The sequence below is a fragment of the Lepidochelys kempii genome, chromosome 16, assembly GCF_965140265.1.
Source record: "Lepidochelys kempii isolate rLepKem1 chromosome 16, rLepKem1.hap2, whole genome shotgun sequence".
Lineage (NCBI taxonomy): Eukaryota > Metazoa > Chordata > Testudines > Cheloniidae > Lepidochelys > Lepidochelys kempii.
Genome location: NC_133271.1, coordinates 14,295,118 through 14,439,296, shown reverse-complemented (window position 1 = coordinate 14,439,296; position 144,179 = coordinate 14,295,118). Strand labels below are relative to the sequence as shown.

The 144,179-nt window shown below is 45.4% G+C and overlaps 1 protein-coding gene across 4 annotated transcripts; it reads left to right on the top strand.

Moving 5' to 3' along the window:
• Nucleotides 1-35,683: 35,683 nt before the first annotated feature.
• BRINP1 (BMP/retinoic acid inducible neural specific 1) lies at nucleotides 35,684-128,739 on the top strand. Of its 4 annotated transcripts, XM_073314212.1 has the most exons (9): nucleotides 35,684-36,077; nucleotides 47,980-48,157; nucleotides 62,822-63,089; nucleotides 93,593-93,783; nucleotides 103,239-103,408; nucleotides 104,811-104,916; nucleotides 115,647-115,883; nucleotides 120,225-120,447; nucleotides 127,105-128,739. In XM_073314212.1, the coding sequence occupies exons 3-9, from the start codon at nucleotides 62,872-62,874 to the stop codon at nucleotides 128,243-128,245; spliced, it is 2,286 nt and encodes a 761-aa protein (XP_073170313.1). In that variant the 5' UTR covers nucleotides 35,684-36,077; nucleotides 47,980-48,157; nucleotides 62,822-62,871; the 3' UTR covers nucleotides 128,246-128,739. The 4 variants fall into 4 exon arrangements, with proteins under 4 accessions (XP_073170313.1, XP_073170312.1, XP_073170314.1 ...); XM_073314211.1 differs by lacking the exon at nucleotides 47,980-48,157; XM_073314213.1 differs by lacking the exons at nucleotides 47,980-48,157; nucleotides 103,239-103,408; nucleotides 104,811-104,916.
• The last annotated feature ends 15,440 nt before the right edge of the window (nucleotides 128,740-144,179 follow it).

The window sequence follows — 144,179 nt, the reverse complement described above, 5'->3', positions numbered from 1 at the left end:
GTGGTACGCTTCAGTAAGACCAGCAAAATAACATTGTGAGGCTGCGTGCCAGAGACCTACGATGATTGTTGTCTGGCAACTGCAACTCGTTCTGAGAGCATGTTTCTTCCACGTGCCTTTAATAACATAACAAGGCTTTGCACGGAGGCTGTGCTCCGTTAATTCTAATACACAGCTCTATGCCAACGCAGCAGAACTTGTGTTACAAAGATGCACCTCTGAGTCTGTGACAATGAAGTGGCTAGCTATACTGAAGGTGCTTGCTGGGTGGTGCTGATGACGAGTTCAGTGTTGCTCCCTATGCTCCCTTAAAGCCATCAATCCAAACTCGAGATTATACCCCACTTTTGCACTTCACAAACCCTGCGCTCTCTAGCTGACTATGCCCCAGCCACACCCTCTCTTCTCAAAGCCACACCCACCTAAACCCTTTGCACCGTCCCTCTTCCACCTGCTTGCAGAGCACTACACCCTTTCCCGGCTGTTTTACTCATTTTTGCTCCTTGTACTCCTGGTGCTGGGGCTGATGCTCCAGGCACTGCTAAACTCAGGATGTAGCTTGTAGCCCTACAACCATGCGTCATCCGAACCCTGAAGGAGCTGTGGCATGTGCTCCAATAAGCACGAGGGGTCCCAGCTGTGAAGGTCAATGTGCCTAGTTTGCATCGATCATAGTGGCCTGCAATGACCGATATCTCTTCTGAAAATGGCCAGTGCACATAGGAAAGTGAAGGCACCCCTGCTCTCATTGAGTTGACAGTAAACTGCTATGCATCAGTGCAATGAAAGGGTACAGTGCATAAACAGGCATACTCTTGTACCCCTAAGGGAACCCGGTTCAGCATAAACCCTTCCACAGTCCCCCCCTCTCAAAGCCAAGGGAAGGCTGAGCAACATATCACAACATATCTTGCCACATTTCCACTTTTGTCGAATTCTGGATCAATCTTCGACTCAACCACGTTACCGACATTCCCTTTCCCTGACCCTTTATATGTGAGGTTTTTGTTCACACAAGTGTTCGGAAGGGAGATTTTATTCACATGCAAAGAAAAATCTTCACCCCCAAAATGCTGATTTGGAGACCTAAGAGATATTATCCTTGTGGGGTTAGGGGTGAGGAGGAGGTAGAGAGTGTTATAGCAAGCTTTGAGACATTTGGTGTTGTCTGTAAAGTGCCAGCTCCTGGAGGCAAGTGATTATATGAGAATCTCATCTTTCAATTAAAAGCGTCTACCCCCTTCCAGATGCAGAGAAAAGATGGAAAACATGAACTCTAAAGATCCAAATGCCAGAAGGTAAAAAGAACTCCAAATACATTTTGTAAACCTTGTGATTTCTAATCCAATCTCTTGATTTTTGAAGTTGCTCTTTGAATATCTGGGAACTGGGAATAGTGCAATAGAAAGTCCCTTGCTTTAGAGACACTTTACTCCATCCTCTGGGAATGGAGAATGTCTGTCCCTAAAGTACACTTGCTCAAAGCCTCCATGGTTTCTTCAAACACTCCTTCTCTTTATAGAGGCTAGGTCACCCAATTAGGGAGCAGAAACAATACCATGTGACTTAGGTGACCAATCAGCTCAAATGCTGAATACTTGCTATCTACAGTTGTGAGAGGCCCAGTGGCACACAGAGACCCTTACACATCCCCTCAAGGAAGGATCAGCCTGGAGTTAGGGCTTTAGCTTAGAACTGAGTAGGGTTCAGTTCCCTTCAGTACAATAAAATTCCTGTGTGATGTCGGGCAAGACATTTAGCCTCTCTGTTGCTCATCTGTAAAATGGGAATAATGCTTCCATTCCTCACAGGCTGTTCTGAGGCTAAATATGTTCGAGGACTGTGAAGCACGTTGAGGCCTAGTTGCTATACAATAAATGATTCTTATTGTGCACTGTGCATGTACCCACAAACACCGGTCGCATGTCTAGTCATATATTTATAGTTCCCATCATACACACGTACAAATATATACAAAGCTATTCACCTACACACGCACATTCCTCCAAAAACACACTCCTACACACACAGGCCCATGCCTACAGACATCCAAACATATAGTGAAATAAACAGAGAGAGATGCACAAGCGTGTCTGTATGCAACCACAGAGGCAGTCATGTATTCACTGACCTATACACACACCTACCCATCTACGCAAATACACCTGCAGTCATCAACACTGACACAAACACACAAGGGACCAAATACACAAACAGCTGTGAACACCGATGCACAGTAAAACCCATACTTAAACCTCATTCACATACACACATGCACACCCACAATCTCGCTCCTGGATTTTTGTGCGCTTTGGTCTGTATGTAGCTGGTGGTTCTCCCACATCGATCACATGCCATGGCTTTACCCAGATCCCTTCAGTGAGGTTTTAGGTGCTTCTGTGCAGGCTTCAATCAGTTCAGACAAGTAAATACTGTGGAGGTACCTACAAATTACACCATCTGGCTGCCTCAGTGAGCCAGATAAGAGGGCAGACTCCAGCAGGGAGAGAAGGAATCAAGGCGTTAGGAAGGGAGTGAGATGTAAAACCATATTGGATGCACAGGAAGAGAACAAAGTATCTCCAGCTGATCACATGGGAAGGACACGTCCATTTCATATGAAGGCACAAAGAAGCCCCACATCCTAAACATTTTGCTCTGTAACATATCAGTTCACATGCAACCAGCCTCAGAAGGGTCAAGGCCCCTGTGTGAGCTATTTTGGGCAGAATTAGAACAGTCTTCATCCTGCAAAAAGTCATCTCCAGTTTCAGTGTCTCCCTTTGCACTATTCCAGGATGGAAACTGATCAGGATGCTTTGCTAATCAGCAGAGTAACTTACGCTCTGTGGCGAAACTGGGGCCTACAGGGTTAAGGTTTGACTCTATAAGAGGAATGTGGGTGGTTGTCTGGAACCAACAGAAACCATCTGCATAATTTTAAAACAGCATATACCCTGGGACTAGATGGTTCAGTGAGATAAGCCTAGGTAAATTTGTTAACACAGCTGTGCAGTGGCCTATGTGAAATAATCCTGGTGGCTTTAGTAAAAGTCCTGGTGGACAGGTGTCCACAACAAGAGCAGGTTGTAAATTTTCTTTTTCTGCAGAAATATCAATGTTTTGTCAAAAAGCCAAAAAACAGTCTCTCCCCGCCCCTTTTTCGGTTGCTGAAAACTGAAAAATTTTGGCCAAAACCCAAAAGCGTTTCATTTTCCAGGTTTTCAGTTGTCTGTTGAAAAGTGAGCGTTTGAAAGGAGTGCTGACCCTTGTTTTCAAAACTGTTCATGCAGTCAAAAACCCATTTTTTCACTGAAAAAGGTCTCGATGGAAATTTTTCAACCAGCTCTTTCCACAGCTACACAACACCCGAACACTAGTGGGCCCACAATCGCACAACTCCCCAACACCACGAGTGGGCTTGCTTGTTGCTATCATCCATCCAGAGGTGAAAAACGGAATGGACCACTGATATCAAACTAACTCCCCGACCCTAGATGTGATCCTGCCAAGCCAAGGTTGAGCAGCATGTGCAGGGAATGATGTGTTGCACTTTGTAGCGGCTCTATGCCTACAGGGATGCCAAGCTGGCACCTTCCAACAGCACAAAACACATAGTGGGAAAAACATTGAGCAGGAATAAAAGTGTTTATTTGTTGAAGGGGAAGCATGTTTTTGTTGACTCAACCTTCATTAAATGGTTCTCATTACTGCCGCAGTGTGAGCTGCTGGCACAAAACGCAGCTCTGCCACTAAAACCTAGTTCCATCTGGAAACAAAAGGGAGACGGGGAACCAAGACTGCGGGCATGTGAAAGACACGAGTGCCTGGTTTACCTTTTCACATACACCCCGTCCCATCAGAGCCTGTCTCGATCTGAAAAGGAAAAGGAGAAGCTGTGCTGGGAGGCGCCGGGAGACCCTGTGGCAGAGCTATAAATCTCACTCAGTCAGAGGGGAAGATTTATACTCATGGCTTGGAAATGATGCCTGTAGCATTCACCGGCACAATACAGACATACGCACAGATACATTCCCGTCCTGTGAAAACACAGGCTGAGCCAGAGATGTGAGACCCAGGAAAGATGCAGTCCTGGGGAAGAGCCGAATTACTTTCATGACTTTCCAACGCCATTAGGAAGACAAACTGGGGGCTTATGTATTAAATTTATCCCCAATTTGCATTTTGATTGGCTAATGGGCCACACACATTCCACAGTAACGTATTGATCTGTCAAAGACATCTGACAGTTTCCAACAATTGCTGAAATGGCTTTTAAAACAGACCTGTGAGAGCTGGGGAGAAAGCCTGCCTAATGAGTGAGTTCTTTCATCTGCTAAAAGCTCTCCAAGCCCAAAAGCCTGGGGGGTGACTTTAAATAGAGTCAATGGAGAAATAGCTTCAAGAGGGGAATGATGAAACCCTCCAACAGTCTCTCTCTCTCTCCCCTGCCACACGTTCAATCTTTCTCTCTCTTCCTCCTATAGAGGCCCAATCCTGTTAGGGGCTAATTGCCTTCCATGCCTGTTAGAATCAATGATAGATGAAGGGCACCCCGCCTATCACAGGACGGAGCTTCTGGCTGGTCTTGCACTCAGGATGTCCTTTGTTTTAAAGACACTGGCTCTCAGCACCGCTTTTCATCCTGAGCCCTGTGGGCTAAAGGCAGATAATTTAGGGGCTTCCACAAGAAGCCAGGAGGGGGAGATGTTGATTCCTGGACAGGCAATTCGCAGAGGCTCTTCCTGAAAGCCTCAGCCGGAGTGTGGCGGGCACCAAACTGCCCTGAAATACCTGCTGAGGATGTGCAAGGAAACAAGTGCTCCTGTCTCTCCACTGAAACCCATCAGTGTCGGCTCTATAGCCAGAACAATGAGATCATGGAAGAGCCTGAGGCAAAGGGTCTGCGATGGGGCATTCTGGAATCAGGAACAACTCGCAGGGGACCAGAAACCAGCTCTAAAGAGCTGAACACAGGTCCACACAGTAGAGGTGAGCCAAAAACAGACCTCCTACCCCATGTACATTTTTGGGAGTTCAATTTTTTTTTTCTCCTCCTCAGTCCGGATGGGGAAAAAAAAGCCACAATCCCAAAAAATCAAATACAATATTATAAAAGAATGTTTTGCGTCAATTTAAACATTTTGTTTTAATGCTGATCATATTTTTATTCGAATTTGCTGACTTTTCAAAACAAACTGTCGTTTCAAAGTGGAATTTTTTGTTTGTTTGTTTGTAAAACACTGAAATAAAACTTTTCCAAATTTTTGAAGCTTTATTTCCGTAAATTTTTCGAGCCGAGAAATTTGTTGAAACTGATTCATGAAGTTTTCATTTTTACTAACTGGCATTTTTCGATGACAAAACATTTTTGTGGTCAAAAAAATGCCGACCAGATCTATCGGCTAGTCCCTGAGGAGAACTCAGCACAGTGCTGGGAAAAGGGACTTTTAAGCTACCCTTACAGTCCTCTGTTCCTAGTGCAGAGATTTAAAGATCTCTCGCTCGCTCTCACACACAAACACTTTATTTACAACAGGAGTCAGCCAAGCTTGGGGTAGCTCCTTACGGATCACCTCCATGCCCTCCACAGAATCCTGGGTCAGCCCTGTGCATAGTGGCATAATAATGATGGATGGGAATCATTTACACTTTGGGAGAAGAGGGAGAGCAAAACATTGTTTCATGGGCCTGCCCCAAACTGCCCTGACCTGCCCCCTTTCCCAGAGCAGCGGGCACATTCGCAACCTGAGAGCACGTTTTTCTCTCTGCCCTCCAGCTTCGCTCTGATATCAGACAGCCTCATACGTCTGACCTCACAGACAGTCCACAGTCTGCCTCCCAACCCACTCCTCATTCCAGAAGAAACACACTGATGCCGTATCTGCACAGGAGAAGCGAACTATGCCTAGAGCAACCAAGGAAATGGCACCAGATTGACAAACCAGTTCAGTGTGCACACAGGCCACAGCTCACTGTGTTGTGAACCCTGGCTCTTTTACCCCGCTTCCATACCGGGACTCTTCTAAGTTTCCTTGTGGGTACCTTTCACTTGGTTCCTAGCACAGTGCCTAGAAACAGTGGATTCTGGGAGATTTCAAAATGCCACTGGGACATGGGTTGGGACAGTATTGGGAGGAGTAAAACACATTGGCCCTAAGCCAGTTCAGGCTGGAGCAGTTTGGACTGACCCAATAATAGCGCTGCTAGACACCATTGCATTAGATTTGCTCTCAGCAAACGTATACTCCATGTGGAGCACTTTTGTGTGTGTTACAAGCTTGCTAAGGGGAAAACAGAAACTGTTTGCCACATGGTAAAAATTCTCTAGTCTAGACCAGGCCTTAGTTAGTTACCCTTTCCACTAGCTTCTCCCCGCTTCTAGATTAACCCCCACACACTTGGCTTTACTGAGTGTCCAGCCTTCTATCCACCAGTCTGCCCCTCAAGCATCTTCTGCTCACCATGTTGCTCATGGTGGCACTTTTTGACTCACCCCTCTGTGTATCCTTTACCTGTTTGCTATAAGCGCATTAGTGACTAGGTCACATATTTAATTCTCTGATAACTACATCACAGTTTTGTCCTGTAACGAGGAGAGAGTACAAGCTCTTTTGAATTCCACTTTTCCTCCTTCCCCAGGCTTTCCCCAAGGAGGCTCTCCTTTTGGCCTCAACTAATCAGAAGGACCAGTGCAATGATTAGGGAGAGATGCCTGGGAGCAAAGTTCAAGCTGTTTTTGCCTTGTCTACTTGCCTCTGACAGTTCTTGCGCAGTATATAACAGCAAACAGTTATTAATTTTCCATCTCTGCTGGTTGGTGGTATGGGTGGCTAGTTGGCCTGAAGCCTGGGAGAAGTTTTCAGCTTTGGTTTAAATCTTTTGAATGGATTGCACAAGCCTGGTGCAAGCTGCATCTCTTCGCAGGTCGAAACGTTGCAGAAGAGAAGAAGGAGAGGCAGATGGAAGGAGAGGGTGATGTGACTGCCATGCACAGCTCTGCAAATGTAATGGGATGGTGCTTTTTCTCCTCCATAATGGTCATTGGTAGCAATTGGTATCACGCTGCCTTGGGCTCTGGGAATCTGCAAATCTGTTTGTTGCGGCCCCCAGGACCAAATCCCGTCAAGTCCCCAGTTTCTAAACGGCATGTCAGATTTGCAACATGAGCATTGATTGCAAGTCTGCAGACATTTCCATTTAGCCCAAGGCCAAGATTTTTAATTTAAAAACCCTCCCCACGCAAAAGCTCTTTCCGGCCAACGCATTTCGTTTAAAAATTCAGTAAGGCAATTTTCATGGAGCAGGACAAATGAGCAGGGCTGGTATCTGAACATCCCCTAAGGAGGAGGAAGCCAGGCTCACATCTTCTACACCCATTTGAACCTAGCCATGTTACTGCTTCATTCCAGCTCCTACTACCCCCTCGTCGAACCTAAACACAGTGGGCCTGGTTCTCACTTACACCAAGGCTCCTTTATGCTGTTCTGGCAATGTAAAGGGAACCTACGGGGGCAGAAATGACCCCGGGTGAATATCTCCTGCCTAGGGAGCCACCACGGCTAGCGTACAGCTAATGTACAGAGTCTATGATAGACTTACTCCTGGACCCCACCATGGTTGGGTTTGTGTCAGGGTAGGCAGGGGGCAGGCCAGGGGAAAGTAGGGGGTCTTGCCAGAGTGCTGAGTGCTGTGGCTATTCTCTGTTTCCTTGGGACCACAAGGAGGTTTATGGGAAGCAGAGGAAAATTTAGAGCATCCCTAAGGCTGTTCTAACTTACACCAGGGGTCAGGATCAGGAAGACTCCTGGCTGCCCCAGAATTTGGTGAGTACAAAGGTGCTTTACATGGTATTGGGGACTGTGACTCTAAGGGCTGAGATCCCCAGACAGAGAGTATAGGCAGGGCAGGTTGAAGCAGCTTTTGTTATGCACAGCCAGTTGGAATGGGACACAAAATAAAGGATATCTTTTGCAAGTACCTAAGGTGCTGAGTGATCACTGAACACCACAGTTTAAAGCCACGTCTGCCCCCCTCACTGTACCTGCTCCAGCTACAGAGAGGGAATACATAAGAATCCAAGCCTCCGACTGTTGGCATTAGACACTATCCACTTGTTAAGCAACATGGCACAACAGACAGGCCACGGCTGGGTAACCACGGTGCATTAGAATGCCATGAAAGGCATGAGGATGGAGCCAACACAGTGAAAATTCCTAACTCCCGGAAGCCACAGCGGGCTGAGGGCACAGAGCACAGGCTGGGGTGAGGAAGAGAATGGAAGGGGGAAGCTTCTCTTTCCTGGCACTTTGCTTGGAGGTCCAGCTCAGCGACCTGCTCATGGAGATGCAGCTGGAGAACAGGAGCCTCCCTGCGCTGTGTTCCTGGGGCTCCAGCCCATCTGCAGTGGAGGCTGAAGGACTCCCTGATTTGGCTGCTAACCAGATTGATAGAACAAGCACCCCGAGGATGTGAGCCTTTCTAGTTGGAGCGGCAAAGTGGGGTTTTAAGCAATGTAATTATACCCAGCCAGACAGGCTATTTGCAACGATGTTTAAAGTCTCCGGCAAGGCTCTGCGCACACAAGGTGCTCCTGCTGCAGCCAGGATCAAATGAAACCCACAATCCATGGGACCCCCCCCACTTTTAATCTCCCATTGCAGGCCTCATTTCCCTGCCTGCCTGGCTCATGGCTCCTTCTGCAGCCTTCACTTTGTGTCCTTCCCCTTCTAGGGGTTTCACCACTATGCCCGTGGTTGATGGGCCCTGGTATATGCACTCTGCTGCCACCTCAGCCCTCTCCACCTTCTTCTACCTACACCCCTGCGGCTCCCTGTCCCCCTCACACCTTTCTGACAACTCGGCTGAACCTGGGGTGCCTGAATTTCTGAGGTGCTAATCCTCCAGCCCTCCCTCTGCTTGAGGCCTTGAGACTGGGACCTCAGCCTGGCCAGTACCTCGGCCCATCCGGCCCAGCCATCCTTTTGCCTTGTCTGTAATATCGTCTTCATCCCGATGCTGTTCGACTGACAACGGCGGTTTATTTATTGCTGTTCCTGTGATAATGCTTTAACTGCCAGAACAGGGCCTGACACGCAGGAGTAGGCGGTGCCTTTGTCAACATTATTAGTGTTTATTTACTTGACCCCCCCACACAAAACCTGGGGGAGGGAATATGCCCCCCCCCAGCTTCCCCCACCTGCTCTTCTCTCAGCACTGGAGCTCTCACCTTTCAGGGCTAGAAAAGGGAAATTGAATTAGAATCGTATTCAGGAGGTTTCAATTTTGTCCATCAATTAGTGTTTCATTAAGGCTGGTGAATTGCATTTGCTAGAGAGGGAGAGAGAGAGAGACGGCCCTTTAGAAGGGTATTATTTTAATATGTGGGGGTGGGGTAGGGGGTTGCATGTTGTGAGCTGCAGATGACATTGGGTGGTGACTGAGCTTATTAATTAATTACCAATCATTAGGCTGGGTCGTAGCTTGGCAGGATCACAAGGGAGTGGGGGGAAGGGGCGGCTAAGGAGCATTTGCCCATCTCTTTGGTGCATCTTTTCAGGAGCCCACCTGCAGCTGAACTGTGAAGTGTCAGTAAGGGGGTGAAGTCTCCATGTTAGGCGGGCAGTGCTCTCTTTGAAGGCATTCCTTGACCCACTTGTTGCCATTCAGCCAGGAGAGGGCAGACAGGCTGCTGCCAATCCAAACCGTGCTGTGGGGAAGGAAGGCTGAGCTTGTGCTTAAGGTGCTGGCCTGGCGCGCAGGAGACCTGGGCTCAATTCCCAGCTGTACCACAGACTCCATGTGTGACTTCAGGCTAGTCACTTACTGGACCCCGTGCCTCAGTTTCCCATCTATAACATGGGGTAGTAACAGCAGTGCTTGGCTATTTAGTTTGTCAGTGCTCCAGGGCAGGGACTGTCTCTTACTGTGTGTGTGCCCAGGGTCTGGCATGCTGGGGCCTCCAGGTTCTGCTGTAATAGACGTAATGATACATGCACTGTCCCAGAGGGACTCTGGGTAAAGGGCTGAGCACGATCAGTGTGGACCTCCGTGGAGCATCATTTACCCCACAGTTCCTCCTGTCAATATAACTATCATCATCACTATCCTGGATGGAGGAGGAGTTGCCTGGGGTTTGGGATCTGGCTGGCAGAAATATCCTCAGCTCTGGCGTAGGGAAGGGTTAACCTCTGCCTTTCAGCTTGCATTGTATTTTATTTTATTTTGCTACTGATTCTCCCCTCCGTCCCTCTGTTCCCAGCGCCGCTTTGTCTCTCCCTTCATTACTCTCAAGGTCACCATTGATCAGCTTCCGAGTGCTTTACAGCTGCAGCCTTGGACAGGCAGAAAGAGAAATTGATTGCAGTCAATTCAGCAGCAGATTGAACTGTATTGACTTGGCCTCTATTCATGCAGACGAGGAGCTTTGCTACCTTTTAATTACCACGGCTATCCTTCTCGGTATCAATGGGACCGCTCGGCAAATGCGAGGAAGGATCAGCTGGCCTTGCCACAATGGATTTCAGTCTATGGAGCTCTTCCTGCCACATGACATTGGAGGAGATGATTTTTTTCGTTTTGCTGGGGTGTGAATCCCACGGTGGGAATGTCTCCTCCCAACTGCAGATGATGCACTGGATGGTCCGTCTGTTGTGTGTTTTCAACCTTCTCGACATGTTCAATGACCAAAGGGTATATCCTCTCCTATGGGAGCGGGGTTATTCGGCAGAGTGGGCGTGGCCCATTTGCAAGGGAGTGGCATTGTACTTTGCAGAAGAAATGGAGATCACAGCGGAATGAGGTCAGCAGCAGCAGCTTTCCCCTGCACCAGAGATGTTGGGAAAGACAAGCAGAGGACCTATAAGGTGGAAGTCACCCTGTCAGCAACATTTCACCCCTCCTCCCGCCTTTGTGTTTGTGCACATAGAGGAAGGACACGCTGCTGCAGATTTTCTGCATGAAAACCTGGCATGAGCCAATCTGCCGTTCAGCAAAGTCTTTGGGGTGAATCATGAAATCTCTGCTTAGGGAGGTGGATGTTCTGTGGTTAAGGCTTAGGAATGGAAACCAGGAGAGAATGGGCCAAAATTCTGTGTTGTGACCATACTGTAAATCGGGATTAAGCCACTTGACTTTAGTGGAGTTGGTTTCTGCTCCTGGCCTCGCCCACGGACTCACTGGCCAAGCCAAAGTGCCTGTTGCTACTGTAGAAAGTTAATTTAGTACTTGTGCAAGCTCTGGGCTTCATAGCCCTGAAGAACGAAGTCCTCCCTTCATCTACAGGCCTGCTATCTGCAGCACCAGGAGTAGAGTCTCCAGGCCCATTTGGTCCTTGGCGTCTCTGCTGAGACATCTCATAACGATGCTAATAAAGGCCAGATGTGTTAGATGCTCAGCGACTGGGGAGTTGACTGAAACCAGCCACACAGGCCACCACTGGACAGTAACAAACTCCAAATCACTAGTTCCACTGGACTTGGATTAGTGATCGACAGGTTGTGTCCCAAGGTCCATTCATTTAATCTGGCATTTTCCTGGCTCACTGGGCATGCAGCAAGGTGTGATCTGGCTGTCAGCTGTTTCAGATGGCAATGGGCGAGAGGATGCATATTTTAAGTTACCTACAATGGGTAGCAATTCCTTTGTTTGGGTCTAATTTTTGCAGCATGTCCAGACACTAAGGACATGGATGCAAAATATATATGTATATATATGTATGTTTCTACCCCTACTGTCATGGATTCAAACCGGTAGCCTAGTAGGTAAGTCATCTCATGTCTACCATCAAACCCCTCAGCTGTCTTGTCGGTTTAGCACTGTGCTCCTGGATTTGGGAAAGTGGGATTGTTACCTGGAGCCTGGATTTCACACCCACCATTGCAAAGCAAATATAACTTCAGCACAAGGCACAGAGGTATAATGTGAAGGCCCCTCCTCTTGCCCTTGTGAAGGCCCCTCCTCTTTTCGCAGCATCCCAGAGGGGAGAAGTGAATTCCAGCGCTTTACTACTCCAGGGGAGACAATGAGCTGCCATAATCTCCCCCAGTTTCTAGCTGTTAAAATGAATTCTTCCCACATTAGTAAGGCTCCCCGAGGCCTTGGGAGAACAGGTGCTCACTTGACCCAAGTGTCACCTCCATCTCATATATCGCATCAGCCCCGGGGGGAAAAATGCAGCCACAGCTTCTTCCCAGCCCCCAACCTCCACCCCAGAAGAGGCCTGGCTCAGCACAACTGCAGGAGGAGAGCTGTGTGCGGTCTCTGAGAAGAACAACAAAAAAAGCACACCTTCCTAGAGGGAGTGAGGATTTGCCTCTCACACCACTCAGCCATCTTGTCTGGTTTCCTGCTTCCAGTGATGGATACTTCTTCAGAGGGCAGCAAAAACTACCACAATGCACTGAATTGTGCAATGCCATTTATGGAGGTAAGGGGGTGCATGGAGAAATACCTTTCTGCCCCAGGGGTGGGGGGAGTAATCAGTTGAAATCCTGCCGGAGCGTGTCCTTCGATTCCTCTGATCTTATCATGCAGAGCTATCAGTGCTGGTATTGCTTCCAATGGTGGAAAATCCCCAGGTGATAAACACCTTTCTTGGCCCAGTTCGTGGGAGAGACACTGGAGGGAAGCAGGCACAGGAATCTGTTTCCTTTAGGAGACACCTCTGCTCTGAGAAAATCCCCAATTTGCCAGGCCTCAACAGACCCTAGGGACAGCAAAGAGAGATCAAGCTATTACCCCTGCAACGGGTCTGTGAGACAACAGGTCTGAAGCGAGGCGACTCAGCTAAGGAAGACCAGGTCTAACCACCGCAGAACTCCTCTAACTAATGTCACCAGAAAAGCCCTTTGACTGGGTTCTTGTGGGGCAGAACCTGCAGCCGCTTTTCAGGCAAATCCTGCTGGGGGTTAGTCTGAGTAAAAACGGAGGGCCTGGTTGCTCCTCAGAGATACACACACAGAGAAAGGACCCTCTGTGCACAGAGAGGGGGCCCTGCTGCCTCCATGTCAGGATTACGCCCTCCCTGACAATGCTCTGCAGGTTGCGGTATCCCCTTGTGCAGAGGGATTGGGCAGACCGAGAGGAGTGGGTACACTCTCCCATCACCAGCCCCGTGGAGTTCAAGGCAGGAGTATAACAGTCGAGGCCTGTGTTACTTTTCCATAGCGCTCTCTCCTCAGCCATGACAACTGCTAGCAATGGAAGTACTAAACGTGCATCTGCTTTGGCCCTATGAGTGAGCACCAGAGGTCCATAGCTGGCATGGAAGCCCAGAGCCTCTGTCTAGATGGTCTTAGACTCCATCAGTTGAGGTCTGGCAGGGGTAGACCCAGAGCAGAGAGAGATATCAGGACAGACCGTGTCACCCGTGAAGGAACAACTGGGGAAAACTTGACAATGGGCACTTGGTGGAGTTTCTCTTCCCTTTAGCCACAACGGGGTGATAGGAGTGGAGGATGAGGCTCACCCTACTTGACTATATCCTTGCTACAAACCATGTTATCCTGACTGCACAGAGGTGGGCCCAAGCCATAGAGTTTGGATCCTGCTCTGTCAGCTACTTGGGGCAGGACCTGTCTTTTATTGTTCTGTATTTGTATAGCACCTAGCACAATGGGATCCTGGTCTGTGACTGGGACTTGTGTGAGCTATGCTAATACAAACAATTGATGATGATTATGATTATCATCATCATCAATTAATTTGAATACCCCATACTTAAGGGGCATACGAGTACAGGGTTCTGGTTCTGGGCCATAACCTAATTCTGTGTCCTAACTGCTTGATCTGATTAGTATGGCATTTAATTCATACTGCCACCTGAACACGGCTGGTGCATCCAAATGATGCACAACCTGGGTTGATTCCACATTTCATGGCATGTTTACAACAAAGCCAAAAGGTGTGTTTATTTATTATGATGGACAAGAAAGCAACATAGAGAGCTGACTGCCTAATGACTAGTGCCCGGTGAATAATGCAAACAAATTCCTGTGAACTTTTGTTTGACTTTCTAATTTAATTAGCTCTCTTTGTGTTCACTTTCTGATTGTATGTATTTGAGCAATCGCATGGCAGGAAGGCTTAGGGAGCAAGTCTCACACTTATGTGAGGTCTCACAGGAACCAAATTTTGAATCCACAGTTGCAAGTATTTGTCCTGGAAGCATTGGAACACTCATTCAATAGGGAAGCAGAATTGATATTGAGCCATGTGACTTAATTGTCCGATCACAACTAAGCAATGCAGGATCCAATTGTGAATGTTTACAACCAGTGGTTAGAGGGATAAAAAATCTGAAAAGATATTCATTTGGTTAACTTGAATTATGAAGAAATCTGAGGAAATTGGGATCTGCTCACAGAATATTCCACCCGGAGAAAAAGAGGTTAAATTCACTGGAAATTCTTCATTGAGCTCTAAGAATACCAAAGTTAAACAAACGTAGTAAAAATATAAGATAACCAGAGAAAAAATGTTTATATCTATACAAATAAACAAGAGTCATTCAATTATCTGGAGTAGTTTGGTGACAAATGCAGATAGAGAGCATATACACTGATGCTTTAGGGAAAGATGAGGCTCCAATCTCACTGGGTGATTTTTGGCCATTTGCTGCTCCGTGCCTCAGTTTCCCCATATGTAAACTGCAGATAATACTTAGACTCTGTAGTGTAGACACAGCCTATGTCAGCATAGTTAGCCTGGTGTAGATGCAGCATACACATATTGGGTATGTCTGCATTATAAATGCTACAAAGACACAGCTGGGAGTCTGCTGCTGCATCACGACAGAAGGGGCTCTTCCATTGCTGTGGTAAATCCACCGCTCCGGGAGGCTGTAGCTGAGCGACGTAAGTTTTGCCGACATAAGAGGTAATGTAGACATGGCCTTTAGTCGCACGGGGCGTGACAGTTTTCACAGCTCTGAGTGATGTAGGTAAGCCGACCTAACTTTGTACTGTAGAGCCGCCAGGACTGAAGGAGCCTTTCTGCCAGCGTGAGAACACCACCTCCCTGAATGACATAAGCTCTGCTGACAGAAGCCCTCTTCCGTAAGCATAGCTGTGTCTACACTGGGGGTTTTGTCGACGTAGCTAAGTTGGTCAAGGATGTGGTTTCTTTTCACGCACCTGACCGATGTAGCTATGCTGGTATATGTTTTCAGTGTAGACCAGGCCGGATATCCACCACTGTAAAGCACATTGAGAGCTAGCAACGTTCTTATGACTCTCATCCCTCTGCTGTTACCAAGGCTATGTCTACACTATAGGTAATTGAGTGGCACGGCTATGACGCTGCAGCTGTGATGCTGTAGCACCATAGTGTAGATGCTTCCTACGTCACCGGAAGGGTGTTTTTCCTGTGGCTGTAGTTAATTCACCTCTCTGAGAAGGCGCCACTAGATCAACAGAAGAGTTCTTCCATCTACCTATTGGTGTCTGCACTGAGCGTTAGGTCGGCTTAACTACTTTGCTCAGGGGGGCGTGAATTTTTCAGACCCCGGCGCAACATAGCTAGGTGGACCTACATTTTAAGTGTGGACCTGGCCGAAGGCATTAGCAGCAATTGAACGGGCGACCTCTCACTCAAAACATGATCCTCTACTGTTCATGCTAAAAGGTGATGGCCCCCTTCTGGCAGCTGTGACAGACTCACTAATCTCTCGTTCAGCCGAGCCTCTCACGGTGGCAATCTGGGTTACGCTATGGGAGTGCTAAGCGTTAGTATTATTTATTTCCCTTCCTACCATAAGCAATTAAACACAGACTCATTCCAGCCATAAACAGCAACAGCCTGAGGAGAGTGGGAAGGACAGGCACAGGGAAGAGGCACTTTATCTTTGACAAATGCTCCCGGGCAGAGGGGTGAAGGTCAATGGCTAGACATTGTATTGTGCTGATTAAAATGTTGACAACCATACATTTAGTTTTATGAAATGACCAATTGATCTGTGATTGCAGGGTCCAATCAATGCTCTGAAAATATACGATGCAGAAAATCAGACAGGGCTAGGTTATCCTTTTGCACCTAGCTCTGTGTACGGGGCTGCTCAGGAACAAACTCAGCTCGCTGGGGCAGGATTCATCCCTATCTTCCCCCTCACTCCTGGGGGGAAGTAATCTGCCACTGGCCCTCTTGCCTGTTGTCTATTAGACCACCCTGTCTTTTTGTGGTCAGTTTAGACTGGACATTCTTTGAGGCAAGGAGCATGTATATAAAGCCACATGCACATCTATGGTGCTATACAAACATTAGAGCCCCAATTGAATTAGGGATCAGCTGGTAACTTCATCCACAAGAAGGAACATTTGGCAATATTTTAGTCTATCAGAGGTCTCTGGAACCCGCTACTGAAGTGCAGCCACCTCTGTTGCGGAACTTGGCAGCTGCTCAACAGACCAATAGAACTCTACACATCTGTATTTAAAAAGGAAAGGATAACATCTGTACATGAGACTTCAGGGGGAATGTAGAAAGTCTGAATGCAAATAACCTGAGATAGAATTTGACTAAGGAACTCTGACAACCATGCAAAGTGTCATCTGATTTTTAATGAGTACAAAAGAACATAAGAGCTCAAAGCCGAGGAGAGGGGAAGATGTCCCACTGACACCATGAGGGGCATTGGTTTAATGGCTATTCAGAAGGCAGAGTGTTGCCAACTCTCACTATTTTATCACGGGTCTCACGATATTTGATATTTTTCATAATGCCCCAACTCCTGGAGTCCTGTTATTACCTGGAAATCTCATCTTTTATTTTGAAAAAAGTGTGAGTTTCTAGCCTTCGTAACTGTGGAGAAAAGCTTGAAACTGTGATTTGAGAGCACACTAAAGGCTCCGAAATCAGAAAGCAACTAAAAAGGAAGTGGCAAACATATTTCCACTTTCCTTTTAAAAGACTTTACACTTTAACAAAACCAAAAGTCAAGTTGCAGAAAATGATTTTAATAAACACCTTTGTGGGCCAAGGGTTCTGTAGGACAATAATGCTTTTATCTCTGTTGGTGAGTCTTTGGGCTGCTCTAAATGCACATATTAATAATAAGCTGTTCATGGCTTCACAATGTGTGCATTTAATACAGAGTTACTGTATTAAATGACTGTGTTAAACTGCCAGGGAAGCCATGATATATCTTCTTTTATTAGCTCTGCCAACACAATGGGCCAGATCCTTAGCTGGTATGAACTGACCAAGCTGCACTGTTTCATGCCTACAGAGAGGACTCATGGACTTTAAGGCAGAAGGGACCATCAGGATCATCCAGTTTGACCTCCTGTCCGTTGCAGGCCACAGAACCTCACCCACTCACTCCTATAGAAGGTTCATGAACTCTGTCAGAGTTGCTAAAGTCCTCACGTCTTGATTTAAAGTCTTCAAGTTACAGAGAATCCACCATTTACTGTAGTTCAAACTAGCAAGTGACTCATGCCCCATGCTGCAGAGGAAGGTGAAAAAACTCTTCCAATCTGACCTGGGGGAAAATTACTGCCTGACCCCAAATATGGTGATCAATTAGACCCTGAGCATGTGGGCCAGACCCACCAGCCAGACACCTGGGAAAGAATTTTCCATAGTAACTCAGAGCTCTCCTTGTCTAGTATCCTACCTCCAGCTCTTAGAGATATTTGCTACTAGCACTCGCGAACGGGCCATAGACCATTGTAGGAAAGCTCATCATACCATCCCTGTCATACGCTTATCCATCTCAGTCTTAAAACAAGTTAGGCTTTGTGCCCCCACGGCTCCCCTTGGAGCATTGCCTCGTACTAACACATGCAGTGAAAGGACTGCATTCCCCAGGCACACACAGTTCTGGTCTGATTTCAGACTTGCAAACAGAAGGAAGTTTAGGGTAAACAAAGAACCTCGGGGGCCAGATTTTCAAAAGGAAGGGGCCTCCTTCTGCAGATTTTGCACATATACCATTAGTTTTATATGGGACATATTTTGCAGGCACCAAAAGAGGATACTTTAGAATCATTAGCACATAAGAACAGCTATACTGGGTCACATAAATAGTCCATCTAGCCCAGTATCCTGTCTTCCGACAGTATTTGGTACCAGAAGCTTCAGAGGAATGTACAGAACAGTGCAATTATTGAGTGATCTAGCCCCTGTCTTTCAGACACAGCTTCTGGCAGTCAGAGCTTTAGGGACACTCAGAGCTTGGGGTTGCATCCTTGACCACCTTGGCTAATAGCTACTGATGGGCCTATCCTCCATGAACTTAACTAATTCTTTTTTTAACCCATTTATACTTTTGACCTTTACAACTTCCCCTGGCAATGAGTTCCACAGGTTGATTGTGCATTTGTGAAGAAGTATTTCCTTATGTTTCTCTTCAACCTGCTGGCAAATAATGTCATTGGATGAACCCTGGTAGACCAATATATTACTCCAGTAACACACAGTCTAGGAGAAGGGAAGTGCCTGTTGTTTGTTCCAGAAGGGCTTTTGGAGCTACTATAGAGGTCACATTGTGAGGTCCTTACTCAGGGCCTGATTCTGCCTGGGTCTCATGCTAGTACACAGTGTGGGGAAGTTTGCCACAGCACACCTTGCAAAGCTGGCAAAAGGATCAGGTAGAATTGCACTCTCTGTGCTGAGTAGAGCACAGGGGTAGCTTTGTCCCTATTGCCCAGGGGACTGAGCCTGTCCCAAAGGGTGCATAGAAGGGCAGGAGCATGTAGGATGGAACCAGCATAGAGGGTGGAAGTGGTGTAGGCTCCTTCTATGTGTCTAGAAGCTACTGGAGGAATTCTGCTTTCCAGAGCCAGAGTACCTCCTGGTGGACCCATTGAGGCGCTGCACCTCCACAATGCCCCTTACAATGGGCTGTGCCTAAAAGATATGATATAATTATTAGTCAGGCAAATTCCCATTGACCGCCACAATGGAACTGTATGAGGCTTGAGTAGAACACAGAGCCGGCTGGGAATTTTTGGTGAAGCATTTTTTCATTGGAAAATGCTGATTGGTCAAACCCTGAACTTTTCGTGGGAAAGGGGTGGTTTTGACAAATTTTTTGACTCAAAAATTTTCTTTGGAAGAAAAAAAGTTTTGAAATTGTCAAAACACTTTGGTTTGACATTTTTGAAATGAAAAATTCCCATTTTCTGGTTCAAAACAACTTTTTGGTTTGAAATTTAAACTAATTATAATTTTTTTAATTAAAAAGTAGCCAGAAACAAAATGAAATGTTCTGAAATGATTAACATGAAACATTTCAATTGACCTGAACTATTTTATTGTGGGTGAAAATTTCTGAGATTTCGATGGATTCAGGACAGGAGAATTTTCATAGGAATGGGAGAAATGTTTCCTGACAAGCTCGAGTAAAAACCAACAAAAGATCTCAGAGTTTGACTTCTTGGAGGGACCGGCAACTCCTTTTCACCCAAATGATGAGGTCCCGACTCTGTTTGCAGTTGCCTTGACTTGATTCAAACAAGACTCCTGCTGAAGTCATAAAGTCTGAAAACTGAATAAGAACCTACGAGTCATAGAATATCAGGGTTGGAAGGGACCTCAGGAGGTCATCTAGTCCAACCCCCTGCTCAAAGCAGCACCAACCCCCAATTTTTGCCACAGATCTCTAAATGCCCCCCTCAAGGATTGAACTGGCAACCCTAGGTTTAGGGGACCGATGCTCAAACCACTGAGCTATCCCTCCCTTTCAATGTTTCTAGTGTGTTGGGATCACTATTAGGTTACAGTCTCGGGGGAGTCACTGAATCAAAGTGAATGTCTTGAGAGATTACACTATTGAACAGTCAAGAATCCTGTTTCATTTATGTTATTATCTGTGTCACAGTAGGAAGTAGAGGCCCCAGTAAGGATAAAAGTCCCATTGTGCAAGGTGCTGTAAACACATGTAAAAATAAAGAGCTGACAATCTTAGTGTGTGAAGAGAGGAATGAGTGGATACAACAAATGAATTGTGGGAGGACACAATACCAGGGAAGCAATCATGATTCGTTTAATAAGCAGCAGTCTCGTGCCTGCTGTCTAGCCATTGTTGAGCCTTCTGTAGGCTTAAGTGAGTTTTTATTTTTATGACAATTGTCTTGACGGAGCATATTGTATACAGTGAATATTATCTGATTGAGGAATGCATGGTTTGATAGATCGCTCTCAGTCTCCTTTCTTATTAGAGATATTTCTCAGTTTAGACTCTAAGGGTGGGGGGGAGAGAGTTTATACTTAATAGTAGGAAACAGATAGATTAGCCTGTGTGGGGAATTAATCTCTTCCCAGTCTAAGGGTTCATTTGCAAAAATTTCAGACCAGGATGCGTTTGGGGGATTTTTTTTCTTTTCTTTTAATGTATGAATCTTCTGAAAACAGAACTTTACACAAAAATGCTGACGGACCCTTAACAGTAATAGCAGGACTGCCCAGTTTTCCTTAGGGCCTATAGAAATCTTTGGAATGCAAAGACACGTTTTGTTGCAGATGCTGTTGGAATTCATGGCATGAAATTGTCAGTTCTGAGGCAAGATGGGGAGATGCAGGAAAAGAAGGATGGTCTAGTGGTTAGGACCTGATTCTTCTACTGGGAGGCCTTGGGTTGGTTCCCTGCTCTGACACAGAAGTGACTCAGTTTCCCTTAGTGCAAAACAGTGATAATAGTGCTGCCCTACACTGAAGTGGTGTTATGAGGATAAAAGTATTAAAAGACTGTGAGGTGCTCAGATACAATGGGGCTTCTGTATGTACCATACATAGATCCAGTCCCTCCTACATAGGATCCAAGTCTCCTATGGGGTGAATGTAATAGCAGCTGGTTGTTGCCTCTGCATCCTCCTGGTTCTGCTAACTACAGGATTTTGAAACTGATACAAGATACTCCAGCCAGACATCAATTTCATGGTGCTCTCCACAGCTGTGGAACTGGGGAGTAATCAGATCTTAGCTATGTGCATTTATGAATGGGCTGGTAAAGGGGGAATTTAATCGTCTGCTGGGATGTGAGTCAAGCAGGTACCTAAAATAATGATTTAGGTACCAACCCATTTCCCTCATTATATACATTTATTAATACGTAAGTAAAAATATATGACTGTAGTAATGTATTATTCATTATTCTTGGTGTTTGTAGTGTGTGTATTACCATAATATTTGTGGTACTGTAAATAGCTTTTCTCAAAATACAAACATCTAATCTTTCCTTCTATCTGGAGAATGCTTAATTTAATGGTTGTAGCACCAGACTGGGACATCCCAATTCTGCTCCTGGCTCTGCCACTGACTGGCTGCGTGACTTTGTATAAATCACTTGACCAGCCTGTGCCTCAGTTTCCCTATCTGTAAAATGTGGCTAACAACATTCTCTCTCAGGAGTGCGGTGAGACTAAATTAATGTTTCTAAAGTGCCTTTGGGTATTCAGATAGAATGTGCGATAGCATGCAGCAGTAAGTACATACACACACTAACAGGTTTTAGGACATGAGATTATAACCCGAATACTAGCATCCTGGGGGGGATTGAACACATCTGATTTTCAGCTCCCTGCCTCATGCCCCAGCTAGGTATGCTGTTGTAAAAACACACACTCCTTACCCTATCCTGTTCCTCTATGCAACTGTGTCTGTTGTCCTCATGACAGCATTTTAACGCAGGATAAAGCAAGAATCTCAAGATGCTGCCTTATATCACAAGGACCAAGAGGAAGAAGCACCTTGTTCACTGTTATCCTATATACCCTCTACTATTTCTTGCATGGCTGCAGTGATCCCTTGGTCCTGTATATGGACCTGATCCAAAGCCAACTGAAATCAATATGTGAGTGAGTGGGAACTTAATACAGTAGTGCGTATGGAACCTTAGGTCTCATCAGGTTGAAAGATACTGTACAGAACTGTGAGATTTATTTTTAATTAGTATTATATTTCCTTTATCCACATATCCCATTCAGAGAAAGATAGAGATGAATAGAAATCCCTCAGCATATAGGTATATCCACCCACTGCAGTCCACTGAAATGAATATCTGGTATAAGAATAAACCCTATCAAAAGACTAAACACACTACAATCAGCCTTCTGTGCAGCAGCAAACCTTTCCTGTGCATCTGAGAAGAGAATTAAACCCACTAGAGGAAGATAGAGACTCATTAAAAAGAGTTATAACAAATCAGTTATCAGTCGTTTAAAGAATAAACCTGTTAGAATAAACCTGTTAAATAAATCTGCAGCAAAGCTAATTAGGGCAGTGTAATACCAGCAGAATGGGTTCGCTTTCTTCAGTGAATCCTTAATGATGGCATAAGCCTGTTAAAGGAATACACTGAGTATACAATAAGACAGGTATTTAAAAGAGCACATCGGTTAGTTCATTCTCCGAATTTGATCTATCTTAAAATTGCTACACTTTAGTGAAGAATGTCCTCTTGATGCAAAATATCTATGGAAAATCAAACTAATCTGTCATGTCATTTATGAAAAATGAAACCAAGGATGCATCCCCCAGCTATTATTTATGTAGGACATACAAAGTATGATTCCCCACCTCACGCCCCTGCTCCAGAACCAAACTACAGATTAACCATCCAAATCTATTCTCAGAACTTTAATGACTGATCATTCTTTTCTTTCCTCTGCACCAATGGTCCAGCAATAATGACACATAGATGAATGTGATTTGTTGAGGAAGAGTCAACATGGCTTTTGTAAAGGGAAATCGTGCCTCATCAATCCATTAAAATTCTTTGAGGGGGTCAACAAACATGTGGACAAGGGTGATCCAGTGTATTTGGACTTTCAGAAAACCTGGGACAAGGTCCCTCACCAAAGGCCCTTAAGCAAAGTAAGCTGACATGGGATAAGAGGGAACGTGCTCTCATGGATTGGTAACTGGTTAGGAATCAGAAAACAAAAGATATAAATAAATGGTCAATTTTCAGAATGGAGAGAGGTGAAATAGTGATGTCTCCCAGGGGTCTGTACTGGGATCAGTGATATTCAACAGATTCAGAAATGACCTAGAAAAAGGGGTAAAACAGTGTGGTGGCAAAATTTGCAGATAATACAAAATTACTCAAGATAGTTAGGTCCAAAGCAGACTTACAAAGGGATCTCACAAAATTGGGTAACTGGATAACAAAATAGCAGATGAAATTCAGTGTTGAGAAATGCAAAGTAATGCACATTGGAAAACATAATCCCAACTATACATACAAAATGATGGGGGTTTAAACTAGCTGTTACCACTCAAGAAAGAGATCTTGGAGTCATTGTGGGTAGTTCTCTGAAAACATCTTCTCAATATATAGCGACAGTCACAAAAGCTAACAATGTTAGGAGCTATTAGGAAAGTGATAATAATAAAATAGAAAATATCACAATGCCACTATATAAAACCATGGTACGCCCACATCTCGAATACTGTGTGCAGTTATGGTCTCCCCATCTCAAAAAGGATTTATTATAATTGGAAAAGGTACAGAGAAGGGCAACAAAAATGATTAAGGGTATGGAACAGCTTCCGTATGAGGAGAGATTAATAAGACTGGGACTTTTCAGCTTGGAAAAGAGACAACTAAGAGGGGTATGACAGAAGTCTATAAAATCATGACCGGCGTGGAGAAAGTAAATAAGGACGTGTTATTTACTCCTTCCCATAACACAAGAACAAGGGGTCACCCAATTAAACTAATAGACAGGAGGTTTAAAACAAATAAAAAGTAGTACTTCTTCATACAATGCAAGTCAACCTGTGGAACTCATTGCCAGGGGATGTTGTGAAGGCCAAAGCTATAATGGTGTTCAAAAAAGAATTAAATTAGTTCATGGAGGGTAGGTCCATCGATGGCTATTAGCCAAGATGATCAGGAATGCAACCCAGTGCTCTGAGTGTCCCTGTTCTCTGATTGCTAGAAGCTGAGAGTGTATGACAGGGGATGGTTCACTCGAGGATTGAATGGTTTGTTCATTCCCTTTGAAGCACCTGGAATTGGCCTGTCTCAGAATATAGGACACCGGGTTAGGTGGACCACTGGTCTGACCCAGTATGGCCATTCTTATGTTCTTAAGCAAGAAAATAAAGAAAATAATTATAATAATTACTCTTCACCAATATAGTGCCTTTTGTTAGAGCATGTGTAAGGAAGGGTGGGTTTGAGATTACAACACTGGCCTGGCACTCTGGGTTCCATTCCTAGCTCTGACACAAACTTCCTGTGTGATCTTGGGCAAGTCATTTAATCGTCCTGTATCTTAGTTCTTCTCCTGTAACACGAAGATAATAATACTCCTTTCTGCCTTTTTGTATTTAGATTTCAAGCTAGGACAGGCACTGTTTCTTCCTACAGTATATAGACCACCTAGAACAGCAGGGTCTTGGTCTCAATTGGGTGTTTAGTTGCTACTGTTATGTAAATAATACTAAGAGCAACAGTATCCCTGAGCAGCAGGGGTCAGTATTCTTATTTTTATTTTACATATGATGAAAAATGGAAACAAAGTGACCTACTTGGGGTCACATGGCAATTCAGAAGCAGAGCCAAGAATAGAATTCAGATCTCCTGGCTCTCTGCCCTGTACTCTAGCTACTCGAGAACACTCCCGCCAGAGCTGTGCTGGCTTATTCTCCTCCAAAAATGCAGGGAAAGTTAAATGCTGGGCACCTGGGATCCTAAACAGCAGGGCATGGAAAGAAATGTTTCTTTTCCCATTTCTGGAGAAGGTGTTGCGAGCCAAAGAAAAGGGTGAAAACAAGAATTGAAAACTACATAAAGAAGTATTTGACAGCAGCGACCTTTTAAGTTGCCTCCAGTGTGTGTGTGCATAGCTCCTGCCAAGCGCTGTCAGTTCCAAAGATTGAACACAAGGTGTGAGTCTGGCACAGAAGCAACAGAATATTGAAAATGACAGTGCTCTGTGAGATAGCTATGGGTTAGCTCGGAAGCCTCTGCGGAGAACGGGCCCAGCTGCCCTGGCAGCAGAGAGATGCAAGGATAGGAGGAGGGGGGAGAGGAAATGAAGTCTTACAGAGCCCTGTAAATGAAAGTGCTGTCCAGGGTCCCATCCGCCTATCACAGAACTGCAGCAAGGGAAAGTGGTGGCCCTGGGTAGCAGGAGAGAAGGGAGCAATGTTAAATCATTATTATCGTCTATATTACCACAACACCTAGAGGTACCATAGAATCATAGAATCATAGAATATCAGGGTTGGAAGGGACCCCAGAAGGTCATCTAGTCCAACCCCCTGCTCGAAGCAGGACCAATTCCCAGTTAAATCATCCCAGCCAGGGCTTTGTCAAGCCTGACCTTAAAAACCTCTAAGGAAGGAGATTCTACCACCTCCCTAGGTAACGCATTCCAGTGTTTCACCACCCTCTTAGTGAAAAAGTTTTTCCTAATATCCAATCTAAACCTCCCCCACTGCAGCTTGAGACCATTACTCCTCGTTCTGTCATCTGCTACCACTGAGAACAGTCTAGAGCCATCCTCTTTGGAACCCCCTTTCAGGTATTTGAAAGCAGCTATCAAATCCCCCGTCATTCTTCTCTTCTGCAGGCTAAACAATCCCAGCTCCCTCAGCCTCTCCTCATAACTCATGTGTTCCAGACCCCTAATCATTTTTGTTGCCCTTCGCTGGACTCTCTCCAATTTATCCACATCCTTCCTGTAGTGTGGGGCCCAAAACTGGACACAGTACTCCAGATGAGGCCTCACCAATGTCGAATAGAGGGGAACGATCACGTCCCTCGATCTGCTCGCTATGCCCCTACTTATACATCCCAAAATGCCATTGGCCTTCTTGGCAACAAGGGCACACTGCTGACTCATATCCAGCTTCTCGTCCACTGTCACCCCTAGGTCCTTTTCCGCAGAACTGCTGCCTAGCCATTCGGTCCCTAGTCTGTAGCGGTGCATTGGGTTCTTCCGTCCTAAGTGCAGGACCCTGCACTTATCCTTATTGAACCTCATCAGATTTCTTTTGGCCCAATCCTCCAATTTGTCTAGGTCCTTCTGTATCCTATCCCTCCCCTCCAGCGTATCTACCACTCCTCCCAGTTTAGTATCATCCGCAAATTTGCTGAGAGTGCAATTCACACCATCCTCCAGATCATTTATGAAGATATTGAACAAAACCGGCCCCAGGACCGACCCTTGGGGCACTCCACTTGATACCGGCTGCCAACTAGACATGGAGCCATTGATCACTACCCGTTGAGCCCAACAATCTAGCCAGCTTTCTACCCACCTTATAGTGCATTCATCCAGCCCATACTTCTTTAACAAGAATACTGTGGGAGACAGTGTCAAAAGCTTTGCTAAAGTCAAGAAACAATACATCCACTGCTTTCCCTTCATCCACAGAACCAGTAATCTCATCATAGAAGGCGATTAGATTGGTCAGGCATGACCTTCCCTTGGTGAATCCATGCTGGCTGTTCCTGATCACTTTCCTCTCATACCAGCTGAGCTCAAGGCCCCAGTGCAGTAGGCGCTGTGCAAACCCACTGTGTGAGACAGGTTGTGACACTCTGGAGGTTCACCCAGACCGGTAAGGGGGTCTGCCCCTGCCTGCCCAGTAACCCTGGGTGTGTCTCTGCTGTGCAAGTTTGGCTGAAAGCCCTGCCACCAACAGCCTGCTCATAGCACAGTGGCCTCACCCTGGCTTCCACTTGCCTGGCTGCTCCTTGCAGGGGGGAGACACCACCAACCCTTGCAGTCCAGAATCTCCCGTGAACCATCTCCTCTGCAGTGTCCAGTGCCCCTCACTGGACACTCAGAGAAGTGATTCTGTGTGCTGTTCCACAGAAAAAGAGTGCACCCCAGCCTGGTAGTTGTACCAGAGGACTTCCCCGTTCAGTTTAACACACAGCACTGCAGTGGCTTTGTAATTAAACAAGGATGAGATTATTAACAAAGCACAGAAGTGCAAGTGATAATAAGGGAGAAGGGAAGACACAGGTCTAGTTACAAGTAAAACAAAACAAAACAAGCTTTCCAGTGGCTAAAACTTAACTTCAGCAAGTTATAATCTTTGTCTAAGCAGTTTTCTCACCTAGAGTCAGTTACAGCTGCTCTTGGTTTTTAGACCAAGAGGATCCACTTTTCATATGCTCAAAGGGCTCTGCTCCCCCTTTGTCCCCTAAGTGTTGAATGCCAAAATGGCTCTCTCTTTCTACTTGTATTCCCCAAAGTCTGTTGTCTCTGGTTCAAGACCCAAGAAGTCTTCCTGGGGAGGAAGGCTCCATTTCCCATTGCGATCCTTAAATGGCCTTCCCCCTACTTGTCTAGCTTGATGGCTTTGTTTACCTTATATGTAGAGGTACTTTTCACGAGGTATTACCTGTCTCATTTACATTGGAGACACAGAAAAACCGGCAGGACAACTTTCCTTTATTTAGGACAGGCTGGGCTTAGGCACTGCTTGCAAAACTCCTTTTCAGAACATATTTCCAGCACACATCTGTAATTCTTTATGCACCACCCCTACATATATCATGTGTCATAAATATAAAGGGAAGGGTAAACCCCTTTGAAATCCCTCCTGGCCAGGGGAAAGCTCCTCTCACCTGTAAAGGGTTAAGAAGCTAAAGGTAACCTCGCTGGCACCTGACCAAAATGACCAATGAGGAGACAAGATACTTTCAAAAGCTGGGAGGAGGGAGAGAAACAAAGGGTCTGTGTCTGTCTGTAGTCGTCTTTGCCAGGGACAGAACAGGAATGGAGTCTTAGAACTTTTAGTAAGTAATCTAGCTAGGTATGTGTTAGATTATGATTTCTTTAAATGGCTGAGAAAAGAATTGTGCTGAATAGAATAACTATTTCTGTCTGTGTATCTTTTTTGTAACTTAAGGTTTTGCCTAGAGGGGTTCTCTATGTTTTTGAATCTAATTACCCTGTAAGATATCTACCATCCTGATTTTACAGGGGGGATTTCTTTATTTCTATTTACTTCTATTTTTATTAAAAGTCTTCTTGTAAAACACTGAATGCTTTTTCATTGTTCTCAGATCCAAGGGTTTGGGTCTGTGGTCACCTATGCAAATTGGTGAGGCTTTTTATCCAACATTTCCCAGGAAAGGGGGGGTGCAAGTGTTGGGAGGATTGTTCATTGTTCTTAAGATCCAAGGGTCTGGGTCTGTAGTCACCTAGGCAAATTGGTGAGGCTTTTTACCAAACCTTGTCCAGGAAGTGGGGTGCAAGATTTTGGGGGGAAGGACGCATCCAAACAGCTCTTCCCCAGTAACCAGTATTAGTTTGGTGGTGGTAGCGGCCAGTCCAAGGATAACGGGTGTAATATTTTGTACCTTGGGGAAGTTTTGACCTAAGCTGGTAAAGATAAGCTTAGGAGGTTTTTCATGCAGGTCCCCACATCTGTACCCTAGAGTTCAGAGTGGGGGAGGAACCTTGACATCATGCAATAATATTAATGACCAGCAAGTTACTGGTTTGCATATGGTACCTTACATGGCACCTTTTGGATATAGATTATGACAACAGAGAGTTGGGGCAACGAGAATGTCAGGTCTGACCTGTGTTATGTCTAATGTGACTCTCTGGGTCACACAGGTCCTTGACTCAATAGGTTTGCAATCAACATAGATGAGACACAGTTATGATCCCTTTTGGGGGAACCAAGGCATAGAGAGATTAAGTGACTTTCCCAAGGTCACACAGGAATTCTGTGGCGGAGCTCATTACTGACCCTAGATCTCCCAAGTGCCTGTCCACACCAGATCACCTCTCCTCTCTAATCATGAAGACATGTTAAACCATAACAGAGATGGTTGCAAAAATATTTGCTGATTATTATTTTTTCAGATGAAAAAAAGAGGGACCGTTTTGGATGAAAAGTACCACCATTTTTTTCTCTGTTTATCATCAGCTAGAGAACTGGCCAGGAAAGTTTTCCAATGAAAAACAGAATAGTTTTATCTACCAAAAATATTCATTTTTTTAAATGGTCATCTCTAAATTATATCTAACTTGAAAATAACAATAATTAGCCTTGGTATAATACTTTCAACCCCAGGATCTCAAAGTGCTTTGAAAACTTAAATCAAGGCTCACAGCATCCCTGAAAGGTAGATAAGTGTTATCACCTCCATTTTTATAGAGGGGCAAACTGAGGCATGGGATCGCCTTATTCAGCATTGAACAAAGTACTTAATCTTGTGAGAGGCATCATGACCAGTGGCTGGTACAATGGTTGGGGACTCAAAGATCCTGTGTACTATTCCCAATTCTGCCACTGACTTGCTATGTGATTTGGGCAAGTCATTTGACCTTCCCGTGCCTCTGTTTCCCCTCCTAGCCTGTGCACTTTAAGATCTTTGGGACATATACTGTCTACATAGTTGTACAGCACCTAACACAATGGGACCAAGCTCTCTAGAAACTACTGAAATAGAAATAATAATACTGGGGTTAGGTTCTACTGACTTCAAGTACTTTGCAGAATAGGGGCCAGAGAGACAAACTGAATTTCCCAAGGTCACATAGTGAATCAGTGGCAGAACCAGAACACAGGAATTCTGACTCATCCTCTCCTGCTTTAGCCACTCTATCTAAAACAATATGTTTGTATACACTATTTGTAAATCTCTAGGCAAATACCTTTCAACACAGTTCCTAAAAATTGATCATGTTGGTTTATTTATTTTTTTAATATGAGATGAAAATAGCCATTGTGTGCGTGGAATCGAGCAGCCCAGGGCATGTGGCTACTCTGCACTAACAATAATCTGACTTCTCAGGGTGATGGTGTATGTTAGCTATTGACCTTGTGACTCACGAGATACCTGAGGCAAAGTGAAGCTATCTCAGAGGAACAGGAAGCTCTGAAATGTGTCATTCCTTAGTTGTATTCATTTCTCCCCCCAGATAAATAGGGAAAGTGTTATTTTCGCCCCATCTCTTTCTCTTTTCAACCCTTCCCCAGTGGGCAATGGTGCTAATTGGTTCTTGCCTGAGCTGTTGTCATTCAAAAATTGCACGGACCACAACTCTGGTTTTGCAAAATCTTCAGAGTTCATTGAGTCCTGCTCTGAGACACTGAACTGACTGCCCAGGAGACTTGGATCCTCTATCCCCAGGAGATGAAATTCACCCCTGTGAAGTGGACCAGCAGAAGATCTAAGGACCACTTCAATGTTTCTGCTGCCCCTACGCACAGAGGGGAATTGCATCCATGAGTACAGCACAGGCAGCCGCACCTCCCCAACACACACAAAGACACACACACATCCCAATCCATCAATGTACCTTGACCTTGGGCTGGCTGTGGTTCCATCTTACTGGGACTGGGAATGAAAAAGACAGAAAGGATGTCAGGTTTGGGGACTTTAACACACATCCATTAGAATTCCACCAGCTGACTTTGACATAGATCAAAAAGACAGCCACCAAAAGGCCCACTGCCGATCACAAGTCACCTGTGACCTGGCTCTGAATTAATCTAGGAATGAGACACCCTGGGTCAATGATAATCCACTCTCCCTGCAAATGACATAAGGACAGATCTAACTCCATTGACTTCAGTGAGATATGGATCAGGCTCTTAACTTCTCCGTGCCTCAGTTCCCTTTGTGTAAAGTGGGGGGAAAATACTTCCTTTCTTCCACTCTTTGTTGGTCTTGTCTATCTAACCTGAAAACATTTCGGGTTAGGCACTGTCTCTTAGTCTTCATATGTACAGTGCCTTGCACAATGGGGGCCCAGTCATGGTTATATTCTCTAGGTGCAACTGTAATAACGAATAAGATTAATCACAATTTAAAGGGGCCTTTTAATATCTCCTCAGCTCACAAAACAAAGGAGACACTGTGGGCCAGATCCTGAACTGGTGTAAACCAATGTAACTCCTGTGAAGTCAATTCAGCTATACCAATTTACACCCATTGAGGATCCAGCCCAGCATAATTAGATTAGATGGCTCCCACTTTAAATTATGTGAAGCTGCAACTGTAAGTGGAAGGAAAGTTCACTGAAATGCATCAAAACAACAGGGGCTTCCACTCCACTTTATTGTAACCATGGTTTCACTTCAACTGAATTCATAACTGGGTTTCCTTATATACATACATGGTACAAGATGCACCAGTAACCGGCAAAGCCTTTCTGAGGACCTTCAGATCAGTTTAAGTTTGAGACAGAAAAAGCCGTTCAGAAAAAAAGTTATGATCCTTCCTTCTATCCACCACCCAAACTCCACCCCTTCCTAGAACTGGCATCAATCACCATTTTTTTAAGGCTCTGTGATATTCAGGTGTCTTTATTTCTTTTTCAAACACCTTTGAACTTCTGGTTTCCAGCCAGGATCAGCGGTAGAAATGCCAGAAATCTGATAAGAAAGCCTTTTCTCAAAAGAGGTATATCCCAGTTCTGCAAATCCAAGAGGTTCAAGTAGCTAAGGTGTAGCGGGTAAAATGTGAGCACGGACTCAAAACGGAAGTTGAGTTTTGAATCTTTGGAGCTTCACCCATCACTAGTTTGTCTATCGAGAAAGGGATCCATTCCAAACATCAGATGGATATTAAATTTAGGAATAGTGCAACGCTGAAGCCCAGTGCAAGAGTTCAGCACCACCCATCTGGATTTGCAAATGGTAATGAACACAACTGCATTTTTAAGCAATGGTTTATGATCAACAAATAAATATGGCTAAAGAGACAGATATCCCTGCAATGAAACATTATGCCAACTAAATAAGATCACCACTTAGTGCGGTATTGTTTGCAGAGGAGAAACAGGAGAAAAAAAAATTCCACAAGAGACTGAGAGCACCAGAATATTAACACCGCACTCACAAAGCACATTTAATCCATTTTTAGCCTGTAATAAACAGTGAGAGCTGCAAAACTTTGACAATAATACATTCTGCATCCTCAAGGAGGGAGACACAAGAGGATATATGGGAAAAAAAAGATTTCATGATAGCAATGAGTAGAACTCAGGGATAGGTCTGATTTTATTCAATAACCCATGGGACTCTGAACTGAGCTTTTGCTGTAGAATCTCAAATACAAATAAAGTATCTCTAGTTTATTGTGGGCATATGTGGCTCCTTTCAAGTTTTAAAAGGGAACTTATAGTACACAATGGAATCCCATCTGCCAATCTTCCTTCATCAGCTGTTTTGTGAACAATCTGGAGGCTTTTTCTGCTGCATGGATCATCTCTGTTTCATACTGTGTTCTTATAAACTTCTAATGCAACAAACATGGTCTCATTTTTTTCCATTATTTTTCTTTTGCTCGCTGCCTGTGAACAAAAAACTGTTACATTGTGTGTATTGTGCATTCATATCCCCATTGTACTCTTATTGATTGACTGGTTTCCATTTTCTCCATGGGGAGGGAGAGAGAGATGTGCCTTCAATAGGTTTTCTCTACCACAGAAGCAATAGATCTACGAACTATTCACATGCCCGCTGCTATGCCCTGTTGTGCTTATTTTAGTATTATTAAAGTAGTCTAGGAGCACATCTAAATACAACTCTTCAGACACTGACACCAAGGGAAGACTGGACAGACCCAAAAATTTGGGACCTCAGAAATAAGGTCTGAGGTGGAAAATGTGGGGCCTAATGGAGGTAGGCTGCTTTACACGGGCTGGGAGTCTGGCCCTCACTCATTGCACAGAGAAGGCAAGAAGCTGAAATATCCAAGACTAAAGAGAAGAGACCATTGAAAAGAAGAAGCTACTGGAGTAAAATAATTTTGCTTTTAAAAACCACATGCAGAAACCTTATCTTTGACACATAAGAACAGACACATAGCTAAATATGCTGTAACCAGCTTAGGTTTCTAAAGCAGCAGATTAAAGCAGTGGACTATGCACCAAGTCTCCATTCAGATGGGCAAAGCTCATTGCTCACAACACAGCTGCAAGAGAACGTGTTGAATACCCATTGCACCAAGTAATCCTCTTGTGATACAGACAAAGTGGAGGCTTTTGGGTTATGGGGTGGGGTTTGGTCAACATTTTGGTGAAGGCTATTTGTGGAAGGGAAAAGCTGGGCAAATCCTACTGCTTCTCTGTGTTTGCCTGTGTGTGGCTCTTACATTACCCTTCAAGTATCAATGGTAAGGTGCCACAAGTACTCCTTTTCTTTTTAATGGTAACTAGCATTTCATGCAGCATTGTCATTCTGAGTTTATTTATTCTGCCCCTTTGGAAGAGGGATGGTAACTTGTAGAGAATGCTGGTGTGATGGGTGGAAGTGTGGACTCACCAGGGTCCTGTGAGACTTTTGGATGTTTGGGATTCAGATCCTGGTAGGCCATCCCAGCTCACTTCACTGTTTTCCATCTGCCTTTTCCATCTGCCTTTCAGGCCAACAGGGTCGGAGAATACTGAGTTGGAGTTTTCCAGCAGGTGCCTCCTAGGGCAAAGGCCATTACAGTCTACAGATGGGTAATACACCCTATCATACTTGCATTGTCTCTCCTAAATGATTATTGGTGGTGGGGAGATGCACTTGGGACCCTCTCTTAATTTAAAACAACCAAGTATAAAACAGGATTGCAACTAGAGGACAACAGGAACAATCAAAGAACAGAGTAGTAATGTCATCAGGCACTTTATTTTTTCAACAATTCCTTTGTAGACATGCAGCTTGTTTAGGGTCCTGACCCTGCAGCTCTTAGTCCCCGTGAGTAGTCACTCACCTCTGCCAGTTGTCCCCACTGAAACCAGGGGGACTAATTTCATGGGTGGCGGCCCTCCACCTGGCAGAAGCAGGGAATGTTTAAGAGAACATCTCTGTCTTGCCCTGGAACAATCATCGGGAAAAGTAAACCTGGCTGTTGGGTGGAAGGTAAATGTGAGAAGCTAAGCCTCACACCTATCAGGCCAGCCTGGAGTTTAACCAAACAGCTTTTAATTCTGCTTAGGGAAGATTTGCAGAAGATTTAGCTTAAGACAATGCTCTGTAGCCTTGGAGGGTAGAGGGTGGGGGAGTGAAGGCTAGGACAGCCTGTAATTGCCCGCTGGGGAAGGACCTGGCGGGGGGGGGGGAGATAACTGCACCATTGATTTCGTTCCCCACGTCCCTAGCAGAGGCATCGGATTGTTTCTCTCTCTGCCTATCTGCCACGGCAAGATGAGCTGGTGGCTAGAGGGAGAGTTCACTGGGTATGAACCTCCACAGGGACAGGGATTATTAATGGCTCTTTACAGCTCGGGCAGCCTTCGAGGCTCAGTCTATGGGTATGCGGTGACCCCCTTCGAGCCAGAGCGCCCTGACCTCACGGCTGACCCCCAGCCCCAATTTTTGCCTGTCTTTTTTGCGGGGGATGGGGATAAATTGCACAACTGTCGTTGTCTTTTGCTGTCCAGAGACCCAGGAAGGGAGAGATTCCCCCCCCCTCCCCAGCTCCAGCCTTTGGACCTTAGCCCAGACGAGCCTGAAGGCATCAGGATGGCAGCTCGGGCTGTCTGCAGCCTCCTGACGCTGCTCTGTTCTGCGGGGTGGCTTCCACCCCTATTCCAAGCACAGCAAAGCTCCATCCGGTGCCAAGGAGGCAGGGCAGAGCTGGAGGAGGATCCGCCGCCGAGGCTGGGTCACGGAAAGAAGCCGGAGCTGTCCGGGAGAGCCGTGTTCAGACGGATGCCGGAGGAGGAGCACGGGCTGCGGATCGGACAAAGGTCCCCAGCGGGGCCGATCGGCGGCCTCTCTCCAGCCAGGCTCTGGACGCCGGAGGGCTGAGCAAGCGGGACGTGTCCCCTGCGGGAGCTCTCCCAGGTGCTGAACGGTGTCCCCGGGTCCCCGCAGAGATGCAAAGCGCCCCGAGGGACGGGCCTCCAGCGGGGGATATGGGGCGTGCTGGCCCCCCGGCCGAGTCAATGCTCCCAGCCCTGCAGATCCGGCAGGATTCAGCCCTGCCGCCCACCCTGGCCCCTTCCCGTCACTGAGAGGAGGAGAAAGCAGCGAGCAGCAAGCTGCCTGCAATCGCTGCATGGACTCGCTACACCCCCCCTCCCACACCCACCCACCCTGCAGTTGCAATCGTGTTCTCGGGGCACTGCCCTGCAAACCCCCCCACCACCCCCCCGCTTCAGTCTGTGCTCAGGACCTGTTTGCCCGCTCCCTGCCCTCAAAGGAGTTTGCAAGAAGGACTTGAAATGTGAATCGAATCAAATCCCCAGTGCGGTGAGCGCCCGCAATCCCAGCGCCTCTGCTCTGCGCTTCAGCTCCTCCCTGAAGCATAAGCTCGCAAATAAAATAAAATAAAATAAAATAAAATAAAATTAAAATAAAAAGATCAGGGCCGGGTGCTCTCATGAGAAATTCACTCCCCTGCTGCCTTCTCTCCCCCCCCCCCGTGTCTTCCCCCCACACCCCATTCAACGCAAGCGAACTCTGCAGTCCCACCCACGGCTGGCCCTTGACCGCATGGAGACCCCCCCTCCCCACGCGCTTCTGGATGCCCCCACCACACACTCGCGGCCCCTCCACGCAGCCCCAGCTCGAGTCTGATCCGCCTTTGACACGTCCCGGGCTCTGTCTGCCCAGCTCCTCCGAGCCAGTCCCTCCTCTTGTGTCCCCTTCTCAGCCCCCCCCCCCCCCCCAGCTGTGAACAAAACACCTTTTAGAATAAAATCTCCGGGTTTAGGCTCCTCCCTGTTTCCCCCGCCCCCCCCATTCATTTTATCCAGGCGTCTCTAAGCCCCGCCCCTCCCAGAAAGCCCCGCCTCTCGCTTCTCTCCCGAAGCCTTTTTCATTTTTATTTCCAGCCCCCTCTCCATTCTCCCCGCTGCCTCGGCTGCTCCTTCCCCGATGGCTACAAACTGATCGGCAGAGGAGAGGGGAGGGGAGGGGGAAAAAGGAGGAAGGAACAGGGAAAAAAAGAGAGAAAGCGAAAGAAAGAGAGAGAGAGAGAGAGGATTTGCCTCTGCCCTTAATGCCTGCGATCTGGATCAAGGGAAGGGATTTTCTGTCTGAGCATGAACAGTACTGCTAGACCCCCAGCATCCCCACGCCTGCATTATCAGCACAGCGCCCAGTATGCAAGCTGGACACCGAGGCGATCCCACCAGTTCCTGTCGAGCCCAATAAAACCCACCGGCGATCAGCTCTCAGCCAAAGAGGAACAGTAACCTCAGGTAAGGGGAGGGTTTCGCTTCATCCGCATCGGATCCCCGGTTAGCCCAGTGTCCTGGTGCCCAGCTTTTGAACTGCGTTTCACGCATTCGTCGTGATCCCTTCTTACTGTAATGTCATTTTGTAAGGTGTCCTATTGAATCCCACCCCCCCCTACCCCCCCGGAATCAGTGCCATTGACACACACACACATATACACACACGTTGCCGGGCAGTCTCTTTCCCCTTCTCCTTCCCCTCTGGGTTTGCACTAAGTTAATGTGGGGTTTCAATGCAGAAGTCCTGTAACCTAGTTAGCTTCTGATATATGTGTGTGTAACACGCTTGTGGCTGTCAGGACATTTGCACGCATGGGGGGGGGGAGTTGCTTTATGCAATGGGATCACGTAGCTAGGGGCAAGGTACATTTCTAAAACGTACGGGAGGAAGGATGCAGCCTTCGGCTAGAGCAGGAGGCGGGGGTGAAAACCTGCAGCTCTATCTGGATTGCAGAATATTGATACATCCCGGGGAAACGTCCCCAAAGAGATGGTGTCATCTCCACTTAATCCCCACGGCTCCATTTGTGCAAGCGACAAGCAAATCCTGTAGAAGGAGAAGTCTGTGGCTTTAAATCCCACACCGATTAGTCTCTACCCCGAATGGGAATTGGAAGAAACTGAAATACAGGCAAGGAATAACGGGGAGCTGGGGTGGGGGTGGGACGTCTGTATGTGCGGGGGGAGAGGACCATAGATGTGGGGAGGGTTTTGTCCGTCCCGTCGTCCCCCCGCCCCGGGCTGGGGATTTTTTATGCATTGATGAGCCGCTCAGTTGTGAAGGCTGCTTGCACTTCTGCCTGGTAAAGGAGCATAAGTTTGCTTTTCCCAGGCCATAGGGGATTTGGGGAGGTCAAGTGAGAGAGCACTTCCACACCATTACATCATCATCGCCGACAGGTCCCTCACCGATTCCATGTTTTGGAGGAGCCATGAAGAGTCTGGGGGCGTGGGAGGTGTCCCTCGATACAATACTGGGGGGGGGGGCGCAGGAGCCCTGGAGAAGAGAAAAGAAACTGCAGACCAAATGTTGACGATCTTCATGGATGAATTTAGCCTTGTGATTGGCATCTGGAGTCGATGCTCTGGATATTAGCCTGGCTTTCCATCTGGGTTTATTGTAATAATTCCTTAATGGGAGTTAAGCTGCTTTCAGGAGAGTTACAGAGAAGTGGGGGGGTTGGCAAGTGGAAAGAAGATAATCAAGGTTTTGGAGCAAGAAATATGCGGGTTTTTTTTTTAAAATATCTGGCCTAGTTTCTAGTGATTCTCTCTCTCTCTCTCAAACGCCCCCCCACACACACACCTCACAAAACTTGGTCTCTTTCCCTCCCTCTTACTTGTACACAAACCACACACCATCTTGGACGCACACAACTCCCCACCCCATGCACACGCATACAATCTTGGTCTCTCTCTCTCTCTCACAAACACACAGACAATCTTGGAGTCACACAATCTCCCACCCCCATTCTTGGTCTGCTGCACCCATCTACACACACATCACTTTCTCTGTGTTGCCATTCACACTGTCTGTGCAAATCAAATCTCCAGGCAGGTTTGGTGTCCCCTTCCTCTGCGTCGCCGCCCCCCCCCCCCCCCCCGCCTTTGCACATCTCTTGGTAAGCAACTCCCTTTGAAAGCACACTGTTCTGCTTTGGATTATCTTCCAGGCATTGATTTGGGGGTTGTCTGCCTCCACAGCCCATGGCCACTCAGCAGAAAATGCTTTGCATGACTTGTTGTGTTTTACTGCTCTTTGCATGGCCCCGGGACTCGGTGATTACTTCACCCAAGCAAAGACAGACAGGCTTCAGCCAAGGTGGGTGCAGCATGAATTGTCTCCCAGGAGAGGGAACCATCTGCACCCTTCAGACTTTGGGCTAGAGACTGTCAGGATAGTTTGCAGAAATCACACATGCCCTGTTATAGTTGTGTATATCGCTCTGTGTGTGTGTGTGTGAGTGAGTGAGAGAGAGAGAGAGAATATCTCTGTGTATGTCCACAAGACACACATAGTTTTCAAAGGTCCCACTTTACTCTAGTTCTACTTATTGGGGTCAGAGCAAAACCCTCCAGTCTTTGCAGCAGAATCCCTCACCAACAGTCCTTTGCTTTGCTGCCCCCCTGGTTCAGGGATGAACACACTGGTATGGTGCTTGAGGGGAAGATGTCGTCACTGGTTTAAGATGCACTAACCACACCACCCCTCCTACCTCCTCTCTCTTCCAAGGGCCTAGTTAGGAGATTGTGTAATCTCCCTAAGGGCAGGACTCTAATGAGGCCAGCTGACTGTCCTGGTAAAACTTCTGATTTCAGGGACACATTGAGAGGGTACTGCTACTTCTAAAAGCTGGTTCCAAGCAGGATTGTGAAAGGTTTATCCATGGTCTCCCCTCCTGCCTGCCTCCCCCACATGTTTAATATCTTGGAAGTATGTATGGGGCCAAATAGAACAGAGATGGCATTCTGCTTCTGGTGAATGTTATGTGGAACTGACCATGACCACTGTGGGTTATTACTGAGATGGTCTTTATAACACAAATCTTGCTGTCCGCACTCAGTCAAAACTCCCATTGCCTTCCCCGAGAACATGGCTCCGAAGACTTTGCCTCAGAGAAAAACTGTCTGTGTTGTTGTATCTCTCTGCCCTACTGAGACATCCGTTTGGATTTCCAGATGTGACCCAGACATATACACTTGTATAGTCACATATGATGCAAAGGCATGAAAAATCAGATTTGGGGTTGAGAAAATCAAAACTCCTAGATTTATGTCAAATATCAGCAAATAAATTTAAAAAGAAACTCTGAAGGGATGGGAGGGTAAATAAATAAACAAACAAACAAGTAAACCAATACAAGTCCCTCGATGAGAAATTAGAGAAGCGCATCAATGTTCGGGGGGGGGGAAGCATGCAGCAATGTACGTGTATGATATCTAATGTCCTTTGTGTGTGTATGTGAGAAACAAATGCATATACAATTTAAAACCTTTCTGGTAACACTGATATTTCCTAGCTCAGAGTCTCTGCACTAGTATCTTCATTTACACAGGGAATCAGTGTCACAGGATGGAATTGTGGCTCCCAGAAGGGGGCGCTCTGACTCCATTTCAGTTGTGGGAATGCTTTGCAAAGCAGGAGGTCAGCTGGATCCACAGCAGCTAGGTTCCCAGACAGGTTAGGTGTACAGCATTTGCCTAGAATAGGTTTGGTGGGATGCAGGCAAAGACCTGCATGTACTGCCCTTCTCGGTGACATTTTCGCTCCTCACACAGTTGTAGCCAGTAGCTAATAATAATAGCAGGTGATAATAATAAATCACGACATATACACTGTCTTTAGTCTGAAAGGATCCCAGGTGCACTACCAGGCTCTGGGCCAAACCCTTTGTTGGTGTAAATCAGCAGCCCTCAACTGAAATCAATGGGGTTATGATGAGGATCCGGCCCTGTGCATAAAGGAATCCCTTACCCAGTGCTGAAATGCAGCCACTTCTGGGATGGAGGCCAACAGCCAATCTGGGCCAGAAACACTACAGCTTTTAAGAGGGGGAGTGAAAAAAAAATAGCTTCTCACATTGAAAGGGCAGGGGCGAATTTAGGGATACGGAATATAATCACCCATAGCTGGGAATGTCCAGGACCCTGGGGACTGGTTAACAGCTCTATTCTTGCAAAACTGGGGTAGGATCTTAATTACATTAAGCAGTAAGGACCTTGTGTCAGATCATCCCAGACCATGCAGCGGCTCCTGGGCATTCAGAAGTTGAGCTGGCTTTCTTTTCGGAGGGGGGAAGATCATGGTAGGGAAGGTCCTGTCCGGGAGTGGTTCATGGTGCACAACCTGGTCCACTGGTTTTATTTATCATCTGAAAGATGGCTTCTCCCATGAGCACCATAGCGATGCACTGATTGGTTCCGAGTTGGCTCAGAGAAAAGGGCACGTCCTACTGAGTCCCACATGCCACTTTCTGCTGTGTCCTGAGTTTTCTGTGGAGGTCTCCAATGTGGCTATTTATGGGCCCAGCGTTGCTTTGCTTATGAGATCTAAGAAGAACACAGCCCTGTTTGGCCTGGCTGCCGGTTGTAACTTTGGTGGTGGGGACCCTTGGGGTTCCCCTGTTGAGACTGAATCTAGTTTATGTTTTGCCCTTGTGTGCGGGGTTAGAGTGAGTTAATCTGATGACTTCAGTTTGGTATATGAGAGTGAGAAATAGCCACTGACATCATCTTTAGACACGACAGTCTGGGCTCTTCCCTTTTAATCAGGGAAGAGAGTCAATATAATTAGAAAAAAGAAAGAAAGAAGGTCCTGATTCACTGCCCACTGAAGTCAGGGGAAGGACTCCCATTGACTTCAGTGGGCACTGGATCAGAGCCTAAGCGAGGACAGAATAATCTGTGACATGTTTCTGTGAACAGTGGCTGGGGCTACAGACTGGGGTCTCCTTGCTGCATGGTTGGAGGGGTTTTAATACAACGTATCTGCCCCTTTGCACCTTCCCTTTACAATAAACAGCTTTTCATGCACTGACGAAGCAAGTGATGGAGCAGAAATCTCCTGAAGCAGAACCAAAGGACGGGGGGTGGGGGGGGAGGGCACATTTTTTATTTGTTCAAATGGAGCATGTGCAGTAGACAGAACTTAGTGTTGTCTATCAGGTGTAGCGGGCAGGCGATGGGGCTTAGACATGGAACAGTTTTATTGAGGGGTCTAGACCTCTGATCCTTCTGAGAAAGATGTTGAGTGATGATGCCAGGTCAGTGTCTGCAGCACAACTGTGTTGACTGGGCGATGTTGACTAGAGCAGTGGTTCTCAAAGACGGTCTGCTGCGTGTTCAGGGAAAGCCCCTGGTGCACCGGGCTGGTTTGTTTACCTGCCACGTCCGCATGTTCGGCCGATCGTGGCTCCCACTGGCCGCAGTTCGCTGCTCCAGGCCAAGGGGGGCTGCAGAAAGGGAGGCCAGCACATCCCTCGCCCCACACTGCTTCCCGCAGCCCCCCTTGGCCTGGAGCGGCGAACTGCAGCCAGCGGGAGCCGCGATCGGCCAAACCTGCAGACGTGGCAGGTAAACAAACCGGCCCGGTGCGCCAGGGACTTTCCCTGAACGAGCAGCGGACTGGCTTTGAGAACCACTGGACTAGAGCACTGCTCCAGTCGGATCACACAGAAAATGGAGCCCTGGCAGGTGTTGATTCTAAGGCCCCGGTACTTCAATTCTTATTCACAGGGTTGGTTCCATTGACTTCAAAGAAACAACTAATTTAAGAGCTGCTGGATGTGACCTTATGATAGTAATGGGAGTGGTAGTTGGTGCTGGCTGCAGGACACTGTCCAGAGCAGCTCTGACGGCTGGTCTCCAGACAATGAATGGTTAGATGGGGTTCAGGCTGTGTGCTCTTGTTCAGACATGTATCATTGTTGCATACGGTTTATAATGGTGAGATAAATACTCTACAGAGTACAGAAGCCCAGACATTAAGAGGACTGTTACTGCTTCCTACTGCCAGGCAAACACTGGGTGCTGTTGTCTGGACAGGCTGTAGTGTCGGGCACTGGTTACTGCGGCACTAATGTTAATAGTGACCCTCGTGTATTGATGCAGCGTCTTTCATCTCAAAGGGTCGCAGGATGCTCTGCAAATCATGGCACCCACCCCTGGATTATTGCGAAGCCAACCTGGGGTGAAATGTAGCAGCTATTTAGCAGCTCCCCAACAGCCTGAGAGCAGAAGTAAAAGAGGGCCCTGTGCCTAAATGAAACTCGAGAAATACAAGAGAGTAATTTTCATCTGGCTTTTTTTGTTTAAAAGTGAAACATAATATGTGAGCGGAGAAAGAAACATCGTTCACACTCGCATGCTGACCTGCACTCTCCAGCTGGGATGCTCAGTCTCTGCTTCGCAGAGAGCCTCCCACGCCATGCAGCTTGCACAAAACCGGCGGATCTTATCAGCGCTAGGCCAACTCCGCTTTGAAATCAGGCAGAGTAAGAGCAGCACTGGCCATCAGGTAACAACATTCAATGCTCTCCCTTAGAGCTTGTGATGTGTTTGGTGAGGTTCCGAGGACAAAGCGGCCTCTTTTGCATGCTGTTTCATCAGAACTAGTGCAAGCTGAAGCCTTGTAGGTCTGACAAGTATTAGTGTTGGTTGCACTTTTATAAGTAGGCCCAGTACAGCCAATAGGTGTAGCATAGAGAATATACAGTACGGGGCTAGAATCTTAGCTGGTGTCATGGAGCCACAGGACAGGGCTAGCCTTAGGAGCAGGCCATTAGGGTAGCCACTCAAGAAATCCCTGTTTTTGGCTGGAGTGAGAGTTATGCCTGATAGGTCAGTTCTATTTATTTATTGCATCTTTTGGTTGGGTGGGGGTGGGTCACTGAAAACTCTTTTTGCTCCCTGGTTAACAAAACCTCTAGTGCTGGCCCAGCCAGGGGAGCATTGCCAACTTACACCAGCTGACGATCTGTCCCTTAGGGTTTGATTTGGACTGAGTATCACTCTGACCCCCCATTCTGAAATCTGCAATTGTGTTGGACCTTAATGATTCTGGGTGAAGTTATGCGTGAGCCCAAGTGATGTCATTGAGATGTCTACATACCCGCCCTGGGACTGCATGTGAGGTTTGAAGACATACCACTGACATCAGGTACTGACCTCTGCAGCTGTATGGCCCTGCACACTGTGGGTGCTCACCATGGTGGGGAGGTTGGGTTTTAAAAACCTTACCCTAAATGTGCTGTAATTACAAGGGCAGCCAGTGTGCGTCAATCACGCTTGCAGAGGGACAGAAGAACAAACCAAGGCAGCTCGTAGAGTATTTCAGAGTCAGGGCTAGAAAGGTGTAAGGAATGGAAACGAGTCTAAGAAGTAGGCAAAGAGATTAATTGTAATGCAGGTTGAGTATTGAGATTGCAGGGCAGGTATGGACACTGGGAGAAGCAGGTACGAATGATGCCACCTTAGGACAGAAACGGCAGTGGGAAGGCTGTGAGTGCTGGTATTGCAGCATCATTATCGACACATTACTTCTCTTTAGAGCATGTAACAACGCTGAGAAAGTAAGTGAAACAGCAGAAGCAAGAGAGCTCCATATGTGGAATGTAGAAAGAGGTGCTGACGTTGTGTAGAAATTCCATTGATTCTTTGCATCAGTCTGTACTGTGAGAGACTTGTAAATATCGAGGGGGGCACTTTTTTACTGGCAATTGTGGGGTAACTAGTGGCTGAAGTATACATGAAGTGCCCTGAGACAATGAAGGGCAGTAGCTTGCAACAATTGGATAGTGGTCATGGTAAAATTGTAAAAAGAAATAAAATATGAAATCACAGCAATGCTGCGGAGTGTGTATAATGTATCCTTCAGAGCACAGCTGTTCCTGGAGCTGCTGGCATGGAGTCAAATCCTACCTCTGATTTGCTTAAACAAATATATATATATATATATCCCGTTAGTTTCACTATTTCTATGCCCAGAAACCGTGATAACATGTGGCCCTGGGCGTGCATCTTCCTAAAGACAGTCTAGGAAATTACAGAGTGATGAGTTACACCCAAGTTCCAGGCAAACTGACTGAGGATATTTTTTAAGGAGAAAATAACCCAGCACTTGGATAAGTCATAAGGTTTTGGGTCTAACTAGCACCTCTGGTTAAAGGGTAAATGGTGCCTTTCAACCCTTTTAGAAAATTTTGACAATGTTCATAAAATAGTGGATAAAAAGGGACCTGCTGATTATAATTTATCGGATTTCCTCTCAGATGTCTTTTGAAAAGGTCCCTCTTTAGAGAAGTGAATCCCTCCTGTGAATTAAAAGGTAGCCAATTATTAAGGGGAATTAAGGGGTCATCAGGAACAGTTGCTGCTCAGAAGGATGGAAGTTAATAATGGGGAAACCCATTGGTCGATATTGGATCAGCATTGCTCAGTACCTTTGTCTGTGATTTGGAGGAGGACGTGAGTAGCAAGTGGCTGATGATGGAAAAGGCTAGTTAAAAGCAAGGACGTTGCAGGGCAATTTATGAAGAATCTGATCAAACCAAAGGATTAATATGACATTTTACTTGGAGGAATATAAAGTTAATGGACTTTGGGGAAAATAATCTTAACTTGCAGGATCCTCTGAGGAAAAAAGACTTTTGTCCTAGCTTAAAGGGAGCCTCTTAAACTGAGGCACTGAAACTGCATAGTAGAGTGCACAATGATAAGTATTGCTCACTGCACGGGTATTCAGACAGGCCCTGATTCAGCAAAGTACTTATGCAGCTGCTTGAATCTGTCCCCATGCATCAAAGCTCACCTTTAGGGATGAACTTAAGTCCCACTGACTTGAACAAGTGCTTCATTGCTTTCCTGAACCCGGAACCCCGTGCTGACTGAAGGTGCAGTGCTGCAGACAGATCCATGCAGGCAGACCTCTGGCTCCTATGGAGAGCCCAACAGACTTCACGAGGAGTTGATTGCAGGGTCAAGGCCCAGAGAAAGTCCCCATGCCCTAGCATGTGCTAGGTTCAATGTCAACCCTGTGGAAGAGCCACTGGAGTTCCGTTTCTTTGGTTGTTCCAAAATCCTGGTCAGGAAGGGGGAAAGGAAATTCCCCAGGGCATTATAAAGACCTACACATCCTCATTGATAGAATCAATGGAGATGGATGGCAGCTTATAGGAGGATACTGAGGCATTAAAAGAAAGGGTAGAAAATAACAGAAAATACATTACAACTGAATGATACTAATGCATTTTCAAACTGCTTTACAAATATTAACCAATTAAAAAGGAAAGAGACTGAACATAATGGGTTATTTAGTCTGGAAAAAGAATGGCATTGAGGTACATGATATACAGTTATTTGAAGGACGCGGCAGAAAGCAATCAGAAATATTTGTACTCTGTGATGCGACAAGAATTAGGGGACATATATCAAAGAGCACAAGATTTAAAACAAATAAAAAGGAAATATATTTTTTCAGTGAATAGTTGAGCTACATAATGCTCTGCTGCAGGGGGTCATTGTGTGTGGCTAGATTTGATATGTAAAGGTTGGGTTATGGCAATTAATAGCATTTGCAACTCTGCAATCGAAGAGAATGATAATCAAATCTCATGTTTCAGAGCATGAACTGATCATCTTCTGGGGTTAGGAAGGAATTTGTCTCTTTGCACAGAGCATTCCACAGCTGGTAAGGGACTTGATACTGCTCCCATTGAAGTCAAAGGGAGATTAGGAATCAACATCTCTGAGTAAATGCTCTGTGCATTATAGGAAGGTTTCAGCCACTGAAACAGGCAGGATACCAGGCCGCATGGACCAGCAGTCTGATCTGATGTGACCGCTCCCATGTTACTATGTGAAACACGCTCATTGATTTCAATGGGGATTGGAGCAGGTCCTAAAATGGGAGCTCCTAAGTAGCTGTAATGAGCCTGAGCTGCAAATTTCAAATCCATGGTATCATTATTATTATTTGTATCACGGTAAAGACCTCAGAGGCGGGCACGGTACCTACACGTGCTGCTGGACACATACACATAGAAACAGACAGCCCCTGCCATGAAGAGGTTACAGCCTGAACGGACAAGACAGACAAGAAATGGGGGAAAGGGTCTGCTGCCACCCTTCTTTTACAAATGAGGGACGGACGTAAGAGAGAGCTCAAGGGCTTGATCAAACTCCCTTTCAAGTTCAATAAAAGTCTTTCCACTGACTTTAATGGGCATTGGATCTGGCTGCCTGGGACAGATTTTCTAACGAGTGTTCAGCATGCTGGGGTGTCACTGTGGGAATGACACGGTTCTTGAAAGTCTGTCCCTGAGATCTCTAAAAGAGTGAGCTCTAAGTGTCTTGCCCGAGGTCACAGAGGGAGTCAGTGGCAGAGTCACATCTCCAGACTCTCAGTGTAGAGCCTTAAAAAGACTCTCTTTCCTCTCCTCAGAGCCGAAATCCAGGGGATCCTTTGGATCTGGGATTTCGGATTGGGCCCACCACTACTCACGGATGCCTCTATATATAGCGGTTCTGCCTTTGTCACTGCAACTGTTTTAAGGCAAGTGCGAATGGTTACACTGCAAAGGTGGCACCATGCATCACGTGTATTAAAAACATACACAGACATGCAATCAGCTGTAGAGACAGCAACAGCAATGAGGGAACCAGGGAAGAAGGCAGGGTAACTTTTCAGAGCAGGTGGAAAGGATGAAAGGGAAGCAGCTGCAAAGAACGCGTGAGCTCTAGATGGAATAATCAGCCGACAGGAGACGTGTGATCTGGGGGATCTGACAGGTAGAACATGGAGTTCATTGGCAAGGCAGGTGTAAATGCTGAGATAAGCTGCCGTTTAGGGGTGAATGACTACTCAGCTTATAGGATAAGAAAAAAGGGGGAGATGCGATGGGCATGTGCAAAACCCACGATAAGGTATTATGTAGGTTTGAACGATTACTGTGTTTATAGAGGCTTGGATGGAAAAGTGAGGGTGGAGGGAAGGTGTGAATGGGGAAAGCTTTCCTCATGCAAAATTAATAGGAGAGATTCAGGCAAGAAAGTGGGTAGACTGGCGTCTACCTGCATTACAGGAAGCTTGTTTTCAGGTGATGGAGGCTGGGGGTAGAAGGGAGGGAGGATTTACAGACAGGGATGGTAGGAATGGGAATCTGTGCAATTATGCGTTGTTGTTTTTCTTGAAGGACTGGTACAAATGTAGTGACTGCAGACTGGGAGGTGGGGGGCAGATTCAGATTTCAATCACATGGAGGGTAAAGCGGGAGTAACTCCATAGGCTTCAGAGACATTATTGTGGACTCACCCCCAAACAAATGAAATCAGAAGTTTGCCCCTTGTCTCGGTGACTGGGATGTTTAAAGACTGATGGGGCCTTAGAGGAAAGTATAACTTCTTGACGTCGTATACCACTCCAGGGAACCTAACTGAAATATACTAAAGGGCCAAGGGAGGGATTCATGCCTCACCCTGGCTGCTGATCAGCGAATGCCCTGAAGCATGAGGCTGGATGGCCCTTAAACATTTAGGTGAGGGATAGATACTGTGAAATGACTCTCATCTTGGTCATCACTGGAGATCAAACCCTGGCACTCCAGAGCTAAGAGCTTGGGCTGCTGCTAAAGGATTAAGGCCCAGATCCTTAAATATATTTAGATGTCTAACTCTCCTCGCTGGGAACCACAGCAGGCTCATGCGCTGTGTGGATCAGGCACAGCTGGGGAGGCCTAGCCCACTGAATGGTGGGTAACACCTGTAAATACTATTCTTACCCCTATGCTAGTCTTATCCATAGGTGTCCAGGCCTTCATTTGGAATACTCTTTGACTCAGCGATGTCTGATTGCTGAAAGCAGGGAGGCACCAACCCTCTTTGCTTCATCTCAAACCCACTCACCCATCACAAGTTCCGATTTTTTTCTTGAATCCCAATATTCTTGGCCTCGTGTGCCACTGGGGAGAGGGTGGGACAAAAGAGACAGGGGAAGAAAGAGACAGACGCCAGTGAAAACATCGGGTGGAAAAGGAAGCAGAGATTGGTGCCGAACAGGAAAGGAATTCAGAGGGAAAGGAAAGAGCAGAGATGGAAAAGGGGGCAAATTCTAATGAAAAGCTCCTTTGAATTTGAATTCTAGCTCACTTTTATTGTGGTTTTCCTATCCCCCAGAGAAGGCACTGGCCTAGGTAGATTTCTTTTTTAAATTGACTCACCCTTGGATAATAAACATAGGGTTAAATTACAGGGGAGAGTAGGTTCATGAACTCAACAGCTCAACAGATTCACAGAGCTTCAGTCTCCCTGCAATTCCCCAGGCCTGGCAATGAGTTTTTACAGGCTGTTTTTATTATCTATTTTATCACAGTGCCTAGCAACCCCACCTAAGATGGGGGCACCAGAATGCTATACCCTGTACAAACACACAGCGAGAGACAGTCCCTGCCCAGAATTGCTGACACTCTAAATAGGCAAGACAGACAACAGGTGGGAGAGGAACAGAAACACAGCGGAGAGGAAGTGATTTGCCCAAGGCAACACAGCAGGTCAGTGGCAGAGTCACAAAAAGGGTACTTGTCTTTACTGACTCCCAGGCTTGTGCCCTCTCCACTGAACCACAGGCTAATTATATGCACTTTCTATCATCCTTCACTCCTCCCTTTCGTCCACTTTCTCTCCATTCATCCTTATCACTGCCTGTCCCCCCTCTCTCGCTACCTTTCATCCTGTTTTCCACTCCCGCTTTCCTCTCTTCACTCTCTCCTCCTCCTCTCCCCTCCTTTAGATGCTCATTAATGCTCTAGCATGTGTTAATAATGAGCCTTAACCAGTACCATCTAGGATGCGTCAAGGAATGGGCCAAGGTGGATAAAGTGGGAGAGAGGGAGGGGATGGAAGAGGAGAAGGAAACTGATTTGTGGGTGGCACTTAACTTATTTTAGTGTCTGGCCCTGGATTCCAGCGGGGGATCTGTGGTAAGATCTGGGACCCAGTCATATACTTGGAAGCTGGTACAGCACAGCATCGCGTGTCACAATGGAAGCAGCTGAATCCAAATTTAATAAGAAAGGAACAGATTTATGGACTTTGGCTGGGGCTGGAAAGCTGGGGGGATTTATCTCCTGGGGGCAGACAGCCGACAAAGAGGAAGCAAGGGTTCAAATGAAGTATGAGGCAATGCAAGACTTTTTTTAATGAGGTGGGAGAGGGGAAAGGAGAACATATATTATCTATGCAGTGAAAAGATCTAGAACTTGGCTACAGTGTAAGTCCGGGATTTTAGTCATCTGTGCGGGTTTCTGCATGGGAACTTCTTCCAATACTAGAATAAAATCAGACGTGAGTGTGAATATTCAATCAGACACAGGGGTTACAGTGCTCTCCGCATACTGGGTTTTTGCATGCTGGTGGGGATTAGACTACCATCTGGTTTGCACAATGTACACCAAAGGATTAGTACCTGAATCCAAGACATTGCTCTAATTCCTGCTGACTTTCTGAAGTTCTGCAAAATTACTTTTTTGTCATTGTTATTTGGCTAATAGATTGCTATGGACAAAAGGACGTAAATGTTGGGATGAGGAACAGCTATGGGGCTGGCAGGGAAAAGGGCTGGCCGATTAAGATATTTTTGCTGCTGTTAGCGACCTGTAGAACTGAGCTGTAAAAATATCCGATGGGATGTAGGAAGGCTGGAGGCAAGCACCTGCTCTAGGACTTAGAGTGCTGGAAAGAAGGTTTTACTCAAACGGGGAAACGCTGGGCTACAATGGAAGTCTCAATGTGACCTTAACAACGGTAGTGTTCATCATTAGCAAAAAGCTATAAGCCATAGTGCCAGGCCATCTGCAGCAGTGGTAGACCAAATGGGGATGGGGGCGGGGAGAGAATCTACATGCCAAGGTGGAGTTTAAGCATATGTGTGGGGTGATTTATTTTGGAACTAGACATGATTGGCCAGAAGGCCCTGCCTCTCGAAGAGCCAAACATACAGAGAGGCTGCAGCCTGCAATGCCAAAGTAACCAAAATATTAAAGGGTGTATGTCATGCACTATAAAGGGTAAGCAAGTGCCGTGGGTTTCCCCTGGCTTGTAGAGAGCACCAGCCAATCCATCCTTCCTGGTTAGCAAAGCAGAGGTGCAGATGTCTGTGCTGGGTGCCATGTAAACCTAGGGTTGCCAGGTGTCTGAGTGAATGAGGGCGGGGAGAGCGAGCAACAGAGGGAGCGGGGGATGGAGTGAGCAGGGGCGGGGCCTTGGGGAAAGGTGAGTCAGGGAGGGGCCTCAGAGGGGGAGCAAGGGTGTTCAGTTTTGGCAACCCTATGTAAATCCTTCCTTGCCAAAGACTGGGATCGTAGGAGCCTCAAGGTAAGAGGGAGCCCTTACAACCTCTTTGGCCCTCCTGGTACTGTATGATGTGCCATGGGGAGGAGGAGTGTGGCCATGGCAACCTCCTTTGCTCTGTATAGCCAAACCCCTCCATGTCTCTATACTGATGCCTCGCTTGCCTTTGTCACCCCAGAGATCTCCGTGCCTGATCGCAGCTGTCTCCTGTGTGCTGTGGGAAGAAGGGATGCTCTGTGTTCCCTCTAGTGCATCCACGCAGCGTCATGCACAATTTAGCCCTTCATGTTGCCTTAGTGCCCTTTCTTTGTATACATTGTGCTATACACTTTCATTTAAGATGGAGTCCCTGTTCACACACAATTCAAGCCCTGCACTCAGATGCTGGCAGCCTGATGGCGCATCGATCTCAGTCCTGAGACCTCGGTGCCCTCAATCTCTTATTGAATCACAGTGAACACACAGGAACTGTTTGGGATATTTTCCTCCATGAAGACAAAGAATAAAGACAGTTTCCTTGTTACCACCTCTGCTTTGAGCTGTTGCTCTCTCTTTCACTTATGCCTCTCTGCTGTATTTGTTTTCAGCCCCATACTCCCCTCCACCATACACAGACCGGGTGGTATAAATTCACATGTATCTGCACTGCAGGCAAACAATCATGACACGGAGATTAAACAAAGACATCATTTGTGATAAAGACACCAGGTAAAATTTGTAAGAGAAACTAAGTCCTATTGAAAGTCAATGGGATTTAGGATCCTAAATCACTTAGACTTCTGACAGTGTTACCCACACATTTTCACACGGCATGTGAAAATGAACATGAATACTGAGTGGTCAAGCATACTTCGCCCTAGACAAAGGATACTGAGGATATGGTACATGCCCAAGGAGTTTACAATGAAGGTGGATTACAAAATAGAATTTCCTTTCTGACATTTAACCAAATTTGGAAAAGGAAAAGGAAATTCTGACATTTAACCAAAAATTCATTCCAAGTCAGAACAATATTTCTACATTTCTCACAGAACAAAAATTCTGAAAATGAAAATTTTTGATTTGGCACCACGGAAATGTTTCATTTGGATAATGTCAAAACACTATAATAGTGTAAAATCGTGTATAAATATAATCTACTATTAATATTTTAATATGACATGAAAGTCCAAATGAAATGTTTTGACATTATCAAAACAAAAAGAAAGACTAAATATTTTGTTTTGATATTTTTCCCCATAGAAAATTTCACTGAAATTGACACATTTCAATTTTGAGAAAAATGCATTTTCAAAAAGAAAAACTCTTTCACTGCTTTTTTTTTTTTTTTTTGGACCAGCTTTACTTACAGTCTATCTAAACAGACAAACAACACAGCACAGACAATGAAATGCTCCAGGTGAACTGATGATGGATTTATCCCACAGCAGAGCAGTTTCAAAGAAGGGACCCACCCACTGAGTCCCCCACACTCAGAACCCCCTGCCGAGTTCTATCCCCCCCCACACCCAGACTCCTCTCTGCAGAGCTCCAGCCACCTTTACCTGGACCCCCTGCAGAGTCCCATTACTGTTGCACTTAGAATTCTCCAACAAGCTCCTGTGCATCCAGATCCCCCTCCCCCCACCCGGATCCCCCCCTGAGCTGCCTGTACCCAGATTGCCCCACAGAGAACCCTCTCAACCCACACCTGCATCCCCCTACACTAAGCCACTCCACACTTGGATCCTGCCTTGCTGAGCCTGCCTGCACACACCTGGTGCACCTGTCACAGAGGGGAAGGGCACTGGTGTGTTTCTAGGACAGGCCCAGTCCTTGTGCTGTGTCAGGGTTGGGTGCAGCCTCAGCGCTGAGTCCGTATCCCAGGGGTCAGCTGTGCAGTGATCTCCCACCTCTGTGCAGCCAGTGGCCTGTGCTCCTCACTGCCATGCTGGAGCCTCTAAATTTGGCAATGTACAGAATTTTGCAAAATTTTTAAATATTGTGCACAGATTTTTTTTGTGTGTGCAGAATTTTTACTTTTTTGGCGCAGAATGCCCTCAGGAGTAGAAAAGTGACAGATACATATTTTGCTAGTAATTAAATAATCCTCTGTCAGTCCTGGGTTAATTCAAACTTTTGATTTAATTTAGGATGAGGTTTAATACAATATTCCACTGTATTCTTGCAGTTAGATCTCAACCAAGTCCCACTGACTTTAATAACCTTTATTCCAGACTCTACAATACTAGAAGCAGAAATGTAGGCAGTGCAGACTTGTGGCTAGAGCAGGGACCTGGCAATCAAGATTCCTGGGCTTCTAGTCCATAATCTGCCACTGGATTTGTGTTACTTTGGGCAAGTGGCTAAGGCCAATTTTTTCAAACCTGGGTGTCTAATGCAAGGCACCTCTATCAGTATGTAGGCACCTAAATAAGTGGCCTGAATTTCAGAGGTTCTGAGAATCTGGAGCTCCCGGGGAAGCCAGTGTTGTGGACCCTGACTCACCCTTATCAGCATTTACTCCCTCCAGTGGGATTATTCCCATGAGTAAGCGTTCATCAATGAAAAAGGGCTCCACATTGCATTCCACTGTGTTTCTGTTTCTTCATCTGTAAAATGGGGATAACTGATACACACACACACATTATACTTGTGCGGCTTCTATCTCTTGCTATCTAGCACCTCACCATCTTTAATGCATTTATCCTCCCAGGACCCTGGGAAGTAGTGCAGGGAATTGGGGCGCAGAGAGACTAAGTGACTTAGGCGAGGCCACACTGGAAATGTGTGGCAGAGCATGGAACTGAATCCAAATCTCCTGAGGCCTAGTCCAGTTCCCTGTTTATTAGATCACCCATCCTACACCCCTACTTACCCATCTTACAGGAGTGTTGTGATGCTTGATATACAAGACATCATGACTCTTGCAAGCATCATATTCAACACTGATCAGTTACCAAGGGGAACATTAAACACATGCCAATGACCCTCACTAGCACTGGTCTCCGTGATCTGAAATATTTCTGTGTTCTTTCTGCAAAGGGCTCAATCAAAGACCGAATTAAGCTTTCTCAGCTTGTTTTCAGTACCCTGACAGGAATGTTGCACGCAGGGCAAAGACGGTGGCTGGCAGAGCCCATGAGTCTAAATTTATATGAAGACTTTATAGCCAGTGCAAATGATTCAGTCATCCCGTGAAATAGCACAGACAGATCAGCCCTGGGCCAGAATTCGCATCAGCCAGCAGTCCAGACTCCTCTTCCCCACCCCTCCACGTCTATCTCTGGGTTCATTTGGTGTTTTCCAGTGTGTATAGTGACAGAACCTGATGTCCTTAGGAAGCGGTGAGTGAAACAGGGCTTTTAATCCCAGCAGCCTGGGCTGTCATTATCCAAACAGCAGGAGAGCTACCTTGAGAAGTGATGGGCTGTGGACTTTAACCCTTTGTGCTCCTGACCCAGAGCTTAGAAGAGAGGAAAGATTCTGGTGATTGCTTAGCTAGGTAGCCTACCTGGAAGGTGGAGCTGATTTCTGGGAGATCAGGAAGCTCTTGTATTTAAAGGGATCATCGATTTATTCCAAACCCTTGGGACGCTAATATTAGTGGTGTCATTGTACAGTCCCCAACTGCTCTGGGGCAGGGACCATGCCTTTGTGTCTGTGCAACAACGAACACTAGGACACTAGAAATGTCACTATGAATATCAGGCTCAAGACAATGTTTGCAGCTTTCATATTGTTCATTTTGGAGCAGATATTCAATTCTCACTGCTGGGTGCAATTCCAGGTCTGTTTTTCCTCTTTCTACACCCACTCCCCATGTGGTTGCAATGGAATGGTGTGCAAAAGGACAGAGTATTTTTCTTTTGAGAATATCCAGATCAAGCATGATAGTGGAAGCCAAAACCTCTTGAGCTCTAATCTGGGCTGTAACATAGTTTCTGTGTGACCTTGGGCAAATCACTTATATACACTCTGTGCCTCAGTTTCCCCAGCTGAATAGTGTGAAATAGTGACACAGTTTTACCTAGCTAATGGTGTATGGCTAATAGAGTTGGGCAGGAACCAGGTTTTCCATCTGGTGGGAAATTCCACAATTTCATTCATTCATTTTTCTACAATTTCATTCATTCATTTTTCCAGTTGAAAATGGAACAAAAGCAAAAAACAAAACAAACAAAAAAAGCCCTGAAATTTCCAGCGAAAGAAAATTCTGAAAAAACCCCAAACATTTTGTATTGATCATAACATTTTGTTTCAATAAAATTGAAATTTTTCATTCTGATTTTGACTTTTTAAGATGTTTATATGGCATAATATAAAACTTAAAACATTGAAACCAAAAGTGCTTTTGAAACAGCAAATTGAAATGGATGGGTCTGGAATACTATACCCTTGGAGTGGAGATCCTCGGGTTTATTAATGCAAACCTCGGTTTGAACCAAAAGCATGGCCTTGCATTCACAATTGCTGTAAAAGCAATGAATGCCAGATGTACAGAAAAAGATCTTGGCCAATTACCTTCTCTTGGGGCATAGGCACGTCACAATGGATTTCTCCTACAAGGCTCCCACTGTGCTTTACACTCTAGCATATTTATACCTTTTTCACATTAGAGCTACCATCTAATCAATTATTAAGCAGTGTGTCTTGTGTAACTTCAGTTTATATAACTTTTGCTGTCTATGCTATTTTCATGTTACCTTACTCCACACAGCGACCTTCCTTGCTTTAAATATGGTGACTTTTTGTCAGCACCTTTTGTGTATTTATTGTACTGGTTAACTTCCTCTTATCTTTGCCATTTAACACAATACAAAACATCACCTTCATCCTACATAGCAAATGAATTTAGCAAGCAATGGTCATGCTAAGCAAAAAATAGGCTGAAAGCATTTAGGTTAGCGTAAGTATTAACTTGGTCTGTCCAGACCCATTCACTGTACATGACCCACACTTATGATATTTCCAACAAAACATTCCATTCCATTCTCATCGGAATGCTTCTTTCTTTCTTTCTACTGGAATTTTGTCAAAATTCACACATTTCTGTGAAACATTTTTGCTTTCGACAAATTGGCATTTTGTCATGAAAAAAAAAAGTTTAATCAGAAAATGTCCAATCAGCTGCAGTAATGAGGCTAAGTTAATTTTGGAACAGCAGCATGAGGGAAAGATAATCTAATGGCCAGAGCACTGGACTGGGACTCAGTGACCTAGTTCAATTCCTGGCTCAGTCACTGGATCCCTGTGTGACCTTGGACAAGTCACAATGGGCATGTCTACACTCGAAATGCAGCTGCAGCCGCACCACTGTAGAGTTGTAGCGTAGAAACGACAGTGATGGAAGGGGTTCTTCTGTCACTGCAGTAAATTCAGCCCCTCGACAGGCAGCAGCTACACTGACTGAAGAATTCTTCCATCAACCTAGTGGTGTCTATACCGGGGCTTAGGCAGCTTAACTGTGTCTCTTTGGGGTGTCAATTTGTCACACCCCTGAGTGACATAGTTAGGTTGTTCTAAGTTTTATGTATAGACCAGGCCTTAGTCTCTCTGTGTCTCAGTTTCCCATCTGTAAAATGGACTACTTCTCTACCTCACAGGGATGTTGTGAGGATAAAATCCATTAATGTTTGTGAGACAGATACTCTGTTGATGTATGGGCACATGAGTGCCTAGATAGATGTTGAAAAATCCTATGTAAATACTAGCTATTATTATTTTGGTGTAATTTAACTTATCATGAAGGAGAGGACTAGATAATATTTTAGATAATAATTTCACATTATTATTAATAATTTCAGGTTCAGAACAATGTTTGATTGAAAACCACCTAGACCATACTTTTGTGAGGCTCAGAAAAGTTTGGTTAAGTTCATGTTATTATTATCTATTTTCATTTTATCCCTGCCACTTCACTTCCTGGCTCTCTCTGGCACCAGAAACAGAAGAGCCGAAATACTGGATGCAAGGTTGTTGTCGGAGTCTTTCCAACCCAGATGGAAGCAGGAAGTACCACAGTTCTTGCAAAAAAGGAATATTCCCATGTGGTTGCCAGCCCAGCATTGCAGAGCTAACTGGCTGAGCCGTGGAACTGTTGGAACTTATCTGAATGGAACTTCTGAGACCTTTGAGCTTCACCTAGAACAGATGAGTGTGCCTGGTGTCAATCCCCACTTTCAGAATATACGTAATTGGTGTCTCCTGGGATTTCACATTTGTAACTATGGTGCACACCACAGAGACTCAGAAATTCACGGCAACAGCTGGGCTGCACCTTCCATCCTTTTACAGTAGAACCTCAGAATTACGAACACCAGGGGAATGGAGGTTGTTCGTAACTCTGAAATGTTCGTAACTCTGAACAAAACGCTGCGCTTGTTTTTTCAAAAGTTTACAACTGAACATTGACTTCATAGAGCTTTGAAACTTTACTATGCAGAAGAAAAATGCTGCTTTCCCGTTTTTTTACTAGTTTACGTTTAATACAGTCCTGTACTGTATTTTTTTTTTTATCTCTGCTGCTGCCTGTTGTGTACTTTCGGTTCCAAAAGAGGTGTGTGGTTAACTCGTCAGTTTGTAACTCTGGGGTTCTACTGTACTCCAAGTGCACTGATCCCCAATCATTTGAGATATAGGGACATCTGATACTTACCTAGGGGGTATAGGATAAAGAGTTGAGCAGCTCCAGTTGAGGGCAGTGGCATGCATTTACACCCGCCATTATACTGAGGGTGTGATCCTGCAAGGTGTGGCCCCTATCTAGCAAAGCGCTTAAGCACATGCTTAAATTTAAACACAGGAGTAGTTCAGTAGGACTTCAATGGGGTGAGTGCCATGCTTAAAGTTAAGCATGGGCTTAGCCTGTTTGCTGAATTGGGGCCAGAGTGTTTAGCCCCTTGCAGGATCTAGCCCTAACGTCTCCCGTGACTGTGTCCTTTGCTAATTTATCAGCATCCAATCGCAAGCAGTGAAGTTGCTGCAGCACAGAAGTATTTCAGATACAAATAGCATTTGTTATTCCCTTCCCTCTGGTAAAGTGCAGCAGGCAAAACACCTCGCTCAACCTGCCAAGAAACAAATGTGGGACACAAGGAAAAATTATTGGTGCATGAAGCTTAAAGAGATACGGGACTCATTCCTTTCCTGCAAACAATGTGTTCTGTAATTTCTCTTTCTTGAGGCTGCTTTTCTGATGGCAATAGTTTACAATAAGGAGCATGAGGGAACACTGGGTATGTGTGAAGGATCTCTCTAATTTATCGAATATAAGGGATAAATGGGAGGTGAAGAGATTAGAACAAGGGCCTTGTTGGTATTCCAAAGAGGGTGTTTACAGCTGGTGATTGGGAGTCAGGATTCTTGTTTCCCCGCTGCAACTGTCATCTTTGGCAAGTCAATGTCCTTCTGCAAAATAGGGGTAACAACAGTTTTGTTCTCTGTAAAATCTAATCACCCGTATCTATCTCACATGGTGTCTGAATACCTTACAACCGTTATCTTCGGAGCAGTCAAGTACACACCTGACTTTTCGCTGTCTTTATTTCAGAAACAAAGGGGGATAGCGGTGCTTAGCTACCTCCCCAAGGCATTGAGAGCTTCCGTTTATGTCTGAAATGCAATTCCAACTCCTTGGATCAAAGCCGCTGACTTATGGCAGAATATAATTAGCAAACGTGCAGCTATTGGTCCTGATGACATTAAATGTAAACTCATGCATAGGTAACTTCCATGTCACACAAAGCATTGGCCTCTTTTTGCTACACAACCTCAGTGTTCTAAAAGAAAGAGAATTACAAGGCAGGGAACAAATTTTAAACATTCAGGCCTGAATTCTCATGTTCACGAAGACCACTTTACACCACTCTGGCAGTGCAAAGGGACTGAAATTTGGATGTAAATTTACACTAACTTAAAGGCAAGTTTACATTAGCAAAATGGTGTGATGGATCTTTGCTGGAATTGGGAAGTGGGCCCTCGACATGCTGTTCATGCCATGTTGACCGTTCATCTTAACTCTGATCAGTGTCCCACTCACCTTCCATTCAGATTCATTAAGGAACATTATTCTGGCACATTGTGCCTGTTCACATTGGATATATGAATTTATAAGGGCCTGGGATCAGACCGCTGGGCCAGGATGTTCTTGACTGAATACATTTGCCATATTATAAACAGGGATCACTGGTTCTTTGTGTTAACTATTATTGTGCCAGTTACTATTAAGTATTTATATTACAGCAGTGCATAGAGATCCCAACTGACTGCAGGGCTGTATTTTGCTAAGTGAGGTACAAACATACAGCAAGAGACAGTCCCTGCCCCAAAGAGATTACAGTCTAAACAGGCCAGGCAGGTAAACCACAAGCCCATCCTTCATTCTAAGGCATTATTATTGTGTCAGATGTTATTTTTGGTTAGATTTGGGATTTGGACCCAAGGGCTATAAATCTGGGGACATCCCTCCCCCCTTCTGACCCCTACCCAATTTCTGCAAAGTCTCTGGGATGGTTCCAGGATTGGGGTAGCTCCAGAACGCCATATAACACATTAATTTGAGACTTGGGGTTGTTAGCAGTTAGATTTAATAGACCTCGCAATATTGCCTTTAACACAAAATAATCCCACTTAGTAGGTTTTTATGGCTTCCGCAGGGACCAGCCCTGTAGTGTGTATTAATGTTTAATATCAAGCAACATCTTTTCAGCAGCTATGGGGAGAAAAGACACTAATAAAAAATTTAACTTGATTGTGATATAATTGTCTAGACTGGTGGTGAAAGTCATGTTATTTCTTCTTCCTTTGCCCCTACTTCTGCTCCTTGCTCTGAATGCTTTTTCTTCTAGCCTACTTCCAGAACCCAGATTTGCCCACTTCTTCCTACTGTCTGGGAGGATATCGTCCACATGATGATTAAGGGCTGGCAACTGATGATTGTTTGGATGAAGATATGTATGCAGGGTTAGGAATCGCCCAAGTTTTTTTCATCATTACCCCAAGACTGACCTTAAACATGGTGGAGGGCAGATACTCATTCTGTGTGTGTTCCTGTCTTTGATCTGAGGTGAACAGAGACAACCAAAATACCGTACAACTCCACATCTGAGATAGTAGATGGGTGATTTGGCTGAGGACTATTACAGGCATTCCACCTAGCATTCCACAATGGACATGAGCTGGAGAGGGGATTGGAGGTCAGATATCACTCCACTTTAATACAAAAAGCCCATTCTCCCAGCACAGTAGGAATTCAGTAGAAAGAAGAGGGCTTAAAGAACTGATCCAGGGAGGCTGACAAATGAGGTAGTTACTGGGGGGTTCAAGAACCAAACAACAGGCATAGTTAGGTCTATGCATGTAGTACAGCTGATCATTAGCGGAGACTGATGCTGATACTTATCTAATGGAGAAGGAGGGTGAACTTTCCACTTTTCATTGTGTGATGGAAGTGTATCATTTGTGCTCATAATCTGAGAAACAGAGGTGTGGCCTGAACAGATGACTAGAAGCTAGGCACTCTGTCCTGAGTTCTAATCCTGACTCTGAACCCAGGATCAGAAGATACCTAAGAACGTACGAGTTCTTCTCATCCAGCCTCAGACATTTACTCCCTCTATGGCACTGGGCAAATCATTCATCTGTCTTTATTCTTACTATTAATTATTATTGTGTGCAGAACCCAAAGCAGCCCATCAGGATCAGGGCCCCATTGTGCTTGGTGCTGTGAAAACATCTCAGAAGCCATGATCCCTGCCTCAGAGCACTTACAAATAGTTAAGCAAAAGGAGGAAGAGATTATGTTTGAAAAAAAACCCAAAACAATATGTTGCCATTTTTATTGAAATTTTTTTTGGGGGGAGAAAGAATTTTTGAATTCGAAATGGAAAAAATTGAATTTGAAATTTTCAACCAGCTCTATTTACATTCTGGGAAGAAACAGGAGAGGAAAAAGGAAGAAGGAAGAGAGGAAGAAAGGGGAACACAAAGTGGTACAGAGTACGTCCTGTTGGGGCTGTATTATTATTACCATCTTTATTTTAACCACTTCCTACATTCTGTTTATTAATTCGTCTCATTCCTGCCTATTTATTTTAACCTCTGCCTATTTCTGTATTTTTTTTCTGTTAAACATCTGCCTATAGTGTTTCTGTGAGATTTTATTGAAACCTCTTTTTCCATTTTTATATACATCGGTGTAGCTGCCTACCCAAAGACTGTACCCAACTGCTCTTGGTAACTCTGTTGCTTCTCCCTACCTCCACCTCTGTTTCTCTATCTGCCTTGTTTCAGAGTAACAGCCGTGTTAGTCTGTATTCACAAAAAGAAAAGGAGTACTTGTGGCACCTTAGAGCCTAACCAATTTATTTGAGCATAAGCTTTCGTGAGCTACAGCTCACTTCATCCGATGCAGTGAGCTATAGCTCATGAAAGCTTATGCTCAAATAAATTGGTTAGTCTCTAACGTGCCACAAGTACTCCTTTTCTATCTGCCTTGATTTCCCCATGCTCACCTACCTGACAGGAGTGTCCTGAGCTGTGTGGAAAGTGTTTGTAAGATTACACATGTTAAAGATAACCATAATATTCATAGAATCATAGACTATCAGGGTTGGAAGGGACCTCAGGAGGTCATCTAGTCCAACCCCCTGCTCAAAGCAGGACCAACCCCAACTAAATCATCCCATGATATTGAGCAGCAGCGTGGTCTAGTGGCGAGGCTAGTGGCCATGAGACTTGGGTTCTGGTCCTAGCCGTGCCACTGACCTTTTGTGGGACCATTAGTCACTTCACCTCTCGCTCTGTGCCTGTGTCTCCTCTTCCACCCTTTGATTGACTCGTCGATGTAGCTTGCCAGCTCTGGCACATGGACTGCCTGTTGCTATTGGTTTGTGCAAAGCCTAACGCTAGCTGTCTCAGGACACTATGGAGCGCATCACTGTAGTATCGGAGAGCTTTACGCTCAACACCTTTGTGAGGCAGGGAAGATTTAGCCCCATTCTGCAGACGAGGAATTGGGGGCACAAAGTAGTTAAAGTGACTTGTCTAAAGTCACGCAATGAGTCAGTGGCCGAGGCAGGAATTGATTGCAGGTCTCCAGTCCAGTGACTTAACCTTCCTCCTCACTGAGGCCCTCTCGGTACTACCACAAGACAATTAATAGTAATATTCCCCCACAGTAGCTGGAAGGAGGTTAAAACCTGTCTAGTGGAGAAAGCTAACAGAGACTGTTCTAAGGTGATATTCATGGCCTCTCTTATATTTAATGTCTTAATTTTTCATGTGGAGTAACTTTAGCTGGTTGGGAATTGTTCAACAGAACATTTTCAACAGGCTATGCGGGTTGTTTAGCTTTCTAAAGTGCCACGGAGCTCGCTTTCAGCAGCACATCCATATGCTGTGCACATGGGCAGACTCCCACATACTCCCGTCATACGCTCCCCGCCACCAACGCCCAGGTACGCTCTGGATTTTGCTGCACCTGCGCAAACACATGCCCACTCACAATCACATGCTGTAGCCTCATGTCACTCTCACACACGCCTTCCCGACAGAAATCCATATTCACAGACACGCACACACTTTGTGTGTGTGTCTCTCTCTCTCTCTCTCACACACACACACACTCTGGGAGTTGTACCTGTACACGGCACACATGCCACACTCATATACAGCCCCACTCACACATATCCCTCTTCCCACAAATCCTTATACAGCCAGAATTTAGAAAAGAAGACTTTGTCAGTAATGAATAGATAATTGATACAATCTGGGACCCTGCTGTGCCCTCCTCCCTTGCATTTTTGTCACAAAACAGAAGGGTAAGGACCATCCCTGCAGTGTTCCTAATAAGCCCATTCACCTTCCACTAATGTAAAGCCAAGTATCACCTGGTAGGGGGCATAGTGCCAACGGTGTGAGTGGGGAGGCAGCATGATCTAATGGCGAGAGCACGGGGAAGGGAGTCACAAGTTCTGCCACTGACCTGCTGTAAGACTTTGGCAAGGCACTTCATCCCCTTATGCCTCTGTTTTCCCTCCCACTCATTCTGTGTCTTGCCTAGACTTCAGGCTCTTCAGGCAGAGCTGTCCTTTACTATAGGCATGTGCAATGCCTAGCACAATGGGGCCTTGACCTTAGTGGAAGCCTCTTTGTGCAACTTTAACATAAATAACAAAATAATGGTTAATTTACGCCCACTCCTCAAAGGCCTAGTCTGTCAAGCCAGCTGCCTGGTGTGATCTTTATCCCTCAAAGTTCTGCAGGATTTCTTTTTTTGTTGTTTCTGAAAACTATATAATTATTATTTTATTTCTCTTTTTTTGGCATGACTTTAAAGTAAGAGCTCAGGTTGCATGGAGTGTGGATTACAGATCATCGGAGATAGATGAAAGCAGAAGACACATTTATCTGGCACCGCATTAAAGGGATGATAAACATGTAATTGAAGCCCAGGGTACAGCCACCTTGTGTATCTGGCCTCCTCTCCCCACTGCGGCATTGCAGAGAACTTCCCTGAGAGAAGTAACTGGGGGGAAACAGGGTGTGGAGCGTTTGGGTCCTGACCTAGCTGTTTCACAGGGTAATGCATGCTCTGAGAGAAGGGATAAAAGCCCATAGATGTACATATCAAACAATGAAATATGATCAGATACCCAGAACCACAATACAAGTAGCCCTGGGGCATTTAAAACCTGGTTTAAAGTTTGTTTTCATGTTGTGCCACATACTTGAAAAAATTAACAGCAACAAAAAACATGTCTATGATTACATGTGTAACCATTTTTCTTTCTTCTCTCTCTTTTTTCTTCTATTTCTTTCCTCTGTTCTTGCTCTCCTCTCTCTCTTTCTTTCTTCTTCCCCTCCCTTCCTCTCTTCCTCCACAGGACTCCATAGAATGGAGCAAGAATGAGAGGAAAAAGGCAGACAGAAAAGCATGAACTGGAGGCTTGTTGAGTTCCTCTACTTCCTGTTTATATGGGACCATATAATAGTACAGCCCTCCCACCAGGAACCAGCTGTTATCAACCAACATGTCTCCAAGGAATTTGATTGGCTTATTTCAGACAGGGGGCCTTTCCACCACTCGCGGAGCTACTTATCCTTTGTGGAAAGACATCGTCAAGGATTTACAACCAGATATAAAATATACAGGTATGTTGATTTTTTACAGAACTCATAGCTTTGCAGCCAGTGGGAACTCTGAGGGGTATGGTAGACGCTGGTCATTGGTTGAGAACCGCCAATGTCCTCCTTCAGTCTGGGAGTGCTTCTAGACTATCTGCTGCCTTTCATTAACAATGACAGCTGCTTCAAAGACTCAGGTACGGTAGAGGTAAAACTGTGATGTAAGCGATGAAGGTGTGTGAGTACCATGGTGATTACCACAACATAAAACCAAGGTAGAGAGACAGACAGGAGGTCAGGGGAGAACCTGTCTGATGTGCATGTGAATGTGTCATATATGGGCAAAGATTAAATACATGGACGCACAAATGAGCACATCAAAATGCATTTAGCACTGCTCACACGAACTTGAGTACAAATCTATATGCACACCCAGCCCTCTGCCTACTATACATGCATTCACAAGACGACATATCAATGTATACCAGGGATCAGCAACCTCTGGCACGCGGCCCACCAGGGAAATCCGTTGGCGGGCCGGGATGGGTTGTTTACCTGCAGCGTCCGCAGGTTCGGCAATTGCAGCTCCCACTGGCCGCGATTCACCGTTCCAGGCCAATGGGGCTTGCGGGAAGCGGTGGCCAGCACATCCCTCGGCCCACGCCGCTTCCCACAGCCCCCATTGACCCGGAACAGCGAACCATTGCCTGTCAGGTTCACTCCCTCTGGGGCATCTGGCATTGGCCACTGTCGGTAGACAGGATACTGGGCTGGATGGACCTTTGGTCTGACCCAGTCTGGCCGTTCTTATGTTCTAATACCCACAATAAAATACACATAGACAAGTACAGGAGAAATGTGCCATGTATTCTGACATTATTTTATATACTGCCTGTCCATACAGATTTGATCCACAAAACACTTTGTGGAGTTAAATAATGGCGTTAAATGGGGGCATGGGGTTAACAGCGGAATGAGGGAGGTATTAAGAGGTACCTAACGAAGGGATACAAGTTATGCTTTCAAATTAGATAGGAAATGAGATGGAAATTCATTGAGGGATCATGAGAGACAAGAAAGCCCTTTGCAGATGGCAGAGATTGCAGAGGAGAAGGCTTTCATACCTAGAGCAGTGAGATAGTGTGACTGGGTTGATGAGAAGTGGCAGGGTGGAGAGTAGCCAGAGAATCTCAGTTATATACTCCAACAAATCCATAAAGGATTAAGGAAGCTGAGAGTAGTTTCAAACCAGACCCTAAAATGCATAGGGGAAACAGTAATGGATCTGTTTGTCTGTGATGTGTCTAAGGCATCTGCCACCGTAGTATCCCAAAGGATGGGGATGCTTTTTTGTACATGTGAGGAGGTGGGCATTACATTCTGCAGCTGCTGGAATCTAGAGAGCTGGGATGATGTCATGATTCACAAGACAGAGAAAACCTGAGGTGGGTCAGAGAGTTCAGAGCTAGGGGATAATGCCAAGGGTATGGGCAATGGAGGTAGTTGGACAGTGTGAGTCAAGAAAGGACATAGAAGAGTTGGAGTTGTGGATGAGTCTTCTCCCCTTGCCCAAATATCAGACTCAAATCACCCAAAGGACAAGCTCTTCAGAATGAGCAATAATAGTAAATCACTATAGAGCATGCAGGACACTGAGCTCTGGAATTCCACCCTCTGGTTTAGGTTAGGAGCCGATAAAGAAGCTGAGCTCTTTTGAAAATCTAGGCATCTGTGTCAAAACTGGAGTTGCCGGGATTTTCTTTTGAAAATCTGACCCCTGGGCCTTGATCCTGCTCCCACTCAAGGCACCGGGAAAAAAACCAAAACCCCAAACCAATCTGCCATTGATTTGAATGGGGCAGAATCAAGCTTTATTTAGATATTCAGCTGGGTACTGAGGACTTTTTAAAAATCTGGTTCCAATTGTGGGTGCTGAGCACTAGAAAGTCAGGTCCATATTTCCAAATCCTCAGCAGGTGTGAATCAGTGTGGCCCTTTTAAATTCAGTGGAGCTATGCCAGTTTATAACAGGTGAATATCTGGCTCATAGATCTCAAACCATCCCAACCATAGTGTGTTGTTAGCATTAGGGGTGGGCAAATCTCATGTTGTGGGTTCCACAATCTACTGCACACGTCAGCAAAGCAAGCTGGAGTTCACAAACTATCTAATTCCTGTTAAAAACAAGTTTCCTCCTCAAGGGTGATTCTTGATCACCCTTTGTATTCATCTAGCTAAAGAGAAGCCAGTGCTCTGCATTAAGGATAGCGAAGCCACCCTGAGAATCTGGGGTGGAACAGGGGAGTGTCCTGTATGTGGAGTGTTGAGTTTTTATTGGAATCTTCCCCCTTTGTGCTTTGTTTCACAGACACTGTGTGTTTGTTGCTCAGGCTCTCTGCACCTTTCATACACTGGGTCTTCCATGTGCTTTGCCCTCTCTGTCCCTTTTCCCACCGCATCTCCAAAGCCTGGTGTCGCTAGAATTCGAATCAGCCATTCCGACCGGTGAATTTTGAGTGGGTTCGAAATGAGGCAAAAAAGAGCTCACCCGTCCCTAATTGGAACACTGTAACTTGTTTAGTGGCGATTTCCCCAGAGTGTCTTGCTGTGAGGAAACATGGACACAGCACATTAGAACCGTGTCATTTACATTGAAAACCCTCAGAGATAAAGCCACTGGCAATGTTACGCAGCAACATCAAGCAAAACACAGGATTTTCTAGCGTGTGCAGCCAGCCTCACAAAAAACCCAGCCCCTTGTTTTCCCCTTTCCTGCCACAGCTGAAGTTCAGGCATTTACTATCAGGCCAAGCGCCTTACTCCAGTTGACAAAGGCATCCAAGGCAAAAGGACTCTTTCCCTTCTGCAGAGTTCCTATGGAACTGAACGGCCACTGATATTCTTTCCATAGAATGTTTAAACCAGGCTCTAGAATTCTACCTTGGCGACATAATTCTCTATTCCATTCTGTCGGTTGATAGAACGGATCTCTCTCTTTATTATATTCTACAGGATTTTAGGGTAATTTCCTTAGAACCCTGAAAAGATTATTTTGCTTGTACCCCTTAGTTGAGGTCTGGATCTCATATTTGGTCTTGAGAGGTAGAAATAAGATACGGAGAGCTGTTTTGTATTGAGTGTTGGGTCTTGGACAGTATAGATCAAACCAAGAGATGAAGAATGAGTATTATTCTGACTCAACTCTGATAATGAGGCTGGTTTATGATGCAGTTGAGGATGGAAAATGTGAGCTGTGATAATGTGGATGCGATGGCGGTGCTGGATTGTGGGCTGTCTGCATAGTCATCTAGGTGGAAGGGCACATGGTACTGGAAGCACAGTTTAATGGCTAAAGCTCAGGAGTAAGAAAAATCTGAGTTCTGTTTGTGGTTCTGCCACACATTCACCATGTGGCCTTGGACAAGTCACTTCACTGCTCTATGCCTCCGTTTCCATGCTTGTAGAATGGAAATAATAATACTTGCCTACTTCCTAGAGCCATTCCAAGGCATTATTCATTAATGTCTGTAAAATGTTCCGAGATCTTTGGATGTCCAGTGCTATAGAAAAACAAAGAACCATTCTTTTACAGAGTGGCTAATAAAGGACTAGCTTGATAGGGAAGGGAGGGGCATAATTGGGAGAGGAAACGTGGAATTTCCAAATGCATTTATTTATTTCAGTTCCTGAAGAAAAAAGAAAAAAAAGTGTCCATTCTAACCTCTAGACATGTTATCATCTCTTAAAATCACATACATCACTGTACAATAAACACTGGCAAATTAAATGGGTGACAATACAAAGCTATTTTGTTACATAAGCTAGTTACAAAGAGGGCACCAAGTATATGGAAGAAGAAATGCAGGATTAATTGTGGGTTACAGTGAACAGATTAATTAGAGCTGGTCAGGAGGATGAAAGCCAATAAATAAATAAATATATAAATTTGAAAAAAGAATTCCTAATTTTTATTGAAATTTCAAAATTCATTTTTTAAAAATGTAAATATTTCAGCCACCCTTTATATTCAACATGTGATTCGCAAATAGTTTATAAAGAGTTGATAAATGAGTCATAGATGCCACACGCTAATGCAGACACTAATGTGTGTGTGTGAGCGATGGTTATAAGCACATCAACAGACGGTGTTATATATATGGATATAAAGCAGGGTTATAAGCAATCTGTAGACTCTATAACAATCAACTAACCATTATAATATCTATGAATAATGCATTCACCCTTTATAGACTATTTATAAATGCCCTCAGTATGAAATACGATCAAAATTTCAACCAGCTATATATTATAATATTAATAAGACATATCAATGATATGTAGACAGTCAGTTCATCCGAGATATTCCATAGCTCTTCAAATAGTTTAATTGTTAACCTGAGATGGGCCAGAAACTCATTCCAGTTCTCATAAGATGACATCTGCATGCCCATTCTGGCCCCTTTACTCTGGGTAAAAGGCCCGGAGAGGCATAAATGTCCTAAAAATCCCTGGGAGCATTGTGGGTGCTCAACAACTCTGAAATCTGATAGGAATTCCTGGCCTATTCATTTGTTCATGTCACTCCTCTTTTTGAATCCCTTCACTGTCTATTGCATCACATTTAAACTACTGGTCATCTCCTTCAAGACTCTATATAAGTTTTATCCTCCTTTGGGTTGAGTTACACGTTGGTCTCCCTGACACCTGCCCTGCTCATATTCCTATCCTTGTTAGCCCATCTGCCAATCTCTCCATCAATCCCCTCCATTCCTTTCTCCACACAGCCCTGTGTGCATGGTCTGACATCCCTGCAGTCATCCCCAAAGTCCTATCCCCTTTACTCTATGTCCTTCTTAAAACCCACTTCTGCTGTGCTTTCTATAGAGAGTCTTGCGAATTTGTACAGAAAATCCCTTTTATTGCTCCACATCCCTGATGTCTGTCTACTTGTCTGTGCAGCCATCTTCAGACAGTCAATTCCTTGGGACAGGGGCTGTCTGCCTCTTCTTATATGTCAGAAAAGTCTCTAGCTCATGATGAGTTGCTACCACAAACAAACAGAACAATCATCAACTCCCTGGGTCTCTTTGGGTGAATCACCTCACCGCCCTCTGACTCAGTTTCCCCATCTGTATGTAACCCCAGTATAACTCTGACCCTCTCTAGTTGTGGCTGTCCACAGAAAGAGAGCTTGATAAGCCTGAGAAAGACTTGCCTAACAGAACAGGGTATTTTAAAATGAGAGGTCCCACGTTCAGTCCCCACAGCTGTTGACCCTCTGCATGGTAAAGGGTTAACAAAACCCAACTCTGTGATGCAATGTGAGCTCCGTGGGTGACAGGTGCCATATGAGTGAGGTAGCATTAATTTTATCCTTAATTTTCAGCCTGGAGTGTGGGTTTATGTGCCTGGACAGCAGTGACAGGGGTGTGATGTCTGCTCCATGTCCGTTCAGAGGGATAGCCACCATTTTCTAGCCAAACACTGAGAACTTGATTCACATTTACACTGAAGCCCCTTTATGCCACTCTTGATATGTAAAGGGACTTTAAAGTGAGCATAAATGTAACATAGTCCCACTTTTAGTCCCTTTATTATGCCAGAGAGGTGTAAAGAGGCCAGAGTGTAAATAAGAATCAGGTGCTAATTCTTGAAAAGGGGTGTGTGTGTGTGAGTGAGAGAGAGAGAGAGAGAACAAAATCCAAAGCTAAAATCTTCTCCATTCAGAGTGTGCCCATTCCCAGTGCCACTTCACCAGGCTATTGTTAGATTTCATTTTCCTTCTCATTCACAAACCATCTGGATTTGCAGAAATCATTAAATAAAGACTGCAGAACAGAGCGTCTGCATGCCAGGGAGGAGATTCACACCCCAGGCCAGTCTGCAAAATAACACTTGACAAGTCAGACACCTTCCCCCCATCCCCTCGGCTTTTTTTATTTCTTTTTTCTTTTAGCAACTTCCCTATCATGTAAGCAACTGTGGCCTTTCTTCCCACTAAGAAAGCTGCAGAGAAGATAAAGCTGTTGTTCTACATTGGGAGCATTTATCAGCATTAGCAGAGAGGTGCCCGCAATTGGCTACTTGCCCCATCCCAGCCCAGGTCTAATTACCCACTTCACACTGTAGACTGTGTCCTGTATCACTTACCTAACCTCATAGACTCCTTGTCCAGTACAGTACCACACAATGTGCGAGACTCGGCTGGGAATTCTCTGAATTTGAAAGGAAATCGACTTTACAGTGACCTTTTAGACCCCAAAACAAAATATGGACACTCCCCAAATGGATCCTTTAGAAAATAACCCACTACCTACCAATTAGCTGCCTTCTCAAATTACAGGTTAGGAGTTTGGTGCAGTCTCTTTATGGCCTCTGTGACACAACTGGGACTCGTATCCCTAACTATGCCTTATCTTAAAGTCTCTCTGTCTCTCACTTATACCTCATGGCAGGCTTTCTGTCCAAGTGTAGTAGCTTAGATACCAGTAACATCTGAAGGAATATTACCAAGACTCCTCTCCACCACATTCAGGAAATTCACCGCATTCTTTCCTCTTATATAAATGGACAGGCTCCATGATATTTCTTATTCTCTGCTTTGGTTTGGTTTTTTAGTCACACTGCCATTCTGGGGATAGCAAGTAAGTTTTCATATGAGGGTTTTACTCTCTCGGCGTAAAGGAGACATCATCTTTTATGTTTCTACGCTGGAGGTGAGGTTTTTTTCAGAAGTAATGTAGCAGGTAAAGGACAGCAGGAGAAGAGATGAAAAGAAGATCTTGTTGACTGTGTGGAATAAGCAATGGGATGCTACAGAGCACTGCATGTAAGAGTGAAATTTACATAGTTTACATTATGCATGTAAACTAGCGATGTACATTGCTTTGTAATCAGTAAACACCTTGTAAATAAATATGTGTAAACCAAGAATTTAAATCAATTTACATAATGTGTGTAAACAATGAAACCTTCCAGTGTTCTCCTCAATGTAAACGTTAATCTGAAAATGACACTAACACAAGTTTAGGCAACTTTATGAGAGAGGCAATTTACATTCCCATCTCACTGCTCTCACACTGCAGCTTGGCAAAGATGACACATTCAGGAGACCGGCGTAAACCAACCAACCAATTACATCACGTAGTTACTCGTTTTCCCACAACCTTCATTTTTCATGCAGTTCAGGGACCAGTGTTGTTACAGTCCCTGCATAATGAATCTCCATGCATATGGATAACTGTTCATATATTTGCATAAAGGAGAACAAAGGCAGGGATGGAGGATGATGGGGCTTGCTGGGGCCTGTATAATACTCTGCAAAATCCTGTGGTTGCTGGGTCATACAGCCAAGGAATTTGGCCTTCATCTGGGTTTGATGAACAGCTGTTCTGGCTCCATTTGGATTCAGATGGTCAGGGTTTCAGAATATCAGTGGCAGCTGTGATATCAGACATTCCATCTCATCTTTAATAATCTTGAGGGGCGCTGACTGATGAAAGCATAAACTGCAAAAAATTAATAAACTTAGAAATCGTTCCAGGCTAACATCTTAGATCCAACCATCTCTCCAAACTTTGGGGAAGGTCACGTCCTCCTTTGAATTTAGCAGCTCAAACCCATGTCTTCAGGGGGGTGGCACAAGGAGCATAGGAAAGGAGTTTTAATCACTGAGCCCTCTGCCAAGAGATACCACATGTTCTTGGGCCTAGAAGGGAATTCTGTCCCCTCTCATTTCTCACCTGAATGAGTCCCTTTCTTATGGAGCGATAAGGGAGCCAGTCAAATTTGGAGATTACGTGCATCAAATTTGGAGATTATTCACAGTGCTCCACTCACTGGTCCCCTCCGCACTGCGCCATAGTGGACCTCTCTCAGACTCAGCTGGGCCTTCCATGTTCATCACAGATGTCTGAAGGCAGGCAGACTGAGGCCTCGTGGCTTATGAGCAGTTTAAAGGTTAACAAGCCAAGGAGAAGCCATCACTCAACCTTGTGGGTAGGCTTTTAATTCCACTTGTAAAACAGGCAGATGCTTATTTCTGCAGAAGCAGTTATGTAAAAAAGGAGTCATCAGCTGTCTGACGCAAGGACTCATTTTGTTCTGTCACCAGTAGTGCACAGGGGGATGCCATGACTGTACCTGTTATCACTTTTTCTATTTTGGGATCCCCCCTCATAATTTTTTCCCCTGTGTTTCAAGTCTTACTTCTTCTTCTTTTATTCTGTCTGACTACCGCCCACTGACCTCTGTAAGTGCAGCAAGATAAGCCCCACTGCAACAGCCATCGGAAACATCCACGCTGATTTCCCATGCTCATCTTACAGACCCACTGTTGGACAAGGCAAGTTCAGTCAGAAACCAAGGGCCGGTCTCCTGAAAAAGCATGATTGCAAGAAGGTATAAGGGAATCAGTACGCCCTGGAGACAGAGCAGGATGGAGAGGGATTTTGGTAACAGGGATTCCTCTGCAGGCAATGAGAGATCCATTACATCCTCCTTCGGGGCAGGTCGTGCAATGTGCAGTGGTTTGTGTGTGCAAACAGGGATGGCATGCAGCTGCCTGCACCTCTCTTAAGGAGCTGATTATACAGGTATAACAGGGCTTCTGCAGCCGGCAGTGGCAAAGGTGTCATCTCTGGATAGCAGCACAGGTGATGCCAAGTATCTGATGCCAGGATCATGCTTCAGGGCCGTTATTTGTTGGTGACCGTGCTCTGTAACTGATTGCGCACTGGCATCTCTCTCTCTCTCCAGCCCTCGGAGACTATTTCCCATACATCTCGCTTCACAGAGCTCCATCCGGACACAGTCATTTACAATAAAATATTTACAGGAAGCTGCAATGAGGCCGACTTCACTGGGGAGTCATTTGTGCTGGTTAAATAACTTCTCCCATCAGGTGAGACGTGTGGATGGGGGAGGAAAAGTCAGAGCTGACAGATCTCAGCGCATTTGCATTCCCAGAGCCTGCCTGGTATGGAATCAGACTGCAGTGCAGTGCAGACTGCAGGGGGGATGCTAGGTCCTTCCAGTTGTCCTGGCTGAGGATCCAACCACACTGTTTAATGGAGAAGAGATGACCCCATCTTCATCCGATCTCTTCCTTGACCTGCTCCTGCTTGCTCTTGGTAGGCATTCCTCATGGTCTGGAATAAGGGATAGCTCAGTGGTTTGAGCACTGGCCTGCTAAACCCAGGGTTGTGAGCTCAATCCTTGAGGGGGCCATTTAGGGATCGGGGCAAAAATTGGGGATTAGCCCTGCTTTGAGCAGGGGGTTGGACTAGATGACCTCCTGAGGTCCCTTCCAACCCTGATACTCTATGATTCTATGAAATGAAGGCAGCAGTGAACAGGGCCAGATTAAGGGAATGGGATTGTCAAAAGTGCCTGATGGATTTAGAAGCACAAGTCCCACTGAAAACATGCCATAGTGTGTGCAGGCCGACGGTCCCTGCTCCTGGAGTTTCAGGATGACATCAGAATCCAAGCTTCCATTAAATGAACAAACCCAAGCTCTATGTATCTAGTGCTTGTAGTAGCAAAGGAAAAGTTGAAAACATCACCCAGGCAGTGAAGTCTGCCTGAGTCTGCAGACAGGGCCCAGCAGAGGGAGGAGCAGCAACCTCTAGAACCAGCAGGGAAGCTATCTGGCCCCAAACCCTCCACCAGAGCAGACCAAGCCTCCAACTGTCCCGGATGCTCCCCCTTCTGCTACTTGTGTGTGTGTGTGGGGAAAATGTGGGCCCTGTGACCACTCCTGCAGCTGCTGGAGTGGGCAGAGTGCCTGCCACTGGTCAGCATTCTGCTGGACTTCCCATGCATGACTGTGACTCCTCCAACTGGTGAATAACTGTCAGGGGTGGTGGGGAATGAAGCCAATGAAAATGAAGGGTGAATATCAGAGAGGGAAACCGAAGGGGAAAAAAACAAACCAGCCTCTCTTTCTAATAGAACCACAGGGTTAGACGGGACATCTAGTCTACCCCCCTGCCAAGATGCAGGGTATGTTCTGCCTAAACCATCCAAGACAGGTGGCTATCCAGCTTCTTTTTGAAACCATTGCCTCTTGTCCTGCTCTCTGTGGCAAGAGAGAACAATTTTGCTCTATTTTTTTAATGGCAGCCTTTCAGGTATTTGAAGACCGCTATCATGTCCCCCCTTAATTTCCTCTTTTCCAAACTAAACATACCTGTAATAGAGAGCCTCTTGGATTCCTCTGCTAAGGGAAGCCATTTAAAAGCAGTCTGGATAAAGCACTTGAGAATATACTTTAGGGAACAATCCTGCCTTGGCCAGGAGTAGGGAGGGGAATGTACTCCACGTCCAATAGGCCTTTTCCATCTTTCATGTGGATTCACTCACACACCAGATTCCTTATCTTCAAACTGATCAGCTCTGTCTGGAGGAGTGTGGTGTGATGGCTGCCAACCAGCTCTCCTTGAGCAACCCACCCAGTGGGGGCACAGTTAGCCCAAGGGGGAGTGCTTACCGCACAGCTCCCCACACTTTGCCATAGCATTCAGCCTCTAAGCACAACCCTACCCCACCTGTCACTGGTTCTCAGACTGCTGTGCTGGGCCAAAGGGCCTTTGGTAATACAGCTTCTGCTAAGGTTTTGCCATTCTTTAGAGATCCCAGCCTCTGCCGGGACCCTAATCAATTCTTAAGGGCTAAACGGTGCTTGTTAGGCCCAGCCCATGGTAAGGGGTAAAGTGGAGGTCCACGGCTCTATTCTGCCTCCTGGAATTCCCTAGCTGCATAGGAAGGGGACTGACTTGTTTTGCCCCTGGAAGGGCTATAGCATATTCTCCTCACTGCCTGCTGATCAGGGGTCAAAGAAGTGTTGGAGAGGTGGCTCCCCCTACTCCCAGCCATCCCGTTCAGGAAGGTCTTCTTCCCAAGGCAGAAGTCTCTAGGAACCAGCCCCTGGATTCTCCCAAACTCAAGGGATGCTATTCTGGGCAGGACTTCTGGGGAAGGGAAAAGGTTCCTGTATGTCACGGCCACCATCTTGGCCAATGCACCAGGGATCAAAGCGGGGATCTTCTGAGCTGAAAGCAGGAGCTGCTACAGCTTGAGCTAAAGAGCCAGACTCTGTAGCCAACGCAGAGGAAGACACACAGCACACATGGACCAACAGGTTACACTTACTCCTCCCCTGTCCCCCACCACTGCATGGAGGTGTAAGGAAAGACCTTACAACCACAATTCAACCCTATTTGCGGGTGAGAAGGGAAATTTGGACAGTTGTTTTTCAGTCATGCATCCAGCACAGCTTGTTTCCATTTTTTTTCTCTCTTACTGTTTCCTTCCCACTCAGCAAATGAGAGCCCCTCTGCTGAGTATTCAGCATTAAATATTTCAGTATTGGCTTCCAGCTCTTGAGCAAGACCAAAAAGAACATTACTTTTTACTTCCCTCCAAATGTCTGGGTTCTCCTTGGGGAGTCCGCACTGCTAGTCTGATCAGCACTAATAAGAGAGCTGTGGGGAGAGAGGGAAATATAAGTTGCAGGGTTGAGAGGGAAAGGAAGGAGGTTTGTTCGGTTCATCCCTTGTTCAAGCCGAATGAATAATCCGTAAACAAATATAATGTACTCCTTGCATTTTGCATCTTGTTTTTCATTAGCAGAATGTGGAATTCTGAGATTTATTCACGAGGCAAAATGACATGCCAATTTCTGTGCAGTTATGTTTCTTTCTCGATGAAAGGTAAGCATTTGATATCTGGTATAATGAACCAACACAACACAGATTTCAGCTTTGCCAATTTTTGAAATTTTATTGAGATTCTCATTATGCCTGGTGTTTTTCTGGAAGCCCCAGCACTTGGAGTCCTGTGATTTTGTGAGAATCTCAGATAATTTATTTTTGAAGTAGGTTTCTAGCCCTCATAGTTGAAGAGAAAAAACTTGAAAACGTGGCCCCAAAATGTTCAGAAAGCTGGAAGCAAGTAAAACCCCAACATATATTGTCTTTTACAAATGTCATGAATTTTAAGTGAATCCCATGTTTTTTTTAACTCTTGATGCTGGTGATACTGCTAGAACGCTTATGATGCCATTTTTTGTTACCTGGTTGGATGCCTTACATAAACTAACAAAGCCAGTGAAGATTCCAAATTTTGAATATTGCACGCGAACATACAATTCAATCGCAATTGTAAATGCCTCAGAGGAGCACTGTCTTGCTTTGTGTTTGCGCAGCACCTCGCCCAGTTGTGGCTTCACCTTTATCAAGTATGCTACTGCAACATAAATATTACATAAAATTATATGCATATAAATAATAAAAGTAACAACATCAATGATATTGATCATAATATTGGTAATAGTTTGAGTTGAAAAGTAGCCTTTTTGTAAGCATTTGTACTAGTAAAGCTCAGTTGCTCGAATGTGCATGAAAAAGCAAACCACAGAACAACATCCACATAAAATTAAACATTTATTTATTCTAGCAACTTCCAACCTACTATAGTATTTTGCACCAAACAGTCACATTATCATGGGGACACATAAAAATACTCTAGCCCATCTAGCTAACTCCCAAAGCAAGTCACACCAACCAGTCAATTTCAGATGAACCTGAGGCTGCTACATGATCTTGGATGAACACCAGGTTAGGTTGAGCTTTGTAAAGAGGTGATGTAAAGAGCTGCACAAAGGAAGCCATCTGCATTCAGAACTCATTTTATGGGTCCTGCAAAACCCAGGAACTATGCTACATGTTTCTGAGCACCATCTACTGGCACCTTAGCTATTTTCTAATTATTTACATATATACAGACACAAGAGCACTCCTGTAACAAGCTTCATTTTGAGTTTTTGGATTTGTTCCTATCCCAAACTCAAAGCAACCATTAGAGTTGTGAATACTAGGGAAGGAAGGCTAGTCTTGTGGTCGGCTAAGGCACTGGACTGAGAGTCTGAAGTCTCAGTTCAACTCCTAGGTCAGCCACAACTCCCTGTCTGATCTAGGACAAGAAAAAATCTAGCCTGCATGTCAGTTCCTCATCTGTAAAATGAGGATGATACATCTCTACCTCCAAGGGATGCTTGTGAGGATAAACTCATTGATGTTTGGGAGATGCTATGATTGTGCAAACAATGTATACTGGTCAATAGAAATAAAACCAAAGAACATTTTCTCATGAGATAATGTGGATGCAGGGGTCCAGGAAGTGACTCATGTCAGATTTTTCTGGATATTCTCATATAACAACAGAGGGATTCAGGGTGTGACAATGTTATGGCAGGACAAACTCCCACAGGCTCATGGTCTTGCAGGATGTGTGGACAAACCTTGGTGGGTCTCCAGTTCCTTCCATGGGTGCAAGAACACATCTACCATCTACACTATGATATGGACTGATTGTTGCCATTTTTAAGGCAATTGCTTAAAAGTTAAAATATCTTCATCATACCTTTTATTAAACACACTGCTAGACCTTTCTGTTGAAACCATCCTGATTAGTGATCATATCTTGTGCAATGGCAGGTCTACCTTGGAAGGTGTTGTTGGCTTTTTGAACTCATTTATTATGTATGTGGCCACTGCCCTCTTCTGAACAGAATAGGAACTGCTCAGAGGCTCTATAGCTGCTAAGAGGGAAGGCACATTCTCTGTACTTTGGAACACTGTGCATTGTCATCGCTGTGAAGTTCCAGCTGGACATGGTGAGGGAACGTGACGTTCTAGGTGGCTGCAGAGTTCTTGCACTATTTTCACAATTGCAGCTGGATGGAACATTTTCAGCCAAATCACATTTTGTCAAGCCGTGCTGTTTCATGAGAACCGAAATGTTTTGCAGAGATGTACTGGTTCCAATGAAGTTGTCACTGGAAATGGTTTTGAAAACGTTCTGGTCACGTCTGAAGCGACGCAGATAGGGAGTGAGCACTGAAAACAGCTGTTTCAACAACATTTCCAAAAAAATGTTTTTGTTCCAATGCAGAATGAAAACAAATGACAAAACCTTGAAAGTTGCTGTGAACCAAAATTGTCATCGTCTGGACAGCACCAGTCACAATCGATATTTGAACTCTTTGCTTGCCAGACTCTCAAGCTTTGTCTAGCTATGGTAATAGGCAATAACCCATCCAGAGTGCATGTGTATGCTGCCCTCTACTGGGTGGAATTGGGACTGCTTAGCCCCATTAGGCCCTGAGCTGTTAATAGTATAAACTCCAGAGCTAGAAGACCTAAACAGATGGCACTCTCTGCTTCCTCTGTTGGGGAAAAGGGGAAAAGCCAGCTCTGGCCAGCTTCATTCACCTGAATTATACTATTGTTTACCCATAATTCCACCTTTTGTTGCTTTGGTTGCAATGTGTTTCTGTTTTGATGTGTAGGTGTGATAATAAATTATCATCATTACTATACTCGGGAAATGGAACTCGAATAGTAGGGGCCCATGCTTTGGCCACCAGAGGATCTGCAACTATCCTTGATTTCATCCTGAACTTAGAATAATAGAATATCAGGGTTGGAAGGGACCTCAGGAGGTCATCTAATCCAACCCCCTGCTCAAAGCAGGACCAATTCCCAATTAAATCATCCCAGCCAGGGCTTTGTCAAGCCTGACCTTAAAAACTTCTAAGGAAGGAGATTCTCCCACCTCCCTAGGTAACGCATTCCAGTGTTTCACCACCCTCCTAGTGAAACAGTTTTTCCTAATATCCAACCTAAACCTCCCCCACTGCAACTTGAGACCATTACTCCTTGTCCTGTCATCTTCTACCACTGAGAATAGTCTAGAGCCATCCTCTTTGGAACCCCCTTTTAGGTAGTTGAAAGCAGCTATCAAATCCCCCGTCATTCTTCTCTTCTGCAGACTAAACAATCCCAGTTCCCTCAGCCTCTCCTCATAAGTCATGTGTTCCAGACCCCTAATCATTTTTGTTGCCAAAAGAATATCAGGGTTGGAAGGGACCTCAGGAGGTCATCTAGTCCAACCCCCTGCTCAAAGCAGGACCAATCCCCAATTTTTTCCCCAGATCCCAAATGGCCCCCTCAAGGATTGAACTCACAACCCTGGGTTTAGCAAGCCAATGCTCAAACCACTGAGCTATCCCATCCCCCTTCAGCACTGCCAACACATCCCTCCTCTGGCATAGGTGCTAGCGCGTGGACAAGGAGTAATAGTCTACGCAGGGACCACTAGGACCAGTTCAGCACCCAGTATAGGCTGGGGCTACCCTAATTTACACGTAGTTGCAAAGGCCCCCATAGGCCATTAGGGGGGTGTAAAATGGTACAACCCCCTAGTGGCCTCAAGCCACCTCACTTGGCCCATCTCTCTGCATCCAGAACTGTCCTGGACATAGCACTCTGCTGTGGTGTTCTCCAGGATGGGACTCACACCCGCACGCTGGTCCACTTCCGACAGCCAGCCTAGCTGGTGCAAAGAGGCCATGGTGGAGATGTTCCATGGTATGCAGCATTGGTATGAAGTCACATAGGTAAGCCACAGATTTGTTATCATAAAGGGCAGTGGGGTATGTACACGAGGGGGCTGGAGTGTAAAGAATCAGTCAGCATGTATAGATATTTTTAATGGCTCTATGCTGCCTCCTCTTCTGTCTGTGCTAGTGGAAATCCTTCTCATAGCATGAGAGATTTTATTCAATTTTTAAGAGCTCTTCATTTTTCATTTGGGAAGGAAAGTTGGAGCTGCTTCCAATCTGCAATCAATCCGCTGCCATAGTGGAAGAGATGCAAGGAAACTCTCTTGCTTTGTGGGTCCTTTATCTTCCTTGTGAGCTCACAGAAGTTAATATATTTCTGAATGGGGGAGAAAGAGAGCCAGAACATGCAGCCAGCACACCGCCTGCCTAAACCCTGCAAACAGCCTTGTTGTTAGCGCTAACCCTACAAAAAGTCTTCAGAACAACAACACACACTGTGGGCTTGTAGAGAAAGGAAGCAAATCACATGTAAATGTACATACAACCAGATAGTTAACGGTATTTAAGAACCTAAAGACGCAGAGGGATTTGTTTTTATTGTGTCATTGTTTTCATGTATTCCTCCATCTGTTTGAATCCATCTGGTGTCTCTTGTTTTATATTTAGTTTGTCAGCTCTTTGGGGTAGGGACTATGTGTGTGTTCCATGCTTGGTCAGGACCAAGCACGATGGGGTCCTGGTCCGGGACTAGGACTCCTAGATGCTATGGTCATACAAATAATTAATAATAATAGTAATTTTCAGAAGTGCCCATGTGCCTACATTGTATATCTTTCAATGGGAATTAGGTGCACTTGAAAACCTCACTTAGGCACCTATCTGCATCTTTAGGTGCCTAAATTTCTTTAAAATCTGGCCCTTAGGAAATTGATCTTCCACTTTTGTTTTAAAAAATGACAGCCATCACTTCATCAGCATGTGCACCATGTGTTGCTGTCCTAGCCAAATTCCCAAATAAGAGAAATATTAAGGGCCGGACTCCACTTTTGGAGAATTGTAAACCCTTCAGGCCATGAAGATGTCTCTTTTCTGTGTCTGTACAGCGCTCATCACAATGAGACTCCACTCCCAAATAGAACCTTTGGGCACTACCGCAATATAAATATTTACTCCTAATAATATCAATAAATCACTAGTGACATACTCATCCAGAAAGGAATAATAACAAGCACTTCTGTAACTAGGCTTGGAAGGATTAGATTTTTGCTGGCAAATGTCGGTAAATGTCAATTTCACCGTGCAGGCAGAACCTGACAAAATAGATATAGTTCCATTGATAATAATGAAAATTTACAGAGAGAGATCAAGTAAGAAAACATTCTCCTTGAGAATTTATTGCATTCTGATTTAAGAATCTTTACTTTGTATATTTTGATATGTGATGTTGACAATTTGTGTTTTAACCATTACAATGCGGTAACTTTTTGAATCTCAATGTCTACTGACATTTGATAATTATTGCCTGACCCTCTTCTCCCCCAGTAAATGCCCACAACTGTGAAAATTTAAATAAATACAAATTGGAAAAACATGCTTAAAATCCAAAATTGTGAAAACTTAAATAATAAAACAAAGCTTTAAAATAAACACTGATATTATCCACTGAAATTATTTAAAAAAAAATAGAATTCAGACAAGCCTATCTATAAGATCTTTCATCTGAGGATCTCAAAGCACTTAACAAGTGTTAATTAAGCCTCCTAATGATAGCTGAGGGAAGGATTTTTAAATGAATAATTTACTAGTAAAATATAATGAAATTCATCATATTTATTATTCATGGATATATTAGTCAAAAATAGCAGCTTGGTTGTATTGCTAGTTAAATCATTTATAATGTGCATATATTCCTCAAACAATTTATACAAAACTATTTTGAAATGTGTGGAATAAGCTATTCACTGATGATTATTAACCAGCTTAACTCACAACCCCCCTGTGAAGCAGGGAAGTATTAGGTTATAAATTCTTTGAGGCTGGCACTGTCTTTTTATTCTGTGTTTGAATAGTGCCTGGCACAGAGGGGTTCTGATCCATGAGTGAGTCCCCCTTTAAGTACTACAACAAAACAATAATAACAATTAATTATTAATTATTATTATTTTATATAAGGTTTAATTTAGGTTGAGAGATGTCAGATGACTTGCCCATAGTCACACAGAAATTAAGTGGCAGAGCCAAAAGAGGACACAAGAATTGTTATTTCCATTTTCCTGATCTAACTACTAGACCACACTCTCCTTGCAGAGCCAAGAAGAGAACCCAGGTGTCCTGGCTCCCCATCACCTACCCAATCACACTCATCTCTCAGAGCCAGAGAGAGAACCTGGGAATCCTGACTCCCAGTCCCTTTCTAGATCCCTTTCCTTCTGTCTCCTGTGATGGCAAACTCCTGTAAGCTGGTATCGTTTGAAAGGTCCATCGTCAGAGAGAGCACAAGGCTCACAAGCCTTCTGACTTCCACTGACATTCGTGTCCAGTGATCCCAGAAGGCCTTTCATGCCTTTACCGGTGTCAAATATCACAGCCTCTCCCTCGGGTTTTCCTAGGAAAGCTAATGCTGAATTACCCAGCCTCCTCCCACTCAATAAAAAGCGTTTATAACCCTGTAAATTCCAACATATCAGCAGCTTGTTACGAAGAGAAAAGGTCATTGGGAGGAAAAAAAAAGTGTGTCATTCTCTCGGAAATTCCGGCTTAATACGTACGAGGGAGTCAGCACTGGAAAAATCTCTCTTGATATGATAAAGTCTCATAATAGAAAATGTTGCTGCGATACAGGGCTCGTTTCCTCAGATAAGTATTTAATATAGATCACTAAAGATTAATCGAGTACAGAAGAGAGTCTGTCCTAGGGTTGGTGTAAAGAAAACATCTTCTCGTTAATTTATTATGGAGCCTGAAATGAGAAAAAACCCATGGAGAGAAATGCAGGGTGCAGTTTCCATAGAGAAACAGAGCCTCACACGAGAATTTATTTAGTGTGTAGGCAGCAGCCTTCCCATGACCAGCTGCACCATGGAGTTTGCCTCATGGAAAATCCCAGTAGGAAGAAGTATGCATGTAGAAGAACAAGTCCACAGACTCAGAGTCTTACTGGGAATAGTTTGACTGTTTCCTGATGATTCCTGCTTTTCCAGAACTGGGAAAGGGCCAGGTAGAAATCTCTTCAACATGGTCCAGACAAGTTCTCATTTAATGGACTTTCTAGTACATCTAAGTCCTCACAGAATTTTATACTATAAGGATGACTCTCAGCCCAGGTCCAGGAGGTCAGTGTATGGGAGATATCATCAGCATTTCTCTCTGTTGATACTTTCACATTAATAAAAGCAACAGCTTCTAGGCTAGGAGTGGCCAAAGCGGTGGACCATAGACAAAATGCATCCATGGAGCTCTACAATACAGCTTGCACCCTCTATCAAACACCTCTGGGTCCCTGCACTCATGCTCCATTTTGAGCCAAATGGCTCCACCACACTACATGCAAAGATATGTAGTTTACATGAGCCACGGCTCTGTATTAAAGATGAGAATATGTCCAATTGGTTCCATTTGATGGAAATTAGGGGCCACCTTTGATTTCTTGGCAAGCTGCTAGCAAAACTCTCGCTTAGGCACAGTTGAAGCACCTTGGTCTTTCCCCCAGGAAGGGGGGGGGGGATTCATTCATGTTCGAGTAATGTAGCAGCAAAAACCAGGTGCCAGGGAAGGGGGTCTTGGCTGGATCTTAAAGGCTTGTTCTACTTTTAGACTGAAGTGTATAAAGGCTTTTCACTGGCCTTTTCCTCAGGGAGTTGCATACAACATGTGGGGCTCATTTCACTGGTGGCTGCACTCTCTGGCCTCCTCTTGGACTACCTAGGCAGGGAAGGAAGAATCTAGTGCCCTATGAGTGAGGGACAAGCCTTCTGTGTAACATGGAGTGCGGCTGAATTTAGTTGGAGTGACAAATACCGTGGAATACTACTTTATTTCCTATAGCATCTTTCATACAAACCGCATCCCTGACCACTCTGCAGCACTGACTAGGGCACTCGCAGCGATAAATCATCAACAACAGCAGAGGGAACACCGGGGGCAGGGGAGGGAAAACATACGATTTCAGCTGAGATTGAAATGAGATGTGGGATCAGCGAGATGTGGAGAGACACGTGAAGGGTGATTCCGAATGGCCGGATCTCCTGAGGTGAAACATCTCGCACTAACAACGTGTGAAGGGGGAGGAAGGTGGTACTTAGACGAGGAGCCGGCATGGGGGAAAGGAGCAGAGATCTGATCAAGATTGGTGAGAGAGAAAGAAGAAGAGCATGAACATTGGAGAACCCTCTTGGAATGCACATGGCCTGGGCAGGAGAATTAGCTTTGCTGTGGAGAGAGAGACTTTGTCCTAGTGCCATCGAGCCTGTTCGTCGGTCCATGTCCAGTAGCTTACTAGGTGTTGCTTCCTCTGCTCTCTTGATTTGGCTTTTCCACTAGACAGAATGTTCTGGAAATGTTTGTGTCAAACATCCCACAGAAAACTATCCTGCACACACAGTTCTCCTCCAGGAGGGAGGAGGAGGAGAGCTCGAACCATACGAGAAGGATGTTAGTCATGTTGCACAATGCGCTGCTGGAAGGGGATCAGATACTAGGATGATGAGGGTGGCATGAAAAGAAAAGAGAAGAGAAGAGATGAGAATAGCTTGTGTTGACATACACAGTGTAACCAACACAAGAGGATCCCCCCCACCACAAGATGCCTACTATTCCTAGCTGTTCTCACAAGGCAACAGAAGTCCTTTCTCTGTAGTTCCCCTTCCTTTTGGTTTCAGAAGGATCAAACTATGTGCAGGATTAGCTGACTCCACCTCTCACAGCTGATCATGTGAGCCTTGACTTACCCGCGTTGACTTCTCCTATAATCACCTCAGTGCCTTTTACCCCACTGCCCATTGTGAATGGCACTCTCTCCCTTTTCAACCTTGTCAGGTCACTATTAGGGCTGGTTGGAATCTTTTCACATTTTGCGGGGGAAGGCAGGGGAAGGAATGAAAAAGAAACCTGTGTATTCTCTCCCACTTCCACCCCCTCCCCCTTTTAAAGACCAACTCTAATCACTACCCTTTCCTCCAAATCTCTCCTCAGGACCTAGTTCTGCCATGATGCCCATAAGAAACTGGTCAGGGTAGGGTGAAGGGATGGCAGGCACACGGAGGTGTATTGATTGTAATATATACTGCACATTTGGGCTGTATCCCTCTCCTCTCCCATGTGGGCTGCTAGGCTGCTTGATTTCTTAGGCCCCTATACTGCAGATGACAACAACTCAGGGGGACTGTATGGAGGCCCGTTGGCTTCAGCATGGCTACGTGTTAGAGTTGCAGTCCACCCATGTGACCTCACTTGCCAGATCGGGGACTTAGATCATAAGCTCTTGGAGGCAGGGAATGTGTCTTTCTCTCTGCAGACAGCACCTAGCACATTATGGCTGCTACCAGAATACAAATAACAAACAAACAGATGATAACGATACACTCTAGCTCAACCCCAAGGAGTTCTGTTCAATGCAGGCATCACTGGGTGAAATTCTGTGGCTGAGGTTATGCAGAAGATCAGAGTAGGTCATCACAATGGACCCTTCTGTCATTAAAATCTGTTAATCTAACAGCAAGATGGCGAGGAGGGAAAACTGATTACTGATATGTGGAAAACCACCCCTGGGATGATATGGAGCTGATAAAGTGGTACTTGTTCACCCCACACAACATTTGCTCAACTAGCTCCTGTTAGAGATGGTATCATATAACCTCTAAAAGTCCCTTAGCACCTTGCATGCCTATGCTGTGTTCTTGCCCTCCCTTTAGTGCTCCCCACTGGAGTGAGTCACAGCTATAATCCATGGACATGAAAATGATTTTATAATAAGATTTAAATGCAGCCCGGATGCAGTGCTAAACAAAATCAGAAAACAATCAGTCAGAGAAACTCAGCTCCGCCGATCAGTGTGTGACTCAAAATGGTTCAATGCTCAGGAAGATTGAGGCTCTAAACACAGCCACCACCTGCCCTTTAAAGTACGGCATCCATAGGAAAGCAGACAGACAGACAGATGGAGAGATGAGAAAGACAGAGCACCTGATACTGCTCCTATTGAAAGTCAATAGGCGTTTTGGCATCAACTACAACTGGAGCAGGATCGGAGTCAGAAACACACTCTCAATGCTGGATTCTGGGGTGATTGCATGACAGAAGCAACTAGAGATGGGTAAATACCCCAGCAGCCAGATTTGTTAGGGATTTGGTAATGAGGAAGTAAGGCAGAGAGGTCTATTTATTATTGTGAATCTTGTGAGAGTTGGTGTTGTTTGTTTTCGCTTTTAAGCCCCAGCTCCTGGAGTCATGTGTTTCTGCTTCTTAGCTTTCATAATAATAATCTGTTTCTCAGAGCTGCAGAGAAAAGCCTTAAAAAAGGATCCCTAAAAGGCTCAAAATCCAGAAGGGAAATAAAAAGAACAAAAAATGTGTTCTATTTTTTGTAAATCTCATGATTTTTTGGGGCCTGACTCATGGTTTTTGACCACATGGGGTTGGGAATACTGCTGTGCATAGAGATCGCTCAGCAGCATACTTCTCTCTGGGTAGCCTGCCCAGCTACGTGGGTGAGCATATGCATAGGAGGAGGCAGAACCATAATTGTCTCTGTTCTGCCCTCTTTGGGTCATCACTCACCCCTTGTGAGTAGTGAGCTATCAGTAGCGGTGCTCTCCTTAACAGAGAGATCAGCAATGCTTTTCCTTTAGCCCTTATGCAGTGTCGAGGCCAAAGCCCCATGCAAGCAAGGAAAGATCCTGTACAAGCGCTGGGGGAAAACGTTATCCTGCCTCTTTAAACCCCAAACCAAGCACAGCAGGGCTTTCTTCAGCTACTCAACAGCATGAAGTGGCTGACTCCAGCCCAGCCCAACCCAAACGTCTGAAATATGGGTCATTTAGCAGGGGAAAAGGTGCCCCCAGCCCACCCTGTCTCAAGACCATTTCCCACTAACAAACACAACCCCCAGCACCCCATTGCTGCACATCTCCTTATAGGGTGCTGGGTGAGGCGGGGTGTATAATTGCCTAATTAATTGCTCCCAACTGGCCCAACCCTGCTCACATATGCAAAGCCCAGCAATCAGGGTAGGTAACTGTGCTCATTCCTCTAGCAGAAGCAGATGGTTCACTCTGCCCGCTGCACAGGGCCTGTACTTCCTATCACAGTGGGACAGCTTCACATACTGCTTGTGATCCTGCTGCCCTTTCAGATTCTCTGCATTTGCACACCTGTGGTGAAATCCTGCCCTCCCCCTTGGCTCCCCCCATTGAGGCCAATGGGAATTTTGCCATTGAGTTCAATGGGGATGGATTTGACTCCTGGATATCAGTGTGGGTGGTTGGTTTTTTTTCCTTTACAGCTGAAATGACCAAATTGATTCATGTAAAGAGGCGCTTATGGGGCTTTGTGTGCACAGTCTGCTAGCTTGCATTTTGCATGCACTGCAATTCCAGTGCAAGAAAACCTTGCCTTTAACCTCCTTGTGCCTCAGTTTATCCACCTGCAAAATGAGTATTATAATATCTCTCTGCCATCACAACGATACCAAAAGACTCAGCTGGTTAATAACGGTTTCAGAGTAGCAGCCGTGTTAGTCTGTATCGTTAAAAAGAAAAGGAGGACTTGTGGCACCTTAGAGTCTAACACATTTATTGGAGCATAAGCTTTCGAGAGCTACAGCTCACTTCATCGGATGCTTATGCTCCAATAAATTGGTTAGTCTCTAAGGTGCCACAAGTCCTCCTTTTCTTTTTGCTGGTTAATAAAGTAATTTGCGATCCTCAGATGAAGGGCACTTGTGATGGCTAAAATATCATGAAATATCTATTCATAAAAATACATATATAAAGATGAAGAGAAACAAATAGAGGGGACTATAAATTCATATTGAATCAGCTGTAAGCAACTCTGTCTCACACCTTAACCTCACAAAATCCCCCCTCCACTCCCTGAACACAAGAACAGGATGGGGTCAATATAGCTTCCCCAAAGGAAGTGGTTTGCGTTTCATTAGACTGATTTCTCAGCTTCTGGGGTGGTTTTTGGGGGGTTTTTTTGGTGGCAACTGAATGCTGGTGTGCATTTGCATCACCTCTTCCCTCGCGTACATAGAAAAACAAGTCCAGCACCTTTCCACTGGCAGAACTCCAGCAGATTCTGCTTCACGCTCTTCTGGAGCTTGCACACTGCTGCCTAATCATCCCATGAGAACTGGGATTCTTGAGTTACAGCTGAATGCTGGTTTTAAAGGGACCTTGTTACAGCTGTCATCTGCCTCTGTCCACCCTTAACTGCACTGGGCTGTATCATCATTTCACTTGGATCAGTAGGAAAAATATAGGAAGCAGTGTGGCCTGATGAATAGAGCAATGAGCTGGCTATGAAGAGATGTGGGTAGGTTCTATTCCTGGCTCCACCATGTCTGTGTTACTTAGAGCAAATGGTTTCATCTCTCTGTGCCTCAGTTTCCCCCATCAAATAGACTTCATGAGCCTTTTTCCATTGATTTGAAGTGGCTTGATTTTTCAGAAAGTTCTGAGCACCTACACTTGGAAATCCAGTTCCTTTAAGGTGTGTCACGCTACTAACCCCAAAATGGAGACAGCCACAAACATGCAACCTTTTGAAATGTCAGGGCTCTGAAGGAAAAACTGATCTTTGCTGAAGTGTAATTTTGAATCGATAATTGGGGGAATGCCAAGTTTTCTTTGCTAAAGGGAGGACTGTGTTGGGAGTGAAATTGGGCCAGCAGTGAACAGAGGAGGAGAATTCCAGTTCGTGGCGACTTTTTTGCAAGGTTTCAAAATTTGGGTTTTGTTCCATATTGGAACAATCCCGGAAACCTTTAAAATGTTTCCCCCCCAAGCTAAATTGTATCAAAACGCCCATTTTTGGATCGAAATCTGAGCTTTTTGATTCCCATAGGTGTGTGCCGCATGGTGGCCATGGGGCTGGCCTGGGATGTGGGAACCTCTGGCTCAAGTAAAAGTTTTTCATTCCAGATCACTCCAGAACAATGCTGCAAACAGCTGAATGGCTGTTAGCAGTAATAGGAACTATTTGCAAAAATTACCCAGTGCGGACAAGGATATGGTGAAGGTTGGAGTTAGAAAGGGTAAATCCAGTGCTGCTGGGAATGAAAGGTGCACAAAGAATATCACATAAAAACAGGAGGGGACAAGTTGACAAGTTTAAATAGCCCACAAGGTGATCTCGCTATAACCAGATCCCTGTAGTCAGAGAGAATGGATTCCAGCAAAATTTGCCAGATCCAGGTGGTGTAATTCAGTGTACCTTTGCTGATGTCCATGGAGCTTTGACAGGTTTGCACCACCTGAGGATCTGGCATCCCCAAAAGCTACACGAAATGTGTTCCAGCAGATTGATACATTTTCTGCCATGCGACCTAGCACCTTCTGTTCTTCCTGTTTCCTTTCAAACAAAAATGGGGACTCAGCCAAGGGACAACACATTTTAACTAACTTTTAAAGCTGTGCAGCCGAATTTCCAAAAGCGGCTTCTAATTCTCACTGTCTCTCAATATTTGGGTGTCTAGTTTAGGACACTGCATGGCCCCTGGGTTTTCAGAAGGGCTGAGCACCCCCCTTTGACATCACTTGGAGCTATGGAGCACTTTTTGTGGTCAGGCCTATTGACGGCATCTCAAATTGGGCACCCCCAAAAATGGAGACACAAAATCAGTGGCTGCTTTGAAAACATGTGGCCGTCTGTCCTGGGAGTTTTGCCATTGTCTTCAGTTGGAGGAAGATTCAGTATCCTTGAAGAAGACTTGAGCATCTGGAACCCACAGTCTAGCTTAGTACGTATACAGCCCTCGTTTTTGAGAGCCTCGCAGTCATCAGTAGATTTTACCCCTGTGAAGTAGGGGGAAATGATCCCCATTTTACTGATATGCACCTGAACCACAGAGCAGATTACATGACTTAGTTAAGGTCACATTAGAAATCTGAGCTGGGAACCAAACCCTTGTCTTCTGCCTCTCATCCTAATGCCCTATCCACTAAATCATCCTTCCTACCCTCCCTAGGCTTTAGCTCAATAATAAAAAAAAATGTATTCCATTTTCTTCTCTTTTTTTTTTTAAATTGATCTTTCCAGCACCCAATAATTACGTCTCACGCATAAACAGAGCGAGACCCACTCGCTGTCCAAACACACAGCACTAGACTCGGAGTCATGCTTGTTTGATTGTGTTTTAATTTAGTGCTGGAACAATCCACTTACCGAGGTACTCTCAAGGTCACACAAAATCTACCCAAGTTTGAAGCCATTTATTTCTCATCCCTGTTTGCAAAATCCATGTTGTTCTTGGCACCCCCTACCCCCCCCCCCCAAAAAATGCTGTTTTTCGGCAAAATATGAGTGAGAGAAAAACAAAACAACAAAAAAAAAAGGTTCCTAAAAGTGAAATCCAAGAGACGGCGGAAGAATTGTCCAGGGAAATAGGAGGGCTTGCTGCTTGAAACACTTAAGACTAGACTAGACACAGGGCTGGAGAACACACCACTGACGGGGGGCAATCCTCTCTTGGCCAGGGTTAATGGGGGATAGACTAGATAATTTAGTGTGTGGGGGGGAACTGTAAGGGGGGTGGGGGTTCCTTCAAAGGTTTATAATTCTGTGGCAGCAGCCAGCCCTCACGTGCAGCCTTGCCCTGCAGAACACCCCAACAGTAACAAACTGCTGTTTACTGCCCTGATCAGTAGCTCTAACATCAGTCTGGCTAGTTAGCTGTCATGTATCTGTCTGTCTCTCTAGCTGGCAAGTGAACTCCATCTATCATGCCTGATCACTTTTGGCTTGCACTCTTTTTCTTTGTGAATGTTGCTCTGGAATTCCACTCTTTTATTTATTTATTTTTTTTGGTGTGCTAATCTGAGCTGTATTGTGTATCTATGACAGAGCCAGGTTGAAGCTGTGGGCTGAATGTTCCAAGAAGACAAGGGGTATGTCTACACTGCAGATATAAACCCATCGCCGGCCCGTGCCAGCTTACTCGGGCTCGCAGCACTTGGGCTGCAGGGCTGTTTCACTGCTGTGTAGACGTCTGGGCTCGGGCTGGAGGCTGGGCTCTAGGATCCTGCGAGGTTCTAGAGCAACTCCTGTGGGAACTTAATTCCCTTCTGCCCCTTTGAAAACCGCAGCCTTTAATGGCCCAACACTGTCATGGAGGGAGGAGAGGCCATTCTGCAGAGGAAATCCCGAGACAAACTGCTCAGCCTGGATTTGTCCTGGGCATTTTGGAGAGGGGCAGCTGGAAAAGCACCTCTACCACCCTTTGAAAGGGGGCAGGAAGACCCCTCACTCTGTGTTAGGGCAGCTTGGTGGGTGGGTGCCATGGTCCTGTTGGGATCCTGCCCCTCATCGGAGCCTTTGGGGATATCTACTGCCTGCAGGAATCTCAAGGAGTCTTGCACTCAAGAGCCAGGAGAACTATGAGTGTATCCAGCCCTGGATCAAGGGCGTGAGGCCAGGGACAAAAAGCATGGTCTTGGATAAAGACATTGGACTGGAACACAGGAGACCTCGGGGTGCATTCCTGGCTGTGCCACAATCTCTGTGAGTGACCTCGGGCAACTCAATGAGACTTTCTGTGCCTCAGTTCCCCATCTGTCCTATTGGGCTGATAAAACTTCCTACACCGTAGGGCTGCCACAAGGATGCATGCAGTAATGCTTGTGAGGTGCTTGGACACTGTGGAGACAGGGGGCAGATAAGCACCTCCACAGAGGTCTCTCACCTACGCACGCAGAACTGTACAATCTGGCTCTCAGAAAGTCAAACCTTTGGAGCAGGGTATTTGGCTCATTCCCTTGATCACACTAATGTCACCCAGTAAATAACAACAGCAACGCTGAGGTGTTGGGGGGCACAGGAGGCTGGCTGGCAACTGCAAGTCCTGGGTTGGGGTTGTGTGGGAGGAGCACGGGCTGACAGCTCATCAGCTGTGGGCAGCATGCAGCAGCTGGTGGCTTTTAAGCCGTGCTTTAAAAGGAGAGGGGGAGTGAGCAAGCTGGAAGGGAGGCGGGGAGTTCAACCTGGCTACGGTGACAGCTCCAAAAGGAGTCATTCTGCCCTTAGCCCATGTGCTGGGCCACGTTGCTGGAGCATATGCTGGGCATGGGATCCCCTTGCTGTCCTGCAGGGCCCATAGGCAGCAATACCCACTGGGAGGAGGGGAGGGAGGTGAGGAAGTGGCCTAGTTAGCGTGGTACTTCTGGGCGTCATTGTGAACCTTTCTGCTCTGTTTCTTTCACATATTCAGTCCCGCTCCTTGGTTGCTGCATTTCTCTTTGGTTTCAAATCACGGTCTCCAAGGTCTGCACTGGACTTGTTTCTCCACTTATGTCCTTTGGTCGCCTTGGCGGTTTGAGGATGGAGAATTTAATTTGCTCCAACGGCCTCTCCTTTTCAGACTCCTCTCCCCAGATAGAGATGTACGTGCCCTTGTATTCTCCTATCTGTAGAGACTCAGTGGGAGCTCTGGGTGATGTCCCCAGACTGTGCTTTCAACTCTGTTTCCCTCCTCAGCATTTTTCTGTTTTGTTTTTCCCCTGGAGGGAATGTACCACTAACGAGTGTCAAGATCGTCCCCAGCAACTCCCTCCATCTCTCTGACACACAGTGTGGACTGCTCACTCATTAGTGCTAGCTCAGAAGGGGTGATTCCTATCTATCTATCTCGTTACTGGGACAGAGAGGAAGGCCTGATGTATGAGTGTCTGCCGCCCCCTAGGCAGCAGTATGTAGACTGTCCCTCCTTACTGGCTCTCCCCTCCCTTTCCCACATCAGGCATTAGTATCTCTTTCACATGGACTCACAACAGTCTTCCATGGCTTTTGCTAGTTCTGTCTGCCCCACTGAGTTATACTTAGGCTACCCTTGAAAACAACTCAGTTGCATCAGCTAGTGCAGGCTCACGTGAGTGGCCTGAGCTGCGCGAGGCATCTTGCATGGCTATTGCAGGCTCCAGGGGCCTGATCCAAGCTCACTGATGTCCATGGGGTCAGATCAGGCACCACATTCATACCACATCACACCAATATGCCACTGTGAGCGCCGTGAGCACATGATGTGGTCCCCCCACGACAGAAAGGATGTGGACAAATTGGAGAGAGTCCAGCGGAGGGCAACAAAAATGATTAGGGGGCTGGAGCACATGACTTACGGGGAGAGGCCGAGGGAACTGGGGTTATTTAGTCTGCAGAAGAGGAGAGCAAGGGGGGATTTGATCGTAGCCTTCAATTACCTGAAAGGGGGGTTCCAAAGAGGATGGAGCTCGGCTGTTCTCAGTGGTGGCAGATGACAGAACAAGGAGCAATGGTTTCAAGTTGCAGTGGGGGAGGTCTAGGTTGGATATTAGGAAAAACTATTTCACTAGGAGGGTGGTGAAGCACTGGAGTGGGTTATCTAGGGAGGTGGTGGAATCTCCATCCATAGAGGTTTTTAAGGCCCAGCTTGACAAAGCCCTGCTGGGATGATTTAGTTGGGGATTGGTCCATGCATTCAACATCTGTACATTTCAGGGGGCTATTCAAGGCACTCATTATTTGTAAATAGTTTTGGAACCAAGAATCTGACTCCCAATGTGTCCCATCATAGGCATAACCGATCCATTGGGTTGTTCTCGTTACTGGTTGCTGGGAGGAAACACTCCAAGTCTGGTGGCAGACTATTTCCAGTGAAAGGACCCTGTTTCTGGGATCTGCTCTTTCCAGAGCCTGAGTGTAGTGAGTTTCAGGGCGCACTGGGAATGGAATTTCTGCTTAGCTTTTTCAAAGTCTGAGGATTAACAAGTGGGAATTAGCTCTGGAGTTTGCATTTTAAGTTAAAAGGCTGGTATGTTGCTGATATTATTGCTGTAAGTCCCCCTGGTGAGTGGTGATGGGACCCAGTCAAAATAAACACATGCGTAATTACATTCATTAAAATAATCTAAAAGGCAGCAAGGCCATGTGGCTAGAGAGCCAGACTGGGAGCCAAGAGTCGCAGGTTCTGATCATAGCTTTGCCGCTGAATGTACTAAATCATCTCCTGGCAAGTCAGTTTCTCCACCTGTACAGGGGGATGCCAATGCTTATTGAGACAGAAAGTGCCACACAGTGTTATTCCTGTTATTTAAATGAATGCTTTATCTGATTTACTGGAATAAATGAACGAAAAGGAACTGCAGCCTGTGACTCATTTGGACATGGCAACATATTGCCTAAGATAGTGCTGTGCATATTGCAGGACAGTTCTAAATCCTGGTTTTCTTCTTCGGCCTTCTCCAAGGTTTTGCAAAAGAGGTTAGTAATGGCGGGTGCCTCGGTTTTTGGCTGCCCAACTTGACATACCCAAAAGGGGCCTGATTTTCAGAGGGCAGGTGCTGAGCAGGTGCTGTCCATGTTGTTGTTCAAGGATCACATTGCCCTGCACTCTAGGGGCTGGAAAATCAGGACATCACGAGCAAGCTTGTGCCCTCCAACTTTTTAGCTGGGTTTTGCACAGTCAGAGAGTTTAGATAGGATGGAAACACTTTGACATGGGAATGCCAGACTGGATCAGAACCAAGAGCTGTCTGCTTCAGTATCCTGTCTCTAATAGTGGCCCAAACTAGCTCCTTTAGAGGAAGGTGTAGGAGCACTGCAGTAGGCAGATGTGGGATACTCTGACCCCTACAAAGGGACAGCCATACTTCTGGGAGCTCATCTGAAATTTACTTCTGAACTTGTTGAGATTCCCGCAGCAGCAGCTTAGACCCTGATCCTTAAGGTGCGTTGGCATTGTGCAATAATTTCTTGCTTCTCCTCTTCTTCCTCCCACTCCTAGGTCTAGCCTCAGAGCCTCCCCTGTGTATCTATGTGGGGATGTCTTCCCATATTTTCCCCTTTGCCCTCATCTTCCCCCTTCTTTGGTGGTTCTCCCCTCCTGTCCAGACTCAGAGCCTCACCTGTGTTGTGTTCCTGTGTTGTCACATAGGGAGTTTGCCCGTTGGAAGGTGAGGAACACAGCCATCGAACGGAGAGACCTGCTCCGCAATCCAGTGCCCCTGATGCCTGAATTCCAGAGGAGCATCCGCTTGCTGGGCAGGAGACCCACCACGCAACAGTTCATTGATACCATCATCAAAAAGTACGGCACGCACATCCTCATCTCTGCCACCCTAGGAGGTAGGTGGCAACTGGGGTATTTTCGTATGCAGCTCACTGTAACAGTGGGGAGAAGGGATGAAGCATGCTCTTCCAGCTCTGTGTCACTTTAAATGTAAGAGAGACTAGGTGGGCAAGGTAAATATCTTTTATTGGTCCAACTTCTGTTGGTGGAAGGTGCAAGCGTTTGAGCTACACAGAGCTCTTCTTCAGACCCGGGGAAGGATGTAGGCCAGTTCGTATGGTGGTGAGTCAGGGCTGTCACATTTCCCCCCTGAAGCCCCATACTCTCCTGCAGATCTGCTCAGAAGCCCAGGCTAACTCTGAATGGCCCCTTTGGCTTATGAAGCAGAGCGTGTGGGGGTGGGTGTCGGTAGATGTGATACGTGTGCCTGGTGTGACAATGTACTGTGTATTGGTGTGAGTGACATGAGCGCAGGTGTGCTTTGTTTGACAATAGCATGGTGGAGTGTTTCTGTGAGCTGCGTTTACACATACTTGATGTGAGAATGGTGTGTGTTTATATGATGTGTGCGCACATGTCCGTGTCAGGTTTTGAGTGCATACAGGATGTGTGTAGTGTGGGCAGTCATGCCTAGTGGTCAGAACAGAGGTGGTCAGGCCAGGAACAGTGCCCAAGCTCAGAGCTGGGGTCAAGGACCAAGAGTGAGAGCTAAGGGTCAGAGCCCAGGGTCAGGAACCACGCAGGGAAGCAGGGATGCAGTGGACTGGGCAGGATAGGAACGAGGCTGGGAACAAGTAGGACCAGGGCTGGAGCAGTGCTAGGAGCAGGGCAGGCACAGTAGTGATTGCATTCGTGGGTGTGTGGGCTGAGCAGCCAGAGATCAGTTGTTGCTGTTGGCCCAAAGTGCTTGTTGACTTCCTCGGCCAATAGATGGGGTGTCAATCATGCAGCTCTGTTGTGCTCATAGGCTGCCCAGAGACTGGGCAGGCACAACTGCAAGTCCTCATCCCTGACAATATACATGTGTCTACACTCCTGCTGAGGGCTCAGATGGAAGGCCTTGGAAATATTTTGCAGCCCTAGTGATGCCCGGAGTTAAACTGAGTAGCACAAGTGCTCTCGGCTGAGGCAAACCCACTGCCATAGCTCACCCTTGTGCCAGGACAAGGCATTGCAAGGGGTTCTTCTACTCCAGTATCCCCTTATCCATCATTCTGGTTCTGCAACCGTCTGCATCTTCTGTGGCCCAGCCCTCCAGCCAGATCAGCTTTCAGCTCAGCCCCCTTCCGGGGGTAACAGAAAAGTCCAAACAGAAAACTCAGAATCTAATGGCCTTTATGCCAGGCCTTTGGCCCCCATCTGGATGAATGGACTATAAGGTGGATAGAAAGCTGGCTCGATCATCGGGCTCAATGGGTAGTGATCAACAGCTCCATGTCTAGTTGGCAACCAGCATCATGCAGAGTGCCCCAGGGGTCTGTCCTGGTACTGGTTTTGTTCAACATCTTCATTAATGATCTGGATGATGGGATGGATTGCACCCTCAGCAAGTTTACAGATGACACTAAGCTGGGGGGAGAGGTAGATACGCTGGACGGTAGGGATAAGGTCCAGAGTGACCTAGACAAATTGGAGGATTGGGCCAAAATAAATCTGATGAGGTTCAACAAGGACAAGCGCAGAGTCCTGCACTTAGGACGGAAGAATCCCATGCACCGCTACAGGCTGGGGACCAACTGGCTAAGCGGCAGTTCTGCAGAAAAGGACCTGGGAATTGCAGTGGATGAGAAGCTGGATATAAGTCAACTGTGTGCCCTTGTTGCCAAGAAGGCTAACGGCATAGTGGGCTGCATTTGTAGGAGCATTGCTAGCAGATCGAGGGAAGTGATTATTCCCCTCTATTCGGCACTGGTGAGGCCACATCTGGAGTATTATGTCCAGTTTTGGTTCCCCCCCCCACTACAGAAAGGATGTGGACAAATTGGAGAGAGTCCAGCAGAGGGTAACGAACATGATTAGGGGGCTGAGGCACATGACTTATGAGGAGAGGCTGAGGGAACTGGGGTTATTTAGTCTGCAGAAGAGAAGAGTGAGGAGGGATTTGATAGCAGCCTTCAACTATCTGAATGGAGGTTCCAAGAGGATGGAGCTCGGCTGTTCTCAGTGTTGGCAGATGACAGAACAAGGAGCCATGGTCTCAGGTGACAGTGAGGGAGGTCTAGGTTGGATATGAGGAAACTATTTTACTAGGAGGGTGGTGAAGCACTGGAATGGGTTACCTAAGGAGGTGGTAGAATTTCCATCCATAGAGGTTTTTAAGGCCCAGCTTGACAGAGCCCTAGCTGGGATGACTTAGTTGCGTTGGTCCTGCTTTGAGCAGGGGGTTGGACTAGATGACCTCCTGAGGTCTCTTCCAATCCTAATCTTCTCTGATTCTATGATCTGGGACTTACCTGTCTTTGTCTTTCAGTCCTGAAGCCTGTAGTAGGACCCAGGACAGACCTCTTCTCTTGGTTTTCCAGCCCAGGGACACCATGTTAGGCAGCTAAGGGTTGATCCTTCTAATCCATCACTGCTTCCTTGGGATGCTCCTATTCTGTCCTTAGCTCTTTCAGGGCTGAGGTCTCCACTACTGTCACTCCATCTCCTCCTGCAGCTTCTTCCCAGCCTGCCGCTGAGGAGTCACTTCCAGGCCACTGCCAGTCTCTCTGGCAGCAGATGGATTGTAATTCAGAAAGTGCCCTCTGTCTCTCTTTAAGGCCGGGCTCCCCCAGCTCTCCTCCCTGGAGCTAGGGTGGTAACTTCGGCTAGCTGTAGAGCTTTAGCAAGCTTCTCCTTCAGCTGGCCCCTTCCTCCAATTAGTCCTCAGGCTCAGCAGGCCAGCCTTCTCCTGCTGCTGTCAGCCATACTATGAAGGAGAAGGCAACATATATGCTGATCCCCTTCCTAAAGCTCATCCCAATTGGCTGGGAGCAAGAGGAGCCTGGCTACATCCACCCTGCAAAGCTCCTGATCACAAGCCCTTAAAGAAACAAACAGGATTTCCTCCCAAAATACGACTTACTTCTAGGACCACTTTCTTTCTACCAGTATCTCCTATTTCCTAGGTCCTCATGTATTTCAGACCTCCCAAGATCTTAAAAGGCAGTGCCACACCATGTGGGTGAACTGAGCCCTATGTCTGACTACTTTTAAGAGGACAGAGTACTCCGTGTGGCGTTAGGTACTTCTATGTGTGAGAGAATCACAGTATGGCTCTATGAGGATGCAAATACCAATATCTGAGTATGTGAGTTTTAAGATAATGTGGATATGCTGCAGGTTTGAGAGGGTGCCTATGGGCATGTGTGTCTGATGCCTGTGTGATGATAATCATTCCAGGGTAAATATGGTAAAGCCAAACTCCAAATAAGTGCACAGGCAGCATTTGAAAGAACCATGTGAATTGGATATTCTGCCTGGGTGATTTTCTCTCTTGGAATGGACAGAATAGCAGCCTGGCTGATATAGTGTCTATAATATCATTCCCGCCTAACCTTCACACCCTGCCTTGTTTCTTGAAACCAGATGCTCTCTCTTTCTCTGAAACAAACTGAATACAGAAGGAAAACAATCTTCTCCCACAGGAGGAACTCACTGGACTTGGAAAAATCTTAGAGTGCTCTGTGAAGTGGCATACCAAGGCATTAGGCAGGGATGATATTTTTAAGGTCAGGCTTGGCAAAGCCCTGGATGGGATGATTTAGTTGGGGATTGGTCCTGCTTTGAGCAGGGGGTTGGACTAGATGACCTCCTGAGGTCCCTTCCAACCCTGATATTCTATGATTCTATGATGGAGACACTGATGGGGAACACAGACAGAGAGGCCTGAACTGGATGCAACAGTTAAAGGAAAAATATGGGCCACATTTAAGAAAAAAAGAATGATAATTAAATTCAATGCAAATATATACCCAGGGACTGCAGACAGGTCTTGGTATGGGCAACATATGCCAGTAGATCAATAAGATGGAGAACTTGCAGGCGCAGTCACCAATTTGCATGCCCGGTTACTGGAGCTGGGTAGAAAATGTCAAACATTTAGAAAATGAAAAACGGAAGTAAATTTCTTACGGGCATTTTTTTTGCTTCTGTTTGTCTATTTATCACCTGTAGCTGTTGACCGTTTTGCACACAGAGTTAAATACCATGTATGGCATGTATCTGTAGCTGCACTGAGAATACTGCAGTGACAAAGAAGGTATCTTATCTTAAAGTTTTGTGACGCTGTTCATCACCATATTCTCTGAGCACCTTCCATATAAAATAGATTGCCAATAGCGAAACCCTTAGTGAAATTCCGAGGGTTTCTGGCTCTTGTTCCTCTGGGGGCTACGGAAAGCTCTTTAAACACGCTGTAAATGAGCAGCTCTGTAGACAAGATTAGATCGATTCGCATGCCTGCCTGCATATTTTTCATGCACAACTTAGGTGCCAGATCCTCAGATGGGGTAAACTGGTGTAGGTCCATTGAAGTCATGAAGTCCGAGCCATTATTGAATGCAGACCTAAAAGAATCCTTAGTCCAAAACTGCCTGTTCAATGCATCCAATCAAATTCCACCTGCCTCCCTCCCCCAAACCACATGAAATGTTCCAATACAGCAAAGCACGTGCTTAAGTGATTTGCTGGATAGGGATGATGGGTTGAAGCAGGGCCTAAAAGAACTCTGTACAGAGAGAACTCATTTCTTTTGAGGAAATGTCTCCTTGGAATCATATTTTACACAGTGCAAGGCAGTGAAGGAAGAAACCATTGAGGCGAATGGAGTTTTATTTGCAAAAAGAACAGGAGGACTTGTGGCACCTTAGAGACTAACAAATTAATTGGTTCGTCTCTAAGGTGCCACAAGTCCTCCTTTCCTTTTTGCGAATACAGACTAACACGGCTGCTACTCTGAAACCTGGAGTTTTATTTGTGGTTTTATTTTTCTTCCCATTGGCAGCCTTTTTCTCTTCCACATCCCTGGAAATTCCAAATAGCAAAGACCTTCAACGGTGAAATATATTTTTAATTTCACCCGGGTGAGGTTGTGAATTATTCACAGTGGCTTGTTCCATCTCCTGTTTTTACAACACGACATTTTTAAATATCCAGAGGCTTGTAAGGAGAGCTGGTGTTGGACAGAAGTGCGAAGTGGTCCATCAGCCCAGAACAGTGGGGGTGGGGCAGGCAGGGCAAGAGGAATGAAGGATTCATCTTGACAGAGATCGTGATGAAGCTAAAGCAGCTTTAGCCCCGCTGCATGGTGCATGGAGTGGGACAGGTTCCGCTCAGATTTTGCAGGCTCGTCCAGATCCCTGTGACATCCAATCGATTGTCACTTAGGAGTTGCTTTTCCCCTAACTCTCTAAAGACCTCGGACCACATAAAAAAGCAGCTACCCAGAGAATTGTGCTTTTTATTAATTCAAATCTCAGCCTGACATTTAACCAGCTAAAGAACGAGAGACAAATGTGCATGACTCCCTTTTTGCGTAGCAGCTGTTTTGCGTAGCAGCTGGGCTCAGGGAGGTCTAAGAGATGGAGCAGGCCATCCTGCATCCACCACTGTTGCTGTGGAGACACCTTCCACAAGAGGAGGCTTTCTGATGCCTTTCTGTTGCAGAGCAGCTTGTTTCCCCTGGAGCCTGATAGAGAGCCAGCCCTGCTCCAGTTTAGTTCTGACAAAGGGATTGGTGCAGGGTCATTTCTAGGGCATACACACTCAGGGATGGAGTACACAGAGCCGAGAGCTAATTTGCAGGGAAAGCCCTGAAGGGAAGACAACTTTGAACATAGCATCCGCTTAATAAACGAGAAATTAAGACTTAATAATGCAGCAAAAGTCTATTAACCCCTCTTGATCTATGGGCTGCTTTCGCTGGCTCTCTTTCCGTCGGGATGTTGTGCTTTTCCCAGTCTTAGGCCCATGCATGCAGCGTGGGTTTCAAGCAGCGGTCTCTCCCTGCCCTCTCCTGCCATCGTACTTCACGTCTCAGGAACGCTGCTTGTCTCCCCGGATGTGCACTGAATGAAGCACATAGAGGGTTTTCTTTTTTCCCCTCATCCTCCCCGTGGTGAGACTGAAACACTTCGGAGGGGCAAATGACAACTTCTTTGGAACTAGAACACAGATCTCCAGGTGCCGTAAAAGCTTTGGGTTCTCCAACTACTGTCTAGGTGCTAGCTTCATATAGCCTCCTTACATGCAGGTCTGGGACCCTTGTTCCTACCCCTCAGCTCTGTCAATGTAGATGCCATTTTTGGCTCAGTATTTAACATTCTAGCAGCTTTGGTTACTGTCCAGTAGCTTTAACGGGTGGGGATTTAACCAGGACTTTTTGCTTTCTGCCTGGTCTCTATGGCCTGCGTCTACACGACACGCGAGCAGTGTGAGTCCCCCACTCGTGTACACATATTTGTGCTGCCTCATGAGTGGTAGCGTGACCACAGACCGCCGGGTAGCCATCGTAGCATGGTAGCGGTAGCAGAGGCAAGGCTGAGCCGTGTCGAGTACACATCTGCCTCCGACCAGCGGATATACACTCAGCATGGCTTGGTTGTGCCTCCAGTGCCACGCCCCACCCTTCTGGAGCTACACGGACGTCTACATTCACCCTACCTCGACGACAGCGGTGCCAGGGCACGTCTACACTTAGAACGCTGGTGCGGCTCTCCCACGGTAGCGCTTCCGGGAAGACGTATTACGCTGACAGGAGAGCTTCTCCCGGCCCTGTGGTGAATCCACCTCCACGACAGATGGTGGCGATGTCGCGGGGAGAAGCCCTCCCATCACCATAGCCCTGTTACACCGGGGGTTAGGCTGATAGAACTACATCGCTCGGGGGCTGGGGAGGGGGGGGGGGATTTTTCACCCTCCTGATGGTTGTAGTTATACCGGGGTAAGTTCAGAGTGTAGACCTGCCCCGAGTACATGTACAAGAGCAGCCCCCATTCAAAGCATTGTCCCAGCTAAGCATTCCACCAGTGATTGTTGAACCAGGGGCTGACATAGGCCATGATCTTTCTGCATGGGAAGCAAAAAAACAAGGTGCGGGCTTTGCTAAAGAACACAAGGGAGTTCCCAAATCCCACTGGAACTCAATAGGAGCTGGGTGTCTAACTGCCATCTAGGCGGTACCGTCCAGAGCCCCCATTACTATGTATAGTAATCTAGTCTGAAATGGACACAGAAGATCGCATTGATCTCTGGTGCAACTCCACTGAGTTCAGCGGAGTTGCATCAAGGATACATTTGGCCCAAGCTACAGCCTTTATTGCCTATTAATCACATTTTCCCACAAGCACCTTTGCATTTCCTCCCAAGCTTCCCCCCTCATACAGAGGAACTCCCTGTAAAAATCCACAAAGTCACTACTTTATCTTCCTTCAAAGCTCTCCTAAAAACTCATATGTGTTGTAAAGCCAGCAAAACATTTGACAGCAGCTAAGCAGCTGGTGTGCTGTGACCGCTGCTTAACATGCTTATCATATTAATCTCATTACCTTGTGTTTCCCCCGTCTGTTTGTTGTATCCACCTGTTGTCTCCCATCATATGCTTAGATTGTAAACCCTTTGGGGCAGGAAACATCTTCTCCGTTTTGTGTGTGTGTACAAGGCCTAACACGGTGAAGCCTCGATCCCCAGCTCGGGCCTCTAGGTATCGCTGTCAACACGTTAATTATTGATTATTATTGTTGTTATTATTTAGAGCTGGTCAGAATCTGGGAGTTTTCCCCCATGGAAAATTTTGAGGAAAACAATGTTTTTGGTCAGAACTTTCCATCGAAAATTTTGACTTCCTGGCAAAAAAAATCAAAATATTTTCATTTGAAAATGCCACAGCTTGCCTCATGGGAGTTGTAGTTGGATGCTGGAAGCTCCCATTCTCTGTCGCTTAGGTTGGGTTCCCTGGTCAGACTGTTTGCCATGATGCACCACAGTCTCCTCTCCTGGTGAGGGGACAGGGGTGTGTCATGGGAGACCCCTGGCCATGGTGCATCCTGGGATATGTGGGTCAGCTAGTGAGTCTAGCCCATAGAGAATAAGGACATGAGGAAACTGAATTACAATTCCCGTTAGGCACTGCAGTAGTATTGCTAAATCAAAATATTCTGGACTCTGGTTTTTAAATGAAAAATTTGGAGACACATTTCATATACCTTTTTGATGTCAAATCAAAGTTTGTCACAGAAAGTGTCTGCTTCCCACAGAAAAAATCAGTTTTTTCCTCTAAAAAATCAAATGTCCCTAAAGTAAAATAGTTATCCATCAAAACAGCGGTGATGCATTTTTTTTTTCATACAACCCTATTATTACAATGATCATCAGCAGCATAAATATCAGTTCATCTGTTGGATACACAGGTTGGATTACAGTAGGTGCTACTTACTTCCACCCTAATTAAACTTTGATTCTTCTCTCAAAGCTAACTACATAAAAATGGCCCCTTCTGCTCCGCGTGTACATTCAAAATCAGATTTCCTGACCTTAGTGAGGAAAATATGTTGGTTTTGCCTGTCACTCCTTTCAGCCTTGCAGAGCTCAGACAGAGTCAGCTAGATTGTATTCCGGCTCAGATATCATCATGAATAGATTTTTTTTTAAAGTAAACTGTGGTTATAAACTTTGTTCTTCATCTTTCTTTTCTTTTCATTGAGAATGTTGCTATTGTTCATTAATGTTTGTTGCCTTTTGGGACTCTAACTTCTGTACTTCCTGATTCTCTGTCATTGCCAGGGCAACAGTGCTCTCATTAATACCGAGCCTGATTTACCCACACTCCTTTGTCCTGTTCAATACCTTTTCCCTTGCTCTTGTACCCACACAGCATGCTTCACCTGTGCTCTCCAGGACTGCAGGAAGAGCAGAGTCGTCATTTATGCTACTTCTCTTTGCTTTTTTTCTGCTTGTCATCTCATCCCTCCTACTTCCCATACTTCTCAACCACTCATCTTGCATAGTCACTGGATGCCAGATCGTTACAAATGACACTCATTTACCCTTTCAGCACAGACCCATTCACTCGTGAGCTAAATGTAACTTAAACTATCCTTTATGCCATTGAATTAAGATAATAGACTTCCATGAGATTTGCATCTTCTTCCACGAAGTCTAAATATTGGCCCTATGCAAATCACTCCAAATGTATCCCCACAATGACAGGCCTTGTTGTTGTTATTGTTCTATATAATGGGCTAGTTTCTCCATTGGTGTAAATCAGCATTGACTTTAGTGAAGTTATTCCAATTTACAGCAGCTGGGGATTTGGACCATTGGCCTCAATGGCGCTGTACCCAGATTTTGAATCTGGCCCATTGCACAGAAGAATGGGACTGGCTTTGTTGCACAAGGGCATCGCCAGGGGTGCAGAGATCTCAGAGTTTGCATGGTACAGGTTCAGCATGTGATACCATAGGTACCTCTGCACATTGCCCTGTGGGGTAGCAGCAAACCTTCCAATGTAGCAATCTGTTTCCCTTCACTGCAGGGGAGGAGGCCTTGACCATGTACATGGACAAAAGCCGACTTGACAGGAAGTCAGGAAACGCTACCCAAAGCGTTGAGGCACTGCACCAGCTTGCTTCCTCCTACTTTGTAGACCGTGATGGCACCATGAGGAGACTCCATGAGATCCAGATCTCTACCGGAGCAATCAAGGTATTGCTTCTGCTGCTATGGAGATTCCAGGGAGAGAACTGGAGCAGGGAATGACAGCCATCCCGATGCAAGAGGGATGCTAGTCAGGGCTCGGCCTTTAATAGGGTATAATTGGTTTCATTGCTGGGTAGGCACCAGCAATTGCAATGTGGCATTCTTCACAAGAAAAGGCAAATTATTGCACTGTGCTACTGATGTTAGATGGGAAAAGTAATTCTCTTGTGTCCCTCATTTCACGTAGGCACAGACCATTCCGGCATGAAGGTGATTTTGGGAAGGGGACACCCAGTGTGGCATTGATGTTAAGGAGATCATGGTCCTTGCAGTGTAGCAGTGATATTGGGGAGGGCATGGCCATGGCAGGTCAGCAACAACAATGGAAATGGGCAAGCAGTTCTGTAGTGGCAGGAATATTAGACAGCATCATGCCACCCTTGTATGTCTTCCACCGCAGGTATCAGTACAGTCTCTATTGAACAGCTCTCAGGTGAATTGACTACAAGGGAATGAGAAAAGCCTACAATGAGGCTTTACAAAGGCTTCCAGAATGAAATGGACAGAGATAGAGTGCTGGAGGGGGAGTGGGGGAAGCTACTGGGAGGAGAATACAAAGGAAAGGAAAACGGATCCACAAACAACAGCCTTCTCCTTTGAAAGCACTCAGCCTCCACTAGGGAGGGATTCCATTGTCAGGGAACGTGCTGCAAGGAAGGCAGGCGGGATGAAGCCATCACTCTCAGCCACTGCTGAAAGGCTCCGGCTTGTGTTATTGTTCTGTGGTGTCTCCTGGCCCTGCCTATTCCCTCAAGGATGGGAAACTGGATTGAGATATTGAAGCCCTGACAGCAGATAACCACTCTTTGTGAATTCAGAAAGGACAGGTCTCCTCTGCAGATAGACACCAACAATAACAACAGCTATGCTACAAGCAGCAGGAGGATTTTCTGTCTCTCCGTTTATCCATAGTACGTGCTTGTGTGGTGAGGGGCACGACATCACTCACCCTATCTGGTTCTCAATCCATGTGCTCTAGATTGCCATGGAGAGACAATGGGATAATTCCTCTCCTGGCTTTTGGTCTAAGACAACAGAGATCCCCCATGGATCAACCTGCAGGCCTCCCTTCACCAGGCCCAGATTCAGATGCAATAACATAAAACATGGGACAGTTTGCACCTGGACAGAGTCTGGAAGGTGGCTCTTTTTTCAAGTTTGCGTTTCTAACCTGGCCCTGTCTGTCCACTGGGGATATTTGGCTTTCACCCACATCATGTAGGTTGTATCTTGGTAAGGGTGGGGTGGGTGAGGGTGTCCGTCAATCAGTGGAGATGTCAGGGGCTGGACCGTCCTGGAAATGCTGCAAACAAATGGCATGTTTCCTTTTTCTGGCATCCGGCTCTAGGTAACAGAAACTCGGACTGGCCCCCTGGGCTGTAACAGCTACGACAATCTGGACTCTGTGAGTTCTGTCCTTCTGCAAAGCACTGAGAGCAAACTCCACCTGCAAGGTAGGAAACAGAAGAAAGAGTGAATGTGAGGGGCGGGGGGGAGCCATGATAAGAGAAAATTAAAGCTCATACCTCCTCCTCCTTCTTCTTCCTCTCCTAGTGTTTGTTACACTCACTTGCCTTGTCTTCAGTTAGACAGTAAGCTCCTTCGAGCAGGGACAGTGTCTTCCTATGTATATATACAGCGCCTAGCACAGCGGGACCCAGATCCTGACTGAGGGCCAGAACTGCAAAGGCATTCAGGTGCCTAAAGATGTGTCTAGGAACATAGTGGAATTTCCAAAAGTGCCTAAATAATGTAAGTGTCTGAATCCCATTGGCTTCCAATGGGAGTTAGACACCTAATCTGCTCAGGTGCTTTGGTAAATCCTACTAGGTGCCTAGATGCATCTTTAGGTGCCTAAAAGCTTTTGCCATTTTGGCCCTGAGTCCTATGCATGCTACTGCAGTTCGAATAGTAAAGAGTAACAATGGTTGAAACAGGGAGAAGGAGAAAGAGAGAAGGACTAAAAGAGAGAGAGAGATTTATAGCAGGGCTATGGACCTGACTCAAAGCCCTCTGAAGTCAATGGGAGTTTTTCTGCTGACTTCGCTGGTCTTTGGATTGGTCCCTATATCATTACACCTGTGCTCTGTGATTTGTATTGGCTGCCTACTGGTTTCCAGACAGATTTTAAGGTTTTAACCTATCTAAACTTGGCCTTGCAACTCTCTCCACTTGTCTGAAGTAGTCTGAGTCTGTTGGCATTCAGAACAAGCTGTGAGGCTCAGCTACTTCTTTTTGGTGGTGGTGGGGGTAAGGGGGCTTGGGAAAGGTGAGAGGACTGAATGAGGATGGAATATTAGGCCTACTGAGATTAACTTTTTGGTTAGTGTCTTGAGTACAGAGGTGAATCTATGCTGCTGGGTTTGTTATTCATATTGACTGTGTTCTAAAACAAAGCCAAAGGCACCAGAGAATAAATGGCCACGGTGCTTTTTTACTGTTGTATATACATCAATGTAAAGAAATACCAACATAGCCACTGATATTTAAGTAACATACTGGCCAAATGTCCCTTTGTCCCTCTCTGGTGGCTGATCAGAGGTGTGTGAGTCAGCCACAGTTACTACCTAGTATAGCTAATCCTTTGATAGACAAGTGATAGACACCTGTATTTTGGAGCTAGAGGTCATGGGCCAAGTACATTAATTAATTAAATGACCAGTCCTGATTCCAGTGAAGTCAACAGGAGTCTTTCAATTGACCTCAATGGAGCAGAAAATGTATTGTGCATGAACTTTTTGTCATTATACTCAATGTTTAACAAAATAGGAAATATGAATTTTAACAGTTCACTTTGTCCAGTTTTTATATAGATTTAAATTTAAATTTTGCAGAAGAACAGGCTATATTATGGTTTTGTTTTCAGTAGAAATTGGCAAGCGTTATTTTAATTTTAGTGAAACATAGGATGTTTCACAGAAATTGGGCTTAATTTACTAAGTCATATTGTGGATTTTTTAAAAAATGTTTTCTTTAAAAATAATAGCCATGTTGCTTTAAATGTATTGGTGATCACTGAAATGTACCTTCCCGTAACTTATATAGATAGTAATATATAATGTGGGGCTTCGTATATATACTATAGGGATGATCACTAATCAAAACCCATAGATAGATAGATAGGTAGATAGATAGATAGATAGATAGATCAATCTAAGGACCTGATCCAAAGACTGGAAGAATGGAAAGGCTCCCATTGACTTCAAAGAACTTGGGATCAGGCCCCAATGAACAATAAGGCTTAAAGTCATCCAATAATTAAGGGTGGGATTTTCAAAGACATTGGCTGAAAACCAATGGGGGCATATTGTCCTCTGGCCCTTTTGAAAATACCAGGGAAGGGGTTATCCTAGATTTTTGTAAGTGATTTTCTCTAGATTTATAGTAAGGTCTTAGATTTGACCAATTACTCTGATTTCACGATAATGTGTCCAATCTTCAGATTTGTATACCTTTAGCAGATACCTCTGCTGTACAATAAATTATGATGGATTAGGATATGTATGACCAACCAAGGGAAGGGAAAGAGGGAAGTCTTGCATTGCTATTAGAGCTGGCCAAGAATTTTCCAACAAAGCATTTCGTTCTTGTTGATTTTTTTTTTTATGGAAAATGAAGTTTCCACAGAATCTTGTTGTTGACATTTTTTTTTATTTTCCCAGTGGAAAATAGAAAGAAATATCTCATTTTGACATTTCCAATTCATAGTTATTGGGAACTTTATATTCGATAAAAAAATTAACATTTCAAATGTTTGTCCCTATTTGGGCCAAAAGAAAAAGGAATACCATAATTTCCTGTACGTCAGAAATTCTGATTTTTGCTTTTCACTTGATCAGAATTAGGGTTAGCTATGATGGGAGGAGAGCTTCCAAGTGGGGTTTGAAGGGACAATGCAACCAGGGGAAATAAAGACAGAAACAGAATGTCAATGAAAGAGAATTTGGAAATGGGAACTTCACCATTGCTTTCATGGAGCTGACTCAATGGGAGGGGGGAGAGAGTGAATGAAGAAAGAGTAAGAGAGAGAGAGAATAAAAATCAAAGGGAAAGAGAGAAGGAGGACACAGTGTGTGAGAGGGAAGGGGGAAGAGATAGAAAGAAAGTTTCCCCTTCCCACTCCTTCAGTCAGTCCCCATGATTATCAGGATCTGAATCAGTCTCTGGCAAAAAAGAATGGGGATGGTGGGAGTTTGTCTGGCTGAGAAACTCAGAAAACTGCACCCTTTCTGACCATCCCGGTAGTCACTGCTATTCAGAAAGCCAAGGTTGTGCAGCACCGTGGAAGCTAAAAAGAGAAAGCCAAAGAGCAGAGAGAAACAATGGAAGTGGGGGGCACCTGGAAAGATGCGAGCTTTGTAGTGTTTTGTTGCCCTGAACAGTCTCTGCACACTTCCAGTAAAAAAGCATTTTAAAAAAAGTTTTAGGAACAAAATGAACCCTAACAATGCAGTTGGTCCATTACTAGATGTAGATGGTAGAATTATCAGTAATAATGCAGAAAAATAAGAAGTGTTCAATAAATATTTCTATTCTGTATTTGGGGAAAACCAGCTGATGTAGTCTCATCATACGGGGATGACAACATGCTTTCCATTCCACTAGTAGCTCGAGAGGAGGTTAAACAGAAGCTACTAAAATGGGCCCTGGTCTACACGGTGGGGGGGATAGATCTAAGTTATGCAACTTCAGCTACGTGAATAATGTAGCTGAAGTCGACATACTTAGATCGACTTACCGTGGTGTCTTCACCATGGTGAGTCGAATGCTGTCGCTCCCCCATCGACTCCGCCTGCACCTCTCGCAGCGGTGGAGTACAGGAGTTGATGGGAGAGTGCTCAGGGGTCGATTTATCGTGTCTAGTCTAGACACGATAAATCGATCCCCGCTGGATTGATTGCTGCCCGCCAATCTGGCGGGTAGTGTAGACATACCCAGGTCCAGAGAACTTGGATTCAAGAGTTTTAGAAGAGCTGGCTGAAGAACTCTCTGAACTGATAATGTTGATTTTTAATACATCTTGGAGTACTGGGGAAGTTCCAGAAGACTGGAAGAAAGATATGTTGTGCCAATTTTTTAAAAGGGTAAACAGGATGACCCAAGTAATTATAGGCCTGTCAGCCTGACATTGCTCTCTGGCAAGATAACGGAGTGGCTGATATGGGACTCAATTCGTAAAGAATTAAAAGGAGGGCAATGTAATTAATGCAAATCAACACGGGCTAATGGAAAATAGATCCTGTCAAATTAACTTGATATATTTGTTTGATGAGATTACACGTTTGGTTGATAAAGGTAATAGTGTTGATGTAATATACTTAGGCTTTTGTAAGGTGCTTGACTTGGTACTACATGACTTTTCGATTGAAGAATTAGAGAAATATAAAATTAACATGGTGCACATTAAATGAATCAAAAACTGGCTAACTGATAGGTCTCAAAATGTAACTGTAAACAGGCAATCATAATTGAGTGGCTCTGTTTCCAGTGAGAACCTGCGTTCTTGGCCCTATGGTATTTCACATTTTTTACCAATGACCTGGAAGAGACCATAAAATCATCACTCATAAAGCTTTCAGATGACACAAAAATTGGGGGAATGGTAAATAATGAAGAGGACAAGTCACTGACACAAAGAGATCTGGATCACTTGGTAAACTCGATGCAAGCAATGTGCATTTGTATATGGCTAAATGTAAATGTATACATCTAGGAACAAAGAATGTAGGCCATGCTTACAGAATGGGGGACTCTATCTTGTGAAGCAGTGACTCTGAAAAGAAAGATTTGGGAGTCGAGGTGGATAATCAGCTGAACATGAGCTCTCAATTTGATGCTGTGGCCAACAGAGCTAATGCAATCCTGGGATGCATAAACAGGGGAATCTTGCATAGGAGTTGAGAGGTTATTTTACCTCTGCATTCGGCATTGGTGTGACCACTGCTGGAATACTGTGTCCAGTTCTGGTGCCACAATTCAAGAAGGGTGTTGATAAATTGGAGAGGGTTGAAGAGCCACAAGAATTATTAAAGGATTAGAAAACGGGCCTTATAATGATAGACTCAAGGAGCTCAACCTATTTAGCTTAACAAAGAGAATGTTAAGGGGTGACTTGATTACAGTCTATAACTACCTACATGGGAAAAATATTTATTCAATCTAGCAGAGAAAGGTACAGCATGATCCAAAGGCTGGAAGTGGAAGCTAGACAAATTCAGACTGGGACTAAAATGTACATTTTTAATGGTGAGCGTAATTAATCATTGAAACAATTTACCAAAGGTCATGGTGGATTCTCCATCACTTACAATTTTTAAATCCAGATTCGAACAGATCTGCCCTAGGACTTATTTGGGGGAAGTTCTCTGGCCTGTGTTATGCAGGAGGTCACACTAGACGATCACAGTGATCCCTTCTGGCCTTAGTATCTATGAATACTGAATACAGTCTCACTCAGACTCCCATAATCCCTAGAAAGAGAGATGGGGGAGGGGAGGAAAAGGGGGAGATGGTTGGGGGAGACTGTGATGGTCCAAACGGAAAGGGAGGAACAGAGGGAAGGGGAACGAAAGAGAGAAGAGGGTAGTGGTTGAGAGGGAGAGGACAGGAGAAGGCTGACAGAAAGAGAAGAGGAAAGGTTGAGAGTCCAGACAGGGAAGGAGGAAGGTACTGGTTGCAATGGAAGGACAGACAAGTGCTCGCTCCTGGGATGCGTCTCAGCTGTGTGAACTGGCGCAGAGAAGACTCATGGTGAGAATAACAAGCTAACCAGCACACACAGTTTACATGCTACAACACAGGGCAAACCCAACACCGGCCAACCCAGAGCTAAGGGAAAGGCTCAAGGGCAGGGAGGAATGGTCTCCTTTTAATAAAGCAAAGTGACCTTTAAAGCTACACCTTAATGTTATCCACCCAATCTGGAGGGCGGTTTGCTGAATAATTATTTAGGTTCTTTTCTCTCCTCTCCAGCTGCTTTGTGAGAGCTCACTAAGAATTAGTCACAGGGCTGCAGGTAATGAATCGTGACTTAGTCTACTCTGATCTGATTAGCAGCCAAGCATGAGCCGCTGACAGAAATCTGTGTTCCTGCCATCATGTCGCTCTGCTCGGAGGCCAGTTCAATAAAAGAACAGTGTCTTCATGACAGAGAGGATTTCTGATTCCCAACCAGCTGGCTGCAGCCAGACCTTGACTGAAGCCTCCACGTGAGAGCGTCCCATTCTCAAGGAAGTGCCCGAGCCCCTGGCAGTCATAGGCCCAAGATGTAATGTTCAGATCCAGAGCCAACATGCCTCAAAGGTCATAGGAAGGCTTTGGTTAGGCCCTTTACAAGATATAAGGGTCAGCTGCAAGATTTAGAACTGGATCTAAATGTCCTCAAACATCAGAGTGTCTGAGTCTAGGCCTGATCCTACCTGGAATGAGTAGAAGCATTCACTGATGAAAGAGCATGTGTGTGCGTGGATGGGTGTCAGAATGTATGCATTCATGTGTGTCCGCATTCTTATCTCTTTGGCGGGCTCTACGCATTCTTGCCCAGCTTCCTTGCAAGCTGTAAGGGGTTGAGCACTGGCTGATTCTGTTACCGATTGGAAAGGAATTGGCTGCTGGAGGTGTTTGGCTCTGTGTGGCAATGCTGGAGATTGCAAGCAGAACTGGCCAGAAAATGGAATTTCCATTCTGTGGGAAATTCTGACATTTCAAAATTGGTTTTCATTCCGAAACGGATCCAGAATTTCTAAATTTCCAGCAAAACAAAAAGTTCCCCAGACCATTCATTTTGGAAATATCAAAATGCTTTTCTTTGATAGCGTCAAATCTTTTCACTTCAATATGGGAACCATGTTTCCTTTTGATAACATCAGCACAGTAACCCAAAACACTATTATATTATATTTGTGTATCATAGCTATTCAAATATTTAATATAGGGGAAAAGTCAAGACAAAAGGAGTTGAAATGAGAAAGTTGAAATGAAACATTTCAGCATCACCTTAATGAAATGAGAAAGTCAAAACAATTCATTTACATTTTCTCCCCATCCACACATTTCCCACAACACATTTGGATCCCAGCAAAACTGCATTTTTTAAGAGAAAACTGTTCCATCAACATTTTTGTCACTCGGTTCTAATTGCGGGGCTCTGTGAAGGTGCCTGCATTGTTGCAATATGCTTTTTAGATATGTCCAGGCCAAGGCCAAAACACCTCTCCAGGAACCCCTTCCAGATGAATTCAGGTCCCTTCCCACACCAGCTCCCATATCCTCTCTCTGCTCCCTCCAGATTTTAAAGAGGGCCTTTGCACTTCCGTGTGTCAGACATTCGGCCTGTGATTGATCCTGACCAATGGGTTACCATCTAAGGTGTGCAGTCTCCCAGAAGCCTGGTGGGTGAGAAAGCACAGGTGTGCATACCTGTCTCTGGTCTGAGTGCACCTCTGCGTGTTTACGTGTGCATGTGAACAGGAGTGTAGGGGTGTGTGATTATATTCCTACAACCTTAACATTCAACCTCCTCTATCCGGGATTTCCTAGCCTGGAGGATAATCTTTGTGCATTGCAGGGAGTTCCCGTAGAAAGGCAAACACCTTCAGCAGGATGCGTGGAATTTTTAAGCTGCAGAGCTGTATTTCTTGTGTCCAAGTCCGCGTTTTGGAAATGCATGCATCTGAGTGCATGAGCCAGCCAACCATTTAAACGTGTGCTCATCTTTAAGCCACATTAGTAGTTGCATTGAAATCAATAGGACGGCTCATGTGTTTAAATGCAAATACATACTTAAGTGCCTTGATAGATTGAGTCTTAGGCCAACTTTTAATCAGGCCTGTACTCACTAAGCGCCCTTTACACCACACTGACATCATGAAGGGGCCTGTAGAAGGGTGAATTGACTGCTGGTGAACCCCTCATGGCTGGGTGTGTGGCTTTCCTCATCCAGCACACACTCACGGCTGGGTTTGGGTCCCTCTCACCTAGCACCCCCTGCCGATGGTTGCTCTGGCCCTGCAATGGCTTCTCTTCTTGTCACTCAGTCCTCAGCCAGGGTCAGCCACAGGAGCTTGCTTCGTTCCTGTGTCCTCCAGATACCTTCCCTCCCCCCGTCAGATTTCCTTCTCGCCATGCAGGGCCTCCCTGTTTCCTCAGGTCTCTCTACTTCCACAAAAGTGACTGCAGAATTCTTCACTCTCTGCCTTCTGCTCCACACTGCTTCTCTTTGTACCACTCCCCAGCTAGGCTTTATCTTTAATTAAGTCTGGCCTACCCTCTAGGAGCAACCGGGTGGGTTAATTGGCCTGTCAGGCCCACATTAACCCTTTCACCACCTGTGTGTGGTAGGGACCCCAGCACCTGGTCTTAAACTGAGTGTAAATGAGTTTACACAGTGTAAAGCATTCTTAGTGTAAATGAGCATTAGGACCTGCTAGTGAGCATTTGTGAGGATGCACATATTTCTATGTGTGTGTGTAACTATAGGCGCGTGCATGTATTGTATATGAGGGGGTGTTTGTTTGAAAAGTATTTCTGCATGTTTGGCCATGCAGTATACGTTGTGTACATGCATGGGGATGTGTATGAGTGTACATTTGTGGTCTGTAAGTGAGGGGGAGATGAGTGTCAATCAGAAGTGCGCACCATGTGTCTAGCTATGTGTGCGTATGTACAGGGTGGTTCCCCACAGGTTAGCTGGGTTGTTATGCATGGGAAAGCAATCCCCATTAGCTGGGATGGGGAAGCATGTTGGTGCTGCTGTCCAACTAAGGTTAAAAAAGAAAGTTTGGTGAACTGAAAAGCATAACAACATTTTAGGCTTTGCATGGGATCTCAGATGCCAGGACAGGCCATTCCGGTAGAGTGTAGACAAAGCACTGAGTCAAATCCATGGAACCTAGATCATTCCTTTAGGGTCCATGGAAGGTGATAAGTCCAGCTCATGGCTAGCTATTGCCCCAGGCCCTCAGTGAATCTAGGAGCCCTCAGGGTCTCAAAGATCTTTCTCCAGATGCTTTGAAAGTCTTAAAGTCCTTAGCGGCTCCGTGCTCACTTTCCATTGCCAAGGCAAGTGGAGTAAAGTCTTGGAGCCTGGCAACTGGAGATCTTCGCCTACCTCCAGTACTGAGGTTTGAAAAGGAAATTTCCTTCTATAGATGGATAAGATGATAGTGCAGGGCAAAATCCAGCAAGGTGCTGAGCACCTGCAATCCCTTTTGGAGTCAAAAGGAGGAGTCCTGAGGTTCTTCTTGAGACCCATCCCAGGAGAGATCAATAGGACATGCAGGGGCTCACCCTCTTTTTGTATTTGCCCCATTGTCTGATGGAGCTCCCCCTGACACCCACACCAACCCTGATTCTTGCAGAGAAGTAGTCACGAAGGACGTGGTTTTCAGAGGTGTGGAGAACCCATAATTTCCAGGGTAATCGATGGTGGCTACAAATGCTCAGTACCTCTGAAAACCAGGCCCCAAACCCTTTCCTCATGCATGTGTCCCAAATATTACCTCTGGCTGAAGACAGCACTATATTTATTCTGCCCGGCAGCTGCCACTGCTCTGCGCTTGATTGAGAATTAGGTCAGACAATTGGACAGCTCACTGCCAGTGGACATGGCGTTCTGCATAAACCATGTCTTGTGCACAAGGGGGTAAGAAAAGGATGTCTGGGATGTCCCCTGTGCCTTGGTTATTCCCCAGTACCTGAGCTATTCCGTCCTGCACCAGAGAAGGGAAGAGCGTCCATTAAAACGAGCACTGATGTGGGTTCCCAGGAGCTCCCAACCACCTTTCTATCACCGAGAGTGCAAATGACTCATCCCAAAGACAGGGGCTGAACTCCTGAATGGGATCACAGCCCTCCTGCCCTTTCTCCACAGTTTCATCCTGTGAATTATTGTCTTATTTTCATTCCACTCCAATGAGCTGTCAGCGATGGATACTGTAATTCAGAGCAATAGAAACACAAACAGATCGGTAATTGACCCGTGTGCCTTCATTACACTGGAGTTCAGCACTGCTGTTCAAGCCATAAACTCCTTTATCTGCCAGTCTGAAATCCCTGGGCCTTTTATGAGGAAAGGCGATCAGGCCAGGCTCCTTCACTCATAGTTATTGTTCTCCCCTGCCTCATGCATTGCAGAAACTGACACAGTCTGACAAGCAGAACTTATCAGGTACAAGGAAACAGCTGTGAATCCTATCGGGCCCCAGGCCGTCTGCAGGGAGTCCACAGACTTGGGCTTTAACAGGAGAGCACAGAAAAATATCTAGAGTGTGTGCGCACGCGATTGTGTGTGTGTGTGTGCGTGGAAATGGGTACGTATGTAGGGCTAGATTCTCAGGATTTGTAAACTGTCAAAGCTACATTGAGGTCAGTGGAACTATGCCAGTCTCCATTAGTAAGAATGTGGCACATACTCAGTGGGACGTGGGCTCCAAAATCCCTAACCACCAGTACAAATCCCGCCCCGTATTTTTTCTTTCTTGTCTATGGTAATTCTTTCTGTCTACCTCTCTCTAGCCTTTCCTTCATTCCGTCTTTCTTGCCTAGGTCCGACATTTCCGCACCATGAGAGATATTTAGTTTCCAACAAAATAGGTCGGAATGGCATAACGCTCATTATGGGTGAACTAGTGCTTGGTGGATGAGGCTGAAAAAATCCATCCTAAAGGCCAGCACTGTGTCCCAGGGTGGAGCATACTGTAGTGGAGTCTGGGGTTGAGTTGAATAGAGACAACCTCCCCCCAGTGTGGGATAGAGGGGACTCTGGAGTTGGGGTACAGAGGCAGCCCCTCCCAGGCAGCTCTGTGAGGCTACAGGTTTTTAGCAGGCTTTTTCTAGCACCTAATAGTATAACAATGTCATTTTCACCTACAGGACTCCCTCCTTATGTCTCTTCTTGCAGTACATACTGTTGTGTATTTTCCAAGGCTTTTGAGACGATACCCCACGCCATGACCTCCTTAAGGCCAGCAGATGCAATCAGATCTCAGCTCACCAGTTGCAAGGCGCTTGAGGCATAAATCTTGTACCCCAAATTCCTTGCTCATGATAACTAGGGAAGAAATCTTATAGCAACTTTTAATGCCTCTGTGTCACCTTCCCAAGCTGTTAATGAAACAGGTTTAAAAAAAGAAACGGCAACCCAAAGCATTTATTTTCACATTCCCTGCTCTTGTCTCTGCGCCAGGTCTCCAGATCATCTTCCCTCAGTATTTACAGGAGAAATTTGTCCAGTCTGCGTTGAGTTACATCATGTGCAATGGAGAGGGAGAGTATGTGTGTCGGAACAGCCAGTGTGGCTGCCAGTGTGCTGAAGAATTCCCACAATGCAACTGTCCCATCACCGACATTCAGATCATGGAGTACACGCTGGCAAACATGGGCAAGTCCTGGACGGAAGCTTATAAAGATCTGGAGAATTCAGGTAACCAGGGAAAAGGGCTGTTTTCCAGCTTCTGTGGTTTTGTTGTTGTTCTTTTAAGAATGAGAAGAGCAAGAGCTGTTTGGAAAATGGGTTTCTCTTCCAGAAAACATTTTGACCTTTCATTAAACACTCCCCACCCACACTGGAAAAAACGAAATATTTTTGGTCTCATATCTAGAAGATTTTGTTTTTCAAATGTTCATTTTTTTGGACAAAAATTGGAATATTTTCTTGTAAAGCAGACACTTTTCATGAAGAACGTTGTTTCGTAGAAAACCCAATGTTCTATCCAAACCCAGTTTTGATGGAAAATTTTCTATTGGCCCTGCTAGCATTCCAAATGGTCTATTTCATCGTTAAACAGGAGTGATATTTAACTTCATTATAGATTAGCCACAATGTAAATGGTGCAGAACATATCTTTAGCTCTCCTGGAATTACACACTCCTTATCGGTGTACTGGCAGCTCATGTGCATATATCACAGGGCAGATTAAGGCCCTCTGTGACAGAGGTGTGCTGTGGGGAGATGCGGCGGGGGGGTGAGGGGGGAGAGGGGGAGCTCTATCTGAGTGCTGGTGTCTGGTGGCCTGAAGTTCCTGATTTTTATGTGGTTTAGTCTGGTGGTTTTATTGGTGTTTTGTCTGCATGATGCTGGTGTAACATAGATCTGAATTGGGCCCCTTATTAGGCTTTCATAAAGCATAATGCTTTCAGGGGCTCTGGGTAGGATGCCGGGGCATTGGCCCTTGTTACACCTGTGGGGAAGGTACAATAAATGCTCCACCCAGCAGTCACTAGAGGGGTGGAGTTACTGCTCCTGCCCCTGCCTGGACACACCCCTTTTAAAGTGGGAATTAATCCATGAAGCGCTCACTGGTCCCCTCCTCCCCACACTGCATGCACTTGTTAGTGCAGCCAAATTACACCTGCCTCCAGCGTGGGAATGCAAGTTGTCAGGAAGGGACTGCCCTCCTAGGGTCTTTCCTTTTGGGGTTGTGTGACATGACATGCACCCAAAGCAAATTTGGAGCACATTTGGCTTTTGGCCAGCTCTGCTGCGGGTTTGAAATGAATGGTGTTTCATGCAATTTGGTGCTTAAGTCGTAACTGCTCTATTCAGGCTCTGAATTGACAAATGTTCCTTTGTCCAATGAGGAAATGGTGCAAGGCCTTGGATAAAATGCTTTTTATGAAAACTGCCCTGAGCTTGGGGGAGGGGGGGAGGGAGGGCCTTCACAGCATCACAGCCACGCTTCTCAGCTGGTCCTTTGTTACTCATTGTTTTGTAGGCTCCTGACCCCTTGATGGTCTAACCTAGGTGCCCTATAGTGGGCCTCAAATGATCTGCCAAGGGCTCATCTATAGTTCAGAGCCTGGAAAGTGTGCTCACTGCTGCTCCAAGTGGTTCTGCTCCCACACTGATTTTATACCGAGGAACCATTGAGCCAGATCCTCAGCTGGTGCAAATCAGCATGGTCAATGGAGCTATGCCAATTTACATTTCCCAAGGAGCTGACCCAGTGACTTAAATGAAGTTGTTCCTGATTTAAATTGGTATAAGAGGAGAATCAGAATCTCACATCCTAACCATTGTTGTCATTAAAGACCCCAGACATTTTTTGAAAGTGTAGAGGTGTTAAAACTGGTCTGAATTGGTATGTTGTGTAGCAGTGTGCACTTAAACTGCTGCCATGTTCCTTCCCCGAGGTGGATGCCTTTCAATGATGGCTGAAGTGACACCTATTTGTATTTTGTATATCAAATTGGTACATTTCAGTCATCAATTTGTTACATTCCATATAAAGTATTTCTTGAAGTGGAAAGTGACATTAAATCTAAGGTTTAATTAGCATTTTGCTTCACTGTGTGAATAAAACTTCCTTATTTAGTTGGTCTTCATCCATGGAAAAAACATTTTGATGAAAATCTCCAATATTATCCCTTAGGCCTTCTTAACCAAAATGGGAACAGGGAACTGTGAATTTAAGATGCACATGAGCTTATGGCAGTGGAGTGCAACTCAAAAAATCTACCCTCAGTTCCTGCTTCTGCCACAGATTCCCTGTGTGATCTCACAAAGTCATGTGAGAGCAGATCCTCAGTCGGTGAAAACTGGTGTGGTTTCTTTAAAGCCAATGAAACTATACTGATTTACACCAGCTGAGAGTATCCCCCATAATTGCTGTATGCCTTAGTTTCCCATCTGCAAAATGGGCATAATAACACAGCCTATTTCTATCTTGTCTAATTAGTAGAGCTGGACAATTTTCCTTCAAAACTGTTTTGGATGAAAAATTGGGTTTTGAGTAAATGTGGGGAGAGGGGGCATGTAACAGTGTCTGCTTTCCTTGGAAAATTTCAACTTTTCATTGAAAGACTGAACACCTGAAAACCACAAAAATGTTGGCTGAAATCTAAACAAAAATTATTTGGAAATGTTACCATAGTGCCTCATGGGAGTTGTAGTTCAGGTACCTTATTCCTCCATTCTCCTCTCTAGGCTGGGCTCCCCAGCCAGACAACATCTCCCATGATAAACCAGAGCTGTGGAACTCCCATGATACACTGGGTGGCTCAAAAGGGAAGACTGTGGTACATTGTGGGAGATTTTCTGTGGGGGAGGGAGGAATAAAATTCCAACCAGCTCTACAACTTAGAATGCAAACTGTTTGGAGCAGGGGTTTTCTATTATGTGTGTGCAGTGCCTGGCACAAAGGGGTACCAACCCCAGCTGGAGTTTCTAGGTGCCATTTTAATACACATAAATATTAACTAAGAAACTGGTCTTCTTAAAGTCAACCTTAGCTTTTGGCACCAACACCCTGCAGCTTTTATTTTGCTGGCTTTGTTTTTCTCGAGTCTTGTGCTGCTGGTATCAGCATACACACAAAGAACTCAAATTTCAACCCCTCGTCTCTACAAAATCATGGCACATCCATCATCAGAGAGAAAAGAGCTCGGCCTTTCACACAAGCCGTCTTTGGAGGAAATTGATTTGTAAGGGGCGGGAAGCAAAAGCAGAGCTTTTATTGCTAAAAGGTACTAGGTATAATCAGTGTGGTCCACAGAAGCAATTATACATGATGATAGTTTCAGAGGACAGGGGAATGGGAGGGAGTCATTTTAGGGGGAGGAGGAGAAAGGGACTGAATGCCACATTATAAATTGAGTGGAATGCAGATGACTAAAAAAGAAAATCTCCCAGCTGCCTTTGGGGAAGGATGTAGGAAACCATATGTCCTATGGGCTTTATAGTGTGGTGGTAGTGATTATTTTTATTAGGTGCTCAGATTGTATGGTGATGAATATCTATCTACCTCCCTAACTACCTACTCGGCTAATACATAGACTTTCTCTATTAGGCTGCTAGATTTGAGTTAGAGGTTGAACAATAGGAAACGTACAGTGGGGAAAAAATATTGATTATAGTTAAGGTCAGGTTTGGATGATTTAGTAGGTGATTGGTCCTGCTTTGAGCAGGGGGTTGGACTAGATGACCTCCTGAGGTCCCTTCCAATCCTGATATTCTATGATTCGATGATCAAAAAGGAACAATTTTTCATTTATTTGAAAAATTTCAAGAAAATCTCTATAGAAAAGTTTTGGTTTAGAAAATGTTTGCTTCTCGGATTTTTTGCTCTTTGCTTTTTTCCCTCCCTCTCTCTTCTCCCTCCCCTTTTTTGATTTTGCCACCAAAAGAGAGAAAGGAAAGGGGGAATACATGAAAACAATAAACTGAAAGACAGAAAAAAGTGACAACATTTTTCATTTTCGGGTGTGGTGGGGCAAAAAATGGAAAATTTCAAACAAACCAAATTCGTTCATGAAAATTTCTGGATTTGAAAGAAAGGCCATTTTTAAATGGAAACATTTTTCACTTGAACATTTTTTAAACAGCTCTAATCTCCACATTTTATCTAGTGGAATCCCCCATCCCATATAACTAGGGCCTTGCCGGGAGCCCTTCCCATTTAGCAGTGGCAGGGTGGGTACAATCCCACAATGCCTTTGGTGACTCGCCCAGGTTAAGATCCCATGCCCTGGAGTATTAATTCTCCATCTATGTCCTGCTGCTGCAAGTATAAATGGAAAATATCTCACCCATAACATGCATTGGCTACAAATCCCCCCTTATAATAGCAATGACAACCACAGAATTAGGGGGCTTCCTGGAGGATAATGACAAACCTGAGGATTAATGCTCATCAGCTTGCTTCAGCTGGTCATTAAGGCCCTACTGCACCTTGGCTGTCATTGCTTCAGTAGCTAGTATTAGGTCTTATGCCCCCAGTATAGCATGAGTCACTCAAAGCCTGTCACTTTGGTTGTGTGTTCCTAGATGAGTTTAAATCCTTCATGAAAAGGCTACCTAACAACCACTTCCTGACCATCGGGAGCATCCACCAGCACTGGGGCAATGACTGGGATCTTCAGAACCGATACAAACTCCTGCAGAGCTCCATGGAAGCCCAACGGCAGAAGATCCAACGCACTGCCCGCAAACTCTTTGGCCTCAGTGTCCGGTGCCGGCACAACCCTAACCACCAGCTGCCTAGAGAAAGGTATTTTTACCCCCACCTCCTGTGTCCAAGGCAGGTGCCCCTGCTGATGGCCTCAGTGAGGAGCACAGTGGGGGGGGTTGTTTTGTTTTATTTTTTGAATACTTGGTGCCTCTTTCTTTTACAAAGCTCAGAGCAATGCAGAGCAAAACTGTGGACCTGGCGTGACTCAGACCCTGGTGACAGAGCTACAAATGAGAGCGTGAAAGAAGGAGAGAGGCATGCTCAGAGTTATTGAGGAAATGGGTGTCCAGTCACAGCTATAGCAGCTGTCGCTACTCTATAGTAATGGCTGACTCCTCCCAGCCTTTCCAGGCGGCGGGATTTAGAGCTGTCTCCCACCATCTTTGGAGTTCTGTCTCCATGGTTTCAATGAACATTTCTCACCCTGTCCTAGCTCTTGTCTGGAACTGAGGAGCGATGCTTGTAACCCTGGAAATAATGAGGCCTGGCGTCTTCCAAGTCTCTCTGGGAGAGGATGGGCCAAGTTAGCATTTGTAGATGAACTGCTTTTTTTCACCAGCTTAATCAGCTGTCTGTTCTATTTCGAGAGATAATTAATTGGCTAACTAGAGGCTCTTGTAACTATTTTATCCATAGGGCAACGAGCATTTTGAGTTTTCACTTAGCCATATACAGTCAATGTAATGCTTCCAGGTCCCTAAGGCATCTTTAATCACAGAGGATTTTTGTGCAGGTGGACGATATCCCAATGAGGACACCAGGGACAGTTCAAGGTTAAAGGATTTTTATTTTCTTCTGGAGAACATTTTCAAACTGACCCATCTAGATGGTTGGCTAAGTCGTTACAAACAAACCTGGCTTACGCAGAAGTAACATAGACATTCATATATTATCTTTGAATCATGCATCATCACCACCGCCACAAGCAGAAAACAATACCTAGCAAATATGCCGCCAACTGTGCTGATACAAAGCTTTTATATAAATATGTCGTTAGCATTTCGCTTCTATTTTAAAAAGCCAGCCAGGCAGAAAGGGAGCCTCCAACAAGCACTATAAAAGCTGGGTGAGGGAGGATGAAATGGATGCTGGCAGCTGAATTTTTAACTGACTGATGTGTTTGATTTGTTTAAGTCAACACCACCAGGCATATTATCATTTCCACTCTTATGTGTCATTCCGCATTTGTACTAAGTTGGGGGGACTGGCTCGGTAGACAGATATGGAGAGAGAGGTATGTATTTCAGTGCTCTTTTTATTGGGGCTAGGAAACATTCTAATTTTCTAATTGTACACAGTTCATAGAGACAGATGCTTATCATTCATGCCACTGGCTTTGAAAGGATGGAAGGGTTATACTAACAGCATGTCTCTCTCTCTTTCTCTCTCTCGTGCACAAAAGCATTATAGAAAAGTACATTGTATATTCAATAGCAACCTAAAGGAGAGAGAAATAGAATTGCCATTCACTGCCCTCCTTCCAGAAGAGGAAGTGTTTCCAAGAAAAAGAGAGGGTAGAGATTTTTGTAATTGGAATGATACCACTCTGACCTTTGTCAATAGTGGAGAAAAAGAAAGAAAGAAAGAAAGAAAGAAAGAAAGAAAGAAAGAAAGAAAGAAAGAAAGAAAGAAAGAGCAAATGTGTAAAGATTTGCATTAACCTGCTGTTTCTTAAAAGTACATTGTCCATGTCAGGTTCATAGGTTTTAAAAAAGAAATGACTCCTTAATTCTTGTAGCCTATATTAAACCATGTAGTAATGTATTTAAAATTGAAAACTGAATGGGCACACGTAAGTTTATTTTAAAACTTTAGAGTTAATACATAGTACACACAGAGGACCATCCATCCCGGATGCTGGCCTTATTGTCATTAGCGAAGAATACATTTCACAGTCTTTAAGAATGAAAATAGTCGCACATACTTTCACTTCACTATGGCATCAAGCCATCATGGCAACTATTACTTGATGAGAAAGAAGGGGCTGATTCACAAAAATATTCAAATCCTCTGTCCCCTTTATTTGTCAATGAAATGTTGACACAAATGTGTAATCAAATGTTTAATTTCACATTGTAACTAGCGCACATAGCTACCATCCCACATTTCCCCCAGACCTGTCCTTCAGCCTTGCCCAAAGAAAGTGTTTCCAGAGGGTCAACAAATCTGAACTCTTTTAAACCAGAGGGAGGGGAGCGAATTATTCCAAAGCAAAGGCCCCTCAAAGAGACCACTCTGCCTGCAGCTCCCTTTCATCTCTGGTGATGGGTCGTTCACTGGTCTCAACTGCAGCCAGGTGACACAAATAGACAGAACTGACAGAAATGTAAAGAGCTAATGCATGCACCATGCATGTTGTGTGTAGTTTGTATTTTGCATTTGACAGGGCTTGAAGAGCAAGCACTAGACGAGTCAGTTTATTGTCCCTCTCATTTTCTGGTTCTAATGTGCCAGCAAAATGTGTTTAGTGTTCACAGCATTGCAGAGCGATTGTTTGAATCTGACAACAAAAAAACATGGAAATTTAACCCCCACTTCTAACCTTCTGGGGGGGAGGGAGCAAGAGACACCCATCCAAAACATATTGGTTTCCTCTGACATTTGCTTTCAGATGGTGTCTGTCTTTCTTGATTGTTTCTACATCTGTCTATCCAATCTCTCTCTCTCATTGCACCTCTTTCTTTCATGTCTATAGCTTGTCCCTAGGCACACTCTGGGTTTTGCTTCTTATTTTATTTATTTATCTATCTATATATCTGCAGCTATCAGCAGATGGTATTTTTCCCCTGTCCTGCTTGCATCTCCGTACTGCTGAGACACAGAAAACACTGTACCATCATCTGCTCCCTTCCCATTACCGCTTCATAATGCTGATTTGGGGAAGAGGAAAATTGCTAGTTTCCAGATCTTGGCTGAGATGCCTTTCCTGTTCTTCACAGCTTCCTCTTGGATGGGATGCTCAGAGAGAAAGTGGGTGGGAAGAAGGGCAGTCTGCATTTGTACAATCCAAACAGCATCGAGGCTGGACTAGGACATAGGCCTGTTTCCCACACAATGGCAATTACAGAATCAGATCACGGTCATATTTCTCTAATTTCTATCAGGTCAACTCTTACTATTCTGGCTTATTTCTGTTTATCTTTTGTGTGTGTGTGTGGCAGCTATAAATTGGGCTTTTTATTGCAGTGAGCCATTTGCAGCCCAGACGAATATCCGTGTAGAGCATCTTCTGAAATGTGCTTGGTCACACATAACCAACCTCCTGCCCCTCTTAGTCTCTTGCACTCACTAGAGTGGTTTGACAGCAATCTAATTCCACCGACTTCAGTGGAGTTACTCCTGATTTACACCAATGTAAGTGAGCTCAGAATTAGACACAAAGGGCCTGATCCCACATTCTGTTCCACCAACTTTACATCACTGCAATGCTAATTAAGTCAGTGGAGTTACCTCCATGTAAAGCCAGTGTAAAGGAGAAGAGAATCAGGCCATATGTTTATGTGCACAGGGAATCTTTGAGTGCATGATGCACATGGAAGGCCAAATTCAGGCCTGGCATAAGGAAATCAATAGAGCTGTGCTTACACCAGAGCTAAAACGGGCCCCTGATGTTAAGGTAGGTATAGGCATATGTAGCTGTTAAATCATGTGTAGTGTATTTCTCTCTATTATTTGAAGATAAGAGTGTGCATGGTGGTTATTTAAGTCTATGTACAGTGTATGTGTTTATATATTTACAAAACCCAGAGACATAGTCTGACATGTAGGTTGGCACATAGCATGAGTAGCATAGCTCTACAAACACCGTAACTGCCCAATCAACTTGCAATGAACCCCACCTCTACACATACACCCACTACATAAACTATATTCTCACCCATAGCCCTGGCGTGCTTCCTATGTCCGTGCAGCCCTTTGGCCTCTCAATTCCTCTTCCTTACCCATGTGTTAGTGGCTCGTGCTGCATGATGGGTATCACTGGGGCTGGGGAGTCATTGATACTTAGCTTCAGCAGAAGCCCCTTCCTCTCTCTTCATTGTCAGATCAAATTCACTCCGCCAGTTACTCTTTACCAACCTGCCAAGAGGCTGGTTTCAGCTTCTTCTCCAGTGGGCAAATTTCTTCCTGCTCTGTGGGGCTGAGTGGCCATCACTGCCAGTGCCGCTTTATTGCAGGATGTGTCCCCAGCTCCTACCACACCAATGCGTCTCCATAGCAAGATATATGCCTACGAGCGTTACTCGAGACAGATCAGCTTTATCCCTCTTCTGGCACCGAGGCCGGTGCAAGGGCAGAGGGGAGACAGCTTACGGCACTGCACGCACACAGAATTGCTGGGCAGAAGAACACTCTCGCCGTACCCCTAGCCTGGAATGCTCCCTACACCAGGAGTCCTCAGAGGGCAGCACAGAGCTGGTGAAGCCAGCTGTGCACTGGGGTCAGTGTAAAACCTGGATCGGATTCGCTTTCCTTTGCCTGTTCCCAAAAGGGTCACTCCCTGGGGCCTTGCCCCACCTTTTAGCACAGAGCAGGGACACAATTCAGGACACAAACCGCATCCGCTTTCCATGTATATGGCCCCGGTCCCTTGCAAAGAGCAATAAATGTGTTCTCCCAGCAAGCCTAGGGAAGGAATGCCCCCACGGTACAGACAGGGAACGGAGATGCAAAGAGATGATATGACAGAGCCAAGACTTGAACGCCTGTCTTTCAAGCCCCAGCCTGGTGCCTCAATCCTGAGTTCGTCTTGCTGCCCGTGGGCTCCTCTGTTATAACTGTCATGGTGGAAATTGCAGTGTAGGTGGGAGCTTGGAATGTCTCTTTAAGACACCATAGCTGCTGTGAGCCTGGCAACCTGTGATTTCCCATTGTTGCCATTGAGCGGGGAGTTCCGTCACAGGAACCTCGTGCTTCATCAATGAGCCTTTCACCCAGGCAGACAAAAAAACAATTTGGCAGATGGGCGGGTTGTTTTATTTCCCATGCACATGCTCTAATGCTGCAGTTTTATATTTAGATTGCCATGTACAGCAGAAGCAATGAATTGTGCTTCCTTGAGGGGAAGGTGATCCACCTATATTGTAGTCAGGGGGTCAAGTGGTTAGAGCACTTCAGGACAAGGGGGACATGGATGCTGACTCCTTCCCTGACTCGAGCATAGTGTCCTACTTTCCAGTCAGGACAAGAAAGTGACGTTTTAGATGTCAATGTCTTGTTTCCAAGTTCCCTAGCCTCTCTCTGCCTTTTCCCACTCTCAGGACAGTTCTGGTTAGCTGTTATGGGGGGGAGAGACCCTGGCAGCTTCATGCCAAGTGAGGAATGTGCTAATGGTCCCTTCACACTTCTCAGCCTTCAGCATTTTCCTATTAAATCATTTCGCTTCCCTGTCCCTCTCAGTTTGAGCCTTTCACTCAGTTTCTTTCTGCTTTATATCCCCACCCCCCTTGCATGGTTCTCTTTTCTACCCCCCTTCTGTTTCTCCTTTTGTCAATTTCTCTCTTTCCATTTGCCTTTTCTCTCCTCTGTTCTATTTCACACTCCTCCTTAACCTCTCCCTCCTTCCCTCTCTGCTTCTAATTCTTTTCCACATCTCTCCCCTCTTCCTTATTTATATCTTCCCTTCCATTTCTCTGTCTCCTCCACCCCTCTCTCCCTCACCCCTCCCTTCTCTTCTCTTCTCTTCTCTTCCTTGAGTCCTTTTGCTGTTCTTTGCTGCTGTATCATTTAATGCCTTCTTTGATACAGCTCACAGCTTAATGATTCTTCGGCTGTCAGGCTATGCAGGTGCCATGAATTTCACTAATCCAGCTCTGAGAGCTTCTGTCCATAATCACTCCTCCTGTTCTGCAGGGACTGAATCCTAATTTGTCATTAGCCAGTCCTCTGACTACAGCCCAATCAAGAACGTTTTTTGCCCAGAGGAGACAATGAAGTATTCATTAGTGAGGGGGGAGGGGCAGCTGCGCAAGGAGTTCTGGGGAGGGCTGGTTAGAAAGGAGGTACGAAGCGGTGGTCAGTCAGAAAGACAACATTACAGGACTAGCAGGACTATGACCACACACCCAAGCCTCTGGCTTCTTTTCTGGCATCACTCACCTGTGCACCATCAGCTGATCAAGGGTCCAGAGGGGTTTGCCTCATTACATTGTGAGCTCTTTTTTTTTTTTTTTTTTTTGAAAAGGGAGGGATAGCAAGGGGCTGGTTAGGAGGATGCCCTGAGTCACTGCCCAGTCTCAGCCTAGAGAAGCTGTTATAACCTGCAGCAGTTGGTAATGATCCCCAAGGAACCAGCTGCCAGCTGGGGATAGTGAAAGGGGCCTTTCCCTGCAACCCCTTGTTGGGCTTCTCAGTTCCACTCCCACAGATGACTCATGGACACTGGTGAACCCCCAGCAAGAAATTGAGGCCAGCTGGTCTTTCTTTTGCATGGTCTGTGCAGCGCAAAGGGAGTGATGCAGGATAGGGAATCTGCCCCAGAGCTATTTCTTAAAGGGCATTTATCCTCCAGTGGAGGAGGAGGCTAATTCTCCACCTGGAAGGAGATTGGACCAGGATGTATCAAATGCCAGACGCCAGAACATGCAGCTTCTGAAACCCTGCCTCACAGACCCACCCCACCCTTAATAGGGGCGCAGCTTCAATTGTAAGAGCCCATCTGTAGCCTTGAGGCTAAAGTTCTCGTTTTCCTGTTTGCAGGACAATACAGCAGTGGCTTACTCGGGTTCAGTCCCTGCTCTACTGCAACGAGAATGGGTTCTGGGGGACCTTCCTGGAGAGCCAACGGAGCTGCGTGTGCCACGGCAGCACCACCCTGTGCCAACGCCCCATCCCGTGCATCATTGGGGGCAACAACAGCTGCGCCATGTGTAGTCTGGCCAACATCTCCCTCTGCGGCTCGTGCAACAAGGGCTACAAGCTGTATCGGGGCCGCTGCGAGCCGCAGAACGTGGACTCGGAGCGCAGTGAGCAGTTCGTCAGCTTTGAGACAGACTTGGATTTCCAGGATCTGGAGCTGAAGTATCTGCTGCAGAAAATGGACTCCCGCCTCTACGTGCACGCCACCTTCATCAGCAACGAGATCCGCCTGGACACCTTCTTCGACCCCAGGTGGCGCAAGCGTATGTCCCTCACCCTGAAGAGCAGCAAGAACCGGATGGACTTGATCCACATGGTGCTCGGCATCTCCCTGCGCCTATGCCAGATGCGCAACAGCAGCCTGGACCCTTTGTTCTTTGTCTACGTCAACCCCTTCAGCGGGAGCCACTCGGAGGGCTGGAACATGCCCTTTGGGGAATTCGGCTACCCGCGCTGGGAGAAAAGCCGCCTCCAGAACAGCCAGTGCTACAACTGGACCTTGCTGCTGGGCAACCGATGGAAAACCTTTTTTGAGACTGTCCACATCTACCTACGCAGCCGGACTCGGCTGCCCTCCCTGCTACGCAACGAGACGGGCCAAGGGCCCGTGGACCTCTCTGACCCCAGCAAGCGTCAGTTCTACATCAAGATCTCGGACGTGCAGGTCTACGGCTACAGCCTGCGTTTCAACGCCGACCTGCTGCGCAGTGCTGTGCAGCAGGTCAACCAGTCGTACACCCAAGGTGGGCAGTTCTACTCCTCGTCCTCCGTCATGCTCCTGCTGCTGGACATTCGGGACCGAATCAACAGACTGGCCCCCCCCGTGGCGCCGGGTAAGCCCCAGCTGGATCTGTTCTCCTGTATGCTCAAGCACCGCCTGAAATTGACCAACAGCGAGATCATCCGCGTGAACCATGCACTAGACCTGTACAACACCGAGATCCTCAAACAGTCGGACCAGATGACAGCCAAACTCTGCTAACCCAGACTCTTCTGTGGACACATCAGTAACTGATCCTTTCACTGTATAAAAAAAAAAATGAAAAGAAAAAGGAAACAAGGAAAGGGGAAAGAAAAGAAAAGAAAATTTGTAAAATGTAATTAATATACGGAAAAAGGGGGGGGGCGGGAAGAGGAAATTCTTCATTTGTTGGAAACTAAACCCGTTCTAGCAGCTGTATAAAACTGCCAGGCATGTTTGTTATTTCTATAATCCATCATAAATGGGTCACATCTTACTCTCTCTCGACCTTGAGGGTGTTGCTTGTTAGGACTCAGGTGCTGCAAAAATAAATCCGAGGGAGGATCAGAGCTGGGGGAGGGACGTTTCTGTAATGAATTGTAAAGATTTCTGCTATGCAGGTGCCAAGACAAACCAACCAACCAAGAATTACATTTAAATGTAAAAGAACTGCCATTATTTCTAGTGGGAGTAAATGGCCAAAAGATAAAAGATATTTCTTCTGTTGAGGTTTATACCAGCTTGATGTTTAATTATTCACCCCTCCTGTGATGAACTTTGTCTCTGGAAGGGAGGTGATGGCAGTCCTTTGAGAGTAATAGCTGTGGCTTGCATGCACAAGGAGGTGGGAAGGACTACATTTTCCAAAGAGACTAGGAATTGGGGTGTCTCCATCTTCGGGCGCCCAACTTGAAATATCTTACCAGTGGGCTGGTGCTCAGCACTGTCTGAAAATCAGCCCCTTTGAAGGACCAGGACCTCTACTGGGGCAAATCCCCAGCTGAGCCAAATGGTCAGAGCTCCATTGACACCATTGATCAAAGCTCCATTGAAGTCAATAGATCTATGACAATTTACCCCAGCTATACAACTGCAGCTACACAAATGCAAGTGTCTCGAGTCAAGCACCAAAGAACAGAGACACTCAAAATCATTAGTCACTTTGGAAAATATACAAGTTGAGTTTTTTTCACATATACGATATACACAATCGCGCACACACAAACATACACAGTCCCTTTTTTGTCCCCCCTTCTCTCTACAAACAATATCCAGGTTTCGTCTGCAGACACTAAACTCTTTGCCCCATAAGAAAGAGACAGATTGTTGCAAACTGTCATCAAAGTGACCTCAACATTTGAAAAAAAGAAGAAGAAGAACAGAACAGAACAGACCAATCTCCCAAAATCACAAAAGCAAAACAGAAGTAAAATAGGTTGAATTATCAAAATGTAACTAGGCTGGGTAAAGTTTTGCACTGGGAATATATATTTCTATTGTTTTTCAAAAATCCCACAGAGCAGATAATTGAAGACTCAGGGCACAATCCACAACCCACTGAAGATGGGGTGGGGGAGACTGATTTCAACAGGTTTTGGTGAGGAATCACCAAAAAATAAGGCGGTGTAGTGCCTAACAGGAGAAATACAGCTACTTGACCTGGTCACTTTAGGCAATAAAGCAGTATCTTCGAACAAGCTGGAATTGAGACCTAGAGACAGACCTGAACCTAAACCGTGGTTCCTGAGCTGCTTTGTGTTTTAATATTTCAGCTCAAAAAAGTTCAGATTTGGACCCTGAACCCTGAAATTCAGAAGTGTTTGGATCTACGGTTTTGGATAGGCCCACAGCAAAGATATGGGGTTAAATTTTGTAACGTAGGTGTTTTTGAAAATTTTATCCATGGAGTGTATTGACACCCGGCATCAAGTTGGACAATTAAATCTGGATTCAGACTCAGAGTTCAGTTTGCAGTGTTTTGGTTCAGGCTCATCTCTACTGTGCGCCAAAGAGGAGGGGAGAGGATTAGCTAACCTTGAAAGAAACATACACTTATTTAGAGAAACCCACAAACAAACTAGCTAGGGAGGGGCTATAACCAAACTACTCTGAGCTGCTACCAAGAGAAGAAAGAGTAAAATCCTGCGGTCAGCCCAAGCTGTGTGTTTGATGGGGAGTCAGTTACATTTGTGACTTCTCTTGTGTTTGTTTCCATGCCTATACCTGCCAGGGAACATGCTCACATTAGAAAGCAGTCATTTTTAAGCAAATAATGGAGAGTATTCATAAGAAGCAAATTTCACATTTGTAATTATGAGTATTTGCAGTGGAAACTGTGTTTCTAAAAATTACATCCACCCAGTCAAGGATCAGGAACATACCATGTAATCTACCGGACCAATCAAAAGAGTTGAAAGTTAAGAATGATAGTAATACATTTAAAATACCAAATATTGTTCTTGAACAACCTACAGACCAAGAAGGATTCACTGATATGATTTGGTGTATCATCTGGAATAGTGAAATTTGCTATCAGAAAAAGAAATGAAATTCATCAGATAATTATTCCTTAGGAATTATTCACCCAGGTCTAGTCATCAATAGCAAGAGGAGTTGCCACTCAACCAGAAATCCATCAGCAGACCCATTTTTCCAAAGCCTGTCCTGTGTTTGTTTGCAGAACAATTAGGACATACATAAATCTCCTATTGACTTCCTGGGGTGCTCAATCTCTGTAGTTTTATTTACGTTAGGCGGAAACTGGTGGTACCAAAATGGGAACTTTAGCGTAGACATGGCACTGGCAGCCACCAGAGTTTTCAATCACTGTTTTCTAGACCTGCTCTAAGCAAATTTAGAGAACTCAAGGGTTAAAATGTCAGTCACTGATGACCACTAGCACTTCAGCAATTGCTACTACTGTTGAAGTTGGACCCTGGGTAGCAAAAAAGGAAAGTTTTATTTGGAAAAAAGTCTAACATAGACGCCCCTTGGTGTCCAAAACTTATTTAATGAGGCATGATGTTATTACATGGTATCATTATGCAATGCCACATCAATACAATGTGGAATCTTTGTCTGGCATCAACACGGAATGATGTCGCAACATGGCAGTGTGTCATTGCATCATGAAATGAAGACAAAATGTTGTGGATCAATTATTTTGTCCTTCAGGATAAAAAAAATTACAACTCTCTGGTAGCTCAGCCAACATACTGGGCTTAAACCAAGTCTCAGACTCACAAGAAAAAGAAATAAACACAGGTTGGGTTCCTGAGAGAAGAATTGATAGAGATAGCACTTACACCATGTTTTGCTCTCCTAGGGCAGGTGGGTCCAGGGGCAGGCACTGTTTATGCAGCAAGGAAGATTTCATGCTCTGTTTTACTAATGGGAAATTTGCCTGGTTTTGTACAGTGTTTTGTGCTCTCTGTTTCCTTCTATGCTCCATGCCCCATATGCTCCATGAAGAAACACATATGACAATCTCATCCAGCGTCCAGGGAAAGCTGGTTGTACTGGCCCATGTTTAGGTCCTTTGCTCTGCAAGCTGTGAAAGGTGTAGAGGCATGTCACATCTCCTAGGTGGTGGCAGAGGGAGAAAGTGTCCTGTATCCCTCTCGAGGGGCCCAAATCAGTACTCAAAGCAGCACTGATTGGCTTTGGAGAGAACCATGTCCAACCCCCATTCCTTGGCCGGAAGTAGGCTCACCATGACACAAGGTCTAGGAGGGAAGGGTCACTAATGGGGAAGAAATAGGGGTACTCCAGAAGGTCCCTCCACCCAGAAAACTAGACGCACCCAACGTGTCTGACTGCACAAGTGTGACGTTGTAGCCATATCCTCAGCTACCTCTCCCTTCACTGTAGGGAATTAGGGGCCAAGCTTTAAGGCTACATCTAGTCTAGCCTCTCCATTGAACGCAGTGCAGGATTGCCCCTTACGATATATTCCCTAATGCTTAATTTTCCCTTGTATTACAATAGGGATCCAAAGTAAAAACAAAAGCAAAACCTCCCCTTCTCGGAGGTAAAGCATGGAAGGGACCAAGCTTGATGGGTCTTCGTTACACTCCCTCCAGCAATGGGTGGGGGAGTGGGGGGTTGGGGAGAGCACTGCTGAAACCCATTGCTCCTGGACAGAGGGGAGGATCTGCCACAAGCTTGCTGGGAAACTTTGTAAATTCAATTACAGCCTTGCCAGCCTGATGTGGCGGCAAGCGGGTAACGTCAGCATGTCTCATTCGTATGCTGATGCTCAGGCACTGGGAGCACGCAGAATGCCCGTTTGGATCAGGGCTCGGAGCAAAGCATGGGGTTGCCATGGAAACGAGGGGAGGCCATTAATTAGCTATCAAATGAAATCACCGGGCAGAGTCTGGACCTTCACATCTCTGCCCTCACGAGAGGCAAAGGGCATGACCCTCGTCACCCCGCCAGCCAGTCTCCCCTCAGCAATTTCAAGGGCAACCAGAGCAAGGCATAAGACCTGGAGCAAAACAGCTTTTTGCAAAGGTGGGGTAAGAACGGATGGATGAGGGAGAATGAGAGCAGGGAACACAGGGTGGAAACCTTCCTGCCAGTGTCCAATTTTATTCCTGTAAAATGTGTGCAAGGGGCCTGCTGCTGTTTCAGTCAACAGCCATTTTGCCATTGATTTCAGTGGGGTCAGGATCAGGCACAAACCATGAGAGTGGGGCTCTTAGTAGCTGGGTGCATAATGCTGGTTCTTGTGTGGCTGAGGTGACACCAGTGCTCTGATGCCCATGTCCCTTGGTGCTCTTGCTCCCAGGCCCAGTGGCCGGTTTTCCCCCTGGAAGCCAATGATGGAACCTTCTCTCCCTCAAAGGGTCCAGGAAATCTGAGAGAGGAATAAGAGTTTATTGTTCAGTTACCACCCTTCATTCCTACCTACTGATCCATCATCCACCTTCAGGACAATTTGTTTGTGCATGTCCTTGTGACAGCTGCACTGGTCTTAAGTGCTGTGTTTCACTGCCATCACAAACAGGCCGCTCCTTTCACCCACTTGCCGAAAACCACTTACGAGAGCATTCTGCAGATGGTGCCTGGTGCACAGGGGACCATCAGCTAATTCTCCACTCCCGCTACTAGAAAAGTGATGCAAGCTGTTTACTCCTGTCTCACACTAATGCATTTTTCTTGATGAATCCACCCCTTGGTGGTTGGTGAAAAAGGAAAAATGGCACAGGCCATAGACACTGCTGCCTGGTGCCTGAAAGCTGAGAATCACGAGGGTTGATCTGGAATGCGTCCAGCTGGAAGGTGGAGGATTAGGAAATAAATTGGAAAATAATTTCATTACATTTCAGAGTTGTGCAAGGCTCAACATGGACCCATTTATTGGTTTCCCTAACAGTTTCTGCCATAATTTTTGCCAATCATCTTTTTCATTTTTTTTCTTTATCAAAAAACTGCCTTTTTGTACCAAAAACCAGATTTTTTTTTAAAAAAAAGTGGGAAATGCTTTAAATGGAAAAATGAGTGAAAAAAAATATAACGGGAAATTTCACAACCTCCGTCCCAGAGAGTTTTGATAATGCTGAGACGTTTTGATGAAAAGGTTGGTGCTTCAGAAAGGGCCATTTAAAAAAATGTAAGCACCCTTCCCCTCCCATTTCTGTGTGAAAAACATCAATCAGCTCTCTTAGAAAACCAAACCAGCACCTGCCCCTTGAATATCTGGGGCAGCGTTCAGAAATAGAGGCGTTAGGTCAGGAACAGAAAATGTAATCAGTAGGGCCACTTTCTCCTGATTTATTTTCTGAGTGAGCTTTGTGCTAGTAGAGTGTTATATTGAATGCCCAAAAGACCTCTTGTTTATGCACTGAAGATAAGGTTCTGTCTGGGCAGCAACAATACAAACTTCCCCACACGCCAGCCTGCCAACGTACCTGAATCCTGACCTGTCAGGATGAGACGGATGGTCAGTCTCCATGCTCCATTCCATCGTTGGCCTCTCAGCTGAGTGCCAGCAAGGATTCCAGTTAATGCCCTGTGGGTTTTATGATGTGGACTCCTGTTGGCTGTGGGCTGGATTTAGACCACCAATGGATTATAGCAGGGTGGTGAACCCTCAGTCTTTTTCAGCCTGGGCTGGACCGGTACTTGGGAAGAAATGGAGACGCATGGGGATACACACCCAACCAGAGATACTTCCTCAAAAACCTTCCAGTCCAGAGTCCCCCATGCACAGAGGAGCCATGCAATAGCTGGGGTACAGATCCTACTCTCATTGACTTCACTCAGACCGGGATTTGACCCAGGCCATTTGATGTCAGGGACGAAAACTCAGCACCTTCCATTTACAAAGAAGTCATGGAAACACCGGATGTTTGAGGCATGGTATCTAATTCCATCCATCAAAGGAGTTGTTCAGGGACCAGGAGTTTCTTCTCATCACCTGCCCGCCTGGGAATTCATCCATTGTTCTGGGTTATAAAGTTCTTGACATGTTAAATTGCCCCAGTGCATAGGTCAGAAGTCAGTCCACATGGTCCCGTGGCACTAGGCTCATCCCATTTCCTCCTTTTCTCCCTGTAGTCTTCCTCTTTACCCATCTCTCTCTCTCTTCCTGTCTGTCTTACTTCTTTCATCCCTGTCTCACTCCCTCCTCCCTTTCTCTCTCAAAAACACAAACAGCAGTTTAAGAGATGGGGAATCCAAGGTGGAGGTGGCTCAAGGAGTGAGAACACCATGGATGAGGGAGGTCTGGCCACTAGTGTATAGTCATCAGGGATGGCACTGGTCAGAAAAGGAAGCTCTTGCTGTAGGGGGCTTTCATGTGTAGGGGCCTGGTACCAAGCTTGCCCAGGGCAATGGAAGGAGTGGGAAGAAAGAGAAGAAGTAACAGTGAGATTGTAAATTCAGGTCAGAGATGAGTCTACACATCTCTCATATGCCAAGGGCCAGGTTCTCAGTTGCACTAAGGAAAAACAGGAGGTATTTTTCAATCGTATTATCTCAGTTGAGTTAGCTTAATGCAACCGAGAAACCTTGACAAGACACAAGTCAACTCATCTGAAGACATGTTAGCTGGATGGGCTTTAAACTACGGGGGAAATATAATCTTTGTGCCCAGTGTAAAGGGGGGGCCTTAAACTGGGTTTAAATATAATTTAACCGGATCTGGTCAAAAATCAGAAAAGGATTTCACAGAAATGCTTGAAATTTCAAAATTCTTTCCACTTTGCAGTGTCCAAATTGGCCCCCTTTCTCCTTTTTTGTGAAATTTTCTAAGATTTCTTTTTAAATAAATTTTTTATTGTAGTCCTGTTCAAAAATTTTCGTTTACCAGAATTCAGGTTTTCAGCAAGAAAATGGGGTTTCCAGTAACAATAAATAAATAAAATAAATAAATAAAATGGAAACCTATTATAATAAAAATCTTGGTTAAAAAGAAACAGAAAATTTCACAAGAGATGGGAAAATTTCAGCGGCAACAATTTTTGGGGCAAAAAATGTTCCGTTTTTATTAAAAGACCATTTTTTGGCAGAAAACCTTTTCATGCAAGTATTGTAGTGAAATATCTGAGTGAAAATGAGAATCAGGGCCAGAAACATAATGGAGAGTAGAAATCTGTCTGGTCCCACCTGGTACCTAAATGTTCCAGGTGGGAAAGATGGCTGCTGGGTATGTTATGGAATAACAGTAATAAAATCATTATTAATTAATAATTGGTCATTCACTGTAACATTCACTAAGTAGGGAAAAGAAGGTGTGGGGTCTGTTAACAGCATGTGAGAACAAATCAGAGGTACAGTTGGTTGGAAAATAGAATTTCTGTTCCATGGGAAATTCTGACATTTCAAAGTTTCTTCTAGTTTCATCCACAGATTTTCAACCAGCTCTAATGAAGTGATTTTCTTATCAGAGTTTCAGAGCAAATGTGTGACATGCACACTCCTCTTTGGTAGCTTGGCTACCTATGTTCTGAACACCCTCCACCCACACCATCGACAGGGTTGGTTTCTGGAAGTGGGAAAAAAAGCCCAGCCTGGGCTCAAGAGCACAAACATGTCTCAGTGGCTAAGCTCTGCAAATAGAAGAGCGGTTTGTACGGAGTGGAACTGAAAGTCGACAAACTGAGGGGCACTGGCGTGAGAGGAAGTGCTGCTAAAGGACCCTGGGGCTGGCAAATTCAAGAGGCAAAGATGCAAAGCGTGTCCAGACAGACAGAAATGATTCTTACTATTGTTATATTACAGTAGCACCTAGAGACCACAATGGAGTTCAGGGCTATACAGTCGCATAATTCATAAGAGCTTACAGTCTAGACAGACATGACCAACAAAGGATTATCACCCCCATTTTGCAGGTAGGGAATACGGACACCAGGTCAGTTAAGTGGCTTGCCCATCATACACAGGGAGTTTGCACAAAGCCAGGAATGGAACCTTCATGTCTTCAGACCCCATCCAGTGCTTCAATCCCCAAGACCAAACTCTGAAAAGACAGCAAGCTTTCGTCTACCTTCTCTGGCAAACCCGGGTGTCGGGATCGGTCCCATTTCCCAGCAAGTTGCTTAGCAACATATGGAAAGCAGCAAAGAGCTTTGCCATGGCATTAATTGCTGCTGTTGCAGTCCTGTGACAAACCAAACTTTCATTTACAATCCTGACGCCTGCCCAAGGGACTGAAGAGCTGGGGGTCAGGGGGAAGTCTTTGCTGGTTCTGGTAGAGGGAGAAAACACAACAGAAATTCGCAACAAATAAAGAAAGACTTATTCCAGTTTTGTTTTTGGAAATAGGGGACCAAACCTTGAACTCAGTTACAACCTGGTTACTGGAGTACAACTCCAGGCACTGTAGTGCACGGAGGTGTAACTAAAGCTGGGACGCGGCTCTGTGTTTTTAGTAATGACATGGCACCAATTAAATATTATTTTGTCATGCACAAAGGGTCAGGAATGCCCTAAACTGCGAAATTCAGACCTGGATTTGAAACCTTTCCTTTAAGGCATTAGGATCCAGGGTTTTGTTTTGATTCATTAACCAAGCAGGGGCCAAAGACCTGAATCTGGGTTTTGATTTGGATTCTGACCCTCCCATGAAAGCTAAGATGGAGTTTGAACCCAGGATTTTCATCCAGGTTTCATTTCTGTTCATTATGGCTCTAATTTGGATCTTGCACCAGTGAAAAATCTACTAATTTCAACTGGGTTAAATCCTAATTTACAATAGTGCATTTGAGAGCAGGATCAAGCCTTTTGTCTGAGGAAGAACTGTTCCATACTATTGGCCTAATTAATTAGTTAATTTGTTCATCAAGGGTATTTACAAACACATGACTGAAAGCCATCACAAACTGAAAGTAACTACACTAGGGGGGAAAAAAGGACTTTATACAAACAGGAATGAAGGAATTGCCACGACAGCTCAAACCACTGGCCTGTCTTCTAGTATCATATTTCTGACAGTCTACCATGATAGATGCCTCAGAGGAAGGCACAGGAAACTCTGTACAGGACAATTTTGGAATTACTTGCCCATGGTGTATTTCTTCCTAACCCCTCTCATTTAGTGGCGGGCTTATCCCCTGAAGCATGTGGGTTTTACATCTCTTCTTAAATATAATGTCCTGTCTAATGTAGCTTGAATACTCTCACTGTCCATAGACATGCCTAGGTCAGATACTTGAAGTCCAAAACATAAAAAAATAACCTTTCATAGATACCCAAGGCCAATATTGTAAAGGTTGGGCCCTGACCCTGGCCAAGTTAGGACTGAAAGAAACACATTTCCCTGTCCTTGCTTCAGTCAGAACTGGCCTCTGATAGAAGCAGCCAGCCATTTTTTAATTTAGCCTACTGGGCCTGGATTGGTTTCTACCTGCACCCAGCCCTTCTAGGCTCTGGAGGACCAACTCTCTTTGGTTCTGCCAGCATCTGATCATGGGAAGTCTCTCAAGGCAAGCCTTGGAGGTCCAAACTTGCTGCTCTTCCCTTACACCAGGACACCTTCTGATAGTGGGGTGTGCCAGGGCATCTGGGCCACAGGCAAGGGACAGCAAACACCTGGCACACCTCATCACAGCCTATTTCGAATCCTGCTAACTTCTTATCCTCAGTGCTGTCTTGTGGCAGTGATTTCTACAGTTTAATTATGTACTATTTAAAAAAGAAATTTTCCTTCAATCAGTTTTACATGTGCTGTATTTCATTTTAATTGACTATTCCCTTTTTCTTGTAATAACAAGAAAGAATAGATAGGGGCACCCGATTTGCCTTCTCTATGCCATTCATTCATTTGTATACCTGTATCATATACCTTTCTTCATTTCTTCTCTATATACAAACCAGTCCCAGTGTTTTCCATCTCTTTTCATGTGGAAACCTAATCATTTTCATTGCCCACCCTGTGGTGGTTTCATATGCACCTTCATTGCTGAGGTGAAGACTGCTGAAAAAAGTTCAGTGCAGGCCGACAGCTCACTCAGGAAATTGCCTATGTAGATAAGAAAGCCTTGCAGTTTGTTCTGAAAGTCAAGATAATTGGGCTTAGGCGGATCACTTCAGGGCTCAGGCCTGCAAGGTGCTGAGCACTCTGGCCCCAATCCAGCAAAGCATTAAGCACCTGCTTAACTTTAAGCACAGGGAAAGCAGAGAGTTCTGCCTATGCTTAAGTGCTTTTCCAGATCAGGGCCAGAGTGCTCAGCCCCTTGTAGGTCTGAGCCCTCTATGAATTCCTATGCCTCGAGAGCCCAGAGTTTAAAATTGGGCCCGTTAGCATGAGTATCCCTGCTAATCTCAACTGGTGGGACAGTGCATAACGAGATGAAACTCCAAGGCAGCCAGGATCCAAAGCATATAGGGCTTTATAGACCAAGACAGACACTTTGCATTGCACCCAGAAACAAGCTGGTAGCCAGTGAACTTTACAGAGCATGTGCACGGTATTACTAATAATTTCATTATGGTTATTTGTATTGCAGAAGTACCAAGGGACCTCAGTCATAGGCCAGGACCCCATTGTGCTAGGTGCGGTATGGACACATAAGAAAACAAAGTCTCTGCCTCGAGTTGCCGCTTAGAACAGCATTAACAAAGGGGCAGCTGCCTTCTGCATTAGCTGAGTGGTTTTCCAGGGCAGTGTCATATAAATATCTTGCAGCAGCCCCAGTAAAATGGGAAAAATAAGGGGGTCTGTCAATGATATTAAAGGTCAGTGGGTTTATGGGGACCAAACCTCTGGGACTCATTGTGATAGACACTCAACACACACATAGTGAGAGACAATCCCTGCAAACCTGGATTTGTGCTGGAAATGGCCCACCTGATGATCACTTTAGATAAGCTATTACCAGCAGGACAGTGGGGTGGGAGGAGGTATTGGTTCATATTCTCTGTGTATATATAAAGTCTGCTGCAGTTTCCACAATATGCATCTGATGAAGTGAGCTGTAGCTCACGAAAGCTTATGCTCTAATAAATTGGTTAGTCTCTAAGGTGCCACAAGTACTCCTTTTCTTTTTGCGAATACAGACTAACACGGCTGTTACTCTGAAACATAATCTAGACATGTAATGGGATGGGAAACTTGCTTAAAGAGCTGTAGGTGGGGGAAAAAAAGAGGTCTCCTTTTTTAAGTCCCCTTATCCAATGGACCACCCTGCTTTTCTGCATTTACAGCTAAAGGAGCTAAGGTCATATAGTGAAATCAGGTCTCATGCCTCAGGGTGCAAGCTGATCCTGTGGAGGAGGGGGGTTAAGGAAGGCATTTCTCTACACACTTCCTATTTCTCTGAAACATCAGGTACTGGCCACTACCAGTGGCAGGATATCGGGCCTGGCAACTCCTACGTTCCGGTGTTCTTCTGTAAAACTGAAATGCCATCTTCCCCAATCATTATGCGTCACACATCAATCGGCTGTTCATTAATGTCCCTGACCTGAATCTGTCACTTTACAATGAACTCCTTTAGGATTCAGGGTTTACTGCCAGATAAATGCTTTATTATACATGGAAGCCTATAATAAGCTGATTAACCCCCCCCTCCTTTTTGAAGACTTAATATGTACTTTTCTGACATCAGATAAGTACAGAATAAAACTGAAATATCATCCAAAATACCATATGCCGAGAATCCTGTCACTATAAAAAGCACATAACACACTATACACTCTTGTGCACTGACTTGGCTGCCTACGGGGGAATCCATCCTGGCCTTTTTTGATGCTTTAAAAGCATTGGGCCATATTCTGACCTGCTCTGCATTGTCGGTGCAATGTGCACCTAACATCCCCAAGTAGAAACGGTAGGAAAACAAAATTTATTTTCTGCAACATTTTGATATTGCCTTTTGACTGAAATAGGAATGCAAAGTTCAAATTTCAAAATATACCGCAAAACAGACTTCAGAGGGGCCAGGATTTCACCTTATGTGTATCCTGACTATGGAATAAGACCTAGGTAGTGCTCAATGGTGAAAGTTTCATGTGGTTTTGGATGGACTGTGTGCTGGTGCGTACGATCAGTGCCCGGCACAATAGGGCCTCAATCTGGGTTGGGACCAAAACACACTTAATTAATGAATTAAGGAGACAGACTCAGATAGCCAAGAGCAAAATGATTCTCTCCATACTTCTTGGCTTTGATATTAAACTAATCTCTCTAGGATCGGCAACAGGATGATGATCCCATGGAATATTTTAAAGCAAGGCTTTCAAAACTATAACTCAACTTTAAAAGGGCAGCTATTTTTAAAGGCGCGTGTCTGATTTGTTGACTGTACCAGAGCTTTATAAGGTATCTGGTGCAATCAGCCAAACAAAAGGATCAGGTTGTTCCTCTTAATCAAAGCTCACTCTATAAATCAGCTATTGGATCTTTCCCTTGTTCCAGGCTCTGCCCAGCACAGGTGGATTTATGAGCCATGTTCCTCTCTCTAGGTACGGCTTGCTCCATCCTAATTAGTGCAGACCAGCGGAGTTAAGGCGATCAAGGGACACTTTAGATGCAATTTTATCATCAAAGTTTAAAAGGCAATGAGGCCCCAACTTCTTTTCTCTGTGTGCAAACGTCTTCCTTTTGTACAATGATCAATAGCACTTTCCCGAGAGGAGGTGGGCAAAGCACCTTTTACAGCTGATAATTGTGTGGGAGCCAAATCCTTTCTAATAAAATCTTTTAAAATCTTTATCAAATTTCCACTGTAAAACCAACTTTTCTGGAAGGCCTATAATTATTGAGAGACACAGAGGAGACGAGTGTTATTAGCCTCTTTCACATAAACAGGAATAATTCAAACCAGGGACCTGAACGACAGGAATATGGAAAACGAAACCAGAGCTAAAAAAATGAAGAAGGATCAATTTCTTTAAGGAAAAAAAAATTACATTTTATATTAGCCAAACCATAAAGCAAACACACATTCTGTGATTTCCCAGAGGTCTTCATGTTGATTCTGTTTGTAAAACCCACATCTCTATACACTGTATACCCAACCCAGTCTTTGCAATAGACATTGTATATTCAGACGGCAAGATATCCCAAGAGATTTGTTCCCCCTGCTGCTGCTTCTCCTTCTCTTTCTCATGTTTGAAAGTCCAATATTTATTATTTGGCATCTTCTTTATTTTTCTTTGATCCTCTGAAGAAAGAAAAATCAATTCCCATCTCCCCCACCTATGCATGGTTCCAAGAGCAAAGACTCCTTGGTCCTGAAACAAGCGCCAAGGGAAGTTGGAGGCAATACACAGCACTGGCAGCATGACAAGGATAGGGCACTCGAGCCAGCAGACCGTATCAGGAACATGAATGAGACACGAAAGGGTTAACCGCTTTCCGAAGCTGCTAGCTAACATTGCACTGACATTTAGGTGCTTTCAGCCAATGAACTGTTGCTCTGTGGGTGTTATAATGCTCTTTCATATTTCACTGATTGAGTGTCTTGTCACTTGACATCCTCTGGGGGAGCTCAGTGAGTGGAATCTCATCTCGAAGTAGAATTAGTTCCAGCCTACTCACGTAGTTGAATTTAGCCCTTTAAAAATGGCTTTAAAAATATTTCTGTCAGATCCTCAGCTGACATAATTTGGCAGAGCTTGGCAGAGTTATGCCAAATTACACCAGCTGAGGATCTGACCCATTATAGAAATACTAAGACTAGAAAAAGCATAGTATACATTGTGCCATCTATGAGACGTACTGTAATGTTGTCTGTATTTTTGTTATGCTAATTGCCACTAGGTGGCCAATGTGAGAATAGCTATGTACCGTTAGAAGTCACAAGGCTCTGTGGGAGTTGGCAGTGGAAAGAAGTTTTCCCAAGATGGAGGCTGATTAGTTTTTTATGTGAATGGGTACTGGAATGAAATCTCTCTTTCTCCCACCCCACTCCCCCCCGCCCCAGTCCTAATCTGTTTTGTGTCTCCATATACTACAAGTACATATAGAGATTTCATCTGCAAAATTGGTATTAAGATATTTTCTCATTAATGGAATGGTGCATAGTTATGCGGAGGTGGTAAATCTGTGTAAGCCATCTTTTAGATTCATCACCAGCTGAGGGAGTTCTCCTTTAGCTCAATTGATCAGGGCTAGTATTTTGGGACCTGAAAGATGAAGGTTCTAGTTCTGGCCCCTCACTAAGGTGGGCTTGAAGTAGTGGTCCAGTGGTCAGGGCCTTGTGTGTGGGAGACTCAGGTTCAATTCTCTCCTCTGTTGCAGCTTTCTGGGGTGACCTTGGGCAAGTCACTTAACCTCTGTTTCCCCATCTGTAAAAAACAGGGATAATACTTCCATACCTCACAGGGATGTTGTGAGGATAAATACATTAGAAAGATTGTGAAGAGCTTAGAAGTCTACTGATAAAAGTTCTCTATAAGAAATAGGGAGCATAATAATTAAAGCAGCTTGGGATATTGGCGGGGGGTGGGGAGGAATGCTACTATCTCCTTTTCAGCTCTAATAATAACTGTCTTCTGCCTCCAGCATGGGGATTTGTTACACATGATTCTGATGGAGGTAAACCAGGGATGAATTAGGTTTAGTCTGAAAATCTGCAGGTCTCCTAGAAACCCAAGACCACTCTAGGCTCCTGTTCTACGCCTGTGACAATGCAGCCCCGCCCCATCCTCAGACCCCGCCTGTAGCAGGCACTTGACCCAGAGGAGGTTAGGGGTTGGTTTCATTTTTTGCTATTAAAATTATTAATTATTGTTCTAATTGTGTTAATTATTGATTTCTACTGTAGTTGGGGAGAGGGAATGAGCCATAGCGGCTGATAGTGGCTGCTTCTCCAGTGTCTGATCCAGAAGGGACGGGCAGCGGGGAGGGCACTCAGGGTCACGTGCCTCCACCCCCCAGAGTTGTTGCTTGGCTTGTGCTGAGCATGCTCACATGGACTGAGAGTGCTCAGTAACATATGCTGAAGCTGCTACCCTCAATCTGCCCCCCAACCTCCCCCTGCACCCCCACACTCTGGGCAGTTACGGGTTATCTCTGGTCTGATCCTAAAAAGTGCTGAGTACCTCCTGAAAGGTGCAAAGCTTCAATTCCTATTGACGTTGGCATCTTTTAGGAAGTTGCAAGACACCTCCCAGAATGGGTTCTGCACTGTGCGAAGCCCTTGGGAGTCGACTGGCTTGTATTAACAGAGAGGCAGTGAAAGCAACTACACCCTGTACGAACACAGAGACTCAGCCACAACCCGACGTGCTTCAGTGAGAGTCGCTTCCATCCTGCAGTATTCCTGTCACCCGCTCAGAGCTCCCCTTCCCTCCCCACCTCAGAAATACTTCAGATGGCCTTGAAATCCCCTCAACAGGAGAAGCAGCCATTAGCCTGCAGATTTGCCAGCTCCTTGGAACTTAACCTCTGGCCTCTTTTCACACATGTCTTGCCCATGGAGACTCAACTCTCTCTCATTCTCTAAGTGCTGAGGTGAAAGGAGAGAAGCTGAATGTGAAATCTCTTTCACAGCTTCATGCTAGAGCTTAGCCAGTTGAAGTTCCCCACAGGGGAAGAGGTATGGGTGGAAGTTGGGGAGAGGAAGGAATCACTCCACGGAGAGCTGACTTGAAAGCAGCAAGGGAACACCGGCCTGGGACCATTCACAACTCCTGTTAAAGCTGCTGCAGTCTGTACTCAGAGCAGTGCTTATCCCCCCACAGAGTGCAAGGAGGTTTCATAAAAGTGCTCTAAGACTAC

Excerpts from the sequence above, each read along its gene's own strand:
- BRINP1 (XM_073314211.1), top strand. The coding sequence starts at position 62,872 with ATGAACTGGAGGCTTGTTGAGTTCCTCTACTTCCTGTTTATATGGGAC. Across the intron at positions 63,090-93,592 it reads ACCAGATATAAAATATACAG|GGAGTTTGCCCGTTGGAAGG; the intron begins GTATGTTGATTT and ends GTTGTCACATAG. Across the intron at positions 103,409-104,810 it reads TCTCTACCGGAGCAATCAAG|GTAACAGAAACTCGGACTGG; the intron begins GTATTGCTTCTG and ends ATCCGGCTCTAG.